Source organism: Medicago sativa, chromosome 3 (assembly GCF_051527215.1).
Source record: "Medicago sativa cultivar Bolivia chromosome 3, Bolivia_mono, whole genome shotgun sequence".
In the NCBI taxonomy this organism is placed as follows: domain Eukaryota; kingdom Viridiplantae; phylum Streptophyta; class Magnoliopsida; order Fabales; family Fabaceae; genus Medicago; species Medicago sativa.
This window is the reverse complement of record NC_140751.1, coordinates 8,020,632-8,155,000: the sequence shown is the minus strand read 5'-3', so window position 1 is coordinate 8,155,000 and position 134,369 is coordinate 8,020,632. Positions and strand designations below refer to the sequence as shown.

At 35.1% G+C, this 134,369-nt stretch overlaps 12 protein-coding genes, 1 long non-coding RNA gene and 2 pseudogenes across 36 annotated transcripts in view; 5 read left to right on the top strand and 10 right to left on the bottom strand.

The window, feature by feature from the left end:
• The window catches only part of LOC146935429 (uncharacterized), a 453-nt gene extending 374 nt beyond the window's left edge, over positions 1-79 (bottom strand). Inside the window, exon 1 of the mRNA XM_085749051.1 lies at positions 1-79. This exon is cut by the window's left edge and continues 374 nt beyond it. Coding sequence (XP_085605177.1) covers positions 1-79 — 79 coding nt within the window.
• Positions 80-4,572: 4,493 nt separating this feature from the next.
• LOC146935428 (F-box/kelch-repeat protein At3g23880-like) lies at positions 4,573-6,047 on the top strand. Its single transcript, XM_085757621.1, has one exon. It carries the CDS (start codon positions 4,662-4,664, stop codon positions 5,889-5,891), a length of 1,230 nt encoding a protein of 409 aa, XP_085613747.1. The 5' UTR covers positions 4,573-4,661; the 3' UTR covers positions 5,892-6,047.
• Positions 6,048-16,930: 10,883 nt separating this feature from the next.
• Positions 16,931-17,449, bottom strand: LOC146935427 (uncharacterized). The gene has a single exon (XM_085749050.1). It carries the CDS (start codon positions 17,447-17,449, stop codon positions 16,931-16,933), a length of 519 nt encoding a protein of 172 aa, XP_085605176.1.
• Positions 17,450-18,473: 1,024 nt separating this feature from the next.
• LOC146935426 (guanosine nucleotide diphosphate dissociation inhibitor 1-like) lies at positions 18,474-20,068 on the top strand (annotated as a pseudogene). The gene is made up of 5 exons (XR_015030246.1): positions 18,474-18,966; positions 19,056-19,118; positions 19,215-19,298; positions 19,678-19,785; positions 19,902-20,068. The product of XR_015030246.1 is annotated as a guanosine nucleotide diphosphate dissociation inhibitor 1-like (transcript).
• Positions 20,069-20,213: 145 nt separating this feature from the next.
• Positions 20,214-22,081, top strand: LOC146935425 (protein REDUCED WALL ACETYLATION 2-like; annotated as a pseudogene). The gene is made up of 5 exons (XR_015029957.1): positions 20,214-20,234; positions 20,792-20,948; positions 21,177-21,326; positions 21,414-21,669; positions 21,753-22,081. The product of XR_015029957.1 is annotated as a protein REDUCED WALL ACETYLATION 2-like (transcript).
• A 9,181-nt stretch (positions 22,082-31,262) lies between these two features.
• On the bottom strand, positions 31,263-32,387 carry LOC146935424 (F-box/kelch-repeat protein At3g23880-like). Its single transcript, XM_085757620.1, has one exon. The coding sequence runs from the start codon at positions 32,385-32,387 to the stop codon at positions 31,263-31,265; it is 1,125 nt and encodes a 374-aa protein (XP_085613746.1).
• Positions 32,388-37,605: 5,218 nt separating this feature from the next.
• On the bottom strand, positions 37,606-41,232 carry LOC146935423 (F-box/kelch-repeat protein At3g23880-like). The gene is made up of 2 exons (XM_085750626.1): positions 39,993-41,232; positions 37,606-37,973 (listed from the first exon to the last, which is right to left on the bottom strand). The coding sequence occupies exon 1, from the start codon at positions 41,179-41,181 to the stop codon at positions 40,021-40,023; it is 1,161 nt and encodes a 386-aa protein (XP_085606752.1). The 5' UTR covers positions 41,182-41,232; the 3' UTR covers positions 37,606-37,973; positions 39,993-40,020.
• A 9,460-nt stretch (positions 41,233-50,692) lies between these two features.
• On the bottom strand, positions 50,693-51,703 carry LOC146935422 (uncharacterized). Its single transcript, XM_085749049.1, has 2 exons — positions 51,629-51,703; positions 50,693-51,439 (listed from the first exon to the last, which is right to left on the bottom strand). Exons 1-2 carry the CDS (start codon positions 51,701-51,703, stop codon positions 50,693-50,695), a joined length of 822 nt encoding a protein of 273 aa, XP_085605175.1.
• Positions 51,704-57,340: 5,637 nt separating this feature from the next.
• LOC146935421 (F-box/kelch-repeat protein At3g23880-like) lies at positions 57,341-61,008 on the bottom strand. Its single transcript, XM_085757619.1, has one exon. It carries the CDS (start codon positions 60,801-60,803, stop codon positions 59,643-59,645), a length of 1,161 nt encoding a protein of 386 aa, XP_085613745.1. The 5' UTR covers positions 60,804-61,008; the 3' UTR covers positions 57,341-59,642.
• Positions 61,009-65,942: 4,934 nt separating this feature from the next.
• Positions 65,943-67,647, top strand: LOC146935420 (uncharacterized). Its single transcript, XM_085749048.1, has 3 exons — positions 65,943-66,412; positions 66,766-66,904; positions 67,330-67,647. The coding sequence occupies exons 1-3, from the start codon at positions 65,943-65,945 to the stop codon at positions 67,645-67,647; spliced, it is 927 nt and encodes a 308-aa protein (XP_085605174.1).
• A 3,052-nt stretch (positions 67,648-70,699) lies between these two features.
• LOC146935419 (F-box/kelch-repeat protein At3g23880-like) lies at positions 70,700-73,686 on the bottom strand. The gene is made up of 2 exons (XM_085757618.1): positions 72,416-73,686; positions 70,700-70,945 (listed from the first exon to the last, which is right to left on the bottom strand). Exon 1 carries the CDS (start codon positions 73,614-73,616, stop codon positions 72,444-72,446), a length of 1,173 nt encoding a protein of 390 aa, XP_085613744.1. The 5' UTR covers positions 73,617-73,686; the 3' UTR covers positions 70,700-70,945; positions 72,416-72,443.
• Positions 73,687-82,161: 8,475 nt separating this feature from the next.
• LOC146935418 (uncharacterized) lies at positions 82,162-85,605 on the top strand. Of its 16 annotated transcripts, none has more exons than XM_085750621.1 (7): positions 82,164-83,145; positions 83,613-83,676; positions 84,027-84,061; positions 84,362-84,432; positions 84,536-84,586; positions 84,803-84,867; positions 85,527-85,605. In XM_085750621.1, the coding sequence occupies exons 1-5, from the start codon at positions 83,003-83,005 to the stop codon at positions 84,583-84,585; spliced, it is 363 nt and encodes a 120-aa protein (XP_085606747.1). In that variant the 5' UTR covers positions 82,164-83,002; the 3' UTR covers position 84,586; positions 84,803-84,867; positions 85,527-85,605. The 16 variants fall into 16 exon arrangements, 7 of the variants coding, with proteins under 7 accessions (XP_085606751.1, XP_085606747.1, XP_085606748.1 ...); XM_085750622.1 differs by having other exon boundaries at positions 84,800-84,867; XM_085750623.1 differs by lacking the exon at positions 85,527-85,605 and adding an exon at positions 85,357-85,520.
• A 4,192-nt stretch (positions 85,606-89,797) lies between these two features.
• Positions 89,798-93,909, bottom strand: LOC146935417 (uncharacterized). 7 transcript variants are annotated; one of them, XR_015030230.1, is made up of 9 exons: positions 93,536-93,909; positions 92,957-93,008; positions 92,651-92,704; positions 92,505-92,556; positions 91,931-92,044; positions 91,648-91,733; positions 90,897-91,025; positions 90,690-90,783; positions 89,798-90,081 (listed from the first exon to the last, which is right to left on the bottom strand). It is a non-coding gene; the product is annotated as an uncharacterized LOC146935417 (long non-coding RNA). The 7 variants fall into 7 exon arrangements; XR_015030234.1 differs by lacking the exon at positions 93,536-93,909 and adding an exon at positions 93,225-93,258 and having other exon boundaries at positions 91,916-92,044; XR_015030233.1 differs by lacking the exon at positions 93,536-93,909 and adding an exon at positions 93,225-93,258 and having other exon boundaries at positions 91,648-91,737.
• A 13,417-nt stretch (positions 93,910-107,326) lies between these two features.
• On the bottom strand, positions 107,327-111,098 carry LOC146935416 (uncharacterized). Its single transcript, XM_085750628.1, has 2 exons — positions 110,082-111,098; positions 107,327-107,620 (listed from the first exon to the last, which is right to left on the bottom strand). The coding sequence occupies exon 1, from the start codon at positions 111,096-111,098 to the stop codon at positions 110,088-110,090; it is 1,011 nt and encodes a 336-aa protein (XP_085606754.1). The 3' UTR covers positions 107,327-107,620; positions 110,082-110,087.
• A 2,862-nt stretch (positions 111,099-113,960) lies between these two features.
• LOC146935415 (uncharacterized) lies at positions 113,961-115,052 on the bottom strand. The gene has a single exon (XM_085757617.1). It carries the CDS (start codon positions 115,023-115,025, stop codon positions 114,015-114,017), a length of 1,011 nt encoding a protein of 336 aa, XP_085613743.1. The 5' UTR covers positions 115,026-115,052; the 3' UTR covers positions 113,961-114,014.
• Between the last annotated feature and the right edge of the window lie 19,317 nt (positions 115,053-134,369).

Here is a 134,369-nt window from a genome sequence, read left to right as displayed (position 1 = left end):
CCAACTCCTCCTCCCACGCCCAAAGTCTCCTCCTCCAACTCCACGCCTCACCACCTACCTCCCAACCAAGACGACACATATCAGCCACCGTACTCAATTTATTATTAGCTAAATGATGTATTTAGTCCATATTATAGACAAGATACATTAAATACACAATGAATCTAAATAGTCAATTTTTTCTTATAAATAGTACCGGAGGGAGTTTTCTACTTTACATTTATGATAAAGAAGAATGCATCAATACTTGACAAAGACTCAAAACTATTGTTCTCTCTCTTTTATTTATACAATTTTCTTAATATGTGTGAAACGGTCAACTGACTCAGTTAAACTGGGACAGAGGAAGTACTATCCTTGTCAAATATTATTCCGCATTACCATAAATATAAAATGCAAGATATTGATTTGATGGTATAATTGAAGAAAAAAAATTAATTAATATTGTATTGGAAATTGAAATGGTTACTTATTTGAGACAAAATATTTTTATAATTGCGTCACTTATCTTGAGATTGGTGGGGTATTAGTTAGGTTACATGTAAGGTTAGGGAATGAGTTGTCGGATAAAAGATTATTCTCAGAAAAAAAAAAGTTAAAGAGATTTTTTAACTCTCATGTGTCTGTAAAAAATCACACATGTATTCGAAAGTATATTTTTGAAAGTGAAAAAAATTGTGTATTGTGTGAAAGAAAATTATCAGGGCCGAACCTTGGAGTGTGCAAACCGCTCAATGGATCACCTCTACTCAATAAAGTTGAAGAAATCCATGAGCATCTATGTGATATGAAATCAACTTCCATGTGCATTTCATCAAACTTTGAGTTGAAGAAGAGCGTGAATCCATGTCGATGCCATTCCATATTTCAATTTTGTCCAGTTAAATAATTGAGACAAAAGTTCATACTGTGCTCCTTTACTATGCAAATCTGTTCTGAAGGTTCATGACATGGATATGGAGCATTGGCAGGTGCATGGCAGAATTGAAGCGCAACAGTGGTTATGCAAGGAATTGATGTACAAATAATAATTAAAGGAGTGGAAATACATGCTTTATGTAATAGAATTTACTTCTATTGGCATGAAAATATAGCTCGAAAAAGTATGAGTTTCTTGGTGCTACTGTCAAAAGTTGCCAAAATAAGTGAGTCAAGTGCATATATGCTGTTATGAATGAAACCAATATTAATAAATGGTTGCAGCAGAAATTGCGTATTAAATTGATTTGGTGCAACTGAGACCCAAAATTTCCTTCAGTAAAAGAGAATTAAAGCGATAAAAAGAAACATAAACATTAAATTGTTCACGATTAACGATTAATCATTAGAACTTTTTTTTCTTTCTATTTTTGTTCTCATGTAACAACTGACTCCACCTTCTATTCCATTGTTATCTTAGTTTTACAGTTTCAGCAACATATGGCAGAGATGATTCTTCCTCGGTGTGATAGTTTCTTCAATATATTTCTTCTTCATCTACTTCTGTCTATCTGGTTCCTATCAGAAGGATTCAAGCTTCCTTCATTTTTCTAAAGACGGCAAAAGAAACATAAAGTTCTCGAAGGTTTACCTTTGCATGAATGAATGAAATAGAATCATCATGTTCTGGTTTTCTTGCATGAAATAGGTTGTCTCTGTTTGCCTTGCATGAACTACATTGCAAAGTGTATATTAGCATAAGTTCAAAGAGATAATCTCCTCAAGTTTTGCAATTCTTACCCAACATAGGTGTCAACGTCTTGCAAAGTACTACTTGAAACATAATAACTCCTCCCAAACTGAGTTGGCAAAATGATTGCCCAGGGACTCAAACATACTTAAGACAGAGCGGTCCCAAACTTTCACATCAAGTGTCAGCGATCTTACCTGCCAAAAACATTTTCTACCTTAGTAACAAAAGTGGAAATTAAAACAAAAAGGATTTTGTTTTGGAAAACTTAGAAATAGTTCTTTACCTACTGTTCACACTGTTTACCACTAAAAATACAAGGCAACTGTCAAAAAATATCACGGCATGCAATGTAAAACCGTTTTGGTGTAACTCATTTAGTTTTGATTGGTCAATTGTAGTCAAATTGTCTTTAAAAAGAAATTCGAACAAAAAATTTTGTCTTAAAATTTGGCAGCGTTGGGACTCGCTTAAGCTTAAAGATATAAAATGAGTCCAAATGTGGTGTCTACGACATGAGATTTTTTCTACTATTTATAATTTGAAGGGCTACCATTATCGATCTTCATACAGCAAAGGATAACCGTTGTTAGCTAGCAGGTCAGAGGTCCTTTAACCCTGTTTTAGCTTTTATTCAGTAAAAGTTGACTAGATATAAACCATCTACAACATTGAAGGCTAAGAGTAACGTGTCATCTTAAACACTTACTTTAGATATATGCACTCCAAGATTACGAAGAACGCCAGAGCATTCAATGCATATAAGGATGCCGAGGTAGGTTTAAAGATGCCCAGTCTGGTTCAGGTTTACCACAATCAGCGCATTTGTCATTCCTGTCCACCTTTCTAAGAACATCAATAGGTTTTTCATTTCTTCTACTGTGTTTTTGCAACTGCATACTTTTAGATGCACGTAAGTGGTTCCTAGGGCAGAAACTCTTGTATGAAGACCTTTTGACCTCAGTGTGATCTTCATCTAGAGAACTCTTGTCGGCAAAGTAAGCATCACCATTTTCTGACTTAGCTGATAGAGGCTGTCACATACTATTTTATTATCATAGCAATCAAAATTAGAATGGAGATCAAATATGAAACCAATATTGATAAAGGTTAATTGTCTGAGAAGACTTCTGAAACTTTTATGGTCAGGTAGAGCATGAAAAGAAAAGAAAAGAAAAGATTGCAGCATTTGAGATGGTTTCTCAAGCACCACACTGGAAAATCTCATAGTTTGTTGGGACTGGACTAACCTAGTTAGACTGAACCAGGATTACATCATTGTGTCATTTTCTCTTTCATTTATCTACTTTATTTGATAGATCAAAAACAAGCAAATTAATCCAATCTCCTCTTGTACCAAATTCATTTTCATATATACTTTAGATTAAAAAAATATGTATCTCATCTCAAAGCCGAGAAGCATCCAAAATTTCAAAGGGTCACAATTTAAACCCCGATTTTCTTGTGAGTGATATATTTTACTTTAGTACGTTGACCATAACCTTTTGTAGAAAGCAACAATTAAACCATTAGACTTGAATTTAAATTTAGACGACCACACAAGTCTACCTCTTTTTAGGGTGAAAAAACCCATAAACATTTTTCTCAACTTTTTTTTTTCTTTCCGATTTGCAACCACTTTTTAATCTCTTTTCCTTTACTCAATTGAAGCATTACTACCTAGGCTAGAATAATATCCTCAACTACTTTATAATTCATTTATGCTAAAACAATTAAATGTTTTTTGAAGCATTACTACCTAGGCTAGAATAATATCCTCAACTACTTTATAATTCATTTATGCTAAAACAATTAAATGTTTTTTTGAGATAAGGGCTCATGAATTTCAATGTTCCCCTCTTTTTTTTTATAGTTTGATGCCCTATCTTAAAAAATTTGTTTCTTATGTTTTTACCTATTTCAGAAATAAAAAATGATTTAAAAAATGTTTTGCTTAGTTTAAGATGGATAAATTATGACACGACTTACACTTAAGCATACTTTAAATGCCACATCACGCAACTATTTGCTCATTAATAAAATTAGGAGTGACGTTGATGGGTGGACCAAATGTCTAAACTTTAAAAAATAGAGGTACTAAACTTACAAAATTAAAAATAAGAAGACAAAAATTGTAGATTTGTTAAAACGGGAGTATCAAAATTGCATTTAATTCTTATCTCTATTAGGGAAGGTGAAGGACAATCCTCTCTACTAAAGTTCTAAAATCTACAACGTTTAATTAGTTTTAAAATGAACCAAGTGTTTTAAAATCTATCACCAATATGAATTCTTAGAAATTATGGCAGGACCTACACAATTCCACCAAATTGTTTTGTAAGGTGAATATTATCACATTTATAAACATATGTTCAAACCATTTTTTTTTTCTGATGTGAAACTATTTAACGCACCATTCATGTCCATCACTATTGAACTTGGTGTAGGTTGGTCGATGAATTTTAAAGAAGGTTCTAACACCATATTAAAATTGGACAGAACTCTTCATTACAAAACCAAATTTGCCATTTTAGTGAAAATTTAAGTGAAACAAAACAAAACTCTAATAAGTGGGGTGTCCGGGGTTCGAACCCCGGCCCCTGCATATAATATGCATTATCCCTTAACAAGTGAGCTAAGCTCGCGGACAAAACTCTATTTATTCCAAAAAGAAAAAAGCTCATTACTTAAATTTTGTATGAGTCTTTTGTAGGAGTCGGTTCAATAATAAGAATGACAAAAAAAGCAATTAAATTTTAAAAAAGACAAATTTATATATTTTGTCAATTTTTTTTATATTTTTTTATATATACAATTGAAATTAACGATTACATAATTTCCATTAGGGTTGTTTAAAAAAAAAATTCCATTAGGGTTGAGACTGAACGAGAAAGAAACAAACTTTGAAAGCATTGGTAGCTCCAGGTAGTTGCACCAAAACGACTACGTCGCATCTTCTCTGTCGTCACTGACGGAGGAAACAACCACCAACATGGAGCTGCTATCAACAACCACCACGGTAGCCCTACCCAGCGATTCACAACACACTCCGCTGCCCACTCTCTCCTTCGATCTCGTTCAAGAAATTCTGTGTAGAGTTCCAGTGAAATCTCTTGTGCAATTCCAATGCGTATGCAAATCTTGGAGATCGTTAATATCCGACAATTACAAATTCGCCAAGAAACACCTTCAGATGTCACTCGCCTGCTATTCTCAGAGCCGCCACAACCTTCTCGTACACACAATGAATGGTGCTTACGGTCGATATTGGGGTTCACCGATTTCCTCCATTTTCAACGCTGTGTCCAACGCCAACATCATGCAGACAAAGGTTAGGTATCCTCCCGTTCTGAACCTTGGAGATTTTAAAGCCATTGGTTCTTGTCATGGCATTATCTGTGTTCTAATTCAGCATTATGTTGTTTTTTGGAACCCTTCCTTTGGAAAATTTAAGATATCACCCATCTTAGACTATGCTCGAAATTATGGTTTTGGTTATGATCATTTAAGTGATAACTATAAGGTGGTTGCTGCTTATTCCTACGACGATGAGAGTGATAGTAGTGACAGTGATGATGATGATGATGATGATGATGAGGAGGAGGAGGAGGAGGAGGAGGTTTTCAAGAAAACTAAAGTTGTTGTTCATACTCTAGGTACCAATTGTTGGAGAACGATTAAAATGTTTCCTTGTGGTTGTGGTGTTCCAGTTGGTGAATCTTCGGGGACATTCGTAGGCGGCGCTATTAATTGGGTTACGTCTAAGGATGGGAGCGAATTTAATTCTTTGTTCTTTGTTGTTTCACTTAATTTGGCTAATGAGTCTTATCAAGAGATTTTTCAACCTGATCATGGAGACCTAAATGTGGTGTGCTTGTCATTAGGTGTGTTGAGGGATTGCTTGTGCATCTTTGCCCACGGTGAGTTGTTTATAGATGTTTGGATTATGAAGGAGTATGGTAAAAAAGAATCTTGGAGTAAATTATTCACTATTCCTTTCGCCAATGCTAAAGATCTTGGTTTGTATCCCTGTAACAAGGCAATATATATTTATGAAGATGAACAAGTGTTGCTGGTGTCTAGAGCAAAATATATATCGAAAGCGAAGTTGGTTGTTTATGATTCTAAAAGGGATACTTTTAAACTTTTGAAGATTGAAAACATCGAGAATAGGATGGTTCCAACCGTCTATGTTGAGAGTTTGATAACAACTTGTTCTTGATATTGGGATGCTTGTGTTGGCTATGTCACTTGATCATAGGATTTAGCTAGCTGCAACTTATATGTGAATTTTCCATTTATGTTATTTAGTTTATGCTAGTTTTGATTCCTAGTGGCTTCGTTGTTAATTAACAATTGATGGATTCTTACTGAGAAATTGTTATGTTTGTGTTTCATTCATTTGTTAGTTGGAATTATTGGTTCACAATCATATTACATGGTTTATGGGTTGATTTTCTAAAATCTTTGTTTATATAGTATGCTAGAGTAAATTAAAATTGGTCGTTATATTTTTTTGTTTTGTTCATCCTCCGGTTAATTTGATCATTATATTGGTTATCTAAGCCTAAAGCAACCACACACCAAACTTGGATGAGACACATTTAGTTTTGCTACAGGTATTTTTTGTTCTGTTAAATAACATTGCTAGTCTATTATCTTGGATATGAAGTGGCCTGCATGTTTTTGGATTCACACTTAGTAGCATATGTTTAGTAGGTTATGAATTGGTTTTGAGAATTGATTCAACAAAATAGAAATGCTTTTGAGAATTTGTAACCACTGTTGTTGTATGAGGACTGAGGAGCATGATGACTACAACAAGTATTAATAAAATTCTTGTTTGTTTTTATGAATAGTCCATCATATTTTTTATTTGTGATTGGGACTTCTGATTTAAGAGTAGTCAATGATAGAGTAAAGACAATGAAATATTTGTTAATGTGTTGATATTTGTAGAAAGGGATACAAAGTTTTCTGCAATACATGTTGTTCTGTTAGTGTGGCATGTTGCAGTATCAATGTTGTTCCTCATTTTGTTTCTACATTACATGTTGTTTTCCTATAACCATAAGGATAAAAGGTGAAAATCTATGTTCGTTCTGTTCTTGATCAAACAGCTACATTCTTTTCTTCCCAATGAGTTCAATTATGTTCTTGAGTCTGCGGTTGCCTTCACAAATGGCTAGGCCTGTGCTTGTTTAATCCTTCACCTTCTTAGTTTGCTTCGGGACATGGTTTCTTTTTAGGATAATAATTAGGACTTGTTTTGAATTTGACTTGTTGATCACCCATTAAATGCTCTAAATTAGAATTCCACTACAACTTAACGTTATTCTTTTAAGACATCTACCAGACCAATCTAAAAAATTCCACTTTTCATTTTACTTTGGTGTAAAGCCTTCCAAGAATTGACTTGTTCTGGGAGAGTTTTTAATATTGTAGATAGAATTATCATCATAGCATGAATAATATTCACACTGATCCATTCGATGATTCGATATAATTTCCCAAACACTTTTTGTAAACCATATATAATCTAGTAATAGTTTCTTTTTTTAATGTTTCATGCTCGTTAGAAACTTCCTTACAATTGAACACCGGAGAAAATTTGAACATCTTAAGGGTTCTGCAGTACCAAAAGCAGAACTATTCCATGGTTATGCAAGAAAATGTCACCAAAGGAATCAAAACTTTACCACAAACTTTTCTCCATTTTTAACAACATGGTTTCATGAATCTAAAGACAAGACCGGTTTCACCGCATTAGTGATGATGGTTTATTGTCTGTGCTTTATCAGTTTCCATGTGCACTCATCAAACGTTGAGTTGAAGAAGAGGGTGTCCAAGTCAGTGCCGTACTATATGTCAGTTTTGTCTAATTGAATAATACAGACATGAGTTGATATTGCAATTAAGGATTGACCCTACAAGGAGCATAGTATATGTTTGATACATTAAATTGGGGACCGGTATGGTTAAGGAGCATAGTTTATACAGTTCTCATTAACTATGCAAAAGGTTCATGGCATGAATATGGAGCATTGGAAGGTGCAGGACGAGATTTGGTTTTGAATCAGCAAAATGGATTTACCGAAACCCATGAATTAAGAAAAGAAGGTAGCATGCATAAACCAATTAAAAAGCAAGGATCTGGCCTTTCATTCTGATTATCAGTTTTTCTTTTCTATTTTTATTTAGAAATGAGCAAACAGGAAAAACCTTAACAGAAACCTTCTATTAAAACGAACAAACACAATCAATCTGCAAAAGAGACATTTCAACTATGATGTTATAAATCTACTTTGGTGCAGCAAAAGCAAAAATATTTTGACATCATATCAATCTTATTCAGGTCATTTCACCAATGCTATGGAATTGTACACTGTTGCATGCATGTAAGAATTCACTAATATCATCTGCACAATCTCTCTATGTTGTGCGCAACATTGCATTCTTTTTTCTTTGAATGACAATTCGTTCAATCTCTTCCCTCTCCCACATCTCTCTATCAACGCACCAGACAATGAATACTTAGCAGCTAGGGAATAAATGCTAGGCATAAATCATGTTAACACTTCAACCCAGATAATAAAAAAACTTGACACCACTATATAATTAGTTCAGCACTGAGAACCCAAATAATAATTACCATGAAAACCAACTGAGTGGTAATTGTAATTTGAAAACTGAACTGAATGCACTATATAATTAGTTTAGCACTAACAACACAAAAAGTTTCCAATAAATTAATAACATGTTAAATTCTTAAGAAAAAGATGACTAACATATGTATGGAGGTAAGCTCTATATCCAAACAAGTACTCATAACTATAAACATGTTGACATTCTGTTAACAATCTTACCTTTTCATCATCTTGGAGAATACTCAATCATATATACAAGAGAAGAGGGATATGATTTAGAGTGAATTGCAGAGGTGAGAAATATATATTAGGGATAAAGGAATAAGCCAATTACATAGTAAAGATGTTCCTAAGAAACAGTTTCTACAAGTGATAAAAAATACTAGTATCATATGAAACAAGTTCAAGTTAACAAACAACTCAAATTAACAATGATCCAACAAGTCACCAAAAATCAGAGCAGACATAAAATATATAATCCGTCCACATGAATTAGTTTCTGTAGTTGCGCGCATGGATTAACAATCATATATCCTGCTTGATTGAACTCTTCATATTTTCTTTAAGGGTGAGATCATGGTATTCGTTACTGTTTCATTCATGAGGCGCATATTACCGTAAAATTGAAAGGCTTGTGTTGTGTGTCTAAAGATGTCACTATCCTTGTTATCCTTCTTGTCTTAACATACAATGTATGCGTATAGTGTGCAAAAAGAAATATGAGCATGAACAAAAAATTCATTTGATTAATAATATTTTGAATACTACTTTACTAGTTTTAATACATGAAGATGTGAAATGTGTTGGTGTTATGACAGAACTGGTGGTATTAATAGTCGATGCCGATCAACAAAAAAGAACAAAGAACTGGTGATGATGCGAACGAGTGGAGCTGATATGTGAGCTGGAGTAGCGCCGTGGCTTTAAGGAAGGAAGAAAAAATTGCTTTGTGAGATGGTGTCTAATTTTATATATACTTTCAGCCTAGTAAGCTCTTCCGTTACCGAAAATATTTTTGAACTATTGTTCCAACATTCTTCAACTGTGCAGGATACAAATCATGATCACAATGAGACAGAACAAAAACACCAAATGTGAGATGATCACAGTTGGTCTAAATTTCTATTCTAATTACAAATATTATACTATTGTATAATGGCATTCATATTTATACAAAACTGTCATAGTTACACTCAAAGAGGCTTAACACAAAGTCAACTAGCACAACAACGTCAGTATAAAATAAAACCAGAATTTGGAACAACTTATATTTTTCCAATACTTGAATTTAAAGTAGACTTTCAACATTTATCATCCACTTTAAGAAATTTGTGGAGCACTAAGCTGGCATTAAAACATCAATCAAAAGCCAAATCATAGAAACTGAAATGACAAACCATTTAATGCAATTCATATATTGTACAAAGGAATAAAAATAATCTTTTAAATAGATGTTGGATAAGTGATGGCATCTAAGAAAATTAAAACCATCAATATTTATATGGGCACAAAAGGAACTCTATACCTTGCAATTTAACCAAAAAAACAATTAAAATAAACACAACAACGATAGTAAAATAACATACAAACTAGAATTTCACCCAGTTCAAAATTTAAAACATGCAGAAATTGAACTGCAAAACAACCAGAAAAGCAGTAGCAAAGAATAATTGAAGCATTTTTATACAACTGATAATTAAAGACAATAATGATAAGTGAAACTAAACAATAAAACCAATAGAAACAATTCTAACACAAGTTTTTTTGCTAAATTCTACAAGTAGTAAACATTGTAAAATAATTGTTTGGTGACTCCTCTGACTGCAGTAAATTGACAAGGATGGCTGAAAAACAGAAAGTCCAGCACAAATTCATTGAAAAAACGAGGCATTCCTCCTACGACTGATGTTGAATCTGATCTGAAAAGACCTGCATAAATAACAAGCCAAAATAGCTCATTGATTGAAGAAAAAATACAAAACTTGTCAACTATCAAGTTCAACAAATCTGAAAAAATAAAATGTAAACAAACATTCAATGTTAACAAAGTCGAGGCAAACAATAGTTAGAATCCAACCACTATTGTGTCTAGTCTAGTACTAAGAACATACATGTAAGACATATGAAAATATATCGATAGCAGAATATATACGTGCCATTTAAATAGCAAAACTACAATAAATGCAGCGATCAAAAGATTATCATATAACTGCAATCTAACTTGAAATACTATAATCCAGAGTCAAATAAGGCATAACAATTTACAATTTTATCTGTAATGAGTAATGACCAACATAACCTTATTCAAATTATTACTACACTATATAATCAGCCAATACATCAAATTCTTCTATCAATACATATTCCGGTAGTCACTACTAATAGGATATAAATAATGTACATCCAAAAAATGGCTTTGAGGTCAAACTCGTAAATTAAGTGCTCATCTTTATCTTTCACTTTAGTTCTATATTCACATTCTACAGTGCACAAGATGTAGACGGAGACTTATGTTCTGCATGGTTTAGCATAAGTTTTCCCTCCCATTAAGGATAACCGAAACAGTAAGAAAATTAAAACAAAATCAAACGTCCTTGTCTATCGCCAACAAAACCCCATGTTTCTTCAGATGGGGACCTTCTAGCACCAAGGTATTTTAGCTCTGAAGCCAAACAATCAACCACAAAAGGTATGTAAAAGGTCTCCATTTTATACCCTCTTTTTGATGTTGAGGTTATCCAATTCTCCCTATGAATAGCTTTTATTAGCTTTTGATACCTCATACCTATGCATGCTACCTTGAATAGTGTTTCCAGTCTGATGAACATCAACATTTCCTAGTTGTCACACTTTATTTGACCATTCAGTTGATCACCCCTAATATCGTGTAATCGAATAAGTCCAAAACCATAACAGCAATACAAATTTGTTTAGATTCTGTAAGTTACTATACTCTCGTCCATGTATTTCTTTCCTATTCACAGTCCCACTCCAAATTAAGACTTCTTGTACTATATCAAAAATAAAATAAAATCAGTGTCAGTGTCATTCAAAATAAGATGGGATGACTTGTGGCCGATTATACAAAATAACTGAAAAGAAATCAAATACCCATTTTCCACCTAGAGGATTAAGTAATGAAAATGTGGGAAATACATGACTATAAGATAACTATCCATTTACAATTCAACACTTTGGTACATTGTTTACTATAATTCATTGGTTATTTGCATATGTTATAGTTAAAAAACAGTTCACACCATCAGTGGGAAAATTGACTAGGTTGAAAGAGAAGCTCCAATTTATCAAAAGGCTACGTCGAGTACTGTATAACTTATGTTGAGTCTAGTGTAGCAGGAGGCGTAAGAAAAAATCATCGGCGGCATGAGATCATTCAACTTTGTGTCTCTTTTTCAGAAATTACATCACGATAGTGTTATATAACATACAGTTTGGTTCATAATGCATTGTGCAAAATTTGAAGCAAACATTAAAATATTTATTTGTGCAACAAGCAGACATTATTAGATCTAATTCATAATGCAAATCTTAGAAAATCCAATGACAAACCATTTAATGGAATTCATGATTGTGAACTATTTAAAATATAGTGCAAGATGTCAGAGAATCAACAATGATCAACCTATAGATTTGTAATATCCCGCCTGTCAGTATCGGAATATTACCAGTCGATCGTGTCAGAGGATTAAAGTTTATGCTCAATAAGTTTAATGGAAAATATTTATTACGTGATCTCAGCTCATTACGTAATTAATATCAGAGTCGGATTTAACACGTTTAAAGGCAAGGGCATAATGGTAATTTCATACAAAAGGATATTTATTTGTTAATTGTCCCAAAATATCTCATTTTATCTCATTCTTTCTTGGTTGGAAAAAGAATATCTTCTCCCTCTTTCTTCTCTCCATCGCCCTCTTCCTCTTTCTCTTCACAAATCTCCCAAAATTTCTTTCTATCATGGAATAAGCTTAAATCATGGTACTTACAAGAATTAGGAACAAGAAGAAGATTCTATTGAGCTTGTTTTCCAACTATATCATCTCAAGGAAATAATCAAGAGGCTAGGGTTTTGGTTTGGCAAAAGTTGGAACTTGAAACATGGAGTTGTTCTAGCCTTCATGAGTTGGAAATCAAGAAGTTAGGGACTTGGGTTTGTTTTGAAGCTTGATTGGAGGATTGGATGGATGAACCAAGAGCTAGGGTTTGAGGTTGTTTATGGTATGAATGACAAATTGGAAGCAATTGGTAGAAGATTGAGCATAAGCTAGAGTGTGGATTGTGTTCTTGGTTAACTTAAAGCTTTGGAAGCAAGGAAGTAAGCTAGGGTTTGTTGTGAAGGGAAAATGATGTTTGCTTGAGCTTGAGGCTTGGAATTGCTTTAATAACTTGCAAGGTGAGTTCCTTAGATAGCTTACCACCCTTGGTTTATGTGTTTTATTCATGTAAGGAAACTATATGAATTCTAGGGTTTAAAGTGTAAGTTAGTTGCCCCTTTTCTTGCCATGCTTGCTATACTTGTATGTACTTGTTCCATGATTGTTTTATAGGTTTCTAATGATCCTAAGGGTCATATAGCACTTGGAGATGCTTGGTTTGAGGTTTTTAAGTCAAAAATATCAATTTTGAGGTTGCTGGACTGTCACAGCTCGCCACGGCGAGCAAATAGCTCGCTAGGCGAGCTAGAGGGCCGAACTGGGGGTCCTGCTCGCCCCCAACTCACAGCTGCGAGCTGCTGCTCGCCTCCCAAGCAAATCTACTCGCCATGGCGAGTAAGGCAGTGAGACACCTCACTGATTTGCTTGCTTTTGGCAGGTGTGGGGATTCACGAGGTGGTTTTCTCCGTGGTGTCTTTTTACAAATGCAAACCCCTCAAACCAAGATCCTAATTGCTAAGTTGAAAAGAAGATTTTCTTATAAGAGAAACAAGTATTTGGCAAGTATAGTAAAGCATGGTAAATGAGAGTTAATATGATAAGTATCGGGTAGCAAGATATTTCTTAAGTAAGGGAATGAACTAGAGCCTCGACTAGTTGTCGAGAATTAGAATGTTAATCATGAATGACTATGTAAGTTAGATTGCGAAGAATGTTTTTACGCCCATGAACAAGTATGAGTTTACCTTTAATCGGATCGATCAAGGTTCCGAGGTAACTCACATGTATGATTAGGTTTAATCTTTCACGATGTTAAGACTAAGATTATAACCGCATGTCGGTGCTCGTGTCTCTTGTTATCCACGTCAGGGGGATACGGGAGGTTCTCGACTCAAGGGGAACGGTTCAAGCCACAAGTGACCCGCACGACACCGAAGGAGTCTGATGTACGTACATCGGTCATGATGGGATTGTACTTGGGGTTACTCCACCCGGGACTCTCCATAAAATGAATCAAGATAAGAATGTTTGTTCAACGCTAACCTAATGAATAATGAACTTAGATGCGATTATGTATGATATGATTATGTTAAGTACAAGTACAAGTCAGGACTAGAACAAGTAAAGAATGTGATGCTGATGACGAACCTAGGTTTCCCTAATCGTCCGGTTTAGGAATGGGGTCATGAATATGTTAAGTATAGTCTTGATGCGTTTAACGTATCCTGAGATAGCGGTCCTAGGATCCCTTGACCGCCATGACACATATGATGATAGTAAGCCTATAACAAGTAAGATGTTTTTATGACGGTCCTAGTATGCATAACCGTCTAAGCATGCAAGTCCCCACACACGTATAATAAACCGTTAGGTTGTAAAGTAGACACGTGGCGACCGTATGTTTCCCTTGAGGTTGCCTATAGCCTAGGATTAGGTGGAACTCACTGAGACATTATGTCTCATCCCAATCCTTATTTGTTTCAGATAAACAGGTTGGACGTTAAGATAGTTGCCGGATGGATATTTCAGCAAATGCTCGTTCGTACACGCTGCGGAATGGATATGGATTTTCAAGGATTGTATTTGATATTATAATAGACAAAAGGTGTTGTATCATTTTGTACGAACGCGTGTTGATGTATAATATTCATTCGAAGTGTTTTTTTTTTATATAGATGTAAATTTTAATGTAACCAGTACTAAATTATCACACTTGCTAGACTTTCTAGATACGTCTAGTATGGGTGTTACAAGATTACACCAACCATTGATTAACAATGATCTAACAAGTCACCAAAATCAGAGTGGGCATAACATATAAATAACCGAAACAAAAACTAACCATATATATGTTGCAGTTCCTTGAATGTTCTAATGGAAGGGTTCCACAGTAGAGCGTAAGTGTTATTAAAGTAGGCAATAAAGATGATACCGTTGCAAGAGCCAACAATGTCAAGTCTATCAAAATTGGTGGAAGGATAAGTGTGTTGACTTACATTGGTGGTTAAGTCGTCGGTGAAAACAGTCTAATGGGTAAGACATGAGAATGTGGTTGCGTGAGTGCACGTGGCGCGTGGCTGACAGGTGGCGAGTGGTTGACAGGCAAAGATGTTTCGTGATGAATTTGTGATCGGAAATAATAGAATTCCGAATTCCACGGCTTGCAGACACATCGAAGTTGAAGGAGGAGCTTTACTGGTAACCTACATAGAATTTCTTGAATGAGGTCGAAAGGAAGAGTGGGCAGTGGCCGTTATGTCAGTGTTAGCTGGTTGTTGACAGCGGCAGATGTTTCCTCCATCAATCTGTAAACAACGATAGTTTTCAACTAATTTAACGTGAGAGAACGATATATAATTTCCCTATAATAACAAGGTTTCGGGAGTACTGTGTGTAATTTCATTAATAAGAAGAAGAATGAGAGAAACACTTTATAGAGGATAATTTGATGATTCTCGTTTGTTCAAAGTTGATAAAACCAAGCTGGGGGTTCAAAGGTCATTAGGCGGTGTGAAAGAGATAGAATTGAGAAGGGTGGCGGCTGGCTTGAAGAAAAGGAGAACTAGGGTTTAGTTTGAACGATTTGTCGTGATTAAAACAAAACAAAATAAATAGAGTCCGAGGGAGAAATTAAATAGTCTGGCCCATCTTGTAAATATTTATAAATAAATCAGTTTTTTTTTTTGGTGCAGAAGAGGGAAAAGCCCAAGTTTTTATTATATTTTGTTTTGTTTTACAGGGCAGTAAAAACAAGTGGGATGTTTTGTTGAGCAAATTTGGATTTACAGGGCAAAGACTATGGTTTGGGATTGGTTTCTTGATCTTCTATTATCTTAAATGGTTGATGATTTTGAATGATTAAAATTAAAAGTTGTAGAAGGAGGAAAACTTAGGAGCTGAAATGTGAGTCAATCAATTAGTGATCCACTCTTTGATATGTGATTCATCCAATGCCTCGACGGAATAGATCATAGAATATATTCTTTTAGTTTGCCATTGTATGAGTTACAAAACATTTTTTTTTAAGAAATTCAATATCCCATCAAGTACAGACTAATTTGAAGGTTAATCTCACCATTAAGTTAGTGCTTTGGAGAAGTACAACATAGAAACTATTAGCACATGAGAGATTCATACTTGAAACCTAGATACGAACACATTTCTAGGTTCTAACACTTCATCACTAGACCAATCTCTTGTCGTTATTTTTTTATCAGGCCTAAATATGCAAATGTTCAAAGAGAATATCAAGTGTTTTGATTTTAATCCTTATAAATTTTTTTTATTTTTAGATTTTGGTCCCTATTGTATTGTTTTAGTCCTTGCAAAATTGATTCATAGTGGAAAGCCTCAATTCAAGATGTTTTTTTTTAAATAACATAAAATAATCACCTCATATATTTTTCTTATTTAAATAAAATTCTAATAAGTTGTTGACTAACTCTTACTTCTTTTTTCTTGTTTAAATAAAATTCTAAGTTGTTGACTAACTCTTACTTCTTTTTTCTTTTTTATCAGAAGACTAACTCTTTTTTTTGGGCAGAAAACTAACTCTTACAAATAACAACTAGTGTGGACAGTGTGTGTCAAACACAAGATGATTTTCTTTCTTTAAATATATTTTTATTTTAAAGTATTTTATTTGAAATTTTTGTCCGGATTAACTCTCGACCGTACTTCAGATTCATTAAGGGACATAATTTGGCCACTTGTAACTAGTGGCAGAATCCTTCATGGGATGTCTTATCCGGAAAAATTAAAAACTTAACAACTATAGGTTCAATTTGCGAGATTTTAAAAAAACTACGACAATTTTAGTTTTTGGCATATCTAAATCTCCGCAAAGTGGTGTACTGGTGGTCCATCAGTAAAAATTTAAGAATTTTTTTTTTGGTTACAAGGGAAAAAAGAAAACAGAAAAAAAAACAACAAAAGAAGCAAAAAGACTAGCTACGAGGGAAAAAAGTTCCCCAAGAATCATCCCTAAGGAGAGGCAAAAGATCGTCAGGAGGGGTGGCATGGTTAGACAAAGCCGAGTCCATGGAAGCTCCCAACTTAGCAAGGAAGTCGGCGCATCGATTACCCTCGCGAAGAGTATGCAAGATAGGAGTGTTCCGAAGCTGAACCAGATCTTTAATGTCTTGAATTAGAGTGGCATAAACATGATACTCCATGTTTGGGCCGTTGATGAGGTTGACACAATGAAGGGAGTCCGAGTATCACACAAAATCAACAATGTTCAAGTTGCTAACCATCTGCAAACCCGTGTGAATGGCATGTAATTCAGCAAGAATAATGTCATCCGAATGGGCAATATGACCTGAAAAACCGGAGATGAAAAAGCCAGCATTGTTTCTAAGAAGTCCCCCAAAACTGCCACGTTGAGGACTACCAAGGCAGCTCCCGTCCACATTGAGAATGTAACAAGAATGGTTGAGGCAATTCCGCTTAACAACTCGGTCCACCGCAGCAGAAGCAGGGGAGAGCTGGAGAGATGTCTTGATAATATCAACCGAATCCTGAATGTTGAAAGAAATGCGATGAAGAGACCAAACCTCATCACTGAAACAAATTGAGTTGCAGTGTCTCCAAATCCACCAAAGGCCAGCAGCAAAGAGGAGAGAGTGGGTACCCGTGAGACCATCTTTTAGCCAGACATAGGAGGCAGATTCCACGAAGAAGTCAGCAGAGGTGAAGCCAATGTGGCGCCAGATTTTTGAGGAATGGGTTAAAATCATAGGTCCATTTTGCTAGATATTAAACAATTTTTTAATGGATTTAGTTTTTGGTGGTTCCAAAGTGTTATACGTGATTTTTGTCATGCATATACTTGGCTGGTTAACGAAGGCTTGCAAACTTTCTAATTTGCGGAGTTTCAAACCTCCCTTATATTGTCATGTCAACTGAAAATTTTCCAATTAACAGTTGTACTATAACCAAAAATAGACTCATAATTTATAGCAATAGTAAAATATGTATTTCAATATTTTTAAAGTATTCTATCGAGCTTTTAATTAGTAAAACTCCACCATTTCAACTTCGTGCTTAATGCTGATTACAACTTTAAATTTTGGTTTATATATTATACTTTATTTTAGTGGCCCACCCAAGTTTTTTTGGCTCCGCCACTGATGAAAGTCGTTCTTAGCATCAAACAAGATAAGTATTTTTGTATCGTCTCCACAGGGAATAGTGCGTTATCAATGACAGTTTAACATCGATTATCATTCCAAGTATTAAGAGTACTTGTTTGTTTGTTTGAAATGTGATTAGCTAAACTAATTTGCAAAAAGTAAAAGTTGAGATAAATAAGGATTGAAACTTGTTAGAAGTAGCGTTCCTTAACCAAGCGTCACACGTAACCTAATGATCCATACGAATTCTAGCTTTATAAACAACATTATCACAATCAATTCTAAACTACCCTTCGTGTCCAAAGTGATATAATTATTTCTAAGTTATCGTTTAAACATTCGTGTCCAAATCCCTTAAACGATAACAAAGTCTATCGGATAACTTAATCGACCGTGTCCAGCCTGATTAAGCATCCGAAAGCATTAAACTCTTGATTATGGTGATTATCACAAGATTAACAAAGTTGTCAAAGAAGTTAACCTAAGATATATTGCTACTCTAGCTCTAGATTCAAGAGTTTGTGTCCAAATCATCTTGAATCTTATTGAAAGCATTAACACAAGAATAACAACAATCACTACTACAAAATATATATTTTATATCACGGAGGTTTTAGATTTCACATCAGTCGCAAAATAACTGAAGGGAAACATACAGACTGTGAGTTTTTACATCAGTTGACATATGCACATGAGGGGAATTCTTAATAGCATGTACCATTTACATCAGTGGATAATTGGAATGAAGGGAAAAAAACGCGGTGGCATTTTCGTAATTTGAGTAAAAACTTTTACCTTATCCCCCTTTCTCTATCGTGAAACACATACACTTTACCTTCCTCCCTTTTTCACTCAATCGAACCAGTCAAAAACCTATCCCAACCCACCACCATCTCTCCCATCCACACCGTCCAAGCTCAATCACAATACCTCTTCAAATCGGTTCGCATCGAAGCATCAACAACACACCACACCATTCAAATCAAGATAGAAGAAACCCTAAACCCCCTTTCGTTTGCGATCTCCGATCGAAGATGGATGAAGAATACGATGTAATCGTTCTGGGAACTGGTCTCAAAGAATGCATTCTCAGTGGTCTTCTCTCTGTCGATGGCCTCAAAGTAACGAACACTTCAACACTGATTTCATTCTTCGATTCATATATAGATCCAATCAAATCATGTTTGATTTTTTATTATTTTTTTCTTAGGTTCTTCACATGGATAGAAATGATTATTACGGAGGAGAATCCACTTCCCTTAATCTTATTCAGGTAAAAAAAAACTTTCTCTGATTTTTTTTATTTTATTTTTATTATTTTTGAAATCTGAAACTAATGAATGATATTTGATTTATTTGTATGATTCAGCTTTGGAATAAATTCAGAGGAGATGACAAGCCTCCTCCTCCTTTGGATTCTAGCAAAGACTATAATATCGATATGAACCCTAAGGTTATTCATTTATTTTCCACTTTTCTTGTTTTTAATTATTTCGGTGCATCTTTTAGTTATGCGTTGACAAAAATTGATTTTACTTAAAAGTGAGAGTTGAATGTAAAGTGGCTTATGTTTGAATAAAAAAGTTAAACAAAAAATTTCAGTTTAAAAATCAAGTTAGGACTCAAAAGCTACAAATCCTAGCTTCACGTTAGAATCAGTTTCGGAGGCTAAATCAATTCTAGTACTCAAACATGTCAAAACTCAAAATCAATCTTAGTCCTCCAAAATCAATTGTAGCTGAATCAAACATAAGCTCAGTCTATTATGATACATATGATATTTTCATGACATTCATCTAATATTTTATTTTTTTATTTTTTTGGGTGTTTAGTTCATTATGGCCAATGGAACATTAGTGAGGGTTCTCATTCATACTGATGTTACAAAGTATCTCTATTTCAAATCTGTGGATGGAAGCTTTGTCTTTAACAAAGCAAAGGTACATTTCAATTTTTTATTGCTTTACACATTGATTGCATTGGGAAATCTGTTTTGGCTTTTAGATTTATGACAATGTATTGATTGCGTTATTGATGGGAAATTCCACTTTTATAGGTTCACAAGGTACCTTCAAATGACATGGAGGCTTTGAAGTCCCCACTTATGGGAATATTTGAAAAACGCCGCGCATGCAAGTTTTTCATTTATGTTCAAGATTATAACGAGAGTGATCCTAAAACTCATGATGGGATGGACTTGACAAGAGTCACTACTAAGGAGCTGATAGCGTACGTATACAATATACACTTTATTTTTTCTTGTTTCCTCCATTATATTTCCATTTATAGATTCAATTCAATGATCCACCCTTTGTATTGCCTTAGTAATATGTATAGTCCTTTGGAAATTTGTTTTGAACTAAGTACCATGTCTTTCGACCTTAATCTGGTATCTTTTTTAACTTTTCAGTCAGAGTCAATAGTGACATGTAATTGTACGAACACTTCTATCAGTTTTATATATAGAGTAAATATGCGTTCATGAATTCAAATTCCAAGCGTGTGGTGATTTACGATAAATTGGCATTTATGTTTGTTGACACATGTAATTGCTTGTCAAATTCATCTTGCACGTCATGATATTTATATATTACCATATGTATTTGTAGGGTAGGTATCTTCGTTCCTATACTAAGAACGAAAGTATAACTTTGTGTGAATGGTTAGAAAGAATAGTTTAAGATCCTTTTGCCTTTCTTGTTGACCCATGACAGAAACATTTTCTTGTAGATATAATATTGGTTGGAGTCATGGGAAAGAGAAACATTTTCTAATAACTTTCTGTATTTAGTACATTGGGTCATTGAAGATTATTTGATTATTCCACAAGTATATTATGTTTATCATTGGTATAGGAGAAAAAGAAGTGTAATCTGAGATGCTCAAGTGGTGTTCTCGAAATGAATTTCTGACAGAGTATATATTGTTATTCATCTGTTTTTGCAGAGTTACAATAGGGATCTATTCCTCTTCCTGTATTTTCTCCTCATCATAGTTTCAGCAATAACTTCATTTACAATACATCATGACAAGTCACCATTCTGGGAAATCCATACTTTACTTAAATAGGCATCAGACTGAAGAATGGAAAGGCTGGATGCAGGTTGGGCACTTTTTCAATTCATATTTCATAGGTAGTCTCTTTGTTATCATCTATGATGGAAATACTTTCAGATCCACGTTTACTATAAAGGAAGCACCATTCAGTTTTGGCCAAGAATTCTAGATTTATTTCATCATATACCCCAATTATTCAACTCTTATGTGACTAACATTCCACATTTCTACCATTTGAAATTGACACAGGTATTTTTTTTTTAAACAAACACAGGTATTGTTCTTGATGTACCATTGCTTTACTGCATCTGAAATCTACAATTCAATCCGTTTGTTCATTGCTGCATATGTTTGGATGACTGGATTTGGAAACTTCTCATATTATTATATACGTAAAGATTTTAGCATGGCAAGATTTGCTCAGGTATACCAATTCCCAGAACTATTTCATTGCTATTCACATTTGGTCTGTACCGACTGTAACATCTTCCGTCTTTTTCTGGTTTAATAGATGATGTGGAGGCTTAATTTCTTGGTATTGTTCTGTTGTGTTGTACTTAACAACAGTTACATGTTATACTACATCTGCCCCATGCACACTCTTTTCACTCTTATGGTTTATGGAGCACTTGGTATTCTCAACAAATATAATGAGTTTGGGTCGGTCATTGCTGCAAAAATTGGTGCTTGCTTCTTGGTTGTTATCTTAGTATGGGAGATACCTGAAGTATTTGAATGGGTTTGGAGTCCATTCACTTTCATGCTCGGTTAGTAACATTTTTTTATGTTTGGGTGCACACATGAAAGCACAGCAGATCATGCTGACAGGAATATTTCTTTGAACTTGCAGGTTATACTGATCCTGATCCATCTAAATCACATTTTACCTGCTTGCATGAATGGCATTTTCGCTCAGGGCTTGATCGATACATATGGATAATTGGAATGATATATGCTTATTATCATCCAACTGTGAGTTTCTCATTTTATATATTTGAACAAGCCAAGACAAATCTAACATTCACCTCCATCCTCTCTGTTATTGAGTGATGATTTTGAAGTGGCAGACTATGGCCTGGTTGGGATGATCTTCTAGCTTATAGGAGTTTTTCAATTTTGAAGTGATAATTGTATGTCTTTGAAATGAATACTTGTGAGGGTTATAAATTAAATTTTGTATCCGTTAGCTCTTTAGCTTCCTTTTTGGCATTAAAATATCATATTTTTTTTCATATTTCTAATATAAATAAAAGAAAAGAACATGGTCTCAAGCTGATTTTGTAAGCAGTATTAATAAAGCATAATTTTTTTTTTTTTAAAAAAAAGTGTAGATTTCACATCGGTGGGATAGAAGACTGATGATAAATATAATTATTTTACTTCAGTGTCTATCATAAAACTTATGTGAAAACCCTGATCTTAAATTTTAAAAAGAACGTATCACATCAGTGGGAAAAAAGCCTGATGTGGAAATATTGCTATTACATCAGTTCATACCTGATGTAAAATGACGTGCACATTCCACATCATATCACTTTACATCGGTTGCGACCTGATGTGAAAAATAGTTTCCAACTGATGTGAAAACTGATTTCTGTAGTAGTGAATATTGAATATAAATTGCTAGAATCATATATTGCAAGATCAAAAGGATTACATGTTTAGCAAGATCAAGTACCTCTCATCCTAACAAAGAGTGTTTAGCTACACATCATCATGGAAGCCTTGCAAGGATAGCTTGAAAAGGAAGGATTCATTACACTTGTGATGTCTCAACTAAGGAGTAAGCATCCAACTTCCAAAACCACTCTCACTCTATGAAGAACTACCTTCTTTCTCTCTATAAAAATATCTAACAACTGAAGAACTAAGAAAAGCTAAAAACCCTAGATTATCTCCTAAGAGATCTACCAAGAATAGCAAGTGGGCTATTTATAGAATTCCCACTATGCTTGAGCTCGCCTCGCGAGCAGCCTTACTCGCCATGGCGAGTTATGTTTCCTTCACCATTAAGATTCTGCCACGTCACCCTGGGAGGGTCAAACCGCCCTTACTCGCAACGGCGAGTAGCTCTGCTCGCCTCGCGAGCAAGAGGGTGCTCACGGCTTTTTGGCTTGAATTGATGCTCGCCACTGCAAGCTGCTGTGCTCGCCTCGCGAGCTGTGTAGTACTTGCGGCCCTTTTGCACTTTTCTTGGCTTTTTCATGCTTGCTTAGTGTCTTGAGGTCAAATCCTGCACAATTGGGTAAAGTAAGGCAATTAAAGCGTAATAAGGCAATTATCACTTTTATCTCGGCTTTTCCCTAAATTACTTGCAAAACAAGTAACAAAAGTGCTTAAAATATAACATGAAAGTATCACTTCCTAGCACTTATCAAAGTCTCCCCAACTTAACTCTTTGTTTGTCCTCAAATAAAAGATTGAAAATCAAACAAGTTAATAGAACAAGACACAAGTACAAAAGGTTTTGAAAACATCTTCAGATGAATGATTTAAAAGTGAATGCGCTGGCAAGTCTAAGTTTCCAACTAATCTAAAATTCTACTACTAACATGAGATGAGTCCTAAGTACAAAGTTCATGTCAAATATTTCAAAACAATAATACATTTATTTACGAACCACACCTAACACACTTCTTTGCAAGTAGATAAACAATTGAAAACATATAAACGAGGGTTATGAACACACATCCGGAAATCAGGTTAACATTCCAACAAGTTATGTGTCCATCCAAATATCATTTCAAAAGGCATAAAAACATGGATCAAAAGGTCTTTGAGGGTTATAACTTGGCTTGGCTATAAAAGAAATGTCATATGTGGGGCAATTGAATTGACAGTTCATCAAGCATTGTGCTTATGAATTGACAGTTCATAATTGATGACTCCGATTCATTTGGCTCAAGTGGGTTAGCAAATACTCGCTCTTCTCACAAGGTAGGCTATTTGTGGTCAAGTAAGTTTCACTCAATAACAAAAAATGTGCCTTGATCACTTCCATGTCTTCACACAATTTAAAACAATTATTGGATTTAACATATCACAAACGAGTTAAACAATGAAAGCCGGTCTCCTTGCATATGTACAAACATTTGAGGTTTCCTCACTTTAGGCTAGTACTACGTGGTTCACAAACAAATAAATTATTGTAAAGAACTAAATGAAATGAAATTTGCACAAAGTACTTGTTCCATATTCGAGTAAAAACCTAGAAAAACTGGAAACTTGTACCTTGGCTTTGCGCTTTTAATCACAACTATGAATCAATATCAATCATCTGAGAATTGAAATTTAAGCTTTGGCTATTAAAACCACAAGGGTACTTGATCATACAAAAAAAAATGCTAAACATGAATTTAACTAATCATAATACGAAAATAAACAATACTAAGATAAATAAGAACATCACAATACTAATTAAATTAATTGTGCCAACGAAACACAATACAACATAACACAATACGATTGTACTAATACAAAAATAAACTGAGTCATTAGTGCCAAATCAAAACACAAAAGAAGTAACATTGTTCAAAAAGTATCACAAGATAAAGCAAATGAAATATAAGGAAGACAACAAGAAATGAATGAAAGCTTGATAAAATCACTCTATGAAGAACTGGCTTTCAAGACTTTTCCTCCTCCTTAAAATTGCATGTCATCATCCGAGCCATCGTGAGAAGATGTAGCACTCGGTACATTTGCTGGATCATCTCTATCATCATCCTCGTTACCACCTACATCTTCTCCCATGGTTGCATCCTCATGCCCTGCAAAGTCTCCAACCCCTCCATATGGACCTGGCATGCCCTCAGGCCAATTAACATAGGTCTGAAAAGCCTGTGGTGTCATGAACTGATCCATCACCTCCTGTGGGTAGCCTACTTGCTGCTGCATGACATACTGAGATTGTTGGAAGTAGGTGTTTGCACGGTTTTGAGCTGTCAGCATATTCCAAGTGTGCATATTGCTTTGATGCTGCCACTGAACGTAGCTAGCAAAATCAAAGGCAGCAGTGGGTTGGAATGGCATGGGTTCTTCCTATGGAGGAGGTGCCTGAGAATATGAAGCTTGCTTACCCTTACCTTTATCTTTCTTAGATTCACCCATGATGAAACGGGTGATGAAAATATCATTGATGGGGTTGCGAATTTTCTCATGAATGGCTGAAGGAAGCTTCATACCGGTATCCTTAATGAGTCCCATGATGAGACCGGGGAAGAATAGGCGGGCTGGTGGCTCACCCTTCCCTTGTAAAGTGACTTTCCTCAACTCCCAAGCAATGGTTCGAGCTATGTCCACTGGTTTGCCATTAAGGATATAGTAAATGAGGGGGCACACTTCCACAACACAATCAGACATGTGGCTACTAGGCATGACATTATAGAGGATAAATTTCTGGATGATTTTGGCTGGGTTAGTCATGAATTTGTATTGGCAGCGATGCTCTCTCCCGGCTTCACTCTTGTCATAGTTGAAACCCTCAAGCAAAAGAAATCGTTTGATTTCTTCATGAGTTTCATCAACCTTAAAGTGCCCCAAGCTTCTCTTAGTGTGGAATTCATCATACTCATGGTCACGGGGTAGTTCGAAGGGATTGCCAAGGTATTTGTTGATGGCTGCCCTATCAAATTTAATGGTGCGACCACGGACAACAATCTCATATGGAAAGATATCAGTGAGGGGGTTTTCTGGAAGAGCATTGGCGTAAAACTCACGCACAAGTTCAACATTTAAGTTGGTGAAGGGGTTGCACAAACAAACAAGATAAGTATTTTTGTATCGTCTCCACAGGGAATAGTGCGTTATCAATGACAGTTTAACATCGATTATCATTCCAAGTATTAAGAGTACTTGTTTGTTTGTTTGAAATGTGATTAGCTAAACTAATTTGCAAAAAGTAAAAGTTGAGATAAATAAGGATTGAAACTTGTTAGGAGTAGCATTCCTTAAACAAGCGTCACACGTAACCTAATGATCCATACGAATTCTAGCTTTATAAACAACATTATCACAATCAATTCTAAACTACCCTTCGTGTCCAAAGTGATATAATTATTTCCAAGTTATCGTTTAAACATTCGTGTCCAAATCCCTTAAACGATAACAAAGTCGATCGGATAACTTAATCGACCGTGTCCAGCCTGATTAAGCATCCGAAAGCATTAAACTCTTGATTATGGTGATTATCACAAGATTAACAAAGTTGTCAAAGAAGTTAACCTAAGATATATTGCTACTCTAGCTCTAGATTCAAGAGTTTGTGTCCAAATCATCTTGAATCTTATTGAAAGCATTAACACAAGAATAACAACAATATTGAATATAAATTGCTAGAATCATATATTGCAAGATCAAAAGGATTACATGTTTAGCAAGATCAAGTACCTCTCATCCTAACAAAGAGTGTTTAGCTACACATCATCATGGAAGCCTTGCAAGGATAGCTTGAAAAGGAAGGATTCATTACACTTGTGATGTCTCAACTAAGGAGTAAGCATCCAACTTCCAAAACCACTCTCACTCTATGAAGAACTACCTTCTTTCTCTCTATAAAAATATCTAACAACTGAAGAACTAAGAAAAGCTAAAAACCCTAGATTATCTCCTAAGAGATTTACCAAGAATAGCAAGTGGGCTATTTATAGAATTCCCACTATGCTTGAGCTCGCCTCGCGAGCAGCCTTACTCGCCATGGCGAGTTATGTTTCCTTCACCATTAAGATTCTGCCACGTCACCCTGGGAGGGTCAAACCGCCCTTACTCGCAACGGCGAGTAGCTCTGCTCGCCTCGCGAGCAAGAGGGTGCTCACGGCTTTTTGGCTTGAATTGATGCTCGCCACTGTGAGCTGCTGTGCTCGCCTCGCGAGCTGTGTAGTACTTGCGGCCCTTTTGCACTTTTCTTGGCTTTTTCATGCTTGCTTAGTGTCTTGAGGTCAAATCCTGCACAATTGGGTAAATTAAGGCAATTAAAGCGTAATAAGGCAATTATCACTTTTATCTCGGCTTTTCCCTAAATTACTTGCAAAACAAGTAACAAAAGTGCTTACACTATAACATGAAAGTATCACTTCCTAGCACTTATCAGCCACTGCTTGTAATGAGGACCATTAGCGTACAACTTTATCTATATGTTCCTCAAACAAATGTCTTTCCTTTCCTTCATCACATGCTCCAAATATGACTCATGTAATAGTGATGATTATATGAAATTCTTTGAAGGATTTAATTTTCGTGACACATACTATTAACACTATTGAAAAGATGACATCTTTTTTCCATTTTAAAGATTTAAAAATGAATTTGTTATAATCGAATTTAGGATGATGGTATAAATATTATCAGAACTCCACAAGATATTCTAAAATCTATTGATTATAGAAAGATTTGAAATTAAATATGTTGCATGTACAAAGTTTGTTTGGATTTGAAAATTTATTGATTTCTATATCTATCCTGAATTTGCAACCGATGCTGACTCCATACATTTTTCTTCCGTTACAAATCATTAATTGAGTTTACTACACATCTCTCTACGGTTACTAACCCTTAATAAGTATTTCATTCAATTTGACCCTATCATATTTCAACTTAGTTTGGTCTGCCGATTTCATTGCAATTTTGTGTGCTTGTATGATCCTAAAATATGAAATCTCATACTCATTTCCCTTCCACAAAAAAAACCCTTTTTGATAGATTCGGAGCTAAGACTCGATAAATTTTAATGGTTTTTGAGCAATGTGAGACCTATAGTAATTACCTTATGTTTTACCTTGCACTATTGATTTTAGGCATAATGATAAATAAAAATGGTCTACACATTTCGATTATACAAAACATATATAGATGAAATAAAGTATGCAAGTTACAAGACCTTTAAGGTTACCCGTATTTTCAAAAAATTGTCACTAAAACTTGGCATTTGTTGAATCTCTTCGCTTTTCATTTTATTTCTTACTTATCCCATCCTTTTTTGCCTTCCATTTTCTTTTTTTCCCCGGATATTTTGGTTTTTTCATGTTGTCATCATGTGTAACAATCATATAGATAGCCTTCTAAATTATTAAGATGCCAGTGCTACGTCTTCCTGATTTCACCATACAATTTTTTGGTGGAAGCAGATGTATACATTGTGGGTGTGGGTGGCGTACTAATGCAGGATAGCCACCCATCGTGTTCTTTAGCAAGAAATTGGATAACCTTCTAACATATTAAGTCCTAGGTAAATTTTATCTACAACTTATCATAAAACAACTTAAAATAAATTTGTGACCGCGCAAACTTGAAAATGTTATTATCTTCTTAACTTTTTTTTCTTTTAAGAGGCCAAAATAGCAAAATATATAAACAAACTCCCCCTCAACACACAAAGAGTGCATATAAGGGAGAAAATAGTGTTATATTACAAGACTTCATTGAACAAGCAAAAAGCTAAAACAGACTAACCCACTACATTGTAGCACTTGTCTGTTTACTTTTATTTCTTAAATTCGTTCCCTATGGGGACTAGCATAGGAAATAGAGGCTCTTGCTAAGTGATGATCCACCATGTTTGCTTGTTTCCTAGAAGACCCCACCTTCAAATTTTAGTGGCTATTTAAAATCTCTTGACAAAGAGACATAAGAGTACCAAATTCAGTTACATCAACAACATTTCCTTGTATTGCTTCTACCATTATTTACAATCAAGCTCAAACTCAACTACACCAGTTTCCCAAACTAGTATAAACTGACGTGCTCACAGCACTCTAAGAGCTTGTCCCTCGTGAATCTCCAAGTGACTAGAAGACCAGAAAGTGCGCTCCATAATAAACGTGCCAGTCTGATCGCAAATTACAGCAGAAAAACCATTACAGTTATGTTGTTGGAAGATTGCATAATCGACGCTGCACTTGAGAAAACCTGCAGAAGGCCCTGCACTAGCATACCTTTGTTGCTGATGGGAGATTGCCACGAGTTTGGCTAACTGCATGAGATTTCGCCCAGTTCCATTCATGAAATGCAACGTCTTCCGGATCAATCACTTACCTTTTATTCTCTTGATGGTTATTCAAAAGTTTTTCATTTCTTGATTTCCAAAGGCTCCATAAGTACATTGATAAATTCCTTTGCTCCTCTAAGTTAAATAAATTCCTTTGCTCCTCTAAATTGAAATTACTCATTAAATCAAATAATAGATCGCCGGCATTTTGGAACATGTGCAGTTTAAATCTATTTGGTCCCAAATCTGAAGCTGCATCCATACCTATTTTGCATAATTGCAGATGAACATGATATGCATACTAGATCCAACTCGGTCTGCCAGCAAGGGCATTTGGCAAGAGATGCTACACCTTTACGTTGAAGCTGGTCTCGGGTGGGAAGAACATTGCCACAAAGTATCCATAAAAATGACTTGATATTCTATGGAGTCCTTAGACTCCATATCAGGTTCCAGTCACCGGACACAGCTAATTCAGCAAAGTCTGTGAAATGCTGTGTATAAATTATAGGCTGATTTTACCGAGTAACTTCCATAAAGTGCTGCTGAAAAATACAAATCACACATATATTGCAAAGAGAGATTGATCGAACAAAAGAGAATTAAGAACTAAAGGAGCAGGTAATTTAAATATGTACCGCCTGTCGGGCAGTTTGCAGCTCTTTCCAAACTACAACCGTTGTAGAGAGATGAGCAACTTGAATTTTAGCAGTCTACCTAACAAACAGAACAATAAGTATCAAAAACTTCAATGGATAGACAATGTTGATTAAGGAGACATAACATAAGGCAGAATTTTACCATTCTTTTCAACTACCCCAGAAACACCATTGCCCAAACCAGAAAACACATCTAATTATGGAGAAACTGTTGAGACCACAACACCTTTGTGACTACCAAATCGAATGTCTTCCTTAGACACACTCAAAACACATTAGGCTAAGCAACATCACAAACATTCTCAACTGAATCTAACTTCAAATGTCTATTATTTTTTTTTTTTTTTGTGAATCTTAGATGATTCAATTTTGTAAAAGAACACATGAAAAAACAGAATGTAACAAAGGATCCCGCTATAAAGAAACTGCCATAGTGAGTAATATGAAGAAAAGAGAAGAAAATTGACACTTATTATTTTATTTTTAATGAACATAGGAAGGACATAGCCAAGTTATATTGCAGTTTGAAATGGAGTAATTTTCATTTAAAGAAAAATTTCACGCTCACAGATTGATGTTACCTAGTCTGTTATAATCATTATTACATATCCACAAAAAATGAATTCATAAAATAGAAACAACTTCAATGTAGCTATTTCAACTAAGTTAGAAATGTTTACTGCTTACGTAGTGAAAACCCTAAATCAAAGACATCAAGTAATGATTTAAGAAGATTCAATTTGAAGCAACACTACTGAGATAGAGATATAGGCACAATCAGTAACAATATATAAAATCTGTTGGTGTAATTCTAGGGATTTACTCTATTAGTGGAAATTGTGAAATTATATGAATGGCTTGATTATAGGAGACAATTGCTACTGCTGAGTTGTATATATAACCATATTGTATCCCTGGCTGTACATGAAAATATTCTGTTTCTCTGCTAATAAAATCTTCGGTCAAATACCGCCTATTTATTTTTTATGCTGATTTAAAACACCATTTTATGTCTTCAAAAGTAATAGCCTCCACAAGGAAAGGTGACCAAATAATAAACATACTGAAGTTTCCAACTTTTGGACTTGAATTCCTCGTTGTGAAAGACACAAAAAAGCTTGTACAAGGGTCTTTTATTTGTTTTATTATATCTTTAATATTAGTAATAGGCGGAAGTAAGATTTTTCTAAGATCGATTAAAATAGGAGGCAACAATAAAATTGGAAAAAAATGAAGCTTGCTCTCATTAACACTAAGTGTTTCTTTTGACATTTCTACGACTTTGTAGTTCTTTATATACTCGTAGTGACCACCGTGATCTAGCGTAACTTTCCTTAAATGCGGTACCACATCCAATAGAAAATTTTGTATTCTGCAAGATTTGAGGCAAACATTATGAAATTTCTGTAGCTTACGGAAGACATTTCAACACACATACAAGTGACTGGGCATACAAATAAATCCTAATAATGATTTTGAAAATTTACAACTAGAAACCATCAATCGCAATACATAATTGTGAACTATATAATGTGTAATGCAAGATAAATGAAAAGACAACAATTTCTCAAGCTTCAAAGTTAAGACAATTAATTAACAATAATCCATGAAGTGATATAATCTGGCATCCTAGCATTAATTAACAATTTCTCAAACATAAACTAACATATAAGTTGTGGTTAAATTTCATGCTCAAGTGAAAAAGCACAGCATCCTAGCATTAAAAACAAGGTGATATGAAACTGTCAACGTAGACTTCTAGGGTGATGTTTTGAAACCTAGTAAACCTAAAAGTGCCATTCTTGGAATCATAAACAAAAAAATACTGATTCAAATTGCAACCATCTACACACTCCAGCAAAACTTGGTCATCCTGAAAAACATACACTGGCTTGGTCAAGATATAATATTTACCATTAGGATCTGGCATGTTAGGAACAGTGAACAATTTATTCCAAGACTCTTGAATTCCATATTCCTTCATGACCCAGATATCATTTCCTGAAATTATGCACAAGCAATCTCTTAACACACTCAAGGTCAAGTTGCACACATCAACCCCTCCATGATCAGGTGGCAAAACCTTTTGATAAGATTCTTTCCCCAAATCAAAAGAAACAATAAAGCATGGACTTTGTTGTTGGAAATCAATAGAGGCCAACCAATTAATCCTGCCACTCACAAATTTTCCATATTCTCTAGTAGATACAACACCAAAAGGACACTCCTGAATGCTTTTCCAAAAATTGGTACCCAATGTATGAACCATCACTTCAACTTTGTTGACACCAAAATCAATATCATGACTAATGGCAACCACCTTGTAATTATCAGTACAAGAATCATAACCAAACCCAAACGACTGGTCAATGCCACCAATCACTTTCGCCTCTTGAATAGGAGGCAATTCCTTGAATGTTCTAATGGAAGGGTTCCACAATATAGCCGAAGTTTTATTAAAGTTGGCAATACAGATGATACCATTGCAAGAGCCAACAATATCAAGTCTATCAAAATTGGTGGAAGGATAAGTGTGTTGACTTACATTGGTGGTTAAGTCGTTGGTGAAAACAGAGTCTAGTGGGTAAGACATGAGAATGTGGTTGCATGAGTGCACATGGCGCGTGGCTGACAGGTGTCGAGTGGTTGACAGGGAAAGATGTTTCGTGATAAATTTGTGATCGGAGATAAGAGAATTCCATGGCTTGCAGACACATCGAAGTTGAAGGAGGAGCTTTACCGGTAACCTACATAGAATTTCTTGAATGAGTTCGAAAGGAAGAGTGGGCAGTGGCGGTGATGTTAGTGTTAGCTGGTTGTTGACAGCAGCAGATGTTTCCTCCATTGATATGTAAACTACGATAGTTTTCAACTAACTTAACGTGAGAGAACGATATATAATTTCCCTAATAACAAGGTTTCGGGAGTCCTTTATGTAATTTCCTTAAGAAGAAGAAGAATGAGAGAAACACTTTATAGAGATGAATTTGATGATGATTCTCGTTTGTTCAAAGTTGATAAAACCAAGCTGGGTGGGTTCAAAGGTCATTAGGTGGTGTGAAAGAGATAGAATTGAGAGGGGTGGCGGCTGGCTTGAAGAAAAGGAGAGAGGGTTTAGTTTGAACGATTTGTTGTGATTAAAACAAAACAAAATAAATAGTGCCCGAGGGAGAAGTTAAATAAATAGTCTGGCCCATCTTGTAAATATTTATAATAAATCAGTTTTTTTTTTTTTGGTGCAGAAGAGGGAAAAGCCCAAGTTTTTATTATATTTTAAATCAAATGTGTAATCTATCTATCTATTATTATAAATTGGGAGATGGTCATGTATAAACCCTAATCTCCAATCCTAATATCCAATTATAAATTGGAAGATGGTCATGTAAACCCTAAAATCCAATTTGTCACTTATGTCGGTGTCAACACCACCCGTCAGGCTGTTTGCTGCTCTATCCATGCCGCGACCGTTGACAACTGTAAAGAGATGAGCAACGTCAATTTCAGCATTCTATCTAACAAATAAAACAATAACTATCAAAAACTTCATGTGACTGACAATGTTGAGGAAGGAGAAATCAGATAAGCTAAAATAAAATCTTACCTTTCTATTTTGCTTCAATTTCCTCAGAATTACCCAGACCAGAAAACACATCTGACTGACTCTAAGGAAAATGTTAAAACCACAACTTCTGTGTGACTACTGACTTGGATGTCTTTCTTAGACACACTCAAAATACATTAGGCTCAGCAACATCACAAACAATCCCATCATGATATAACCTTTCTCAACAGAATCCAACTTCAATTGTCTATTGTTTTTTGTGAATCATAGATGACTCAATTTTGTAAAATAACATAACATTTTATCTAAACAAGAAAAAACAAAACGTAGGAAAGGATCCTGCTATAAAGAAACTACCATATTGAGTAATATGAAGAAAAGAGAAGAGAACATAGGAAGGATCCTGCTATGGAGAAACTACCATATTGAGTTACATTGCAATTTGAAATGAATTAATTTTCATTCAACAGAAAATTTCAAGCTCACAAGTTGAAGTTACTTAGTCTGTTGTAATCATTGATTACATATCCACAAAAAATAAATTGATAAAATAGAAATAACATCAATTTAGCTATTCCAATTGAATTATAAATGTTTACTGCTTACATAATTAAGATCCTAAATCAAAGACATCAAGTAAGGATTTGAGAAGATGCAATTTGAAGCAACGCTGAGATATAGATATATGCACAAGCAATATACAGAATCTTTGTTCAAATACCGCCTATCTATTATTTTCTGCAGATTTCAAACACCGTTTTATGTCTTAAAAATTACAGCTTCCACAAGGAAAGTGACCAAATAATAAACATACTGAAGTTTCCAACTTTTGTACTTGAATTCCTCATTGTGGAAGACAAAAAAAGCTTGTACAAAGGGTCCTTAATTTGTTTTTATTGTATCTTTCTTATTAGAAATCGGCAGAAATGAGATTTTGCTGAGCTCAATTAAATTAGGAAAAAGATGCAGTTTCTCTCATTAACTCTTAGTCATTAGTATGTTCGTTGCAATGTTTGCTACAAGATGCACAAATATCAGACTGTTTTCCTCAGATCTTGCACAAAACAATATGAACTGAACAGAATTTTATCATGGATGTTGTACTTAATGAAGGTTACGATCGCTTTGAGTGATATCATGGTGGTCACTAAATTCAATGCTCAAGTGACATAGCACTGCATCCTAGAATTAAAAACAAGGTGATATTAAGCTCTCAACGCTTGCTTCTAGGGCGCGTTGAAACATCGTAAACTTTAATGTACCATTCTTTGAATCTTAAACGACCACATTCTTTTTCTGATTTTCTACATACTCCAGCATCACTTTGTCATCCTCAAAAGCATATATTGCTTTGGTCAAGCGATAAGACTTGGCATGATCTGGCATGTTAGAGAAAGTGTAAACATTATGTTCTTGAGCCTGCAGTTACACTATGTTCTGATTCATGCACTCTGAAATCAAGTTTTGTTTTAGGCTCTATTGTCATATTTGGTTATTATTATATCATGTCATTACACAAATGTTAAACTTAGTCAAGGCCTTTTCAAAAACTCTTGGTGCCCTGGGCGGATCAATAAAGTTGTTCCCTTTTAATTATTCAAATGTCTTTCTTCTTAACAATAATTATTCAAAGCGAGTTAAAAATAAATATATGTATGTACTACTAACTACCAAGTAAAAACAATAATTTTGGTACCCCTACAATTGAACATAATTTCCCAAATACTTTATGTAAACCATATATAATCTAGTAAGACCAGATGGATTAAACCATAATCTAGTAATAATTTCTTTTTTTAATGTTTCATACTCATTAGAAACTTCCTTACAATTGAACACCAGAGAGAATTTGAACATCTGAATGGTTCTGCACCAAAAGCAGAACCATTCCATGGCCCTTCCTCAACTAAATTATATGTAAATAAGAAAACTCACAAAATGAAAGATCATTGCTACTTTTCTAAGATGTAAGAGACCTATATAAGGACTATTTATTAAATTGGCTTAAGCTTCCTTTCTGCAAGAAAATGTCACCAAAGGAATCAAAACTTTGCCACAAACTTTTCTCCATTTTTCACAACATGGTTTCATGAATCTAATGACAAGACCGGTTTCACTGCAATTCTTCTAGGACCATTAAGAATAATAATAAGATATCCTTGGTATGTAAATTTTTTTTTTTGAGTGAAGGGAAGTAAGTTTTAGAATTGGTGTTGAGTTTTGTATTGGAGAAACTCTATTGGTAACCCATACAAAGGTCCAAGGCGATATAGTTTTGTACCAAAGTATTGGATTTGTGAATTTTCAAATTCAATTATTGAGCTTCAAAATTACCGGCTGCAGACAACATAGTATCATTAACTTGGATAGAAGAACTTTGGTGTAATAATATCATAAGTTTAATATTGTATAGATGACGTGGGAATGAAGCCGAAGAAGAAAATGTGCATTGCATGAGCGTCTTGTATGTCTGCATTAGTGATGATGGTTTTTTGTTTGTGGTTATCAGTTTCCATGTGCATTCATCAATCATTGAGTTGTAGAAGAGGGTGTCCAAGTCAGTGAGGATTGACACTACAAAGATGAGGGTTAAGTATATGTTTGATACATTAAACTGGGGACCGGCATAGTTAACTATGCAAATGTGTATGCAAAAGGTTCATGGCATGAATATGGAGCATTGGCAGGTGCAGGACGAGATTTGGTTTTGAATCAGCAAAATGGATTTACTGAAACACATGAATTAAGAAAAAAAGGTAGCTTTTATAAACCAATTAAAAAGTGATGATCTGGCCTTTCATTCTGATTATCAGTTTTTTCTTTTCTATTTTTATTGTTAAGAAGAAATCGCAAGATCATGAAATCGCTAAATCGCAAAGATCCTATACAAGATCACTTGCTAAGAAGACCGTAGCCAAGATCATGAAATCGCAAAATCGCATCAAGTATTGCTAAAAAGAATCAGTTTTTTGTGCCGCAAATGAGGCCTCTCACTCAATCTCTCTATGTTGTGGGCAGCATTGCATTCTTTTTTCTTTGAATGACCATTCGTTCAATCTCTTCCCAGACAATGAATACTTAGCAGCTAGGGAATAAATGCAAGGCATAAATCATGTTAACAATTCAACCATGATAGTAAAAAAACTTGACACCACTATATAATTAGTTCACCACTGACAACCCAAATAATAATTACCATCAAAACCAACTGAGTGGTAATTGTAATTTGAAAACTGAAAACTGAATGCACTATATAATTAGTTTAGCACTAACAACACAAAAAGTTGCCAATAAATTAATAACATGTACAATTCTTAAGAAAAAGATGACTAACATATGTATGGAGGTAAGCTCTATATATAGAGCAGGCAACTAGGACGAGCACAGCCACATATCCAAATACGTACTCAAAACGACAAACATGTTGACATTCTGTTAACAATCTTACCTTTTCATCATATATACAAGAGAAGAGGGATATGATTTAGAGTGAATTGAAGAGGTGAGAAATATATATTAGGGATAAAGGAATAAGCCAATTACGTAGCAAAGGTGTTTCTAAAAAACAGTTTTTACAAGTGATAAAAAATACCAGTATCATATGAAACAAGTTCAAGTTAATCAACAACTCAAATTAACAATGATCCAACAAGTCACCAAAAATCAGAGCAGACATAAAATACGTAATCCGTCCACATGAATTAGTTTCTATAGTTGCGCGCATAGATTATCTGGGTTCACACACAAAAACATTATCTTGCTTGATTGAACTCGTCATATTTCTTTTTTGAGGGTGAGATGATCATGGTATTCGTTACTGCAGACAAAATATAAATTTTGAATACTACTTTACTAGTTTTAGGACGTGAAGATGTGAAGGTGTTATGACAGAACTGGTGGTATTAATAGTCGATGTCGATCAACGAAAAAGAACAAAGAACTGGTGATGATGTGAATGAGTGGAGCTGATATGTGAGCTGGAGTGGCCGTGGCTTTAATTAAGGAAGGAAGAAGAAATTGCTTTGTTAGTGATCTCTTCCGTAACCGAAAATATTTTTGAACTATTGTTCCAACATTTTCAACTTTGCAGGATACAAATCATGATCACAATGAGCCAGAAATAAAACACCAAATGTGAGATGATCACAGTCGGTCTAAATTTCTATTCTAATTACAAATATTATAACAAAACTGTCATAGTTACACTCAAAGAGGCTTAACACAAAGTCAACTAGCACAACCACATCAGTATAAAATAAAACCAGAATTTGGAACAACTGATATTTTTCCAATACTTGAATTTATAGTAGACTTTTCACATTTATCATTCACTTTAAGAAATTTGTGCAGCACTACGCTGACATTATAAGATCAATCAAAAGCCACATCATAGAAACTCAAATGACAAACCATTTAATATTTATAAGGGCACAAAAGGAATTCTTTAGCTTGTACACAACTCAACCAAAAAAAAAAATAAAATAAATAAATGCACCGACAATAGTAAAATAACATACAAACTAGAATTTCACCCAGTTAAAAATTTAAAACATGCAGAAATAGAACTGCAAAACATCCAGAAAGGCAGTAGCAAAGTATAATTGAGGTATTTTTATACAACTGATAAAGACAATAATGATAAGTGCAACTAAATAATAAAACCAATAGAGACAATTCCAACACAAGTTTTTTGCTAAACATTGTAATGATGAAACTAGGATAGAGAATGATTGCAAAATAATTGTTTGTTGATTCCTCTGACTGCAATAAATTGACAAGGATGGCTGAAAAACATAAAGTCCAGCCCGAATTCACTGAAAAAACAAGGCATTCTTCCTATGACTGAGGTTGAATCTGATCTGAAAAGATCTGCATAAATAACAAGCCTGACAGAATGTTATTTTACTATAGATAGAATCAATAGATAAAATCCAGCCTGAAGAAAAAATACAAATCTTGACAACTACCAAAACACTATTCAAAACACAGTCATCAAAAGATAGAATCCAAACACTATTCAAAACACACATTTAAGACATATGAAAATATATCGATAACAGAATGCATATGTGCCGTTTAAATAGCAAAACTACAATAAATGCAGTCATCAAAAGATTATCAAATAACTGCAATCTAAAATGAAATAAGATAATCCAGAGTCAAATAAGGCATAATAGTTAACACTTTTATCTGTAACGAGTAATGACCAACAAAACCTTATTCAAATTATTACTACACTATATTAGCCAATACATCAGATTCTTTATCAATACATATTCCAGTAGCCACTACTAATAGGGTTTAAATAATGTACACCAAAAAATAGCTTTGAAGTCAAACTCGTAAACTAAGTTCTCATCTATATCTTTCACTTTAGTTCTATATTCATATTCTGCAGTGCACAAGATGTAGACCGAGACTTATTTTCTGCACGATTTAGCATAAGTTTTCCCTTCCATTAAGGGTAACCGAAATAGTAAGAAAATTAAAACAGAATCAAACGTCATTGTATATCACCAACAAAACCCCATGTATCTTGAGATGGGGACCTTAGCACCAAGGTATTTTAGCTTTCTAGCCAAACAATCAACCACAAAAGGTATGTAAAAGGTTATCCAATTCATCTCTAAGCTTCAATCCATTTTATACACTCTTTTTGATGTTGAGGTTATCCAATTCTCCCTACAAATAGCTTTTATTAGCTTTTGATACCTCATACCTATACATGCTACCTTGAATAGAGTTTCAGGTCTGATCAACATCAACATTTCCTAGTTGTCACACTTTCTTTGACCATTCAGTTGTTCAGCCCTAATAACGTGTTATTGAATCCGTCCAAAACCATAACAACGATACAAATTTGTTTTGATTCTATAAGTTACTATGTTCTCATCCATGTATTTCTTTCCTAATCACAGCCCCATTGGACCAAACTACTCTAACACAAAATATAACAACTTCGCTAACTATAGATATTTACATAAACAATTTAAATCCTTTAAATATTTCTTCTAGGCATATAAAACTTTAAACTGCAACTATATAAAGATTTGTGTCTCATGAATCAACATTCCTCCCTTTAGAGTATTTCATAACAAATTTATCCCTACCACTCAAAATAAAGACTTCTTGTACTATCCCGAATAAGATGGGATGACTTGCGGCTGATGATACAAAATAACTGAAAACAAATCAAATACACTTTTCCACCTGGAGGATCAAGTAATGAAAATGTGGGCAATACATAACTATAAGATAACTATCCATTTACAATCTAACACTTTGGTACATATGTTATTTGCATATGTTATAGTCTAAAAAACAGGTCACACCATCAGTGGGTTAATTAACTAGGATGAAAGTGAAGATCCAATTTATCAAAAGGCTATATCTAGTGCTATATAATTATGTTGAGTTTACTGTAGCAGCGGCATTAAGAAAAAATCATCGGCGGCGCGATCATTCAACTTTGTGTCTCTTTTTCAGTATAGTGTGTCTTTTTTCATAAGTTCTACAATAATTACCTTCTTTAAAAAATTACATCACAACAGTGATATATAACATATTCAGTTTGGTTCATAATGCATTGTGCAAGATTTGAAGCAAACATTAAAATATTTGTGCAACATTAAGCAGACATTATAACATCTAATTCATAATGCAAATCTTAGAAAATCCAATGACAAACCATTTAATGCAATTCGTGATTGTGAACTATTTAAAATATAGTGCAACATGTGAGAGAATCAACAACTCAAATTAACCAAACTATTCAAAATAAAAAGCAATGTTCAACCTATAGATTCCATCAACCATTAATTAACAATGATCTAACAAGTCGCCAAAATCAGAGCAGGCATAACATAAATAACACAAACAAAAACTCACCATAAATATTTTGCAGTTGAATCCATGCCTAAGGTGATATGAGACTCTCAATGTAGACTTTGGCATGTGTATGTTCATACTTGTTTTGAAACACAGGAATATTCAATGTGCCAGCTTTAGAATCATAAACAACCAACTTGGTATTGTCACATTCAGCCCCATACTCATGACATTGTACCAACAGTTGGTCATTCTCTGAAATATATAAAGCTCTACTGGCTTCTAAATCCTGATCTTGCGGCTGAGGAATGGTGTACAATTTAGTCCAAGACTCTTTATTTCCATACTCCTTCATAATCCAAACATCCAAATATTCATCACTACTTGCAAAGACACACAAGCAATCCCTCAACACACCCAAGTCCCACGAATTATTTTCATTGTCAAAATCAGGTAGCCGAAGCTTTTGATATGACTCCTTCTCTAAATCAAGAGAGATAATGACATCACATGCAAACCAATTAACAGTGCCACTAACAAATACTCCATGTCCACAAATGCGGTCAGAATATGGGATGTCCTCTATTCTTCTCCAATAATCAGTCCCCAAAGTATGAACACTAAACACTTTATTGGGAGAAAAGGCAACAACCTTATAATTATCAATGAAATGATCATATCCAATGGTTAGTAATGACCATTTGTAATTCCCCAAAGGAGGCAATAACTTAAACTTTCTAATGGAAGGGTTCCACAAGAAATAAGAACCATTATTGAGCTTACCACAAAACATGCCATCGCAAGAGCACATCAGCTTCACGCAGTGATGTCCATTTGGAATGTAAATTTGTGTTTGTGCAACAACGGTAGAAGTAGAAAATAGTGACGGGATTGGAGAATCATACATAACTAACTCATAATCATAATCATAATCATGTTCATAAACATTTGGTAGCATGAGGTGGTGGCGCTTGGTTGACATACGAAGATGCTTCTTTGCGAAAATAGGATCAGAAGTAAGAGAATTGAAAAACTTACAAAGGCATCGAAGCTGTACGAGTAATTTCACCGGAAGCCTGCACAGAATCTCGGGAAGGACATCAAAAGGAAGAGTTGGAAGATCCAGCGGTGGGGTTGTTAGGGTTCCGGTGGCCAATCGCTGCCTCTGAGTATTGGTTGTTTCCTCCGCGAGTGAGTGAGAAGAATTGACGGCGTTTCGGTTGTCCTCACCTTTGTTTCCTTGCCCCATTTCTCTAACTCGTAAAGTGAATTGTTTGCTCGCGAGAGAAATAAAGCAGAAACAGACGCTCCACCCTAGTTTCTCGTATCTCGAATTTTTATGTAGATTTTTTTTTTTAAATACACTATTTTTTTTTTTGAGAGAGGATATTTTTTGTCTCTTTCTAGTTTCACCCCATATAATCATAGTTACACCCAAATTATTAAATTTTTTACAATAATACCAAAATTACCCTCTTCATCTAAATTTCTAAAAACCCTTCTTTTACTATCATTCTGAACCCTCACCTCTTTTTCACCCACAAACCACCATGGATATGCAATCAATACCTACTAAAATGGTCAATTGAATCAACATCTCTTCCATTGATACATATTAGATTAATACAAGTAAGTGAATTTCATAAATTTCTTCGAGTTTCTATTTATCGTTTGCTCTATGATTTATGGATGTTTATAGTTGTTGTTAATTTCACGTTTGTCTATCTACATGGATTTGTTTGATTTAAGTTTACGTAGAAAGGTAACGTAATTTAAGTTTACATATAGGTCTCACGTGAATTTAGTTTACGTACATATTCTAAAAAGGAATAACATACACCTAAACTCAGTTTACTTGGTGTATGTAAACCTACGTAAACTCAATTTACATGAACTAAAACTCAGTCTTAACTTACTTATGTAAATTCAGTTTATATAGTGTATGTAAACTCAGTGTACGTAGTGTATGTAAGCTCAGTGTACGTAGTGTATGTAAACCCAGTTTACTTAACTCATGTAAACTGAGTCTGCATACACTACGTAAACTGAGTTTACACCATGTAAACTGAATTTACTTATACATAATTAATGTGCAGTGAACATGAATAAAGGGTATATTAGTAATTTTGGGGTGTAACTTGGATTATTTGGGGTGTGGGTAGTATCTGTCATATTTTTTTTAAATACACTTGAGATGCGTCGCATGAAAAATACTTTTTTTTTTTGGTTACACATTTGAGATGTATAAAAACCATTAATTATTCCTCTCAATTTTTTATTTATTATTTATTGTGCTAACGTTTGAAAATTATGAATGATGTTTTTTATGAAATTTTAATTTGGATTAAAAGTAAAAATATAATTGTTTTTTACTTTCAAATTATAACAAATCAAACTAATCATGATTTTCTATTTCAATGAAACTAACAATATAACAAAAATATATAATCTAAATTCTTATTTTTTTAATGACACCAACAACAATCTTTATTATAGAAAAAACTGTTGTTTAAGTGTATAATTGGGATAATATAATAAAATTGTTCGAATACATTGCCATAAAATGACATAACTCTTAACGTAACGAAAAACTGATAAACAAGAACAAAAAACAAAATTGTAACCTAAAATCAAAGTCTCATTCGTTTCTACCATTGGAGCACCAACCATTACTTCGATCACCCTCTTGAATTTTGCGAGCAGAAATCATACGCTTCCACTGTCCTCCAATTTTGAAGTGCTAATATGAAAGTGATCCAAAAAGTAGAATGTAAAACCATTTGTTGCTGCAATTATTAACATAACCAAAAAATTATTATGTTTGTTCAAGGTCAACTCGTAAAATTTAGGATACTCAAGCATATACAAAAAAAAAAAGTTCATTCAAAATTGGACATATATGCGATTTTCTTTGATATATCTACAAGAATTAAACAACTCACCAAAAATCAAGAAGTAACATCTTAGGGAGACAAATTTTTTCTCATGGAAAAAACTGAACATTAACCTACGTTGATATGGCGGTGGAATGACATTAGGCACATGACCAACATCATCAGCTTTTTCAACAACAAATTTCATAGGAGGATCAAATTTAGGATAACTAATAGTTCGACGAACCTTATCCTTAAGATCAATTCTAAATTAACCCACACCCACAAAAGTAATAGTGACCCAAACGCCTAAACGAATACAATAAAAATTGAGAAGATCTTGTCATCCTTTTGTTAGAAAAACATGACCACTTGGAACCTCTCTACAAACACCATTAACATTTTATGGGTTTGTTTAAATTTTGATTTTTTTTTGGCAAGAAATGATACAATGTTTACATGTAAATGACTTGTATTGCTTTATTGTTTAGATGTTTGAATGTTTATTGTTCAAAAGAATATATTGGAATGCACTCCTTTTTATCGCTTTCCATCTTATATGAGGGAATTCAATGTGAAAACATATAAAGTTATTTGGTAGAATATATGTGTTTTTGCTCTCTTCATTATTTTGAGTTTTCAAACATACTTGCAAATTTTTACACTAAGTATAAGTCACTTCAATGCCAACATTTTTGGCAAACTTTCAAGAATTAAATTTAAACCCAACATCATGATGATACCACATATTTAGGGAGAATGTAAAGTAATGTAGATGAAATTAAATAAAATTGTGCATTTTTTGAATTGATTTCGTGTACTTGTGCAACTTTATTCAACTTTATTCAAATTTATTTAATACCAAAATGTACCAAAAGGCACAACATATTCAAAAGCATATAAAAACATGAAAAAAAATAGACATTACAAGTCATTACATTTAATCATCTCCCTCTTCACACAAGTCAACCGAGTTGTCTTCGACAGTTCCTGGGACACCAGCTTTTTTAAGGAGCAAAATAACAAGTCCTTTCGCTCCTCCTCGGCCTGGATTGATAGTACACCGACACCTTCAAATTGATTTTATTTTAGAGAACCATCGCATTCCATGTAGTGCCATGTCACTATCATTTTTACTTTCTTCTTCTCACCCTCCTTTTTCAATTGAGCATCACCCTGATTCTCAGAAATATGTATCAAATGCAAACATCAATAGTCAAACCTACTCTTATCCTAAAAAATTTACCATAAATTTACAATTTATAACAATTTCAAACATCTAATACTTTCTACCACTATTCATTCAATTCTACTCTAATCAACATCTAACAATTCAATCAAATCATAAAAATCCAACATTATAAAATCAAAAACCATAAATAAAAAATCTAAATATGTGACAATGAAGATCAAAACCAATGCAATAGGATAATAAACACTTACTTGATTTTGGGATTGTAATTGGCGTTGAATGGCTTAAGCTTGGAGAAAATCGCAACAATGAAGATCAAAACCGCAACAATGGAGTTTTGGAAATTTCGATGGTGCTATTGTGTTTTTATAACATAACCCAATGTGAGTTAACTCACGTTGAATGAAGTAAGGTATCGAGTGTGACTTAAGTCACGTTGGTAATACACCTACGCGAGTTAAGTCACAAATAGGTATTTTGGGAAGTTCGGTTGGGAGTGAGCAAAACTTGATGGGAGAAGAGCAATTTTATAACCATATCATGTCAGTTGGGCCAAGTTCTGATGGGCCTGAGGTGGATGGATTTAGAAGTTCAATGGTTTACGAAGATGGAGAGAAGGAGGAAGAAGCTACAACTCCCAAGTGGAAAATTAATTAAAAAAAAAACTATGGAGAGTGCTATGATGTTGGACGCTGCAAAGTGTGTAATCTTAAGAAGGCTAAACTGTACTTTTCGCCCCTTAATTTTTAAAATGTTGCGATTGTAGCCCCCTATTAAAAAAAGAAAAATAATGAACCCTCGTTTAGGAAATATCAAACATGCTATTTTGACCCCCTAAAATAAGGGAAATATGCTTTTTGACCCTTTATCTTTATAAAAAGTTGCGATCATGGCTCCTTTTTAGGACACGTGGCGTCTTCTCAGTAATTTTGGGATAGAAGGGGCTAAATTTTCATTATTTTTTAATAGTGTACCAATATCACAATATTTTGAAACTTAAGGAACAAAAGTGCAGTTTAGCCTAAAAGGTATTGCTGCTCAAGGTCGCAAATAACTTTGCAAGGGGGGGGGGGGGGGGGGAGTAAGATGGTAGGCAGATGAAGTAAAAAAGGGAAGGAAGTGGAAGTATTTCAAGGGGTTCTAGAGGGGGAGAATGGTGATGGTCTGAAGCTGTTGGGGCAGGTGGTGAAAGCCAGGGAGGCTAGAGAAAATTGGGAAGTATGCCTTCCTTCAAGCTCTCAATTAGCGGTCATTACTAAAAATCAGCATATTAGAGACTGCATATTCGGTCCCTATATCTTTCAAATCGGTCACAAACAGATTCATTGACCGAAATAGTGACTAAAAAGAAGAGTTGCTAATACATTGGTAACTGATCCTTTGTAACTGAAACAGAGACCGTCTTCAGCGACTGAATATTTAACCAAGATCAGAGACCGAATTTGTGGCTGAACTTAGTGAGTAAATTAGTGACGAAATTTTGAGACTGAATATGTCACTAATTTTGGTGACTGACTTTGTGACTTATTTTACAACCTGTAAAACAATTGGTCACGAAATCGGTCTCTACTCCCTACGTCCCGCAAAAGATGACCTATTTGAAAATATTCAATTTTGACCTAACTTACTTTGACCGTATTTTTCTATTAATATACAAAGAGAAATAATATCATATAAGATGTCGTTAGATTCGTCTCGATGAGTATTTTCAAATATCAAATTTTCATAATTTTTTCTAATATATTATTCAAGATATTTAAGCTCAAAGTTACGCATTGGTATGCGTAATAAGGTCAACAGTGTCAAGTATTATGGGACGGAGGGAGTAATATATATTGAGCCAAAAAAAAATTAACACAGACTTTTAAACTATGATTTTACCTCTATTTCTATATTAATATCATACACAACAAAATAGACATCTATATATTACACTCGATACCAACAATATACACTCCTTCAAAAAAAAAATATACACAGTAAAATAAGTCTTGGCCTATGCCAATGGTAGTATGATATTTCATTATCTAATAAACTAACTTTATAAAGAAACACAAGAGAAAAATTTTAATCCTTGAATTACATATTCTTAAATAGTTGGAATGCTTGGATCTCCGATTTTTTTCTTGCATCCATAACTCTACTGCTATTGTTGAGCACCACCTGCCAATATCAAGCAACTTAGCATCGTAATATTCTTATCTCGTCGATGAACTCAAGTTCCTCGTGTAGGTTTGCCGCGTTGGTATCGAAGTCTGTGTCGGCACTTGTCCGCTAACTGAGTTCGTTTGCCTCAATGGGGATGATCGCTTCTGTACCGTAAGTAAGCTGGAAAGGTGACTCATCGGTCGTTGAGTGAGGGGTCGTTCGATAAGCCTAGAGGACCTTATGAAGTTCCTCCACCCAACTTATGTTACCCTCGTCGAGCCTTCTTCGTATTCCACATAGGATTACTCTGTTTGCTGCTTCGGCGGCGCCGTTAGCTTGAGGGTGTTCGACGGAAGTGACGCTTTGCTTTATGTTTAAGTTTCTTAGGTAATCTTGAAACTTGTGATAGGTAAACTAAGTTCCATTGTCGGATACCACAAGCGATGGTATTCCAAATCTCGCTAAGATATTTCTCTTGAAGAAACGAAGCACATTTTTGGTCGTGATCTTCGCTAGAGGTTCAACTTCGATTCATTTTGTGGAGTAGTCCACTGCCACCACTAAGTATTTTAGTTGTCTGGCGGCTTTAGGGAATGGTCCCAGGAGGTCGATTCCCCACAATGCGAAAGGCCAAGGGGAAGTTAGCGATGTTAGTTCGGCCGGTGGAGCGTTATGCATGTCCGCACGTCTCTGACACTTATCACATAAAGTAACATAATCTTTTGCGTCCTTGAGCATGGTGGGCTAGAAGTATCCTGCTCGAAGGACTTTTTTGGCGAGGGCTTTTGTACAAAGGTGTTGCCCGCATATACTATCATGAGTTTCGGCTAGGGCTTCTTGGGACTCGTTTGGTCCGAGACACTTGAACAGTGGAATGTTGAAACCTCTTTTGTACAAGGTTCCTTCCACTAAAGTGAATAAGCAGGCTCTCCCTTTTAGTTTCGTCCTCTTTGAGGATCTGTAAGGAGCTCTCCGCCAGTGATGTAGTGGATTAAAGGTCCTCGCCAATCTTGGATCTCTGAGATCGCGTTGATTTCATGAAGGCAAGATTTTTGCCTTTGAATGCTTGGTTTTGTAAGGACTTCTTGTATTACGGTTTTGTTCTCGTTTACTGTTCGCGTGCTAGTCAGTTTGGAGAGGATATCTGCCTTGGCGTTTTGTTCGCGGGGAACATGTACTATGTCGACAGAGTGGAACTCTTTCATTTTGGCTTGCACCATCAGGACGTATTCTTGCAGATATTCCTCTCGAACTAGTCATGCTATCAAATTAGTACCAAACTAAGACTTATATAGCTAACAATTCCAACTATATCAGTTGGTTATAAAAGTTGTAACCAACCTCTAACAACCATTACTGAACACTATCTATCCATAGAACCGTTGTTTTGACCTCATTAGAAAAATTAGTATAGAAAAAGGATGTGGTGGTTTGGTCCAGGAAATGAAAAGTGGTACATTTCTTGGCCGAAAAGTTCTCTCCCTCTTTTTGGTTAACCCTAGTTGACGCACTTGACCCTTTTCCCTTCTCACTTTCTATCTATAGATTCTCTCTCATGACTCTTTTTTTATTAAATGGCTTTAGAGATTGAAGAAACGTGAGTGTTTAATTCTTAAAGTGGATTTTGAGAAAGCCTATGAGTCGATGGAGTGGAGTTTCTTGGAGTATATGCTTTGGAGGATTGGTTTTGTGGGTAAGTGGATTGCTTGGATGAAGGCGTGTGTGTTTAGGGGTAGCGTGTCAATCCTTGTGAATGGGAGTCCAACCGACGAAATAGATATTAAAAGGGGTTTAAAGCAAGGAGATCCGTTGCCTCCTTTCCTTTTTCTTTTGGTTGCAGAAGGTTTTAGTGGGCTTATGGAGAATGCGGTAAACTGTGATCTTTTCAAGATGTTTGAGGTAAAGAAGGGTGGCACGGTGATTTCTCATCTTCAATATGCGGATGAAACTTTGTGTATAGGTGAAGCTTCGATTGAGAATCTTTGGACCCTTAAGGCCTTGTTAAGGGGGTTTGAGATGGTGTCGGGCTCAGAGGTGGATTTCCATAAAAGTTGCCTTATTGGTGTGAATGTTCCGGCAGATTTTTTTCGGGATGATGTCTTCCTTTCTCAATTGTAAAGTGGGTATGATTCCTTTTATGTACTTGGGCATACTGGTTGGTGCTAGTGCGAGGAAGTTGTCAACATGGGAGCCGGTGTTGGAGCAGATTAGTTTAGGAGGTCACATTGTCCTCTTAAATTTTGTGTTAAATTCGATTCCCATTTTCTACCTTTCCTTTTTGAAGATGCCGATTAAGGTGATTAAAAAGGTGGAAGGTATCCAAAGGAGGTTCCTTTGGGGAGGTGTTGGTGATAGAAAGAAGATTTGTTGGGTTAAGTGGAGGAAGGTTTGTCAACCAAGAAGTAAAGGGGGGTGTAACACCCCGTTTTCCCAACATGAAAATTTCATTTAAAATCAGAGTATTTTGATCACAACGGAATGTCACATACTTCAATTAAATCATAAAATGGATAATAATAATTATCCTTCAAATTCAACATCATGAAAAATCTTAAACTATTGCAGCGGAAAATAGTTCAACATTTAGAAGTCTTGGCACGCAGGCCTTATTGAAAAATCTCATAAATTAGTTCATAAAAGAGACACGTAAGGAATAGAAGTAAAAGCAAGCCCCCATCCCGTTACGTATCAGAGCACCTAGACACCAACTGAGAGTCCACTCATGAACGCCTCTAATCTTTATTACCTGCACATTACCCACGGTCGAGGCAACATATACGCAGAAGGGGTGAGATCTCATAATCAATACATTAAGCATATAATCCAATAAAATGCATTTAACAACTTAAACATTAATAACATATCAACAATTAACAATTAGCATAATTTTTCATTACATAACAAATACAATCATCAATACCATTACTAATTCTCATCACAAATCATAATCAACTTAACACTCAACTTGACGACACAACTCATCCTTGACCATGCAACTCTATCAACTCGACAACATCTTGACAACTTAAACATCATGAACCTCTTGATATGCAAATGCATTTGGTACCAATACAGAGCATCAAGCTCCCAACCAACTTATATGAGCGTAATTAGGCTCTTCAGGGCATCAAGCCCCCAACATAGTGAGCAAAAGCTCCAGGGCATCAAGCCCTCACCAATCATGTGAATGACTAAGCATTCCAGGGCATCAAGCCCTCAACCAACTTATATGAGTATGCAATGGACTCAACTTCCAACAACTTAGACAACGACGTGTACAACTCATACGACTCACAATCATGGACAACTTCTTAAATTCCAACAACATAGACCGACTCATGCAACCTCAAGACACTAACAGTCGACAACAGAAAACAGCAGCAACATACAACAATTAACAACGCTTGAATGTGTTAACATTCACATAAGGAATTAATTACATCGATATAAATATCATAAAACATCATTATAGCATTCATGCAGCAACACTTCTAATTTTCAGTCACCATAACAGACTTCTGGAGCTTATGAAAGCATCCTAAACAGCTCTCTAACTTACTTCTAAGGTCATCTCAAGACTACACGTGCGAAAGGATCGCATCGGGACAATTTTGGGCAACTAACAGCTTAACTCGCAGTGGCGAGTAACTTCACTCGCACTGGCGAGCAAAGTGTGCATTCTGGGTTCCTACGTATTTACTCGCAGTGGCGAGTTAGTTTGCTCGCAGTTGCGAGCTCACAGGTCACTCGCAGTTGCGAGTTGCATTGCTCGCAGTTGCGAGTTCTGGGTTCTAGCTCGCAGATGCGAGTGTTCTTGCTCGCAGGTGCGAGCGATGAATGTCAGTACGGCCAGAAACCTAAAAATCACAACTTTTCACCTATATTCATGATTCCTTCATCCAAATAGCATCTAATTATCATCTTAAGTCATATCTAAGGTCTGTATACTAATTTTGCATCAATCTAACATCTGTTCTTGATTTATTCATCAAAATTGATCCTAAACCTAATTCTCAATTCTCACCAAAACTTAACCTAATCATGCTAAATTCATCCTATAGAATTATACCCTTAATAATATTGAAAATTAGTCTCACCCTTACCTGGTTATGATGAAATCGCAGCTCTCCCTCTGGTTCTCCTCTTTTCTGACTTTTCTCCCTTTTTCTCCAAAAACGTACGTATTGTGTTTTCTAACTTTTGTTGTCTATTTATCTCTCCTAATTACTCTTATCACTACTAATTGCTCGTCTCACAACACAGCCCAATTTTCAATATTTTTATTTTATTTATCAAATCTTATTTTATTTAATAATAAAATAAGTCATAACAACATAACAACTTCACCACAACAAAATATCCCTCATAATTCAGTTATAAATCATATAACCCATTCAACTTCATAAATCATAAAATTCACACATATCAGTCATGAAAATCACGTAAATCATATATATAAATATATTTTTAAATAATCGAATAATTAAGACGGGCGTTACAACTCTCCCCAACTTATAGAATTTTCGTCCTCGAAAATTTACCTCAGATCAACGATCCTCACCCTCCGTCTGAGTACCAGATAAAGCAAACACCTTCCCACTAGCTTGAGCCTTCTTAGGTTTCTTGCACTGTGAACCCATGTGACCTTCTTCATCGCAATTAAAACACACCACATCATCATGCTTACACTCTATAATAGTATGTCCCTTTCTACCACAACGAAAGCATCGTTTCACCTCTCCAGTACAAGCATTACGCTTATGGCCCTTCTCACCACATGTGTAGCAAACAACCTCAGCATTAGTATCTTTCCTTCCCGGTTTCCTTTCATCATTCACCCTTTGACTATCCTTATCAGCAGGGGCATTGTAAGGCTTATAACGATTTTGTTGGTTCTTACTCTTCCGCTCATTCCTGATCTTGTAATGGGTTATAGTATCTTCTTCATAAATTCTGCAACTGCTCACCAGCTCGGAAAAATTACGGATCTGCTGATATCCAATGGCCCGCTTGATCTCAGGACGTAATCCATTCTCAAACTTAATACACTTAGAAAATTCAGCAGTCTCAGCAGTGTAGTGTGGATAAAACTTAGCTAATTCCACGAACTTAGCAGCATACTCAGTCACCAACATTTCACCTTGCTTCAACTCAAGAAACTCAATCTCTTTCTTCCCGCGAACATCCTCCGGAAAGTACCTGTTTAGGAACTCCCTCCTAAACACAGCCCAAGTAACGACCGTATCATCTTGCTCTAAGTTAGGTAGAAGACTAACCCACCAGTCATCAGCTTCCTCAGATAGCATGTGCGTACCAAAACGCACCTTCTGACCATCAGTACATTGCATAACTCTGAAAATTCTTTCAACCTCCTTGAGCTACGTCTGTGCTCCATCAGGGTCGTACCTTCCTTTGAAAGTAGGAGGATGATTCCTCACAAAAGTCTCCAACATTCTCACATCAGCATTAACACCAGCACCAGCATTTGGTTGTTGTCCTATAGCTTGGGCCACGGCTTCCAAGGCAGCAGCCATCGCAGCATCATTTCTTCCAGCCATTCTAGTTCTCTTATAACAGATAAGATTTGCAGCTTCCAGTTTTCTTCATTGCGCAACACACAACAATTAGAATAACACAATAAGGATGTCCTAACTGTTAAAACGACACAACTTGACTCACTACTTGGCCGGACGGACCGACCTGCTCTGATACCAATTGTAACACCCCGTTTTCCCAACATGAAAATTTCATTTAAAATCAGAGTATTTTGATCACAACGGAATGTCACATACTTCAATTAAATCATAAAATGGATAATAATAATTATCCTTCAAATTCAACATCATGAAAAATCTTAAACTATTGCAGCGGAAAATAGTTCAACATTTAGAAGTCTTGGCACGCAGGCCTTATTGAAAAATCTCATAAATTAGTTCATAAAAGAGACACGTAAGGAATAGAAGTAAAAGCAAGCCCCCATCCCGTTACGTATCAGAGCACCTAGACACCAACTGAGAGTCCACTCATGAACGCCTCTAATCTTTATTACCTGCACATTACCCACGGTCGAGGCAACATATACGCAGAAGGGGTGAGATCTCATAATCAATACATTAAGCATATAATCCAATAAAATGCATTTAACAACTTAAACATTAATAACATATCAACAATTAACAATTAGCATAATTTTTCATTACATAACAAATACAATCATCAATACCATTACTAATTCTCATCACAAATCATAATCAACTTAACACTCAACTTGACGACACAACTCATCCTTGACCATGCAACTCTATCAACTCGACAACATCTTGACAACTTAAACATCATGAACCTCTTGATATGAAAATGCATTTGGTACCAATACAGAGCATCAAGCTCCCAACCAACTTATATGAGCGTAATTAGGCTCTTCAGGGCATCAAGCCCCCAACATAGTGAGCAAAAGCTCCAGGGCATCAAGCCCTCACCAATCATGTGAATGACTAAGCATTCCAGGGCATCAAGCCCTCAACCAACTTATATGAGTATGCAATGGACTCAACTTCCAACAACTTAGACAACGACGTGTACAACTCATACGACTCACAATCATGGACAACTTCTTAAATTCCAACAACATAGACCGACTCATGCAACCTCAAGACACTAACAGTCGACAACAGAAAACAGCAGCAACATACAACAATTAACAACGCTTGAATGTGTTAACATTCACATAAGGAATTAATTACATCGATATAAATATCATAAAACATCATTATAGCATTCATGCAGCAACACTTCTAATTTTCAGTCACCATAACAGACTTCTGGAGCTTATGAAAGCATCCTAAACAGCTCTCTAACTTACTTCTAAGGTCATCTCAAGACTACACGTGCGAAAGGATCGCATCGGGACAATTTTGGGCAACTAACAGCTTAACTCGCAGTGGCGAGTAACTTCACTCGCACTGGCGAGCAAAGTGTGCATTCTGGGTTCCTACGTATTTACTCGCAGTGGCGAGTTAGTTTGCTCGCAGTTGCGAGCTCACAGGTCACTCGCAGTTGCGAGTTGCATTGCTCGCAGTTGCGAGTTCTGGGTTCTAGCTCGCAGATGCGAGTGTTCTTGCTCGCAGGTGCGAGCGATGAATGTCAGTACGGCCAGAAACCTAAAAATCACAACTTTTCACCTATATTCATGATTCCTTCATCCAAATAGCATCTAATTATCATCTTAAGTCATATCTAAGGTCTGTATACTAATTTTGCATCAATCTAACATCTGTTCTTGATTTATTCATCAAAATTGATCCTAAACCTAATTCTCAATTCTCACCAAAACTTAACCTAATCATGCTAAATTCATCCTATAGAATTATACCCTTAATAATATTGAAAATTAGTCTCACCCTTACCTGGTTATGATGAAATCGCAGCTCTCCCTCTGGTTCTCCTCTTTTCTGACTTTTCTCCCTTTTTCTCCAAAAACGTACGTATTGTGTTTTCTAACTTTTGTTGTCTATTTATCTCTCCTAATTACTCTTATCACTACTAATTGCTCGTCTCACAACACAGCCCAATTTTCAATATTTTTATTTTATTTATCAAATCTTATTTTATTTAATAATAAAATAAGTCATAACAACATAACAACTTCACCACAACAAAATATCCCTCATAATTCAGTTATAAATCATATAACCCATTCAACTTCATAAATCATAAAATTCACACATATCAGTCATGAAAATCACGTAAATCATATATATAAATATATTTTTAAATAATCGAATAATTAAGACGGGCGTTACAGGGGGTTTAGCGTGAGAGGCATTAAAATGGTCAATATTAGTCTTCTTGTTGTGCATCAGGTTGCCCCTTGCCCTTTTCATTAGTCTTCTTGCTAAATGGAGATGGCGGCTCCTTGATGAGGACTCGGCGTTGTGGAAAGAGGTACTAGATGATAAATATGGGCCTATGGTGAGTCATAGCAGTAGGTTGGTGAGGGAGGTATGCCCTTCCTATTCTTCGCGTTGGTGGAAAGACTTAATGGGGTTGGAGGCACAAGGGGTTTGGTTGTTTTATAAGGAGTTGGTTAGAATGATGGGTGATGGTTCCAATACGTTTTTTTGGAAGGGTCCGTGGGTGTCTAACGTTCCTTTATTGGAGGCTTTTCCATGCCTTTTTTCCTTAGTTACTTCTCATGATGGGATGGTGAGTGATTTTTATGATAGGAATTTGGAGGGGGGAAGGTGGAGGTTTTGTTGGCGGCGAGAGTTGTTTGAATGGGAAAAGGAGCTATTAAGCTCTCTTTTGGTGCGGTTAGAAGGGGTTGTGAGGGGGAATGGTGTGGATTCTTGGGTGTGGAAACCGGACAAGGAGGGGTTTTTTTTTTCTTCCATTAAGTCATGTTTTTTACTTCTCCAAAACTAAAGCCTTCTAGTGGAGACTTGAATTATGAGGAGGAGGTGATTTTCCGGGATAATTGGAGGAGTAAGGCGCCGGGAAAGGTGTTGGCTTTTTCGTGGACCTTGTTACTTGATAGGATTCCGACTAAGGTCAACCTTGCTAAGAGACGGCTCATGGGACAAAAGATTCTAAGTGGTGTGTTTTTTGTGAGCATGAAGATGAATCGGCGGTCTTTTCCTTCATCGCGACATGATATCAAAAGTTTGGCAGGCGGTGATGGCGTGGTTGAATGTTTACTTTATCACTCCCCTGAATCTTTTCATTCACGCTTTTTGTTGGTCTAGAGAGGTGAGACCTAAGAACCTTAGGAGAGGGTCATGGTTGATTTGGCATGCAGTGGTTTGGGTGGTTTGGAAGACTAGAAATAATCGGATTTTTAATAATAAAGATTAATGGGGTGGAGGAGATGGTGGACCAATTTAAAGTGTTGTCATGGCAATGGAGTGTGTCTAGATTGAAAATAACGACGTGCTTGTTCTATGAATGGTGTTGGAACCCTCTCTTTTGTCTCGGTAGCTGACCCGGGTGAGATGGTTTTGGGGGTTTTCGGGTGTTGTTTGAGGCTGGTAGCTGGCTGAGGGGCTGTTTGTTTTGGGTTGTTGTTTTTGCTTCTGCTGTCATTTTTTCTGTTTAGTTGTCAGTTTTTGGACGCTATGTTTTAGCCAGGAAGCAGTGCTTGTTTTTCTTGGTTCTCACTAGCTGCGGGTGTGCTCTCTGTGAGTGGTGGTTGTTGTAGCTGCGTGGACAGAAGCTAGTTCGGCTGTGCTTCTGCTGTGGTTCAATGTTGTCCTAGGTGGCTGTCCGGTTTTTCGGTGGCGGTTTTTGTTGTTTAAGTCTTTGTTCTGTTATAGACTTTGTTTTTAGGGTTTTTTTTTATTGAGTTCTATCTTGGTGGAGAGGTGCATCTTGTTTTATGGCCCTCTTTATTTGTACTCTTTTTCCTCCTCCGCGGGTTAAGTCCATCTTGTGCTAGCCTTGCTTAATATATTTTGATGATTAAAAAAAAAAATCAATTAAAGCCATTTAATGACACGCGCAGATTCAACATATGCTTAGCCAATGAAGTGGGAAACACTAGCTTTTGACATGGTTTGGTTTTCTTATTTCTGGTTAGTCTATTGATGATTTGTGGCGCAATGATTTGAAGCATTGGTTCATATCATTAATTTACTAAAATGCCTCTCACTAAAATATGCCCTTAAGGGGAATAAAAAGACAAATATTCACTATCTTTCAAGCAAATTATGATTTCAAGAATTGGATCCTATCATTAATTGTCCAGATAATTTTTCCTGTAACATGACTGAACTTTGATTTTCAAGCACTATCCTAATCATGTGGGAAATATAATTTAAAGCTATCTAAATTTAAGGGGAAAAAAGTTGTAATTTTTTTTTAAAGCATTCATGTTTTTCAAGTAAAACCTTTTTCACTATATATAAATTTTCATTGTTTATGAGAATGGTCAACTAGCTTAGCTTTTTCAGGTAGAACAAGAATAACACAGTGAAACATTCAAGTCAAACATTTAATTTAGTGAGTGTTTGTTTTGGAGGTGGGAGTGAAGTAGATGTGCATCTACTAAAAAGCTACAAATAGTCGCTTCTCTATTTGCACGTTCAATAACCCTCAAACATACGGCAGCGGCAAGAAAACACAAAACCAAACATACCATTAGACCTTTGAGGATTGTATTTTCCATCAAACAACATAAAATGATAAAGTCACAGACAAGTTTATCCTATTTATTTAGAACATATAGTTTTTTCACCTCATCTAATTTGACTCCATAAGAAATAAACAAACTTAACTTGGGAATTCCACAACTCTAGAAATTATCTTTTTCCACCAACATCTTCAGCAAAGCTCCAGATAAAAAAAATTAACCTAAGCAATTCAGTCAGCCATTGAATAACCCTTCTACTGAAAGGTAGAAACAAAACCAACCTGAAAAAGAGACATTTCAATTATAAGGTTATAAGTTAAAAGGGGTAATTTGAGGCTTCAGGTGCAACTAAAATTAAAATATTGAGATATTATATGGCAACACACAAATAGAAAGGAACTTCACTACAATCTCAAATATGCTACAACAAACACATTCAGGCCATTTCACCGATGTTATGAATAGTAAAATGCGTTGCGCATGTGTAAGAAGTAAAGAATATTGTTTACACAACAATATGATCATATTTTTTGAAGCAAAACAACTTTAAAACCCCTGCAAATAAAAGACCACAATATACAAAACCTCCATTTTTACAAGAATAACCAGTCCATTACACACTATCATAATGCAGTATCTAAAAGATAAAAACATATCTCAAGCTTTAGAATTAGACAATAAGATCAATCACAATTGTAATTAGAATAAGCACTATCACAAAAAACAACAATACCCTTTCCATTATCTTGGACTCACAAGAAGAAATGGGCAATGACGTATCAGCCTCCAAAGACTTCACATTATCAGCATCTTTTCTTATTCCACCACTTCTTCCAATCTTTAACTTTGAAAGACCTATTTTAGTATTCAAGTGATCGTGTTTCTGCAGCACCTCTTTTTGGTGCTTTATTCCCTTCTGTATTTGAAGATTATTGCATAGGTGTATACATGCCTCAAAAGTGATAGCATTGTCTTGATCATGTTGGAAACATTTCTTCACATTTTACTATATAAATTCATGGGGGGTGGGGGGAAGAACCCTTAAATAGAACTTGAAAGCCCAAAAGAAAATGAGTAAAGGATTAAGCAGGAGATCTAAATTTCCAATTGTTCACAAAAACTTTCAAGAGACTCTTTCAACTTATTTCTTGACTCAGTTGACTTAACTTATTTATTTATTTAGCATGAATAAAAATCACAGATACAAGGTCACTTTCATGTTAAGCCAAACCCACTCAACATGTACAATTTTGCAGGTCACTCTAAATAATGATCATTTCATTCCTTTCCTTTCTCCATTCCCACAAAAAAAAAAAATCAACTAAACCAACAAATTTCCTTTCCTTCCTTTCCCCATTCCCACAAACAAGGCCAACCACATAGGAATAAAATAGAAGCTTTTAAATAGATATTGGATAAGTGATTTCATCTAAGAAAATGAAATCCATCAATATTTATATGGGCACAGAACGAACTCTTTACCTTGTACACAATTCAACCAAAACAAAAAAATTAAAACAAATACACAGACAATAGTAAAATAATGCACAAACCAGAATTATGTCAGAATTCAAAACATGCGGAAATAGAACTGCAAAACCACCAGAATGCAGTAGCAAAGTATAATCAAGGTATTGTTAAAAAACTGATAAAGACAATAATGATAAGTGCAACTAAATAATAAAACCAATAAGACATTTCCGACACAAGTTTTTTGCTAAATTATTAAAGTATTAAACATTCTAATAATGAAAGTAGGATAGAGATTGAACACGAGATATTCAGCTCCAGCCCGAATTAATTGAAAAAACAAGGCATTCCTCCTACAGCTGAGGTTGAATCGACTCCGAAAAGATCTGCAGAAATAACAAGCCAAAATAACTTATTCATTAAAACAATAAATCCAGAACATAACAAAATTAACAAGTTCAACAAATCTGAAAAATAAAATGTAAACAAACATACAGTGTTAACAAAGTTAAGGCAAACAATAGTTAGAATCTAACCACTATTGTGTCTAGTCTAGTATTAAGAACAGGCATGTAAGACATGAAAATATATCGATAACAGAATACATACGTGCCATTTAAATTGCAAAACTAAAATAAATGCAGCCATCAAAAGATTATCATATAACTGCAATCCTACATGAAATAATAAAATCCAGAGTCAAATAAGGCATAATAGTTAACAATTTTATCTGTAACGAGTAATAACAAACACAACCTTATTCAATTTATTACTACACTATAATCAGCCAATACATCAGATTCTTGTTTCAATACATATTCCAGTAGTCACTACTAATAGGATATAAATAATGTACATCCAAAAAATGGCTTTGAAGTCATACTCATAAACTAAGTGCTCATCTTTATCTTTCACTTTAGTTCTATATTCACATTCTGCAGTGCACAAGATGTAGACCGAGACTTATGTTCTACACGGTTTAGTATAAATTTTCCCTTCCAATAAGGATAACTGAAACAGTAAGAAAATTAAAACAGAATCAAACGTCCTTGTATATATCACCAACAAAATCTTTCAACTGTGTCTCATGAATCAACATTAAACCCTTTAGAGTATTTCATCAGTAATTTATCACTACCACTTCAAATCAAGACTACTCAAAAATAAAATAAAATCAGTGTCAGTGTCATTAAGAATAAGATGGGATGACTTGTGGTTGATGATACAAAATAACTAAAAACAAATCAAAAACCCTCTTCCACCTGGAGGATCAAGTAATGAAAATGTGGGAAATACATAACTATAAGATAACTATCCATTTACAATTCAACACTTTGGTACATTGGTTATTTGCATATGTTATAGTTTAAAAAACAGTTCACACCATCAGTGGGAATATTAACTAGATTGAAAGTGAAGATCCAATTTGTCAAAAGGCTACATCTAGTACTGTATAACTTATGTTGAGAATCATCGGCAGCATGAGATCATTCAACTGTCTCTTTTTCAGTATATTGTGCCTTTTTTATACAAGTTCTACAATAGTTATCTTCTTTAAAAAATTACATCACAATAGTGTTATATAACATATTCAGTGTTGTTCATAATGCATTGTGCAAGATTTGAAGCAAACATTAAAATATTTGTGCAACACTACGCAGACACTACGCAGACATTATTACATCTAATTCATAACGCAAATCTTAGAAAAATCCAATGACAAACCATTTAATGTAATTCATGATTAATCAAACTATTGAAAATAAAAATCAATGTTCAACCTATAGATTCCATCAACCATTAATTAACAATGATCTAACAAGTCACCAAAATCAGAGCAGGCATAACATAAATAACAGAAACAAAAACTAACCATATATATGTTGCAGTTGAATCCATGCTTAAGGTGATATGAGACTCTCAATGTAGACTTTGGCATGTGTATGTTCATAGTTGTTTTGAAACACAGGAATATTCGATGTGCCAGCTTTAGAATCATAAACAACCAACTTCATATCGTCACATTCAGCCCCATACTTATGACATTGTACCAATAGTTGGTCATCCTCTGAAATATATAAAGCTCTACTGGGTTCTAAATCCTGATCTATCAGGCTAGGAATAGTGTACAATTTAGTCCAAGACTCTTGATTTCCATACTCCTTCATAATCCAAACATCCAAATATTCATCACTACTTGCAAAGACACACAAGCAATCAGTCAGCACACCCAAGTCCCACGAATTATTTTCATTGTCGAAATCAGGTAGCCGAAGCTTTTGATATGACTCCTTCTCTAAATCAAGAGAGATAATGACATCCCATGCAAACCAATTAACAGTGCCACTAACAAATAGTCCATGTCCACTAATGGGGTTAGAAAATGGGATGTCCTCTATTCTTCTCCAATAATCAGTCCCCAAAGTATGAACACTAACCACTTTATTGGGAGAAAGGGCAACAACCTTATAATTATCAATGAAATGATCATATCCAATGGTTAGTAATGACCATTTGTAATTCCCCAAAGGAGGCAATAACTTAAACTTTCTAATGGAAGGGTTCCACAAGAAATAAGAACCATTATTGAGCTTACCACAAAACATGCCATCGCAAGAGCACATCAGCCTCACGCAGTGATGTCCATTTGGAATGTAAATTTGTGTTTGTGCAACAACGGTAGAAGTAGAAAATAGTGACGGGATTGGAGAATCATACATAACTAACTCATAATCATAATCATAATCATGTTCATAAACATTTGGTAGCATGAGGTGGTGGCGCTTGGTTGACATACGAAGATGCTTCTTTGCGAAAATAGGATCAGAAGTAAGAGAATTGAAAAACTTACAAAGGCATCGAAGCTGTACGAGTAATTTCACTGGAAGCCTGCACAGAATCTCGGGAAGGACATCAAAAGGAAGAGTTGGAAGATCCAGCGGTGGGGTTGTTAGGGTTCCGGTGGCCAATCGCTGCCTCTGAGTATTGGTTGTTTCCTCCGCGAGTGAGTGAGAAGAATTGACGGCGTTTCGGTTGTCCTCACCTTTGTTTCCTTGCCCCATTTCTCTAACTCGTAAAGTGAATTGTTTGCTCGCGAGAGAAATAAAGCAGAAACAGACGCTCCACCCTAGTTTCTCGTATCTCGAATTTTTATGTAGATTTCTTTTCTTTTTTTAAATACACTATTTTTTTTTTTGAGAGAGGATATTTTTTTTAAATACACTTGAGATGCGTCACATGAAAAATACTTTTTTTTTTTTGGTTACACATTTGAGATGTATAAAAACCATTTATTATTCCTCTCAATTTTTTATTTATTATTTATTGTGCTAACGTTTGAAAATTATGAACGATGTTTTTTATGAAATTTTAATTTGGATTAAAAGTAAAAATATAATTGTTTTTTACTTTCAAATTTAGGATAACTAATAGTTCGACGAACCTTATCCTTAAGATCAATTCTAAATTAACCCACACCCACAAAAGTCATAGTGACCCAAACGCCTAAACGAATACAATAAAAATTGAGAAGATCGTCATCCTTTTGTTAGAAAAACATGACCACTTGGAACCTCTCTACAAACACCATTAACATTTTATGGGTTTGTTTAAATTTTGATTTTTTTTTGGCAAGAAATGATACAATGTTTACATGTAAATGACTTGTATTGCTTTATTGTTTAGATGTTTGAATGTTTATTGTTCAAAAGAATATATTGGAATGCACTCCTTTTTATCGCTTTCCATCTTATATGAGGGAATTCAATGTGAAAACATATAAAGTTATTTGGTAGAATATATGTGTTTTTGCTCTCTTCATTATTTTGAGTTTTCAAACATACTTGCAAATTTTTACACTAAGTATAAGTCACTTCAATGCCAACATTTTTGGCAAACTTTCAAGAATTAAATTTAAACCCAACATCATGATGATACCACATATTTAGGGAGAATGTAAAGTAACGTAGATGAAATTAAATAAAATTGTGCATTTTTTGCATTGATTTCGTGTACTTGTGCAACTTTATTCAACTTTATTCAAATTTATTTAATACCAAAATGTACCAAAAGGCACAACATATTCAAAAGCATATAAAAACATGAAAATAAATAGACATTACAAGTCATTACATTTAATCATCTCCCTCTTCACACAAGTCAACCGAGTTGTCTTCGACAGTTCCTGGGACACCTGCTTTTTTAAGGAGCAAAATAACAAGTCCTTTCGCTCCTCCTCGGCCTGGATTGATAGTACACCGACACCTTCAAATTGATTTTATTTTAGAGAACCATCGCATTCCATGTAGTGCCAGTCACTATCATTTTTACTTTCTTCTTCTCACCCTCCTTTTTCAATTGAGCATCACCCTGATTCTCAGAAATATGTATCAAATGCAAACATCAATAGTCAAACCTACTCTTATCCTAAAAAATTTACCATAAATTTACAATTTATAACAATTTCAAACATCTAATACTTTCTACCACTATTCATTCAATTCTACTCTAATCAACATCTAACAATTCAATCAAATCATAAAAATCCAACATTATAAAATCAAAAACCATAAATAAAAAATCTAAATATGTGACAATTTATTCAAAAAATCTAATAATTCAATAAAAAAACCAATGCAATAGGATAATAAACACTTACTTGATTTTGGGATTGTAATTGGCGTTGAATGGCTTAAGCTTGGAGAAAATCACAACAATGAAGATCAAAACCGCAACAATGGAGTTTTGGAAATTTCGATGGTGCTATTGTGTTTTTATAACATAACCCAATGTGAGTTAACTCACGTTGAATGAAGTAAGGTATCGAGTGTGACTTAAGTCACGTTGGTAATACACCTACGCGAGTTAAGTCACAAATAGGTATTTTGGGAAGTTCGGTTGGGAGTGAGCAAAACTTGATGGGAGAAGAGCAATTTTATAACCATATCATGTCAGCTGGGCCAAGTTCTGATGGGCCTGAGGTGGATGGATTTAGAAGTTCAATGGTTTACGAAGATGGAGAGAAGGAGGAAGAAGCTACAACTCCCAAGTGGAAAATTAATTAAAAAAAAAAACTATGGAGAGTGCTATGATGTTGGACGCTGCAAAGTGTGTAATCTTAAGAAGGCTAAACTGTACTTTTCGCCCCTTAATTTTTAAAATGTTGCGATTGTAGCCCCCTATTAAAAAAAGAAAAATAGTGACCCCTCGTTTAGGAAATATCAAACATGCTATTTTGACCCCCTAAAATAAGGGAAATATGCTTTTTGGCCCTTTATCTTTATAAAAAGTTGCGATCATGGCTCCTTTTTAGGACACGTGGCGTCTTCTCAGTAATTTTGGGATAGAAGGGGCCAAATTTTCATTATTTTTTAATAGCGTACCAATATCACAATATTTTGAAACTTAAGGAACAAAAGTGCAGTTTAGCCTAAAAGGTATTGCTGCTCAAGGTCGCAAATAACTTTGCAAGGGGGGGGGGGGGGGGGGGGTAAGATGGTAGGCAGATGAAGTAAAAAAGGGAAGGAAGTGGAAGTATTTCAAGGGGTTCTAGAGGGGGAGAATGGCGATGGTTTGAAGCTGTTGGGGCAGGTGGTGAAAGCCAGGGAGGCTAGAGAAAATTGGGAAGTATGCCTTCCTTCAAGCTCTCAATTAGCGGTCATTACTAAATATCAGCATATTAGAGACTGCATAATCGGTCCCTATATCTTTCAAATCGGTCACAAACAGATTCATTGACCGAAATAGTGACTAAAAAGAAGAGTTGCTAATACACTGGTAACTGATCCTTTGTAACTGAAACAGAGACCGTCTTCAGTGACTGAATATTTAACCAAGATCAGAGACCGAATTTGTGGCTGAACTTAGTGAGTAAATTAGTGACGAAATTTTGAGACTGAATATGTCACTAATTTTGGTGACTGACTTTGTGACTTATTTTACAACCTGTAAAACAATTGGTCACGAAATCGGTCTCTACTCCCTACGTCCCGCAAAAGATGACCTATTTGAAAATATTCAATTTTGACCTAACTTACTTTGACCGTATTTTTCTATTAATATACAAAGAGAAATAATATCATATAAGATGTCGTTAGATTCGTCTCGATGAGTATTTTCAAAATATCAAGTTTTCATAATTTTTTCTAATATATTATTCAAGATATTTAAGCTCAAAGTTATGCATTGGTATGCGTAATAAGGTCAACAGTGTCAAGTATTATGGGACGGAGGGAGTAATATATATTGAGCCAAAAAAAAAAATTAAAACAGACTTTTAAACTATGATTTTACCTCTATTTCTATATTAATATCATACACAACAAAATAGACATCTATATATTACACTCGATACCAACAATATACACTCCTTCAAAAAAAAATATACACAGTAAAATAAGTCTTGGCCTATGCCAATGGTAGTATGATATTTCATTATCTAATAAACTAAATTTATAAAGAAACACAAGAGAAAAATTTTAATCCTTGAATTACATATTCTTAAATAGTTGGAATGCTTGGATCTCCGATTTTTTTCTTGCATCCATAACTCTACTGCTATTGTTGAGCACCACCTGCCAATATCAAGCAACTTAGCATCGTAATATTCTTATCTCGTCGATGAACTCAAGTTCCTCGTGTAGGTTTGCCGCGTTGGTATCGAAGTCTGTGTCGGCACTTGTCCGCTAACTGAGTTCGTTTGCCTCAATGGGGATGACCGCTTCTGTACCGTAAGTAAGCTGGAAAGGTGACTCATCGGTCGTTGAGTGAGGGGTTGTTCGATAAGCCTAGAGGACCTTATGAAGTTCCTCCACCCAACTTATGTTACCCTCGTCGAGCCTTCTTCGTATTCCACATAGGATTACTCTGTTTGCTGCTTCGGCGGCGCCGTTAGCTTGAGGGTGTTCGACGGAAGTGACGCTTTGCTTTATGTTTAAGTTTCTTAGGTAATCTTGAAACTTGTGATAGGTAAACTAAGTTCCATTGTCGGATACCACAAGCGATGGTATTCCAAATCTCGCTAAGATATTTCTCTTGAAGAAACGAAGCACATTTTTGGTCGTGATCTTCGCTAGAGGTTCAACTTCGATCCATTTTGTGGAGTAGTCCACTGCCACCACTAAGTATTTTAGTTGTCTGGCGGCTTTAGGGAATGGTCCCAGGAGGTCGATTCCCCACAATGCGAAAGGCCAAGGGGAAGTTAGCGATGTTAGTTCGGCCGGTGGAGCGTTATGCATGTCCGCACGTCTCTGACACTTATCACATAAAGTAACATAATCTTTTGCGTCCTTGAGCATGGTGGGCTAGAAGTATCCTGCTCGAAGGACTTTTTAGGCGAGGGCTTTTGTACAAAGGTGTTGCCCGCATATACTATCATGAGTTTCGGCTAGGGCTTCTTGGGACTCGTTTGGTCCGAGACACTTGAACAGTGGAATGTTGAAACCTCTTTTGTACAAGGTTCCTTCCACTAAAGTGAATAAGCAGGCTCTCCCTTTTAGTTTCGTCCTCTTTGAGGATCTGTAGGGAGCTCTCCGCCAGTGATGTAGTGGATTAAAGGTCCTCGCCAATCTTGGATCTCTGAGATCGCGTTGATTTCATGAAGGCAAGATTTTTGCCTTTGAATGCTTGGTTCTGTAAGGACTTCTTGTATTACGGTTTTGTTCTCGTTTACTGTTCGCGTGCTAGTCAGTTTGGAGAGGATGTCTGCCTTGGCGTTTTGTTCGCGGGGAACATGTACTATGTCGACAGAGTGGAACTCTTTCATTTTGGCTTGCACCATCGGGACGTATTCTTGCAGATATTCCTCTCGAACTAGTCATGCTATCAAATTAGTACCAAACTAAGACTTATATAGCTAACAATTCCAACTATATCAGTTGGTTATAAAAGTTGTAACCAACCTCTAACAACCATTACTGAACACTATCTATCCATAGAACCGTTGTTTTGACCTCATTAGAAAAATTAGTATAGAAAAAGGATGTGGTGGTTTGGTCCAGGAAATGAAAAGTGGTACATTTCTTGGCCGGAAAGTTCTCTCCCTCTTTTTGGTTAACCCTAGTTGACGCACTTGACCCTTTTCCCTTCTCACTTTCTATCTATAGATTCTCTCTCATGACTCTTTTTTTATTAAATGGCTTTAGAGATTGAGGAAACGTGAGTGTTTAATTCTTAAAGTGGATTTTGAGAAAGCCTATGAGTCGATGGAGTGGAGTTTCTTGGAGTATATGCTTTGGAGGACTGGTTTTGTGGGTAAGTGGATTGCTTGGATGAAGGCGTGTGTGTTTAGGGGTATCGTGTCAATCCTTGTGAATGGGAGTCCAACCGACGAAATAGATATTAAAAGGGGTTTAAAGCAAGGAGATCCGTTGCCTCCTTTCCTTTTTCTTTTGGTTGCAGAAGGTTTTAGTGGGCTTATGGAGAATGCGGTAAACTGGGATCTTTTCAAGATGTTTGAGGTAAAGAAGGGTGGCACGGTGATTTCTCATCTTCAATATGCGGATGAAACTTTGTGTATAGGTGAAGCTTCGATTGAGAATCTTTGGACCCTTAAGGCCTTGTTAAGGGGGTTTGAGATGGTGTCGGGCTCAGAGGTGGATTTCCATAAAAGTTGCCTTATTGGTGTGAATGTTCCGGCAGATTTTTTTCGGGATGATGTCTTCCTTTCTCAATTGTAAAGTGGGTACGATTCCTTTTATGTACTTGGGCATACTGGTTGGTGCTAGTGAGAGGAAGTTGTCAACATGGGAGCCGGTGTTGGAGCAGATTAGTTTAGGAGGTCACATTGTCCTCTTAAATTTTGTGTTAAATTCGATTCCCATTTTCTACCTTTCCTTTTTGAAGATGCCGATTAAGGTGATTAAAAAGGTGGAAGGTATCCAAAGGAGGTTCCTTTGGGGAGGTGTTGGTGATAGAAAGAAGATTTGTTGGGTTAAGTGGAGGAAGGTTTGTCAACCAAGAAGTAAAGGGGGGTTTAGCGTGAGAGGCATTAAAATGGTCAATATTAGTCTTCTTGTTGTGCATAAGGTTGCCCCTTGCCCTTTTCATTAGTCTTCTTGCTAAATGGAGATGGCGGCTCCTTGATGAGGACTCGGCGTTGTGGAAAGAGGTACTAGATGATAAATATGGGCCTATGGTGAGTCATAGCAGTAGGTTGGTGGGGGAGGTATGCCCTTCCTATTCTTCGCGTTGGTGGAAAGACTTAATGGGGTTGGAGGCACAAGGGGTTCGGTTGTTTTATAAGGAGTTGGTTAGAACGATGGGTGATGGTTCCAATACGTTTTTTTGGAAGGGCCCGTGGGTGTCTAACGTTCCTTTATTGGAGGCTTTTCCATGCATTTTTTCCTTAGTTACTTCTCATGATGGGATGGTGAGTGATTTTTATGATAGGAATTTGGAGGGGGGAAGGTGGAGGTTTTGTTGGCGGCGAGAGTTGTTTGAATGGGAAAAGGAGCTATTAAGCTCTCTTTTGGTGCGGTTAGAAGGGATTGTGAGGGGGAATGGTGTGGATTCTTGGGTGTGGAAACCGGAAAAGGAGGGGTTTTTTTTTTCTTCCATTAAGTCATGTTTTTTACTTCTCCAAAACTAAAGCCTTCTAGTGGAGACTTGAATTATGAGGAGGAGGTGATTTTCCGGGATAATTGGAGGAGTAAGGCGCCGGGAAAGGTGTTGGCTTTTTCGTGGACCTTGTTACTTGATAGGATTCCGACTAAGGTCAACCTTGCTAAGAGACGGCTCATGGGACAAAAGATTCTAAGTGGTGTGTTTTTTGTGAGCATGAAGATGAATCGGCGGTCTTTTCCTTCATCGCGACATGATATCAAAAGTTTGGCAGGAGGTGATGGCGTGGTTGAATGTTTACTTTATCACTCCCCTGAATCTTTTCATTCACGCTTTTTGTTGGTCTAGAGAGGTGAGACCTAAGAACCTTAGGAGAGGGTCATGGTTGATTTGGCATGCAGTGGTTTGGGTGGTTTGGAAGACTAGAAATAATCGAATTTTTAATAATAAAGATTAATGGGGTGGAGGAGATGGTGGACCAATTTAAAGTGTTGTCATGGCAATGGAGTGTGTCTAGATTGAAAATAACGACATGCTTGTTCTATTAATGGTGTTGGAACCCTCTCTTTTGTCTTGGTAGCTGACCCGGGTGAGATGGTTTTGGGGGTTTTTCGGGTGTTGTTTGAGGCTGGTAGCTGGCTGAGGGGCTGTTTGTTTTGGGTTGTTGTTTTTGCTTCTGCTGTCATTTTTTCTGTTTAGTTGTCAGTTTTTGGACGCTGTGTTTTAGCCAGGAAGCAGTGCTTGTTTTTCTTGGTCCTCACTAGCTGCGGGTGTGCTCTCTGTGAGTGGTGGTTGTTGTAGCTGCGTGGACAGAAGCTAGTCCGGCTGTGCTTCTGCTGTGGTTCAATGTTGTCCTAGGTGGCTGTCCGGTTTTTCGGTGGCGGTTTTTGTTGTTTAAGTCTTTGTTCTGTTATAGACTTTGTTTTTAGGGTTTTTTTTTATTGAGTTCTATCTTGGTGGAGAGGTGCATCTTGTTTTATGGCCCTCTTTATTTGTACTCTTTTTCCTCCTCCGCGGGTTAAGTCCATCTTGTGCTAGCCTTGCTTAATATATTTTGATGATTAAAAAAAAAATCAATTAAAGCCATTTAATGACACGCGCAGATTCAACATATGCTTAGCCAATGAAGTGGGAAACACTAGCTTTTGACATGGTTTGGTTTTCTTATTTCTGGTTAGTCTATTGATGATTTGTGGCGCAATGATTTGAAGCATTGGTTCATATCATTAATTTACTAAAATGCCTCTCACTAAAATATGCCCTTAAGGGGAATAAAAAGACAAATATTCACTATCTTTCAAGCAAATTATGATTTCAAGAATTGGATCCTATCATTAATTGTCCAGATAATTTTTCCTGTAACATTCAAGCACTATCCTAATCATGTGGGAAATATAATTTAAAGCTATCTAAATTTAAGGGGAAAAAAGTTGTAATTTTTTTTTAAAGCATTCATGTTTTTCAAGTAAAACCTTTTTCACTATATATAAATTTTCATTGTTTATGAGAATGGTCAACTAGCTTAGCTTTTTCAGGTAGAACAAGAATAACACAGTGAAACATTCAAGTCAAACATTTAATTTAGTGAGTGTTTGTTTTGGAGGTGGGAGTGAAGTAGATGTGCATCTACTAAAAAGCTACAAATAGTCGCTTCTCTATTTGCACGTTCAATAACCCTCAAACATACGGTAGCGGCAAGAAAACACAAAACCAAACATACCATTAGACCTTTGAGGATTGTATTTTCCATCAAACAACATAAAATGATAAAGTCACAGACAAGTTTATCCTATTTATTTAGAACATATAGTTTTTTCACCTCACCTAATTTGACTCCATAAGAAATAAACAAACTTAACTTGGGAATTCCACAACTCTAGAAATTATCTTTTTCCACCAACATCTTCAGCAAAGCTCGAGATAAAAAAAATTAACCTAAGCAATTCAGTCAGCCATTGAATAACCCTTCTACTGAAAGGTAGAAACAAAACCAACCTGAAAAAGAGACATTTCAATTATAAGGTTATAAGTTAAAAGGGGTAATTTGAGGCTTCAGGTGCAACTAAAATTAAAATATTGAGATATTATATGGCAACACACAAATAGAAAGGAACTTCACTACAATCTCAAATATGCTACATCAATCACATTCAGGCCATTTCACCGATGTTATGAATAGTAAAATGCGTTGCGCATGTGTAAGAAGTAAAGAATATTGTTTACACAACAATATGATCATATTTTTTGAAGCAAAACAACTTTAAAACCCCTGCAAATAAAAGACCACAATATACAAAACCTCCATTTTTACAAGAATAACCAGTCCATTACACACTATCATAATGCAATATCTAAAAGATAAAAACATATCTCAAGCTTTAGAATTAGACAATAAGATCAATCACAATTGTAATTAGAATAAGCACTATCACAAAAAACAACAATAACCTTTCCATTATCTTGGACTCACAAGAAGAAATTGGCAATAACCTATCAAGCCTCCAAAGACTTCACATTATCACCATCTTTTCTTATTCCACCACTTCTTCCAATCTTTAACTTTGAAAGGCCTATTTTAGTATTCAAGTGATCTTGTTTCTGCAGCACCTCTTTTTGGTGGTTTATTCCCTTTTGTATTTGAAGATTATTGCATAGGTGTATACATGCCTCAAAAGTGATAGCATTGTCTTGATCATGTTGGAAACATTTCTTCACATTTTACTATATAAATTCTTGTTGGGGAAAAAGAACCCTTAAATAGAACTTAAAAGCCCAAAAGAAAATGAGTAAAGGATTAAGCAGGAGATCTAAATGTCCAATTGTTCACAAAAACTTTCAAAAGACTCTTTCAACTTATTTCTTGACTCAGTTGACTTAACTTATTTATTTAGCATGAATAAAAATCACAGATACAAGGTCACTTTCATGTTAAGCCAAACCCACTCAACATGTACAATTTTGCAGGTCACTCTAAATAATGATCATTTCATTCCTTTCCTTCCTTTCCTTTCTCCATTCCCACAAAAAAAAAAAAAATCAACTAAACCAACAAATTTCCTTTCCTTCCTTTCCCCATTCCCACAAACAAGGCCAACCACATAGGAATAAAATAGAAGCTTTTAAATAGATATTGGATAAGTGATTTCATCTAAAAAATGAAAGCCATCAATATTTATATGGGCACAGAAGGAAATCTTTACCTTGTACACAATTCAACCAAAACAAAAAAAATTAAAACAAACACACAGACAGTAGTAAAATAATGCACAAACCAGATTTCTTTCAGAAATAGAACTGTAAAACCACCAGAATGTTGTAGCAAAGTATAATCAAGGTATTGTTATAAAACTGATAAAGACAATACTGATAAGTGCAACTAAATAATAAAACCAATAAGACATTTCCTACACAAGTTTTTTGCTAAATTATAAAAGTATTAAATATTCTAATAATGAAAGTAGGATAGAGATTGAACGCAAGATATTCAGAAACAGAAAGTATTAAACATTCTAATTATGACAAGGATTGACTCCTCTGACTGCAATAAATTTACAAGGATGGCTGAGAAACAGAGAGTGCAGCCCGAATTCATTGAAAAAACAAGGCATTCCTCCTACAGCTGAGGTTGAATCGACTCCGAAAAGACCTGCAGAAATAACAAGCCAAAATAACTTATTCATTGAAAAAATAAATCTAGAACATGACAACTAACAAGTTCAACAAATCTGAAAAATAAAATGTAAACAAACATACAGTGTTAACAAAGTCAAGGCAAACAATAGTTAGAATCTAACCACTATTGTGTCTCTAGTATTATGAACAGGCATGTAAGACATGAAAATATATCGATAACAGAATACATACATGCCATTTAAATTGCAAAACTAAAATAAATGAAGCCATCAAAAGATTATTAGATAACTGCAATCCTACATGAAATAATAAAATCCTTAGTCAAATAAGGCATAATAGTTAACAATTTTATCTGTAATGACTAATTACCAACACAACCTTATACAATTTATTACTACACTATAATGAGCCGATACATCAGATTCTTGTATCAATACATATTCCAGTAGTCACTACTAATAGGATATAAATAATGTACATCCAAAAACTGGCTTTGAAGTCAAACTCATAAACTGAGTGCTCATCTTTATCTTTCACATTAGTTCTATATTCAGATTCTGCAGTGCACAAGATGTAGATCGAGAATTATGTTCTGCACACTTTAGCTAAATTTTCCCTTCCAATAAGGATAACCGAAACAGTAAGAAAATTAAAACAGAATCAAACATCCTTGTATAAAGCACCAACAAAATCTTTCAACTGTGTCTCATGAATCAACATTAAACCCTTTAGAGCATTTCATCACTAATTTATCACTACCACTTCAAATCAAGACTACTCAAAAATTAAATAAAATCAGTGTCAGTGTCATTAAGAATAAGATGGGATGACTTGTGGTTGATGATACAAAATAACTAAAAACAAATCAAAAACCCTTTTCCACCTGGAGGATCAAGTAATGAAAATGCGGAAAATACATAACTATAAGATAACTATCCATTTACAATTCAACACTTTGGTACATTGGTTATTTGCATATGTTATAGTCTAAAAAACAGTTCACACCATCAGTGGGAATATTAACTAGGTTGAAAGTGAAGATCTAATTTGTCAAAAGGCTAGATCTAGTACTATATAACTTATGTTGAGAATCATCGGCGGCATGAGATCGTTCAACTGTCTCTTTTTCAGTATATTGTGCCTTTTTTATACAAGTTCTACAATAGTTATCTTCTTTACAAAATTACATCACAATAGTGTTATATAACATATTCAGTGTTGTTCATAATGCAGTGTGCAAGATTTGAAGCAAACATTAAAATATTTGTGCAACACTACGCAGACTTTATTACATCTAATTCATAACGCAAATCTTAGAAAAATCCAATGACAAACCATTTAATGTAATTCATGATTAATCAAACTATTGAAAATAAAAATCAATGTTCAACCTATAGATTCCATCAACCATTAATTAACAATGATCTAACAAGTCACCAAAATCAGAGCAGGCATAACATAAATAACAGAAACAAAAACTAACCATATATATGTTGCAGTTGAATCCATGCTTAAGGTGATATGAGACTCTCAATGTAGACTTTGGCATGTGTATGTTCATAGTTGTTTTGAAACACAGGAATATTCGATGTGCCAGCTTTAGAATCATAAACAACCAACTTCATATCGTCACATTCAGCCCCATACTTATGACATTGTACCAATAGTTGGTCATCCTCTGAAATATATAAAGCTCTACTGGGTTCTAAATCCTGATCTATCAGGCTAGGAATAGTGTACAATTTAGTCCAAGACTCTTGATTTCCATACTCCTTCATAATCCAAACATCCAAATATTCATCACTACTTGCAAAGACACACAAGGAATCAGTCAGCACACCCAAGTCCCACGAATTATTTTCATTGTCGAAATCAGGTAGCCGAAGCTTTTGATATGACTCCTTCTCTAAATCAAGAGAGATAATGACATCCCATGCAAACCAATTAACAGTGCCACTAACAAATAGTCCATGTCCACTAATGGGGTTAGAAAATGGGATGTCCTCTATTCTTCTCCAATAATCAGTCCCCAAAGTATGAACACTAACCACTTTATTGGGAGAAAGGGCAACAACCTTATAATCATCAATGAAATGATCATATCCAAAGCTTAGTAATGACCATTTGTGATTCCCCAAAGGAGGCAATAACTTAAACTTTCTAATGGAAGGGTTCCACAAGAAATAAGAATCATTATCAAGCTTACCACAAAACATGCCATCGCAGGAGCACACCAAGTACATGCAGTGATGTCCATTTGTGAGAGTACTAGGAATGTGAAGTTGTGTTTGTGTAACAACAGTAGAAGTAGAAAATAGTGAAGCGATTGGAGAATCATACATAACTAACTCATTATCATAATCATAATCATGATGATAAACATTTGGTAGCATGAGGTGGTGGCACTTCGTTGACATACGAAGATGCTTCTTTGCGAAATTGGGATCAGAAACAAGAGAATTGAAAAACTTACAAAGGCATCGAAGCTGTCCAAGTAATTTCACCGGAAGCCTACATAGAATCTCAGGAAGGAGATCAAAAGGAAGAGTTGGAAGATCCATCGGTGGGGTTGTTAGGGTTCCGGTGGCCAATCGCTGCCTCTGAGTATTGGTTGTTTCCTCCGCGAGTGAGTGAGAAGAATCGACGGCGTTTTGGTTGTCGTCACCTTCGTTTCCTTGCGCCATTTCTCTAACTTCGTAAAGTGAATTGTTTGCTCGCGAGAGAAATAAAGCAGAAACAGACGCTCCACCCTAGTTTATCTATCTCGAATTTTTATGTACATTTGATATCTAAAACCATTTATTATTCCTCTCAATTTTTATTATTATTATTATTATTATTATTATTATTATTATTATTATTATTATTATTATTATCATCAATCTATATATCTATATATCTATATATCTATATATAAAAGTTAACCCATGCCAACATTTTAGCCCTAATTAAACCTAAGCCCTAATGAATAAAATTCCTGTTTTACCCTAACCAAAACAATTAAACGGATAAACATAATAAAAAAAGCCGCAAATTTCTTCTAAACCGCAAATTCCTGTTTTTCCTCTCTTTCTCTCACACGTTTCTTTCCTTTCTTCTCTACGATTCCACCGAAGCCGCAAATTCCTGTTTTTCCTCTCTCTCTCACGCGTTTCTTCTTCTTCCTCTTATCATCATCACCACCGCAAACCCTCTCCCTCTCTCTCTCTCTCTCTCTCTCTCTCTCTTTCCTTTGTATCTTTTTTTCATTAGCGGGTTTCGTGTTTACTCCACTGTAGTTCCTTTCTTCTCTGCGATTCCACCGATACCGTTTCACTTCAATTTCATATACAGTAGAAACTCTTTAATTTAATACTCGGTAAATTAATAAACTCTCTAAAATAATAAATTTGTCCGGTCCCGACTTGGGCCAATGTAAAAAATTGAAAAACTTGATAAAATAATAAGATAATAATTTTTCGGGAGATCCCTTTATAATTTTCGGTCCCAAGAAAATCATAAATTAATAATTCATAGAAACTGAAGAAAAAAAATATATTAAGAATACATTGAACACATTTGTTCCTCTTGTTTACATTTACTGTACTTCAAAAGTCATTATTGATTTCCAATGCATATGAACACAGTAGTTACTAATTTACGTTGAGTCCCAAAGTTCGCTGCAACGTAAGTTAACCCATGCCAACATTTTAGCCCTAATTAAACCTAAGCCCTAATGAATAAAATTCCTGTTTTACCCTAACCAAAACAATTAAACGGATAAACATAATAAAAAAAGCCGCAAATTTCTTCTAAACCGCAAATTCCTGTTTTTCCTCTCTTTCTCTCACACGTTTCTTTCCTTTCTTCTCTACGATTCCACCGAAGCCGCAAATTCCTGTTTTTCCTCTCTCTCTCACGCGTTTCTTCTTCTTCCTCTTATCATCATCACCACCGCAAACCCTCTCCCTCTCTCTCTCTCTCTCTCTCTCTCTCTCTCTCTCTCTCTCTCTTTCCTTTGTATCTTTTTTTCATTAGCGGGTTTCGTGTTTACTCCACTGTAGTTCCTTTCTTCTCTGCGATTCCACCGATACCGTTTCACTTCAATTTCATATACAGTAGAAACTCTTTAATTTAATACTCGGTAAATTAATAAACTCTCTAAAATAATAAATTTGTCCGGTCCCGACTTGGGCCAATGTAAAAAATTGAATAACTTGATAAAATAATAAGATAATAATTTTTCGGGAGATCCCTTTATAATTTTCGGTCCCAAGAAAATCATAAATTAATAATTCATAGAAACTGAAAAAAAAAATATATTAAGAATACATTGAACACATTTGTTCCTCTTGTTTACATTTACTGTACTTCAAAAGTCATTATTGATTTCCAATGCATATGAACACAGTAGTTACTAATTTACGTTGAGTCCCAAAGTTCGCTGCAACGTAAGTTAACCCATGCCAACATTTTAGCCCTAATTAAACCTAAGCCCTAATGAATAAAATTCCTGTTTTACCCTAACCAAAACAATTAAACGGATAAACATAATAAAAAAAGCCGCAAATTTCTTCTAAACCGCAAATTCCTGTTTTTCCTCTCTTTCTCTCACACGTTTCTTTCCTTTCTTCTCTACGATTCCACCGAAGCCGCAAATTCCTGTTTTTCCTCTCTCTCTCTCTCACGCGTTTCTTCTTCTTCCTCTTATCATCATCACCACCGCAAACCCTCTCCCTCTCTCTCTCTCTCTCTTTCCTTTGTATCTTTTTTTCATTAGCGGGTTTCGTGTTTACTCCACTGTAGTTCCTTTCTTCTCTGCGATTCCACCGATACCGTTTCACTTCAATTTCATATACAGTAGAAACTCTTTAATTTAATACTCGGTAAATTAATAAACTCTCTAAAATAATAAATTTGTCCGGTCCCGACTTGGGCCAATGTAAAAAATTGAAAAACTTGATAAAATAATAAGATAATAATTTTTCGGGAGATCCCTTTATAATTTTCGGTCCCAAGAAAATCATAAATTAATAATTCATAGAAACTGAAAAAAAAAATATATTAAGAATACATTGAACACATTTGTTCCTCTTGTTTACATTTACTGTACTTCAAAAGTCATTATTGATTTCCAATGCATATGAACACAATAGTTACTAATTTACGTTGAGTCCCAAAGTTCGCTGCAACGTAAGTTAACCCATGCCAACATTTTAGCCCTAATTAAACCTAAGCCCTAATGAATAAAATTCCTGTTTTACCCTAACCAAAACAATTAAACGGATAAACATAATAAAAAAAGCCGCAAATTTCTTCTAAACCGCAAATTCCTGTTTTTCCTCTCTTTCTCTCACACGTTTCTTTCCTTTCTTCTCTACGATTCCACCGAAGCCGCAAATTCCTGTTTTTCCTCTCTCTCTCTCTCACGCGTTTCTTCTTCTTCCTCTTATCATCATCACCACCGCAAACCCTCTCCCTCTCTCTCTCTCTCTCTCTCTCTCTCTTTCCTTTGTATCTTTTTTTCATTAGCGGGTTTCGTGTTTACTCCACTGTAGTTCCTTTCTTCTCTGCGATTCCACCGATACCGTTTCACTTCAATTTCATATACAGTAGAAACTCTTTAATTTAATACTCGGTAAATTAATAAACTCTCTAAAATAATAAATTTGTCCGGTCCCGACTTGGGCCAATGTAAAAAATTGAAAAACTTGATAAAATAATAAGATAATAATTTTTCGGGAGATCCCTTTATAATTTTCGGTCCCAAGAAAATCATAAATTAATAATTCATAGAAACTGAAGAAAAAAAATATATTAAGAATACATTGAACACATTTGTTCCTCTTGTTTACATTTACTGTACTTCAAAAGTCATTATTGATTTCCAATGCATATGAACACAGTAGTTACTAATTTACGTTGAGTCCCAAAGTTCGCTGCAACGTAAGTTAACCCATGCCAACATTTTAGCCCTAATTAAACCTAAGCCCTAATGAATAAAATTCCTGTTTTACCCTAACCAAAACAATTAAACGGATAAACATAATAAAAAAAGCCGCAAATTTCTTCTAAACCGCAAATTCCTGTTTTTCCTCTCTTTCTCTCACACGTTTCTTTCCTTTCTTCTCTACGATTCCACCGAAGCCGCAAATTCCTGTTTTTCCTCTCTCTCTCACGCGTTTCTTCTTCTTCCTCTTATCATCATCACCACCGCAAACCCTCTCCCTCTCTCTCTCTCTCTCTCTCTCTCTCTCTCTCTCTTTCCTTTGTATCTTTTTTTCATTAGCGGGTTTCGTGTTTACTCCACTGTAGTTCCTTTCTTCTCTGCGATTCCACCGATACCGTTTCACTTCAATTTCATATACAGTAGAAACTCTTTAATTTAATACTCGGTAAATTAATAAACTCTCTAAAATAATAAATTTGTCCGGTCCCGACTTGGGCCAATGTAAAAAATTGAAAAACTTGATAAAATAATAAGATAATAATTTTTCGGGAGATCCCTTTATAATTTTCGGTCCCAAGAAAATCATAAATTAATAATTCATAGAAACTGAAAAAAAAAATATATTAAGAATACATTGAACACATTTGTTCCTCTTGTTTACATTTACTGTACTTCAAAAGTCATTATTGATTTCCAATGCATATGAACACAGTAGTTACTAATTTACGTTGAGTCCCAAAGTTCGCTGCAACGTAAGTTAACCCATGCCAACATTTTAGCCCTAATTAAACCTAAGCCCTAATGAATAAAATTCCTGTTTTACCCTAACCAAAACAATTAAACGGATAAACATAATAAAAAAAGCCGCAAATTTCTTCTAAACCGCAAATTCCTGTTTTTCCTCTCTTTCTCTCACACGTTTCTTTCCTTTCTTCTCTACGATTCCACCGAAGCCGCAAATTCCTGTTTTTCCTCTCTCTCTCTCTCACGCGTTTCTTCTTCTTCCTCTTATCATCATCACCACCGCAAACCCTCTCCCTCTCTCTCTCTCTCTCTTTCCTTTGTATCTTTTTTTCATTAGCGGGTTTCGTGTTTACTCCACTGTAGTTCCTTTCTTCTCTGCGATTCCACCGATACCGTTTCACTTCAATTTCATATACAGTAGAAACTCTTTAATTTAATACTCGGTAAATTAATAAACTCTCTAAAATAATAAATTTGTCCGGTCCCGACTTGGGCCAATGTAAAAAATTGAAAAACTTGATAAAATAATAAGATAATAATTTTTCGGGAGATCCCTTTATAATTTTCGGTCCCAAGAAAATCATAAATTAATAATTCATAGAAACTGAAAAAAAAAATATATTAAGAATACATTGAACACATTTGTTCCTCTTGTTTACATTTACTGTACTTCAAAAGTCATTATTGATTTCCAATGCATATGAACACAGTAGTTACTAATTTACGTTGAGTCCCAAAGTTCGCTGCAACGTAAGTTAACCCATGCCAACATTTTAGCCCTAATTAAACCTAAGCCCTAATGAATAAAATTCCTGTTTTACCCTAACCAAAACAATTAAACGGATAAACATAATAAAAAAAGCCGCAAATTTCTTCTAAACCGCAAATTCCTGTTTTTCCTCTCTTTCTCTCACACGTTTCTTTCCTTTCTTCTCTACGATTCCACCGAAGCCGCAAATTCCTGTTTTTCCTCTCTCTCTCTCACGCGTTTCTTCTTCTTCCTCTTATCATCATCACCACCGCAAACCCTCTCCCTCTCTCTCTCTCTCTCTCTTTCCTTTGTATCTTTTTTTCATTAGCGGGTTTCGTGTTTACTCCACTGTAGTTCCTTTCTTCTCTGCGATTCCACCGATACCGTTTCACTTCAATTTCATATACAGTAGAAACTCTTTAATTTAATACTCGGTAAATTAATAAACTCTCTAAAATAATAAATTTGTCCGGTCCCGACTTGGGCCAATGTAAAAAATTGAAAAACTTGATAAAATAATAAGATAATAATTTTTCGGGAGATCCCTTTATAATTTTCGGTCCCAAGAAAATCATAAATTAATAATTCATAGAAACTGAAAAAAAAAATATATTAAGAATACATTGAACACATTTGTTCCTCTTGTTTACATTTACTGTACTTCAAAAGTCATTATTGATTTCCAATGCATATGAACACAGTAGTTACTAATTTACGTTGAGTCCCAAAGTTCGCTGCAACGTAAGTTAACCCATGCCAACATTTTAGCCCTAATTAAACCTAAGCCCTAATGAATAAAATTCCTGTTTTACCCTAACCAAAACAATTAAACGGATAAACATAATAAAAAAAGCCGCAAATTTCTTCTAAACCGCAAATTCCTGTTTTTCCTCTCTTTCTCTCACACGTTTCTTTCCTTTCTTCTCTACGATTCCACCGAAGCCGCAAATTCCTGTTTTTCCTCTCTCTCTCTCACGCGTTTCTTCTTCTTCCTCTTATCATCATCACCACCGCAAACCCTCTCCCTCTCTCTCTCTCTCTCTCTTTCCTTTGTATCTTTTTTTCATTAGCGGGTTTCGTGTTTACTCCACTGTAGTTCCTTTCTTCTCTGCGATTCCACCGATACCGTTTCACTTCAATTTCATATACAGTAGAAACTCTTTAATTTAATACTCGGTAAATTAATAAACTCTCTAAAATAATAAATTTGTCCGGTCCCGACTTGGGCCAATGTAAAAAATTGAAAAACTTGATAAAATAATAAGATAATAATTTTTCGGGAGATCCCTTTATAATTTTCGGTCCCAAGAAAATCATAAATTAATAATTCATAGAAACTGAAAAAAAAAATATATTAAGAATACATTGAACACATTTGTTCCTCTTGTTTACATTTACTGTACTTCAAAAGTCATTATTGATTTCCAATGCATATGAACACAGTAGTTACTAATTTACGTTGAGTCCCAAAGTTCGCTGCAACGTAAGTTAACCCATGCCAACATTTTAGCCCTAATTAAACCTAAGCCCTAATGAATAAAATTCCTGTTTTACCCTAACCAAAACAATTAAACGGATAAACATAATAAAAAAAGCCGCAAATTTCTTCTAAACCGCAAATTCCTGTTTTTCCTCTCTTTCTCTCACACGTTTCTTTCCTTTCTTCTCTACGATTCCACCGAAGCCGCAAATTCCTGTTTTTCCTCTCTCTCTCTCACGCGTTTCTTCTTCTTCCTCTTATCATCATCACCACCGCAAACCCTCTCCCTCTCTCTCTCTCTCTCTTTCCTTTGTATCTTTTTTTCATTAGCGGGTTTCGTGTTTACTCCACTGTAGTTCCTTTCTTCTCTGCGATTCCACCGATACCGTTTCACTTCAATTTCATATACAGTAGAAACTCTTTAATTTAATACTCGGTAAATTAATAAACTCTCTAAAATAATAAATTTGTCCGGTCCCGACTTGGGCCAATGTAAAAAATTGAAAAACTTGATAAAATAATAAGATAATAATTTTTCGGGAGATCCCTTTATAATTTTCGGTCCCAAGAAAATCATAAATTAATAATTCATAGAAACTGAAAAAAAAAATATATTAAGAATACATTGAACACATTTGTTCCTCTTGTTTACATTTACTGTACTTCAAAAGTCATTATTGATTTCCAATGCATATGAACACAGTAGTTACTAATTTACGTTGAGTCCCAAAGTTCGCTGCAACGTAAGTTAACCCATGCCAACATTTTAGCCCTAATTAAACCTAAGCCCTAATGAATAAAATTCCTGTTTTACCCTAACCAAAACAATTAAACGGATAAACATAATAAAAAAAGCCGCAAATTTCTTCTAAACCGCAAATTCCTGTTTTTCCTCTCTTTCTCTCACACGTTTCTTTCCTTTCTTCTCTACGATTCCACCGAAGCCGCAAATTCCTGTTTTTCCTCTCTCTCTCTCACGCGTTTCTTCTTCTTCCTCTTATCATCATCACCACCGCAAACCCTCTCCCTCTCTCTCTCTCTCTCTCTCTTTCCTTTGTATCTTTTTTTCATTAGCGGGTTTCGTGTTTACTCCACTGTAGTTCCTTTCTTCTCTGCGATTCCACCGATACCGTTTCACTTCAATTTCATATACAGTAGAAACTCTTTAATTTAATACTCGGTAAATTAATAAACTCTCTAAAATAATAAATTTGTCCGGTCCCGACTTGGGCCAATGTAAAAAATTGAAAAACTTGATAAAATAATAAGATAATAATTTTTCGGGAGATCCCTTTATAATTTTCGGTCCCAAGAAAATCATAAATTAATAATTCATAGAAACTGAAAAAAAAAATATATTAAGAATACATTGAACACATTTGTTCCTCTTGTTTACATTTACTGTACTTCAAAAGTCATTATTGATTTCCAATGCATATGAACACAGTAGTTACTAATTTACGTTGAGTCCCAAAGTTCGCTGCAACGTAAGTTAACCCATGCCAACATTTTAGCCCTAATTAAACCTAAGCCCTAATGAATAAAATTCCTGTTTTACCCTAACCAAAACAATTAAACGGATAAACATAATAAAAAAAGCCGCAAATTTCTTCTAAACCGCAAATTCCTGTTTTTCCTCTCTTTCTCTCACACGTTTCTTTCCTTTCTTCTCTACGATTCCACCGAAGCCGCAAATTCCTGTTTTTCCTCTCTCTCTCTCACGCGTTTCTTCTTCTTCCTCTTATCATCATCACCACCGCAAACCCTCTCCCTCTCTCTCTCTCTCTCTTTCCTTTGTATCTTTTTTTCATTAGCGGGTTTCGTGTTTACTCCACTGTAGTTCCTTTCTTCTCTGCGATTCCACCGATACCGTTTCACTTCAATTTCATATACAGTAGAAACTCTTTAATTTAATACTCGGTAAATTAATAAACTCTCTAAAATAATAAATTTGTCCGGTCCCGACTTGGGCCAATGTAAAAAATTGAAAAACTTGATAAAATAATAAGATAATAATTTTTCGGGAGATCCCTTTATAATTTTCGGTCCCAAGAAAATCATAAATTAATAATTCATAGAAACTGAAAAAAAAAATATATTAAGAATACATTGAACACATTTGTTCCTCTTGTTTACATTTACTGTACTTCAAAAGTCATTATTGATTTCCAATGCATATGAACACAGTAGTTACTAATTTACGTTGAGTCCCAAAGTTCGCTGCAACGTAAGTTAACCCATGCCAACATTTTAGCCCTAATTAAACCTAAGCCCTAATGAATAAAATTCCTGTTTTACCCTAACCAAAACAATTAAACGGATAAACATAATAAAAAAAGCCGCAAATTTCTTCTAAACCGCAAATTCCTGTTTTTCCTCTCTTTCTCTCACACGTTTCTTTCCTTTCTTCTCTACGATTCCACCGAAGCCGCAAATTCCTGTTTTTCCTCTCTCTCTCTCACGCGTTTCTTCTTCTTCCTCTTATCATCATCACCACCGCAAACCCTCTCCCTCTCTCTCTCTCTCTCTCTTTCCTTTGTATCTTTTTTTCATTAGCGGGTTTCGTGTTTACTCCACTGTAGTTCCTTTCTTCTCTGCGATTCCACCGATACCGTTTCACTTCAATTTCATATACAGTAGAAACTCTTTAATTTAATACTCGGTAAATTAATAAACTCTCTAAAATAATAAATTTGTCCGGTCCCGACTTGGGCCAATGTAAAAAATTGAAAAACTTGATAAAATAATAAGATAATAATTTTTCGGGAGATCCCTTTATAATTTTCGGTCCCAAGAAAATCATAAATTAATAATTCATAGAAACTGAAAAAAAAAATATATTAAGAATACATTGAACACATTTGTTCCTCTTGTTTACATTTACTGTACTTCAAAAGTCATTATTGATTTCCAATGCATATGAACACAGTAGTTACTAATTTACGTTGAGTCCCAAAGTTCGCTGCAACGTAATTCTAAGAGGCATAGACTAATTTGTCTTTTTGTTTGGTATGTACAGTATAATTACTTAAAAACTCTTTAAATTATTGATTATTAATTTATCGATAAATTAATAATTCTCTAAATTAATAAATTTCTCCGGTCCTGACATTATTAATTTATAAAGTTTTAACTGTATACCCCTAATTTCACTACCATCGATTTCATGATTCTGATTAACTGCAATGTCTATTCCACCGATACCGTTCCTGTGTGTTGCAGCTGTTGTTCCGTTCAGTTTCAATTACATGGTATAGTTTTTAGTAGTGGAATCATATTCGATCAAAGTTTCCAGAAATTGCAGAATTGGTATCTCCTTCATTTTAATTACTCTTGCACGCATATTTTAATTACTCACACTTTATACGTATTACTCCTATTTTGTTTCCAAGCCATCTGTTAGACCTCACTATTCTCTCCGTCTCCCAAGCCATCTGTTAAACTTCCTCACTAAATCTAATTCTCTCTCTCCCGTAAGCCCTCCTATAAAAAAAGTGGTGCACAATTTCACAAGTTGTGTACCCACTTGATTAAATCGTTCTCCAAGTTTCAATTTACCATTCCTGATTTAATCATAAAAGTTCAAATCAATTAAACATAAATAGCTATTTGTTCTTTCTCAATTTCTTATTCAATTTTTTCTTTTTCAATTGGATATCGATTTTGATTTATGATTTCACTGGCAATTCAATTGTTAGTTATATTATTCCAATTTCATTTTGATTTTGGTTGATGATCCCTTGCGGATGTCAACTTGTGATTTGTTTCTACTATAGGTTTAATATTGCATCATGTACCATGTTGTTATGGATGGGAGGACCAAGGCTGAAAGTTAGTGCACTGAGTTTTTTGTATCTCTATTAATCTCTTTTGTGTTCATTATCTTAAAGTTAATTCTCAGATTTTTTGTGTGCATTTATCTGTTCATGCCAATCACCCTTTTGGTTCAATTTTATACAGATTTTCAATGTGTTTTTGTTCTTACTTCCTTCTCTTTTTATAATATTGAATATTATATTTTCAGTAGATTTGTTTCCTTATGTTTTCTGGCATTTAGTGTTATTTAATCACCCTTTGTCTATGTTTCCTTATGTTTTCTGCCTCATTGGATTTCACTTTCAACACTCATGTTCTTTTTGTGTTACAAATGATGTTGTTTTTAGATTTAAAAGTGACTCTAATTTTTGTAGATGCAAAGTCAATTGGTTCATCGAAGGATTTCCATGTAAGTATTTGTTAGTTCTCTCTTCATATTTTTTTTTTATTGAAATATGATCACACCAACTATATCTACATACTCATGAAGTGCATGTTTAATAGATATTGGGAACCAGATGGTGACTTTTGTTTAATTGTTGGTTATATATTAAACTTGATTCATTTGATTATATACTCATTTGGTAATTTCCATTATAACTATTTGATTCTTTGCTCATTTGATCTTGGCAGATGGTGTATTTTGCATTCATATATGCATGAGATTACTTGGAAGTAACTTTTGTTTTTTGTTTGAATTTTTTTCCAGTTTGATACCACCTCTAATTTCAGGTTCGGGAGTGAAGAAAGTTATGTATACTAATATTGACTCATCTCAAGGTAGATGGGATTCATCTCAATGTTTTGATGATAAAGAAATTATGTTTTTGTTGTTTATTCATCTCACTTATATTGATTAATTTTGTTTTTTTGTTTTTTTTAGGTTCATCTAAAGGTTGGATTTACGTACTGTACCTCTTATGTCTTCACTAAGGTAATAATATGTTGCTATAATGTCTCTTTAGAAGCACACTAGGTTCATCTCACTAGCTTACCATTAGTGTTTATATGTATATCAGTTTGTTTTCAATTCATAGAGCTAGGATGCTAGGAATTACCCAGTATAACACAAGTTTTGTTTCATTTAAAGTTGCTTTGCTAATTTGGTTTCAGGGATATATATATATATATTACCGGAAAGCAAAAGAAGGTTGGTGTGCTCAAAGTTCCTTTCAACTTCTTGATATAGATGAAGAAGAATTCAAGATTTTGAAGGTACACATTTTTAACATTAAAAGTCCAATTTTAATTGTTACCGGTTTTTGAAAATGCCAACATTGTGCCCACTCATCTTTTTTCTTCTTTGTACTTTCTACCTTTCACAATTGCTTTACTTTTTTCCAACGTTTTTTGTCAAAATCGAAAAATACTCGAACATGCTAAATATGCACCTAATGCTTTAATGTGGATATGTATACCTACTACAATCATCTGCCAAATCTTGAAAGCAATGCTTAATTTCTATTACATACATGCGTGCTCTGATTAACAAAAATAGATCTGTAACTACCTAATTGTCCAAAATTAATTTTAGGTTTCATGGTTGATGTTGGTTTTTATTTTTCATTTGTATTTATTTAATATAAATTGAGGAATGTGTATGAATAGAAATAACCGTTCTTAAAAAAAAACCGAATATAAATAACCAACAGTGAATTAAATTGCTTTACATTGATCTTGAGCCACGTTTTCCAAATGCTGCAGAATTTGTGTGAAACGATTTCAACTTTGTGTGAAAGCATTTGTATGCAAGCCTTTCTTTAAAAGTCGAACCGATCTTCTGTAGCGGACAATGGGTTTCTTGAAGATTCGACACCAAAATAATTTTGGGACTGGGTTTTTAATAGCTGTTTTTTGTGGTTTTTTACTTGCAGGGTTGTCCAATTTGTGGTGTGCTGGTTTGTTCATTTAGGAGTTGAGAATGAGATTAGTTTCCACTCACAGAAAATAAACTCACAGAAAAAACTCAAAACCCAAAAGCCAACACCAAAATACAGCTAAACCCCCATCACCAACATAAACCAAAACTTGAGTGAAAGCCCCAAACTCCAACGGGAATGACCATAGAAACTAAATTCAAACGCCTATCACCTGCTATTCACATCAAACCCCTTCAAAAACCCCTCATACCTATCAAAACATATTATTCGAGGGAAAACATAGGGGAGATTTTTAAATTTTCATGTGTTTATAGAAAATCACACATGTACTCGAAAATATATTTTTTTCTTTAAGGATACTCGAAAATATATTTGTGGACGTGCAAAAAAAAAACAGTGTATTGTGTGAAAGAAATCCATCGGAGAAAAAAGTGTTCATTCGAGAATACTTTCCTTTTGTTTGATAATTTTATCACACTTTTATCTAGAAGATATTCAGTAGAAGTGATACACTGATCATTAAACATATCATATCTTTGAGCTCATTATTTTTGTTGTATTTGATTTCTTTCCTGAGTTAGGCTTATGTTTCTAATTTTTTACATAACGTATTATTTTCATAAGTCATTATTTAATCCTCCATAAAAAAAAAGGCATTATTTAATTTAATCCTAAGAAATCCAAACAATGAGTTAATTGTATTTCTAATTGATTTTTTCATAAGTTTCCTTCATTTACGTTACTTGAGATCTAATGGTTTAGATTTTGAAATCATAATCTGCCAATTAAAATCATTAACTAAGTTATAAGATCTCTATTCAACCACGCAAGTTCCAACAATTAGAATTAACTAGTGTTCCAACAATCCCCCACTTGACTTCAAAATGGTTTCGAGAGATAACGTAAAACGTTTCCATAAGATTTGCTAATATACAAAGGTGTTGCCAACAACTTGAACCTTTGCATAGTGGAAGGTATTCTGATTTAACAAGAGTTGCTTACAGCATTGAACTCTATCTCAGACATAGAATCCACACACAAACCTTTTCATTGGTGTATTCTAAAAGCCCGTGCGTTTTTATACGGCCCTGCACGTGTATCCCGGTTTTAACGATTGCTCTAGGAATTCTGCCTCGAAATTCCATAGGACCGGCCTAAGTTCCACATTCGTATAGGTGAGTCTATCAAGGGTACTCTTGTAGCTGTGTACCCCACTCAACATAGAGTATAGATCTCATTAAGAGTTACTATTACCTCATCCTTCTTTCGCTGCAGGATCATGCTTTCTATATTCTTTCTCTCATAGCATGTTCTACCACTTCATGACTTTTTTTTACCCATTGAACCTAAATCTTGGGATCTCCAGTCATATAGGTCGGGTTACCATCATTCAGTGGGCTATAGACATTAGTCCCATCCTACTGGATGTTTCTCGGACTTTCTCTCTATTAAGTCCTTTCGTCAAAGGATCAGCTAAGTTTTCATTCGTACATACAAAATCAATTCTAACTGCTCCATTAGAGATACACTCTCTAATCGTGCTGTGTTTTCGCCTTATCTGTCGTCTCTTACCATTGTAATAACGATTCTTAATCTTTGCAATAGCTGCGGTACTATCACAATGAATTAACACAGCTGGTAACGGTTTCTCCCATAAAGGGATTTCAGCTAGCAAGGATCTTAGCCAACTTGCTTCTTCACTAGCAGTAGCTAGTGCTATCATCTCAGATTCCATTGTGGACTGAGCCAGAATGGTCTGCTTCTTAGACTTCCAAGAAACAGCTCCTCCAGCTATGCTAAATATATAGCCGCTGGTCGCTTTGGAATCATCCGACAAGGTGTTCCAATCTGCATCATTGTACCCTTCAAGTACAACAAGATATTTTTGATAATGCAGTCCTAATGTCATAGTCCCTTTCAGGTATCTCATGACTCTCTCAATAGCATGCCAATGCTCCTTGCTTGGCCTACTTGTAAATCTGCATAAGAGTCCCACGACATAGGCAATGTCGGGTCTAGTACAATCAGTGGCATATCTGAGACTGCCAATGATGCTCGCATATTCAGTTTGTCTAACACCATCTCCAGTGTTCTTAAAAAGTTTTACACTTGGATCATAGGGTGTGCTTGCAGGTTTACAATCAATGTAGTTGTATTTCCTTAATATCTTCTCAACATAATGAGACTGATCCAAGGAAATTCCTTTATCTGATCTAGTAATCTAGATGCCAAGAATTACATCAGCTTCTCCTAGGTCCTTCATATCAAAGTTGTTACTCAACAGTGATTTCATAGAATTTATGGCAGGAATGTTTGACCCAAATATGAGTAGGTCGTCTACATATAGACATATGATAATGCAAATGTTTTTATCATACTTGTAGTAGATACATTTGTCACTTTCATTCACTTTGAACTCATTCGAAATCATTAAGTTGTCAAACTTTTCATGCCATTGCTTAGGGGCTTGTTTTAGACCATACAGAGATTTGTCTAACTTACATACTTTGCTTTCCTGTCCATGGACTACAAAACCTTCAGGTTGTTCCATATAGATTTCTTCTTCCAACTCACCATTTAAAAAAGCAGTTTTCACATCCATTTGGTGTACTATCAAGTTATAAACAGCAGCCAAGGAAATTAGTACCCTTATGGATGTGATTCGAGTAACTGGTGAGTAGGTATCGAAAAAATCTATATTTTCTCTTTGTCTGAAACCTTTGCCAAGTTTCGTTAGACTGTAGAGAATCCATTTCATCATTAATGGCTTCTTGCCATAGGTCAGCATCCAAGGAAGACAGAGCTTCCGTAAGATTTGATGGATCCTTTTCTAATGTATTGACCACATATTCAGGTCCATACTCTTTAGCAGTTCTTGCTCTCTTACTTCTTCGAAGTTCTGTTACATCAGTTATGATGTTCTTATCAATATCCTTAATCACCGGAGTGTGATTAGGTGTAGTGTTCATATTTGCGCCCCCACTATTGCCCCCACTATCTCTTGATAGAAAGGGAAATTTCGTTTCATAGAAATCGGCGTCATTTGATTCTATGATCACCTTAGCCTTTAGGTCAGAAAACCTATATACTTTACTGTTCAAGGCATACCCAATGAATACACATTCATAGGCTCTACTTGCTAGTTTGACTCTCTTGGGATTAGGAATCCTTACATAGGCTAGACAGCCCCATGTTCGAATGTAAGACAAATTGGGTTGTCTTTTCTTCAAAATTTCATAAGGAGAAATTTTGTTCTTAGTTTTAGGTACTCTATTTAGCACGTAGCTAGCAGTCAATAAGATTTCCCCCCACCAATGAGGCGCTGCACCAGAATTAAGCATGATGGCAACTACTAATTCGGTAAAGGTTCTATTTTTTCTTTCCGCTTTACCGTTCATCTCAGGAGAGTAAGGTGCAGTTGTTTCATGAATGATTTTGTGCTCTTTATAATACTCATTGGATGTGTGTGATAAATATTCAGTGCCTCTGTCACTACGATAACGCTTGATTCTTTTATTGAATTGAGTTTCAATTTCTTTGACAAAAATTTTAAACATATCAAGCGCATCACTTTTATTTTTCATTAAATACACATAAGTGTAATAAGAGAAATCATCGATAAAAGTTATAAAGTATCTTTGCCCGTTTCTAGTCAAGTTACCATCAAGTTCGCATATATCGGAATGTACTAATTCAAATGGTTCGGTTTCTCTTATTACAGATTTATGAGATCCTTTTGTTATTTTTGCTTGACTACAAAACTGACATTTTTCAAATTCATTCAAAGATAACTTAGGAATTAAACCGAGATTGCTCATATTAGAAATGATTCGTTTATTAACGTGACAGAGTCGTGCATGCCAAATATTAAAATCACACACTACAAGAAATTTGCCATTTAGCAACAGCAAAAACCGTTGGTAAAGGTTCAAAACGCCGTTGGTATAGGTCATAAAACCTATACCAACGGCACTTGCTGCCGTCTAGGATACTTAGCTTTTACCAACGGCAAAATGCAGTCACAATAGCTTATACCAACGGAAGAATTGGGCGTTGGAAAAATATTTGAGCTATAGCAACGACTTTTTACACCTGATTTTTTAGCTTTAGCCACCAGATATCCGTTGGTAGAAGACCAAACTGTCTGTTGCTATAGGTCTACTTTTTTTTTTCACAGATAACATTTTAATCTAAATTAAATATTTTTTTAAGAAGAAAAGTTTAACACTGTTTTTTATATGCACTACACAATATTTAAAGCAAAATAAGATAAAATTTCAATTTCATTATATTCTCAAATTAACAAGTCTTACAAACATGTGAAATAACATCTTACAAACCAACAAAGCTACATGGTACCAAGCTCTTATCCTTGTAGAATTAACTTAATTACAAACTATTGATGACTTAAGCTTCGATTTCTATTAATGATTTAATCATCTCCTCTTAAGAAACTAGAAAGGAGAAGGTTATCAACACAATCCTTGAATCATTCTTATTCTTTTGAAATTTAGCAGTCTCTTTAATCTCTTTCACGCTAGTAGCAAGCCTGCAAGAATAATTACAATTTCAGACATATCAATTGCAAGTATTTTAATCAGGCTGAACAAGAATTATAATTCTTAATGGAGATGTGGTTATCAAACAGAAAAATAGCAGATTATCATATAAGGAGATAAGTCTTAATGTTCTCTTTCTTGTAGAACACAGTCAGGATCCTTTGGTTTACACAACACCCAACAGGAAACACACACCACACAAAGCCTACATTCTACAATAACAAAACACAACAGGGAGAAAATACACTCGATCCTAAAAGAAATCTCATCAAAAAAAAAACGCCAATGCCATGTAAAAGTAGCATTTTTCCTGTTATCATCTCGGTTATATTTTAATATAAATATTAACTCAGCACAACAAATCACAATCAAAATGACAAACCAAAATCTCCAAATTACAAAAATATTAAAAATCTAAAAAGAGAACTAGGAAAAATAACTTGGTCTATTGTATCCTTAGCACCTAATTTCATAGTAATTACAAATACATATTGCAGTGGTTGTCATCATACTACCAGTAACTTCTGTATTAAAAGTTCAACTAGCACAAAAAATTAATGCTAATTAGTCCCTAAGATGATAATGGTATAGGAAGTACCTTGCAAGGTCTGAAGAGAAGTGGCTTTCTCTTTGTAAACATTCACATGTAGTACTTGAAACTTGGTGGTTTTATTCTTCCAGGAACTTTCAAACTGCATCTTGTAATCAAAAAAGAAGAATTAAACAAGTTGTCTGCAACACATATTTTCATTCTTGCTAATGACTCATTTAACAACATTCATAAACCAATTTGCATTTTGAATACCTCTTTGGAACTTTTTGAAAGTGCCTTGGAAGACATAGGACATGGACATCGTTGTATAAAACAAAGGACATGGACATTGTTGTATCCACAGGACGCTGCTAAAAATGCTTACAGAACCTAAACCAATAGCTGCAAATTAAATTAATCAATTCAGTTACTCTGTTTTTTCAACAACATGCATGGTAGTGCAATCTGCCAGACAAATTGGAAATAATTTCTTCAAAGAAATAAAAAAACATAATTTCATGTCGGTTGGTGTCGAGTGATGTCTAATTGTGTAAACAAAAGAACCAAAAAAATATTTATCATGTCTTCACATTGACACCTTTGATATCTCTTCCATATACGATTCAATATCAATTAGAATATATCTTTCTATACATACAACACAACCAAATATAACAATTTGTGAGATTGAGAAGACCAATAACTCTAAGAGACTAGCTAAAGTACCATTTCATATTCTAGATTGATCTATTGCCAAAAATTATAGCATAATTGATTGATAAGATGCTGAACTCATGTCAATATTGCAGTTCCTCAAAATAGCCTAAGCTAAGCATGCAGTTGGAATGCTTTTACCAATACAACCATACAGATATTCATACACATACATCCCTATGATTTTACAGCCTAATAAATTTGCCAAAATTGGAATAAAAACCATATAAGTCAGAACAGTAAATGCAAGCCACAATGAACAACCTTATTAAAAATGGCAGTCAGAACAATAAATGCAAAAAGAATAGACCTGAAGTTTGAGATTGCTGTGAAATAAACTTTTCCTCAAATAGTGACTTCAAATCAGCAGGAGCAATTGATTTTGATGAAAGCCACCTAACTCGGATTAAAAAACAGATCACTAGTAAATTACTAAATACCATACTATTCAAAATTAAATACTAAAATACCTTAAACATTACTCAAATTTTCATGAATTATTCATTCATATTCATAGTATGAAATAAAAGAGATAGCAAAATCGAAAATCGCTAATAACAATTGTATAAAACTAGTACAAGTTAGTGTTTTACTATTGATTGGTCTTCTTTGACCGCTTGCACTTCTGACACGCGCCAATGCCGCCTGGTGCGGTGGTCCTGATTTTTCCGCTATAGCTGTCAGTGCGGACGCTTTTGACAACAGAGCTGAATGGTCAAGAAATTATCAACAAACATGGAAAATGTTAGAATATAAGATAACTTTATAAGATAGCACAACAGTCATATACAACAAACTCAAAGTCCCAAGAGAGTCAAACAGAGTCCCAACACTCTAACTCTATCATTATTCTCAATATTTTTCTTAGGCATCACCAGAAGAGTGACAAAAAACACCTACCATATGTAAATTTTAAAAATTGAAAGTAAATTGGATGAGCTAAAGCCAAGTTAGTGAACAAATTTAGATAGATTTCTGAAACCAATATGAATGGTTGAATCCAACAAAGAAGTGAGAGTAAATTGGTTTGGTTACAACGACACCAAACAGCAAGAAGTGTTTTTTATTTTGAAGAAACAAAATGCAACAAAATAAAGAGGCACGCCTAAGATCATCTACAAAGAAACAAAATGCAACGAAATAAACCAAAAAATAATAGAAGCTGACCTGGATATCTAAGTAGCCCTCATAACACAACCCTTTAATATAATCTTGCAACCTGCAAAAACGATATGTAAAGAAATCAGGAAAATGAAGGATAGGATAGCCAAAGCCAGGCATTTTACAACCACATCTAAATTCATAAATATCACCTTTGCTGCATGTTTATGTCCATTGACTTGCAATATCCTAATGCAATCTTCAGACTGCAACATCATAATCATTGGGAAAGTGAAACCAGAGTATGAATATCAAATTTGAGGCTAACGACTACACAACCTAATGGTTATGATCTCAAAGCAATTACTCATACAAATATTCAAGGGCTTTGTGGGATAGCAACTTAAACTTGTCATTTCATATTGTATAAATTAATTTCAAATTGGCATATGCGGCTATAAAACTACCTACACATCAACGAAGTGTAAAAAAGAAACCAAACGACAGTAGAACTTCACCTGGACATGAACAGAACCTTGAGAACACAGCCCACTCCAATAATTTCACTACCTGCAGAAAATATGAAAATAAATCAGAAAAATGAAGGATGCAATTTTACAACCACATATAAAATCATCCATATCACTGTAAAGTGATATCAATCAAGCATAAAACAATTAATTGTAAAACGAAAAAACACCATAAAAAAAGATACAAACCTATGATATGATCATCTACAATAAAAAAAACTGCAAAGAAAGAAAACAAAATACAAATGAACCTCACCTGAAAAAGTACATAAGCTTCAAACTTGAAAAACATGTAGATAAGAGGAAAAACGCAACAAATATTATAAATCATACACCTTCATTCAGACAATTTTACAAACACCTTGTGGGTTGAAGAAATCAGCAGCAGTGCATGTACAAAATTGAAATAACTAATTAGAATCTTAATTCATGGCATAATTACTACCAAAATTCGATAACCAAAATAACATAAATAACAATATAGAATCAATTCATGAAAAAAGAGATGGAAAGCAAGATGAAAACTCTTATCACATTTTGAACATATAGGGAGATGAACGAATTTACCTTATAATATCTTGTGGAACATAATTTGAGTTTTGGGGAAATCGATTGAAGGTTCTAGAAATAGGTTTTGGGGCTGTGAGCAACAATCAATTCAAGAAACATAATTTGGGGGTTTTGATTGAGAGATTGAATTGATTTCAGGGAAAGATAAGGTTTACAATGGATCGATTGAAGGTACTAGAAAGATTGAGGGATTGAAGAACTGGGTTTTACGATTGAGCGATTGATTGATTCTGAGAAAGATTGTTTTACGTACTACTTCTGAAAACTGAATTCTAACGAAGGATGGGTGTAGGGTTTGTGAAGTTTTTGTTCTACTTTTTGTGTGAGGAGTTTTGTTTTGTGAGAGAAAGAAATAGGTGAAAAAATAATAAACTAAGAAGAGGCTAAAGAATTGAGCGCTTAACTTTCGTTTTGGAGGCATCTGAAAAATTTCGTGAAAACCGATATGGTGCCTTTTCTCTCCTTCCCTATACCAACGGTTATAGGAATTTCGGTTGCTATATTCTATCTATTGCAACGCTTTGTTTTGCGGTTGCTAAAGGTGTCCGTTGCTATATGGCAAATTTCTTGTAGTGACACAACATATAAGCAGAAGGAGAAATTTTATTCATAAGATTCAACTTAAACATATCATCAGTAGCATACCCTTTCCCAACAAAAACCCCATCCTTAGTAATAGAGTACATGTCACATGCTATGATTTGTTCAAAACCAGCCTTATTCAATAAAAAACCAGAAACTAAATTCTTCCTAATTCTAGGAGTGTGCATCACATCCTTCAATATGAAAGTCTTCCCGGAGGTGAATTTCAGCTCCACATCTCCGGTTCCAGCAACTTCAGTGGTGTGAGAATCTCCCAACAGCACCTTCTGATCTTCAGCAGCAGTGTATGTCTTAAACATAGCACGTTCATAACAGACATGGCGAGATGCACCAATGTCTATCCACCAACCATCAGATCCACCCACCATGTTGATTTCAGTTATCATTGCCATATACGGCTGCTCCTCATTTGTTGTCAAGTGAGCCTGAGTTTGAGCTGGTCTAGTGGATGGGTTTCTACACTTTCGTGCCATATGACCTGGTTGTCCGCAATTGTAGCAATTAAACAGTTGAGCAGGGTCATTCTTTGATGGTTGAGCTCTTGGGACCTTGTGCGGGTTCCCATTCTTATTCCGATTGGAATTCTTATTTGCAGGACGGTTCTGATTCTTAAATTGTTTGCCAGCAGGCTTCAGAACAGCACCCACAAATTTCTTTTTAGTGTTGTTGTTCGAGACAGCAAACACCTCTTCATTTATTTCTTGTTTTCTTGCCTCTTCTTCAATACGAAGTCGAGTAATCAGACTTTCAAGAGAAAACTCCTTAGTCTTGTGCCTAAGGGCATTCTTGAAGTCCTTCCAAGCAGGGGGAAGTTTATCAATTATCACAGCAATCTGAAACTGCTCAGGTAATTGAATTCCTTCAACAAAAATCTCATGAGCAATATTCTGAAGCTCCTGAGATTGTTCTTCGACAGATTTCTCGTCGTTCATCTTATAGTTTAGGTACCGGCTCACAACAAATTTCTTTGAGCCAGCCTCTTCAGTGTTATATATATTTGTTCTGAAGAGCATCCCAAACATCCTTAGCTGTCTTATGAATCAGATGCAGATCATATAGATGATCCGCAAGATAGTTCAATATGTAATTCTTGCACAGGTAATCCTCTTCTTTCTAGAGGAGTATATCCTTTTCAACCTGTTTCACGTTTTCAGCATGTTCGGCAGTAAGCCTCTCCAACTCAGCATTTGCTGCAGATATAGAAGCATCTGTAGCCACTGCTGTCTTACCGTTACTAGCCGTTTCCATAGGAACCGACATCGATGGTATCACAGGTATGTTATCCTTCAAGACGTGGGCAACCTTTTTCGTAGTTAGAAAAAACATCATCTTTGTTTGCCAACGCTTGAAGTTACTACCGTGAAACTTAAACGGTTTGTTGAAGTCGACAGCTGTTCCAGAGACACTAATTTCGTTGTTGGTATTCATGGTTTCAGAAACGTCTTAAAATTGTTGTTTTTCGATTTAAAAATTATACCGAACGAAATTATTGGGCGAGTCACGACCAGGTCGTTTTCTTTAAGACGTTTCGCGGCACTACCCTAGTTTGTGCAAGGTAGACTATCAACCATGCCGTCTCCAGGATAAAACAGCCCAGATCACTGTTACGAGTATATACTGCACAGTATATAGTCGCTCGAGAATTACACCTCAAAGTATGGTTCAATCGTTCGATCGAAGCCACTCGATACGGTACGTAACCGCTCTAATCAAAACCGATGGGACAGAAAGTAGTAGAAGAAGAAGAACGATTTATTAAAATCGAAGGGAGAAGAGAGAAAATCGCACAGGAAGCATCAACTGTGAGATTTTGGTGTGAAGAATGAGTGGGGAGAGCTCTCCTTTTATAGGTAGAGTTCGTAACAAAAAACCGCGTGACTTGGGGATTAAGTCTGCTTAATCCTTAATCAAACGCGTGACTTGGGGATTAAGTCTGCTTAATACGCTTTCGTATAATGAAAAATTAATTAATTAATTAATTTAACGTTTTCAAGTGACAAAAAAAAATATATATCAATTTTTTTAACCCACGACCCAAGCCCAAGCCCGGCCCGGACGGCGGCGTCGCGCGTGCGATATATATACTTTGTAAGCGTTCACCCATTCACAAAAATGGGTACCCCAAGGGCACACCCTTGGAGGTCACCCCACCCTTATATAAACACTTACTAGTTGGGGTGACTCTCCAATGCGGGACATTTTTAAGTCACATACGTACCCACACACTAGTTTCTCATAGTGTTTTCTTTCTTTCCAATTTTCTCACTAGAATTAACTAGTGTTCCAACATAAGTCTTTTGGCTCTTATAGACACGTATGGAGTATATTTATTTGCCCTCATCCTTTCATTATGACCATAACAAACTAACATCACACGTGCTTATAAAAAACATGGATTTTCATGAGTTTGAAAGCTTGCTTGCATTGCATTGCTTGAAAGGTATTCTTTACATTTTGTATTATTCTTTTCATAACTTTTTCTTGATTTATGCCGTTTACCAATGTGTTTGTTGTATATTTCTTGACACCTACTTTGGATAGAAATCCAATCCCTGACATGGACAAGATTGTTAAAGAAATACGACTTCAATACAAGACTATTTGTGTTGAGTTTCATTCCAATGAAGTGAGTATGCATATTTAATTTTCAGTTTTCTTTTGGCAGAGAAAATCCTAGCATTGAATGTATAATGTATTGCTTATTCTTTACAGGGTGTTTTTATGTTGCCAAAGATGTTTGCTTATGATTTTGGTGAGCAAATTGGACATTTTCTTACGTTGGCAACAACAACCAGTTCAAGGTTTTGGAGGAGAAGATCAATGGATGCGTGTTTTTAACTACAAAATTCAATGCGATATGTGATTTGTATAACATCCTTTGGGGTGGATGGGTGATGATGGTGTTTTACGGGTTTAGGGCAGTTTGGGATAAACATCTGTTGTGAAAGTGACTCAAAATTGGAGAAATTGAAGTTTGCTGAAGCTGTCAAATCGGAGCCCGATTTGGAGAAATCGGAGTCCGATTTTTGGGACCAGAATTGGCACTTCCATTCGTAAAAAATCGGAGCCCGATCTGGCAAAATCGGAGTACGATTTTGCGCAGATTCAGAAAAATAAAACGTATTTTTGGGGCCAGATTTTGTTCCAATTTATGAGAGATTCTTTTACTATAAATATAGGCTTTGTATCAGAGTAAACCTTGAGATAGAGGGGGCTGAAACAAGGGTTTAGAAAGGCAACAACAAAACTAGGGTTTGTATAGAGTTTATCTCTTCGGAACAAACACTAGGTTTTGAGGGTTGATTCACCTTGGGAAACACTATTAGGATTGAGTCTCTTGGTTACGGGAAGTGGCTGGGTTTTGGGTAGAATTAGGCGGGAGACTTATTCTTGTAACCCATTGAAATCTCTTTGTAACGTTACTCATCATATAGTGGAACGGAGGGCTGCTCTCTCCCCCAGACTAGGTCAATTTGGACCGAACTGGGTCAACAAATTTCTTTGTGTTCTCTCTTCCTTTTCTCTCGCTGTTGTTTTCTACTTTTGGCTTGTGATTATAACTGTTCCATACACTTTGATTTTGGTTGCTTAATTATCCCTTGCTCCACACATCAAGTTGTTATTGGTGTGAGTTTTTCATCGAATTTGCAACAATTGGCGCCCACCGTGGGGCAAGGGTCAAAGGATAATCAAGTACCATGGGTTCGAAGTGGGATATTGAGAAGTTTACCGGCGATAACGATTTTGGGTTATGGAAGGTAAAGATGGAAGCGGTCTTAATACAGCAGAAGTGTGAGAAAGCTTTGAAGGGTGAAGGTTCGTTACCGGTCACCATGTCACGAGCGGAGAAGACCGAGATGGTGGACAAGGCCAGGAGTGCCATTGTCTTGTGCCTCGGAGATAAAGTTTTGAGAGAAGTAGCAAAGGAACCAACCGCGGCATCGATGTGGGCAAAGTTGGAATCTTTGTATATGACAAAGTCTTTGGCTCATCGGCAATTCCTAAAGCAACAACTCTACTCATTCAAGATGATGGAGTCAAAGGCCATCATGGAGCAAGGTGATCTTCAAGGAAGCGGGAGATGTCCTGTGTTGAAGATGTCATGGTGAATGCTTGTGGAACTACCTAAAACTCCTAGTGTAGTTGGACTGCAAGGACTCTTCGAGAAGACGGAAGACGTTCCGATGGCTGAAGAGGTTGAGGTAAAGGCTTGTGGAGCTACCTAAAATTCCTAGCGTAGTTGGACTGCAAGTACCTTCGAGAAGGCGGAAGACATTCCGATGGCTGAAGGGGTTAGGGTGCAAACTTGTGGAGCTACTTGGTGTAGTGGGAACAAGGGAAAGAGCAGCATGGTGGTTGATGGTTTGGCATCATCACTAATTTGGAGTCAAGGTGGAGATTGTTGTGAAAGTGACTCAAAATTAGAGAAATTGAAGTTTGCTGAAGCTGTCAAATCGGAGCCCGATTTGGAGAAATCGGAGTCCGATTTTTGGGACCAGAATTGGCACTTCCATTCGTAAAAAATCGGAGCCCGATCTGGCAAAATCGGAGTACGATTTTGCGCAGATTCAAAAAAATAAAACGTATTTTTGGGGCCAGATTTTGTTCCAATTTATGAGAGATTCTTTTACTATAAATATAGGCTTTGTATCAGAGTAAACCATGAGATAGAGGGGGCTGAAACAAGGGTTTAGAAAGGCAACAACAAAACTAGGGTTTGTATAGAGTTTGTCTCTTCGGAACAAACACTAGGTTTTGAGGGTTGATTCACCTTGGGAAACACTATTAGGATTGAGTCTCTTGGTTACGGGAAGAGGCTGGGTTTTGGGTAGAATTAGGCGGGAGACTTATTCTTGTAACCCATTGAAATCTCTTTGTAACGTTACTCATCATATAGTGGAACGGAGGGCTGCTCTCTCCCCCAGACTAGGTCAATTTGGACCGAAATGGGTCAACAAATTTCTTTGTGTTCTCTCTTCCTTTTCTCTCGCTGTTGTTTTCTACTTTTTGGCTTGTGATTATAACTGTTCCACACACTTTGATTTTGGTTGCTTAATTATCCCTTGCTCCACACATCAAGTTGTTATTGGTGTAAGTTTTTCATCGAATTTGCAACAACATCATCATTAGGTTGGGTTGTGTGGTGGATCCTCCTTCATTCGATCGTCCAATGAAATTTGAGATCCAGAAATAAATGGTTCCTAAATATGTATTTCATGGTGTCCCAATTTCAACATAAATCTTAACGTTTCATCATGTCGAAAAGAAATTTCAGCTCACTTACGAGAAATAATTGACTAAGAAAGATGTCAACTCCGGGTATCTGGTATGATAGATATAGTTATTTATTTGATCATATTTATGTTTAAGTACTATTGATCTTAAGTGGTAACATGCATCTTTATTTTATTTATATAGAAGTTGTTCTATCGAGGATTCTGTTAGTTGACTTCGATCATATAATTCATGTTGAGGAGTCCTATTTACTAATTTAATGCCTATACCAATAACTGTTAAATCCCTTCTCATTAAAATCCACCAGCATTTCGTCATCCTTAGAAATATATAAAACATTGGTATATGCATGCAAAGTCAGATCTCCAATGTAAGAAAACCATACAATTTGGTCCAAGACTCTTTATTTCCATATTCATTCATAAGCCAAACATCCAAAAACATATGACTACTAGCAAAGATGCACAAACAATCCTTCAACATCCCTAGAGTCCAGTGATCATTCTCCAAATCAGGCTTCAAAAGCGTTCAATATGTCTCATTCTCCAAATCAAGACAAACGATGACACGATTATATGTTGCCAACCAATTCATAATATCACTCACAAATACTCGTGGTCCAAGAATGGGGTCAGAATATTGGAAGGCTTGGATCCTCCTCCAATGATTAGTACCTAAAGTATAAACATAAACTAAATTACATTTTTTTCGTTACAATAGAAATTAATGGCAAGAACCATATATTTATCAATATGCTGAATTTTCTAATGGAAGTGTTCCACAAAATAGCAGAAAGATCCAAGCTGGTTAAGCACAAAATGTCATCGGAAGAGCGGAAGAGCACATGTCCAAAGAGAGATGGGGAATAGAGTGACTGATTTGTATTTGTGTAACCCTAGAAGTTGAAAAAACAGATTGGATTGGGGAATCAAAGAGAAGTAATTTAACTAAGAAGTTGGTAGAGCCCACCTTGAGATGGCGGCGCTTGGTTGACAAGCGAAGGTGCTTCTTAGCGAATTTGGGATCAGAGATTATAGAATTAAAGGACTTGCAAAGACGTTGGACTTGCATGAGTAACTTTACCGGAAGCATGCACAAAATTTTTGCAACAATATCGAACGGAAGTGTTGGAAGCGACCGCTGGTGAAGTGAGAGTGATTTTAGGGTTTGGGTGAGTGATGTTGGTTGCTTCCTCTTAGTGGCAGATGTTTCCATTGTGAGTTGTTGAGAAGAAACAGCGTTATTTGGGTCGTAGTCCTCCCTCCCTAATGTCATTCTTGCTAGATAATAAAGTAATGAGCTATGGTATTGGGTATGTTGGTTTAGAGTCCATTAGGTTTTATATATATTCTCTAGTAACCTTTTGTAATGTGAAGCTATTTGTATTCTATCAAACCCTAGCCGTCTTTTTGTTATTCTCTCTGATTATATATATTGTTAGCAATTCTAGGTAATGGAGTACTTTCTAACGCTAATGATCTGTTCTCGTTCAAAATTCTACGATAAGAGATAAACTGGTCATTTGGGTTTTCTTCCTTCACCAAAATACAAGGTCAATTTAAATCAATTTTGGTTTTTAAAAGTTTTTTAAAAGGATTAAAAGTTGTTTTTTTTTGTTGCTACTCTTTTGAAAAGTTGTTTTATAAATCTAATTTAAAAAAAATGTTTTTTTTATAATGAAAATATAAAAACAGAATCAGATTAGTAACTAATTTTTTAAATATTTTCTACATATGAGAAAATCGTTCGGTACTATCATTTTGTTTAAAGTTGATTTAAAAATGGCTTATGATTTTGTTTGGGAGTATTTGGAATCGGTCATGCTATAAATAGAATTTTCTTGTATGGGATGTAAGTGGATTATGGAATGTGTGCGGTCAACCACTGATTCTGTTTTAGTTAATGGGAGCCCTACTAATGAATTTAAGATGATGATGGGGGTTGCACCAAGACGATCCTCTTTCGTCTTTTTTGTTCCTTATAGAATGCATATGCGACAGCGGATCTGTTTCCGTTTAGGTGTCGCATTTACAATTTGTGGATGATATTTTATTTGTGGAAGAGAAAAGTTGGGGAAACATCGGAGCCTTGAAGGAAAACCTATTTAATGTTGCCAAATTTGGTTTTACACCATTCCTTTTATTTGGTTTTCACAAACAACTACTAAAGAACAAGCGGTTCACTACAATATACGAGGTACCGACATAGACGCAGTCCAAACTTTAGACACGACATTGACACATCAAAACTGGAAATGAATTAACTAAATGAAATTACGTATCGGTGTCATTACAAAACCATTGTCTAATCTTAACTTTATATATAATGTTAAAAGTGTATCAAAAAAGTTCAGAAGTTAATGAACATTTAGCAATATCTCAATCCTTGTCAAAGGAAGCCCAGCATGAAGTTGAGGAACCACATGGAAGAAAATTATCAGATTTCACAGTAATTTTGCTTAAATTTTCATCAACCTTAACCATGGATCTATAGGAATGTTCTGCAACGCCAATAATATGAGGTGTCATGATAACGTTCTTAAATTTTAATGGATGAGTGATCATCAGGATCAAATTGTTCTGTCCATGCAATATATGTGCTTAACCCTCGTAAGTGACCGAATTCAAGGTGTGTTTGATCACAGCCTCGTAGTCTAAAAGACAACTCCAGCAACATTCACCGGAAATGCACCCTGAAATATTTAGTATAACTGTTCAACTAAACAATAATTCATCAAAACTTGCAACTAACAAGCTAAATAAAACTGTAGATATTTATTTTTTCAATCATATCTTGATCAATTATACATACTCTTTATCAATTATTATATCTTCCCCCTATCTAATATGCAAAATAACAATTTGTTTCTTCGGTCATGTCTTTCCAACCATATGTTTGGATATACAACTTAATTATGCACTTATAGCATAAACCCTTATCAAGTTATCATATAAGTTCTAATTTCTAAACTATTTTTATAACAAAAGTTGAATTAAAAACAATGGTTTTACAAATTAGGAGGTAGAGTTTATCTCAAAGTTGTAACTACTCTTACATGTGCCTCAAGATGTTTACACGAGCATGCAGGCACACGCATGGAAAATCAAATTCATTACCAATTTACTATTATGCAAATTATTGTTTCTCTGTTTCCTCAACATATAGGTATGAGTCCTTCACCTCCTATCTTTTATTAGTTCTTCTAATATTTGGCTACCATATAAGGCTTTCTAGACCAATCTTATTATATCACATGAAGCCAAATTCAATTTACACAAACAAACAGAACAATCATCATGATGTATAAAGAAAAAAGGGCATAGAGAAGCAAAAGGATTAAGCTTTCATCTTAAAAGATTGATGATGTACAATCAAGCTTTTTTCACAAGTTAAAAACGAAAGTTTATATTAATTATGAATATTCTATGAGTTAAAAGTTAATTCAAACAAGTTGTACATGTGATTCAAGATGCACAAATCAACATGCATACATTGTACACACATATTTGTTTCTAAATAACGGTTATGTAATTTATCCACTGAAAGCAAGTTATTAAAACCAGAGACATCGTGGGAAATAGAAACCGATAAGGATGCAAAAATAAAATTACCAAATCAAACAATCTACCTTTAAAAAGATGGTGAATGCACCTTTCACCTTATAATAACTTGATGTCAACCTTTGCCGAGGGTGAGTTTTAAATCAAAAAGTCCACCATTCCTTTAGGTATAGATGAAGGTAGGTACATTTTTATTTTCAATGACTTCAAGTTGCACAAGGAAGGGAGTGAAGTATTAGGAATTAGGATCAGTTAAAATCAGTGATGGATACAAGAATGATATTAAAATCAGTGATGGATGGGTTGTGTAAAGAACATGCAAATTATCAAAAAATAGTGCAATAAAATTATGGAACACGAAGCAATGAACTGAGAGGAAGAGGAGTTGCAGAAACGAAGCAGGAAAGGGACAAAAGGGTAGCGATGTCGTGCATGATCTTTTTAAAAAAAAATAAAAAATTAATCACAGCCTTTGATTTTAATCCATTGGCCACTATTTGATCCTCTCACCCTCTCATTTGAAATGGTCTCTCTCTCTCTCTCTCTCTCTCTCTCTCTCTCTCTCTCTCTATATATATATATATATATATATATATATATATATATATATATATGGGCGGATTTACCATACTTTCCTTGTATCGCTACAAGAAATTTAATTTGTAGTGACAGCCAAAATCCGTCCCCATAGGGTAAATTTCCGTAGCTAAATCCATCTGTCAATGTCAAATGGTTGTCACTGTATGTTTTCCACCTTTACCTGCGGACAACACATATGTAATTCTAAGGAGACCATTTTAAAAATATTATGGACATCTACCAACGATTGTAGCTTCACAAAAACTTATCATTGTTTCATTTTATTTTTTATATTTTCTATTCTACTATAAATTCTAAAAATTAATAATTAATAAAATTACAACTAAAATTAGTTTAATTGATATAATAAAATATTATAATCAATATCTTTGGAATTTAAAATTGATTACTATTTTTAGAATAAATTATTGAAGTGACTTAACTAGAATAATTTCCCTAGCTATGAACTATTATACCATTCACCCAAAACAATACTCAATAATCACATAAATTAAAATTTATATATACTCAATTGCTCATTTAATTTATGGTAATAAAATTTGAATCACTATTGATAATATCTTATTAGAGAAAATGACATAATATCAAGTTACAACTTACTATCACTTAATACCTAAACAAACTTAAAATCACTTCTACAACAGGGCATAATATTCGAACATTCACCACAAAGAAATCTCGGAAAGGGCATTTACCTCCTAATTTTATTTAGCACACTATTGACAGGTTATGTTTCATCTCTCTTATTTCAAATTGTACTTTTATCGACAAAATAACGAGCCTCTTTTATTTCGATCTATGACTATTTATATATTATGTCACATGTGAATTTGCAATCAAAATTTTGCCCAGGCTCGATATAATTCATGTCTCTGCCACTATGTGTGTGTGTGTGGGTGTGTGTCTGACACCTAGATCTACACCTTTTCATGAAAAAATGAACATAAAATTAGGAAGACCAAGTCTTTTCCTAACAAAGTCAGTGCTAATACAATCAGGGATGGAGGGGAACCAAGCATGTGAAGAAAGATCTAATCCTAGATTAGGTAAACCATCTTAACAAGTGTTCCCCTCCCTATATAAATGACTGACAAAAAAATTATGTTCCTTGTGATATACAAGCTGTTATATGAAAGGTCTGGGGTTTGAACCTTAGGCACCACAAAAAAAGATAATTAATAACTATAAATTTAGTATGACAAAAGTTTTAATTTTTTTTTTAAGAGTAAAAATAAAAGTTAATATAATTAAAGGGGCAAAAAAGATATTTAACATTTATTTATATAAATAAATTCATCATGAACTTTTAAAAAAAATGGAGTACTGTATTAGCTTCCTTGAAAAAAAAATGATTTCTATGTATCCCTAAAAAAAAAGATTTCTATGTAATTCATTAAAAAATTTGATTTCTATTAATGAGAGTACAATCAGATGATTTTTCCTTAAAAAAGAATATCTGTTGTGATCTGCTTTTAATTACAAAGTTTTGAATGCACCCTTATGCTTTCATTACTTTATTTATTTTGTATTAAATTCAGGGTTAAATATGTTTTTCGTCCCTATAAAATTGGAAACTTCTAAGTTTAATCCTTACTTAATTTTAATAGCTTTTTTAGTCCCTATAAAAAATAATTACTTATAATTTTAGTCCCTGCTAAAACAAAATTTGTTTAATTATCCTTAAACTCTTAAATTTTTGAACGATTTTATTGAGATAGATTTAGAACACTATGAAAGTCATTTACTAAAATTTAGAATTTTCTAACATGAAACGAATTAAATATAAATTTATTAAAAAGACAAAAGTTAAAATTAAAAAGACAAAAGTTAATGATAAAAAGTAACAAAATCTGGAAGTAGAAATCAAATTTTACGATAATTTTTTGTGGAGGAACTTTTAGTAATGTTTTAAACATGTCTGCAAAAATTTGTTCAAAAATTTAAGAGTTTAAGCATAAATTAAACAAATTTGAATTGAGTAGGACTAATACCCCGTGTAGAAAAAAAATTAGGGACTAAAAGAGCTATTAAAATTAAGTAACGACTAAACTTAAAAGGTCCCGCCGAGGAGAGAGAGAGAGAGTGGTATGGTGAGAGAGCGTGGTGGTTATTCTCGATCCCGCCGAGGACAACCACGTCGGTATTCACCTTCACCGGAAGTAAGGTACTACAGGGGGGAAGGGGGCCAAGCAGGGTGCCACAAAAGGGGGGAATAGGGGAGAATGGTCCGACGTGAGATCGCAAAAGAGGAAAGCGCAGGAACAGGTGGATGGACATCGGGACAGACTTAGGGATGATCAACGGCATCGAGGGTCAAGGGTTCGACGGCAAGGGCGGTCTAGGGTTAGGGGCAGGTTTGATTTTGCAGAATGGTATGATTCAGAAGAAGACAGTGACTTTGGCTACCAAGAATTGTCAAATGATGGTAGGGTTACAGTGAGGTATTTACGACCAGATAGGGTTAGGGCACGAATGGCTTGCGGTATGAGGACGGGCACATTCTGGAACGACGACGTTCACATTCCAGCAAACGGGGAAAGGATGTGATTGACCTAACAGAAGCAGTTCACGAACAGCCTTCCAAACAGCAGCATCATTCAGTTTTGAGAAACCAGGAACCGGCACAGTCAGTAAAGGTAAATCAGAACGTTGTTTCTTTCTATTTTACAAATATTCCGCATGATATATCATATGTTGCATTGAGACAAGGGTTTGAGGTGTGTGGCATCATGGAGGATGTTTATTTGGCACGTAAGCGGAATGTTAATGGCGGTGCATTTGGCTTTGTGCGTTATGGCAAAGTGAAAGATGTTGAGAAACTTTTGAAGGCTTTAAATAACGTATGGTTTGGTGATTGGAAAGTGGTGGCTAAAGTAGCGACTTTTGATAGGTCTGGTAATAATAGGGGAGATGGCAGGGAGCGGGGAGAGGGAGGAAAATTCAAAGATGGAGTTAAAAAATCAGAGGGCGAAAAAAGAGATGCGGGGAAGGGGAAGGTAGATGAGGGTGTAATCAATGGTGTCGTTGTGAAGGAAGGGGAATGTAGGGGAATGAAGGGGAACGAGGGAGTGTTATTGAAGGAAGGTAAGGCTGGTCTGATTGCTCGAAAAGAACATTCAGGTCGACAGAAAGGAAGGCATGTGGAATCAGATAGTGCGAAAGCGGTTGTGGTGGAGGCAACGAATATTGAGAAAGATTTCATTCCAAAATATTCCTCATCTGAACTTGATGTTGCATGGGCAAGAAGAAGCATGTTAGCTACGGTGCTGAATGATGAAGCTATTCCCGTGTTCCAACGACGTATTTTTGATGCGGGCTTTGAAACTTTAGATATTATTCCAATGGGGGCCGACAAAGTTCTTTTGCAAACAGAAGACGATAGCGACGTCAATTTTATTATTTCTGAAGCAGCAGAATTCTTTGACAATTTTCTTACCAAACCAGTCAAGTGGAATAAGGATGTTGTGGTCCGAGAAAGAGGAGCTTGGGTGAGAATTTATGGTGTACCGTTACAAGCCTGAAATCTGGATTTCTTTAAATTATGTGTATATGACTGTGGCAGGCTGCTGAAAGTTGACGACTCAACATTTGAAAAAATCCGTTTCGATTATGCGCGTGTTCTTATTTCTACTCCTTCGTTGGATTTCAAAAATATAGATGCTAAGATTATGGTGGATGGTGTAATTTTTGATTTTAAAATTGTTGAGGAAGGGTGGTTCTCGTTGGGGGAGGATGCATGCTTGACTGATGATGTAACACCCCGTTTTCCCAACTTAAAAATTTCATTTAAAATCAGAGTATTTAATTCATAACGGAATGTCACACACTACTTTAACATCTCAAACAGATAATAATAATTATCCTTCAAATTCAACATCATGAAAATCTTAAAACTGTTGCAGCGGAAAATAGTTCAACATTTAAAAGTCTTGGCACGCAGGCCTTAGTGGAAAATCTCATAAATTAGTTCATAAAAGAGACACGTAAGGAATAGAAGTAAAAGCAAGCCCCCATCCCGTTACGTATCAGAGCACCTAGACACCAAGTGAGGAGTCCACTCACGAACGCCTCTAATCTTTATTACCTGCACATTACCCACGGTCGAGGCAACATATACGCAGAAGGGGTGAGATTTCATAATCAATACATTAAGCATATAATCCAATAAAATGCATTTAACAACTTAAACATTAATAACATATCAACAATTAACAATTAGCATATTTTTCATTTCATAACAAATACAATCATCTAATACCATTACTAATTTTCATCACAAATCTTAATCAACTTAACACTCAACTTGACGACACAACTCACCTTTTACCATGCAACTCTATCAACTCAACAACAACTTGACAACACAACTCATCTTAGACCATGCAACTCTATCAACTCAACAACAACTTGACAATCTTAAACATCATGAAACTTCTTGATATGCAAATGCATGTGGTACCAATCAACAATATAATGAGCATAATAGGCTCCTCAACGTGTGAGCACAAAGGCTGCCGGGCCTAAAGCCCCCAACTTTAATCAGCACAAAGGCTGTCGGGCCTAAAGCCCCCAACTTTAATGAGCACAAAGGCTGCCGGGCCTAAAGCCCCCAACTTTAATGAGCACAAAGGCTGCCGGGCCTAAAGCCCCCATCTTTAATGAGTATGCAATGGACTCAATCTTCCTACAACTTAGACATCTTGAACTTCTTAAACAACTTATATGATTCCAATAATTTGGACAACTTCTTACGACTTCACAACTTAAACCGACACTTACAACTTTGTGACATTAATGGTCAACAACATCAAACGATAAACATCAACATCTTAAACATCACATCAACATAAGCATCAAAAATAACACATATTTAAATCATACATCTTCCAAATAACACTTCATTATATAACACATCTTTAAATAGCATCATTATCAAATACACATCATTAAATAGCACTTCAGTTATACATCATCAATTAACACATCATCAAATAATTCACAAATTACACTTAGTCAAATAATACATCAACTATACTTCTTAAATATCACATCTTTACATACCACATCTTAACTTAGGCTTCCTGGACAGCTTCTAATAATCTAGACATCCTTCCTTTCCTACTCCAAGTTCATCTTAAAACTACACGATCTTTAAATCACACATCTTTATATAAGACATTGTCAATCGACTCACTATCACACATCACCAATTAACACATAATAACACATAATTATTCGTGCAAATTAAAAGAACTAACGAAATTAGTTATTCTCGGCTAACTAAATTAAGATGATTGGCTAAACAAACATGTTCGAAAAAATAATAATTTATCATGTGACCATCAGAAGTAGCATTATCAATAATTTATTTAGAAAGAAATCATGTGTCCCCCTTTGAATCCTCTAATCTAAAACTAATGGCTATTATCACGGTTGAAACAAAAGAGCACCAATTAAAATTCAATTATGATAACTAGTCTCCATTGATTTTTTAAGTAACAAGTTGAACAGCAAGGTTGGCCGTTTATAAATTAACAGAGTAGTGTATATAAGGGTAAGCACAGCACATACAACTCAATCAATTGGGATGAAAACACAACGACACATTCCTCGGCAAAAGTGTTAACTAATAACAGTACTTGCTCAAACATTATTTGATTAAAATAAATTAATTGATATCATTATGGGTTTTCTCCCGTGGTTAAATATTTTGTCTCATTCGTTTCAGGTTCAACAATTAAAAAGAATCTGCATCTCGTGAATATAAGCTCAATCAACTACAAATTTAGCACCTAAAAATAGTGAACTCAGATATAAAAATACAGCCAAAATCACAACGATAAACTAGAGCAAAGATCATGCAAAACAATGGTAAATAATAACCTTTCACTACCCATATGTTCATACAACCCTTTATGATGAATGGAGACTCCCCTTACATCAATTCAACGGTTTTTCATCACTTAATCATCAATTCTCACTCAAACCCTAATTCTCATAATCTTACAAAACCTCAACCTAATCATGCTAAATTCATTTTTTAGAATCATACCCTTAATAATATTGAAAGTTAGTCTCACCCTTACCTGGTAATTGAAGAAAATCGATAGCCTCCTCTTGTTCTTCTCTCTTTCTGACTTTTTCTCCCTTTTCTCTAAAAACGTACGTTCTGCCTAAAAACTTTTCTCAACCTAACTCCTTCTATTTATAACCTCACTCTAATTTCTCTTTACACCTCTAAAAATGCTCTTTTCACATCACAGCCCAAATTCTAATATTTTTATTTTATTTTCATATCTTATTTTATTTAATAATAAAATAAGTCACACCAACATTATAACTTCACAAAATCACATACTTCACATCAATCTTGAAAATCACACAATTTACCTATAAATCATGTAAACTACTTAAATTCATAAATCATATAAATCACACATATAAATCATATAAATATATGTTAAAACTCATCAAAATAGTTAAATAATTATGACGGGCGTTACAACTCTCCCCAACTTAAAGAATTTTCGTCCTCGAAAATTTACCTCAGATCAACGATCCTCACTCTCCGTCTGAGTACCAGATAAAGCAAACACTTTCCCTCTGGTCTGAGCCTTCTTCGGATTCTTGCATTGAGACCCAATATGACCCTCTTCATTGCAGTTAAAGCACACAACGTCTCCATGCTTACACTCTGCAAGTGTATGTCCTTTACTACCACAACGAAAGCATCGTTTAATATCCTTAGTGCAAGCATTACTCTTATGGCCTTTCTCGCCGCAAGTGAAACAAACAATCTCCGCACCAGCATCTTTCTTATTTGACCTTCTTTCATCATTAGCTCTTCCTTTTCCTTTGTCAGCAGGAGCACTGTAAGGCTTTGGACAATTTTGCTGGCCCTTACCCCTCTTCTCACTCATAATCTTATAATGAGCTTTGCTATCATCTTCATAGATTCTGCATCTGCTCACCAAAGCAGAAAAGTCACGGATCTGTTGGTAACCAATGGCTCGCTTAATATCAGCACGCAAACCATTCTCAAACTTGATACACTTAGAGAACTCAGCATTGTCCCCAGTGTAGTGTGGATAGAACTGAGCCAGCTCCACAAAATTTGCTGCATACTCTATCACCGACATGTTTCCTTGCTTCAGCTCAAGGAACTCGATCTCTTTTCTTCCGCGAACATCCTCAGGAAAATATCTGTTTAGGAACTCTCTCTTAAACACAGCCCAAGTAATAACTGCATCATCCTGCTCTAGGGTAGGTTGGAGGCTCACCCACCAGTCATCAGCTTCCTCAGCCAGCATATGCGTTCCAAAGCGCACCTTCTGATCATCAGTACATTGCATAACTCTGAAAATTCTTTCAACCTCCTTGAGCCACGTCTGTGCTCCGTCAGGGTCGTACCTTCCTTTGAAGGTAGGAGGATGATTTCTCAGAAAGGTCTCCAACATTCTCACACCAGCATTCGCACCAGCACCAGCATTTGGATGTTGTCCCACAGCTTGGGCTACAGCTTCCAAAGCAGCAGCAATCGCAGCATCATTTCTTCCAGCCATTCTAACCCTCTTATAGCAAATAAGATTTGCAGCCTCCAGGTCTCTTCTCTACACAACACACAACATTTAGAATATCATAATAGTGGTATTCCAACTGCTAAAGACACAAATCGACTCACTACTTGGCCGGACGGACCGACCTGCTCTGATACCAATTGTAACACCCCGTTTTCCCAACTTAAAAATTTCATTTAAAATCAGAGTATTTAATTCATAACGGAATGTCACACACTACTTTAACATCTCAAACAGATAATAATAATTATCCTTCAAATTCAACATCATGAAAATCTTAAAACTGTTGCAGCGGAAAATAGTTCAACATTTAAAAGTCTTGGCACGCAGGCCCTAGTGGAAAATCTCATAAATTAGTTCATAAAAGAGACACGTAAGGAATAGAAGTAAAAGCAAGCCCCCATCCCGTTACGTATCAGAGCACCTAGACACCAAGTGAGGAGTCCACTCACGAACGCCTCTAATCTTTATTACCTGCACATTACCCACGGTCGAGGCAACATATACGCAGAAGGGGTGAGATTTCATAATCAATACATTAAGCATATAATCCAATAAAATGCATTTAACAACTTAAACATTAATAACATATCAACAATTAACAATTAGCATATTTTTCATTTGATAACAAATACAATCATCTAATACCATTACTAATTTTCATCACAAATCTTAATCAACTTAACACTCAACTTGACGACACAACTCACCTTTTACCATGCAACTCTATCAACTCAACAACAACTTGACAACACAACTCATCTTAGACCATGCAACTCTATCAACTCAACAACAACTTGACAATCTTAAACATCATGAAACTTCTTGATATGCAAATGCATGTGGTACCAATCAACAATATAATGAGCATAATAGGCTCCTCAACGTGTGAGCACAAAGGCTGCCGGGCCTAAAGCCCCCAACTTTAATGAGCACAAAGGCTGCCGGGCCTAAAGCCCCCAACTTTAATGAGCACAAAGGCTGCCGGGCCTAAAGCCCCCATCTTTAATGAGTATGCAATGGACTCAATCTTCCTACAACTTAGACATCTTGAACTTCTTAAACAACTTATATGATTCCAATAATTTGGACAACTTCTTACGACTTCACAACTTAAACCGACACTTACAACTTTATGACATTAATGGTCAACAACATCAAACAATAAACATCAACATCTTAAACATCACATCAACATAAGCATCATAAATAACACATATTTAAATCACACATCTTCCAAATAACACTTCATTATATAACACATCTTTAAATAGCATCATTATCAAATACACATCATTAAATAGCACTTCAGTTATACATCATCAATTAACACATCATCAAATAATTCACAAATTACACTTAGTCAAATAATACATCAACTATACTTCTTAAATATCACATCTTTACATACCACATCTTAACTTAGGCTTCCTGTACAGCTTCTAATAATCTAGACATCCTTCCTTTCCTACTCCAAGTTCATCTTAAAACTACACGATCTTTAAATCACACATCTTTATATAAGACATTGTCAATCGACTCACTATCACACATCACCAATTAACACATAATAACACATAATTATTCGTGCAAATTAAAAGAACTAACGAAATTAGTTATTCTCGGCTAACTAAATTAAGATGATTGGCTAAACAAACATGTTCGAAAAAATAATAATTTATCATGTGACCATCAGAAGTAGCATTATCAATAATTTATTTAGAAAGAAATCATGTGTCCCCCTTTGAATCCTCTAATCTAAAACTAATGGCTATTATCACGGTTGAAACAAAAGAGCACCAATTAAAATTCAATTATGATAACTAGTCTCCATTGATTTTTTAAGTAACAAGTTGAACAGCAAGGTTGGCCGTTTATAAATTAACAGAGTAGTGTATATAAGGGTAAGCACAGCACATACAACTCAATCAATTGGGATGAAAACACAACGACACATTCCTCGGCAAAAGTGTTAACTAATAACAGTACTTGCTCAAACATTATTTGATTAAAATAAATTAATTGATATCATTATGGGTTTTCTCCCGTGGTTAAATATTTTGTCTCATTCGTTTCAGGTTCAACAATTAAAAAGAATCTGCATCTCGTGAATATAAGCTCAATCAACTACAAATTTAGCACCTAAAAATAGTGAACTCAGATATAAGAATACAGCCAAAATCACAACGATAAACTAGAGCAAAGATCATGCAAAACAATGGTAAATAATAACCTTTCACTACCCATATGTTCATACAACCCTTTATGATGAATGAAGACTCCCCTTACATCAATTCAACGGTTTTTCATCACTTAATCATCAATTCTCACTCAAACCCTAATTCTCATAATCTTACAAAACCTCAACCTAATCATGCTAAATTCATTTTTTAGAATCATACCCTTAATAATATTGAAAGTTAGTCTCACCCTTACCTGGTAATTGAAGAAAATCGATAGCCTCCTCTTGTTCTTCTCTCTTTCTGACTTTTTCTCCCTTTTCTCTAAAAACGTACGTTCTGCCTAAAAACTTTTCTCAACCTAACTCCTTCTATTTATAACCTCACTCTAATTTCTCTTTACACCTCTAAAAATGCTCTTTTCACATCACAGCCCAAATTCTAATATTTTTATTTTATTTTCATATCTTATTTTATTTAATAATAAAATAAGTCACACCAACATTATAACTTCACAAAATCACATACTTCACATCAATCTTGAAAATCACACAATTTACCTATAAATCATGTAACCTACTTAAATTCATAAATCATATAAATCACACATATAAATCATATAAATATATGTTAAAACTCATCAAAATAGTTAAATAATTATGACGGGCGTTACAACTCTCCCCAACTTAAAGAATTTTCGTCCTCGAAAATTTACCTCAGATCAACGATCCTCACTCTCCGTCTGAGTACCAGATAAAGCAAACACTTTCCCTCTGGTCTGAGCCTTCTTCGGATTCTTGCATTGAGACCCAATATGACCCTCTTCATTGCAGTTAAAGCACACAACGTCTCCATGCTTACACTCTGCAAGTGTATGTCCTTTACTACCACAACGAAAGCATCGTTTAATATCCTTAGTGCAAGCATTACTCTTATGGCCTTTCTCGCCGCAAGTGAAACAAACAATCTCCGCACCAGCATCTTTCTTATTTGACCTTCTTTCATCATTAGCTCTTCCTTTTCCTTTGTCAGCAGGAGCACTGTAAGGCTTTGGACAATTTTGCTGGCCCTTACCCCTCTTCTCACTCATAATCTTATAATGAGCTTTGCTATCATCTTCATAGATTCTGCATCTGCTCACCAAAGCAGAAAAGTCACGGATCTGTTGGTAACCAATGGCTCGCTTAATATCAGCACGCAAACCATTCTCAAACTTGATACACTTAGAGAACTCAGCATTGTCCCCAGTGTAGTGTGGATAGAACTGAGCCAGCTCCACAAAATTTGCTGCATACTCTATCACCGACATGTTTCCTTGCTTCAGCTCAAGGAACTCGATCTCTTTTCTTCCGCGAACATCCTCAGGAAAATATCTGTTTAGGAACTCTATCTTAAACACAGCCCAAGTAATAACTGCATCATCCTGCTCTAGGGTAGGTTGGAGGCTCACCCACCAGTCATCAGCTTCCTCAGCCAGCATATGCGTTCCAAAGCGCACCTTCTGATCATCAGTACATTGCATAACTCTGAAAATTCTTTCAACCTCCTTGAGCCACGTCTGTGCTCCGTCAGGGTCGTACCTTCCTTTGAAGGTAGGAGGATGATTTCTCAGAAAGGTCTCCAACATTCTCACATCAGCATTCGCACCAGCACCAGCATTTGGATGTTGTCCCACAGCTTGGGCTACAGCTTCCAAAGCAGCAGCAATCGCAGCATCATTTCTTCCAGCCATTCTAACCCTCTTATAGCAAATAAGATTTGCAGCCTCCAGGTCTCTTCTCTACACAACACACAACATTTAGAATATCATAATAGTGGTATTCCAACTGCTAAAGACACAAATCGACTCACTACTTGGCCGGACGGACCGACCTGCTCTGATACCAATTGTAACACCCCGTTTTCCCAACTTAAAAATTTCATTTAAAATCAGAGTATTTAATTCATAACGGAATGTCACACACTACTTTAACATCTCAAACAGATAATAATAATTATCCTTCAAATTCAACATCATGAAAATCTTAAAACTGTTGCAGCGGAAAATAGTTCAACATTTAAAAGTCTTGGCACGCAGGCCCAAGTGGAAAATCTCATAAATTAGTTCATAAAAGAGACACGTAAGGAATAGAAGTAAAAGCAAGCCCCCATCCCGTTACGTATCAGAGCACCTAGACACCAAGTGAGGAGTCCACTCACGAACGCCTCTAATCTTTATTACCTGCACATTACCCACGGTCGAGGCAACATATACGCAGAAGGGGTGAGATTTCATAATCAATACATTAAGCATATAATCCAATAAAATGCATTTAACAACTTAAACATTAATAACATATCAACAATTAACAATTAGCATATTTTTCATTTCATAACAAATACAATCATCTAATACCATTACTAATTTTCATCACAAATCTTAATCAACTTAACACTCAACTTGACGACACAACTCACCTTTTACCATGCAACTCTATCAACTCAACAACAACTTGACAACACAACTCATCTTAGACCATGCAACTCTATCAACTCAACAACAACTTGACAATCTTAAACATCATGAAACTTCTTGATATGCAAATGCATGTGGTACCAATCAACAATATAATGAGCATAATAGGCTCCTCAACGTGTGAGCACAAAGGCTGCCGGGCCTAAAGCCCCCAACTTTAATGAGCACAAAGGCTGCCGGGCCTAAAGCCCCCATCTTTAATGAGTATGCAATGGACTCAATCTTCCTACAACTTAGACATCTTGAACTTCTTAAACAACTTATATGATTCCAATAATTTGGACAACTTCTTACGACTTCACAACTTAAACCGACACTTACAACTTTATGACATTAATGGTCAACAACATCAAACGATAAACATCAACATCTTAAACATCACATCAACATAAGCATCATAAATAACACATATTTAAATCACACATCTTCCAAATAACACTTCATTATATAACACATCTTTAAATAGCATCATTATCAAATACACATCATTAAATAGCACTTCAGTTATACATCATCAATTAACACATCATCAAATAATTCACAAATTACACTTAGTCAAATAATACATCAACTATACTTCTTAAATATCACATCTTTACATACCACATCTTAACTTAGGCTTCCTGTACAGCTTCTAATAATCTAGACATCCTTCCTTTCCTACTCCAAGTTCATCTTAAAACTACACGATCTTTAAATCACACATCTTTATATAAGACATTGTCAATCGACTCACTATCACACATCACCAATTAACACATAATAACACATAATTATTCGTGCAAATTAAAAGAACTAACGAAATTAGTTATTCTCGGCTAACTAAATTAAGATGATTGGCTAAACAAACATGTTCGAAAAAATAATAATTTATCATGTGACCATCAGAAGTAGCATTATCAATAATTTATTTAGAAAGAAATCATGTGTCCCCCTTTGAATCCTCTAATCTAAAACTAATGGCTATTATCACGGTTGAAACAAAAGAGCACCAATTAAAATTCAATTATGATAACTAGTCTCCATTGATTTTTTAAGTAACAAGTTGAACAGCAAGGTTGGCCGTTTATAAATTAACAGAGTAGTGTATATAAGGGTAAGCACAGCACATACAACTCAATCAATTGGGATGAAAACACAACGACACATTCCTCGGCAAAAGTGTTAACTAATAACAGTACTTGCTCAAACATTATTTGATTAAAATAAATTAATTGATATCATTATGGGTTTTCTCCCGTGGTTAAATATTTTGTCTCATTCGTTTCAGGTTCAACAATTAAAAAGAATCTGCATCTCGTGAATATAAGCTCAATCAACTACAAATTTAGCACCTAAAAATAGTGAACTCAGATATAAGAATACAGCCAAAATCACAACGATAAACTAGAGCAAAGATCATGCAAAACAATGGTAAATAATAACCTTTCACTACCCATATGTTCATACAACCCTTTATGATGAATGGAGACTCCCCTTACATCAATTCAACGGTTTTTCATCACTTAATCATCAATTCTCACTCAAACCCTAATTCTCATAATCTTACAAAACCTCAACCTAATCATGCTAAATTCATTTTTTAGAATCATACCCTTAATAATATTGAAAGTTAGTCTCACCCTTACCTGGTAATTGAAGAAAATCGATAGCCTCCTCTTGTTCTTCTCTCTTTCTGACTTTTTCTCCCTTTTCTCTAAAAACGTACGTTCTGCCTAAAAACTTTTCTCAACCTAACTCCTTCTATTTATAACCTCACTCTAATTTCTCTTTACACCTCTAAAAATGCTCTTTTCACATCACAACCCAAATTCTAATATTTTTATTTTATTTTCATATCTTATTTTATTTAATAATAAAATAAGTCACACCAACATTATAACTTCACAAAATCACATACTTCACATCAATCTTGAAAATCACACAATTTACCTATAAATCATGTAAACTACTTAAATTCATAAATCATATAAATCACACATATAAATCATATAAATATATGTTAAAACTCATCAAAATAGTTAAATAATTATGACGGGCGTTACAGATGATGATGTGCCTAAGGAAGAAGAGGAAATTGGGCACGATAACAACTTTGATCAGCTGAATTCACATGGTAATTTTGACAATTTGTTAAACCATTTAGCAGCGGATTGGAATCAAGAGCAGAATCATACTCAAGCCTATCAAGCTTCGCCATCAGAAGTATTTCCCTCAGATGTATCAGCTCCTTCCGAGGCTTCTGTTGAGGTTCCTTTCGCTTCAGCTTCGCATTCACATCATGCTTCGCCTTCTGCAATACTTCAAACAGCAGAGACAACACCTACCGAAGTAACAAAAGATGCTCCTACAGAAGGGATAGCTCCTACAACAATACTTCAAAAGAAATCAGAAGTTCCCACAGCAGAGACAGCTCCTACAGAAGTTCCAAAAGATGCATTAGCTTTAGTTTCGGTTCCTATTCACAGACATATCACACTTGATAAAGCTTCGGCTTCTGTCCCAGTTTCAGTTCAGCATGCTTTTGGAGATGTCAGAGGCATTATTTCAAACAGCCAATCACTTTGTGATGCAAATAAGAAAGTGCAGCGGACCTCTTATTGTCCTCCGGGAAGAGTCCACACCGTGTCGGCGGGTCCGTGGAGTTTGGAATGGGCTCATAGGCACAAGGGTGCAGTGACTGGAGACGCTTCTCATTTGGATCCTAATGTTAGCAAAAAATCATTTTCAGGAGCTCGTAGTGTTACAAGGAAAAAGGGAAGTGGTTACCTTCGACATTGTGCTCATAACTTGAAGCGTATAGCGAGGTTATCTGATGAAGATCGTAAGGAAGTTTTACGTGTTTTGCGTAAAACTCACAGGCGAAGAAGGGTGGCTTCGGTGGCATCCAAAGAGAAGGTAAATTCAACTGATAGCTCCTCAGTTAATGGTTCTCATAATTCTGTTAATAAAAATGATTGGACGAATTGGTTGGTTCTCCATGGAGATTCTAAGGCTTTGTCAGATGATGTAAGGGATGTGGGAAAGGTTGTGGGATTGCATTTCAAAGGAGATAAAAATAATCCTTTTGACGTGTTGTCAGGTATTGGAAGAAGAAAAAATAAAAAGGGTGATGGGAACGGGAAGTAAGGCAGAGTGTTGGTGTGAGGAGGGGAGAGGGGTGTTGGTGAGGGTGTGTGAGTGGTTGTCATGAAGATTATTTCTTGGAACGTAAGGGGTTTAGGCGGTTTTGAAAAAAGAAGGGAGGTGAGTCATATGGTGAGGGAGAAAAATCCTTTTATTTTATGTCTACAAGAGACTAAGTTGTCTGTGGTGAATGATTTGGTTTGTAAAGCTATTTGGAATGATTATGCTGTCGATTTTTCTTATCAACCTTCCATTGGTGCTTCGGGAGGCTTATTAACCCTTTGGAACCGTAACGAGGTTGAGGTGTGGTTTTCTTTTAATTTGGAACACGTTTTGGGTATTCAAGGCAAATTTGTGAAGACTGGTGTGCAGTTTACTCTCTTAAATGTGTATGCTCTGTGTGATGCTAATCGTCAACAACTTCTTTGGCACAACATCTCTGTTCGGTTGGCAACTTTACTGGATGAAAATGTTTGTGTGTGCGGCGACTTCAATGCGGTTCGTGTTCCGAAGGAAAGAAAAAGTGTGGGTAGCACTGTTCATCAAACAGGCAGTGCTGTATTCAATAATTTTATAGATGATAATTGTTTGGTCGACTTACCTCTCCGGAGGCGCAGGTTTACTTGGTATCGAGGTGATGGGAGGTCGATGAGCCGGATTGATCGATTTTTGTTGTCTGAAAATTGGTGCTTAACCTGGCCAAACTGTTTTCAGCTAGCCACTTCGTGAGGTCTTTCTGATCATTGTCCTATTCATCTGTGTATTGATTGTGCTAATTGGGGACCGAAACCGGTGCGAATGCTAAAATGTTGGGAGAATTTTTCAGGTTATGATTCTTTTGTCCGCGCAAAATGGAATTCTTTTCATCTGGAAGGTTGGGGAAGTTATGTATTGAAAGAAAAATTAAAGTTAATTAAATTAGCATTAAAAGAGTGGCATTTGCATCATTCTAAAAATATTCCGGCTAGAATCAATTCTTTATCGGACCGGATTGCAGCAATAGATGTGAAGGGCGAGACCTCAGCCTTGTCGTCAGAGGAAATTGATGAGTTGCACGGTTTTTCAGAGGAGTTGTTTTCTCTAACTCGGATTAATTCTAGTGTTTGTTGGCAACAATCGAGGCTCCAGTGGTTACGCGAAGGTGATGCGAACTCTAAGTTCTTTCACAATTTCATGTCTATTAGGAGTCGTCAGAATTCTATTCCGTTCATTCTTGTGGATGGTGTGCTCATTGAAGGGGTTGACAATGTCCGGGCAGCAGTATATAACCACTTTTCTTCTCATTTTCAAGCCCACAGAGTCAGCCGTCCGAGTATGGATTGGTTACATTTTCGTTCATTATATGTTCGTGAAGGGGCTGATCTGATTAAACCTTTCTCTTTGGAGGAGATTAAAAATGCTGTGTGGGACTGTGAAAGCTTTAAAAGCCCTGGTCCTAATGGAATCTCTTTTGGGTTCTTAAAAGAATTCTGGGATCTGCTGAAGGATGATGTGCTGCGTTTTTTGGTGAAATTTCATAGGAATGGGAAGTTGGCCAAATGGATAAATAGCACTTTTATTGCTCTGATTCCTAAGGTCGATAGCCCTCAATCTCTGAAAGAGTTTCGGCCAATATCTTTGGTTGGTAGCATGTATAAAATTTTGGCAAAGGTTCTCGCAAATAGGCTTTGATCTGTTATTTCTGATTCTCAGTCGGCTTTTATCAAAGGTCGTCAGATCCTAGATGGGATATTGGTGGCTAACGAGGTAGTAGATGAGGCCCGTAAACGGAAAAAGGAACTGTTACTTTTCAAGGTTGACTTTAAAAAAGCTTTCGACTCTATCCATTGGAAATACTTGAAGGAAGTAATGTTGAAAATGGGTTTTCCGACTCTTTGGCGTAAGTGGATTAAGGAATGCATGGGGACGGCCACATCATCGGTGTTGGTCAATGGGTCTCCAACAGATGAGTTCTCTTTAGATAGGGGATTGAGACAAGGGGATCCTCTATCTCCTTTCTTGTTTCTTCTAGCGGCAGAGGGGTTTCATGTGTTGATGGAAGCCTTAGTTGAAAATCATCTCTTTACTGGTTATAAGGTGGGCAGCTATGATCCGGTGGTGGTGTCGCATCTTCAATTTGCGGATGATACCATTATTTTATGTGAAAAATCTTGGGCCAACATCAGAGCTACTCGTGCCATTTTATTGCTCTTTGAAGAACTATCTGGTCTTAAAGTAAATTTCTCTAAAAGTCTTCTTGTTGGGGTTAATGTTCATGGGTCGTGGTTGTCTGAAGCGGCTTCGGTTTTGAATTGTAAGGTTGGTACCATCCCATTTATGTATCTTGGCTTACCAATTGGTGGGATTGCTAGCCGGTTGGCTTTTTGGGAGCCGCTTATTAATCATATTAATTCTAGACTGTCTAGTTAGAAATTTAGACACTTGTCCTTCGGAGGTCGTTTGGTTTTGCTGAAGTTTGTCCTGTCGTCCCTCCCTGTTTATGCTCTTTCTTTTTTCAAGGCTCCGTCAGGTATTGTATCCTCTATTGAATCTATTTTAAATAAATTTTTTTTTTTTGGGGGGGGGGGGGTGCAGACCACAAAAAAATCATTTGGGTTGATTGGAAATCTATTTGTCGGAGTCAGGAGGTTGGAGGTTTGGGGGTTAGGAGAATAAAAGAATTTAATTTAGCATTATTATGGAAGTGGTGCTGGAGAGTGTTGGTGGATAGGGAGAGTTTATGGTTTAGCGTGCTAGCGGCGAGGTATGGGTTGGAGGGCGGTCACCTTAGAGATGGAGGTCGTGATGGTTCTGCGTGGTGGCGGAGCATCTCGGCTTTGCGCTCGGAGGGGTGGTTTCACGGTAATGTCAGTCGTTCTTTGGGTAATGGCACTAATACGTTGTTTTGGACGGATGTCTGGGTGGGTGACGTGTCGTTACGGGATAGATTTAGTAGGTTGTATGATTTGTCGGTTCTGAAGACGGAGTCAGTGGCTTCGATGAGGGCCTTAGGTTGGGGTGTAGATGGTGATGCTTGGCGGTGGAGGCGTAGGTTGTTTGTGTGGGAGGAGGAGGCGGTAGGAGAACTTATGCTTTTACTTCAAAATGTTTCCTTACAGGTTCATAGGGAGGACAAATGGCTTTGGAAGATAGACCCATCTTCTTTTTATACAGTTCGAAGTGCATACAATACTCTTATTGCTCATGTTCTTGTTGATAATGTGGCAGCACCTTCTATTTGGCATAAGGACGTTCCATTAAAGGTGGTGCTATTTGTGTGGCGTTTGTTTCGCGATCGCCTCCCTACTAGGGATAATTTACATAGGCGACGTGTTATAGACTTTGATGCTCGATTTTGTGTTGGTGGTTGTGGAGTGACCAAAACATCCACTCATTTATTTTTTCACTGTAATCTTTTTAGCCCGGTTTGGAATCACATCTTCCTCTGGCTTGGTGTTGTTACAGCTATGCCTCATGATGCAGCAGAGCATTTTAATCATTTCAGCCATCTTGGTGGTTTTTCTAAGTCGTGGCAATCAATTATTCAGGTTATCTGGTATGCGACTGTGTGGGAAATTTGGAAGGAAAGGAACAATAGAATATTCAATGCCAAAGTTAGCTCTATTTTGCAGGTTGTGGACTGAATTAAGTTGCTAACTTTCCAGTGGTTGAAGGTGAAGTTTGCAACTCTTCCCTTTAACTATCATGGTTGGTTGCTTAGTCCATTCACTCTTCTCGGTATAGGCTAATTTGTTAGTTCTCTGGGCAGCTTTGTGGTGTGAGCCATTGTTTTGTAAATATTTACTTTGTTTGTATTGACTTTGGTGTTTCTTCCTTGGTACATCTTGTGCTAGGAAGAACCATGTTTTGGTAATATATTTCAATTTAGCTTCTTCAAAAAAAAAAACTTAAAAGGTCCCAATTTTATAGGGACTTAAAATATATTTAACCCTTAAATTTATATTAAAAAAAAAAATTAACTACTTGAACTCGTTTTAGTGATTAGATTCATACATTTGTATTCTTGTGAGCTTAACTCAATTGGTATGAACAATGCATATATATGCAAAGTATACGGTTCGGAGCCCAGCTACCAAAAAAAAATAAAAAAATCAGCCACTACAAACGTCATGATAATAGCGTTACTCTTTTTTTTTTTTTTTTTTGACGTTTAATAGCGTTACTCTTGTTCAAAAATGATAATAGCGTTACAATTTGTGCATATAAATATACAACCTTTTCACAAGATTTATTTTTTTATTTAGATTAATGATATATCAATTATTTCAATATGCAAATGATGGATTTTTCTATTAGTTTCAAAATAAAATTGACGTATCCAATATTCAGAAAACCTTTTTTTTTTTTTTTTTGACAAAGAAAACCATTTGTTTATTAAACAATATTATTTAAATCGACATTAATTTTTTTTGAAAATCACATTAAATATTAATAAAACACTGATCAATACCAATTAACATTAATTAGTCTACCATTAATGTTTATTCAGAATAATTTTTTTGGTTTTTGGTTTTAACCGAACTGTTTGTAAACTTTTGAGGTCTTTGTTGGCATACCTTGTACTTTTAAGGGCTCTCTGTTGGTGTTAATATACCTTGTTAAAAAGAAAATTAGTTAGTTTATTATTTTTTCAAAAAAAATTAATTAGGCTATTATGACGAAAAAGGGGAATACTCCTGTTATTAAGCATAATTTTTGGGCATTTCACTTCATATCTTTTAATTTAGTCTATTATGTGTGTGTGTGTCTATATATATATATATATCTATATATATATATATATATATATATATATATATATATATATATATATATATATATATATATATATATATATATATATATATATATATATATGACCCAATTGAATTCATATTAACGTATGCGTCAATTGTTTTTTTTTTTTTTTAAGGGAATGTATGCATTAATTGTTTTCAAATTAACTTTATATATCATGCGAAATTGTAGCCGGGCCTTCCATCAATTTTCGGTAGCCACACAATAGTAAAAAAATTGGGTTAAATATTTTAAAATTGGATTAACCTAATGACGTAACATCACTTAGTATAATTTCTACACTACCAAAAAAAAAACTTAGTATAATTTCTAAAATATTCTCTATTTTTAAGATAATTAAAATAAACTAATCTAAACTAGGCATGACAATGGGGCGGGGTGGGGATGGGTTTTGCCTTCCCCATCCCCTACTCCCATATACTTACCCGTTACCTACCCATACCCAACGGGGATGAGAAATTGAATCTCATCCCCGTCCCCAATGGGTTCGGGTATTCCCGCCTCATCTCCGTCCCCGCACTGAATCAATTTTTTTTTTAATAAAAAAAGAGTTATTTTAAGCTTCAATAGTAATGTTGTGATGCATTATCCAACAATTTGCGCTCATTTTAACATTTCTTTACCGAATAATTCAGTTGCTCCTTTAACTGTTAATGAAATTTCTTATATCATGACAATTATCAAACCAAATAACATGACATATCATTGTCAACCCCATCAACAAAAACAAAAACTTGACCTTTCTACATTCGGTTAGGGTTTGGGTATGGGTTCGGGGTGGGTACATATATCCCCGTTACCCGTCCCATACCCGTATTTTGAAATCGGGGAAAGCTCAAACCCATACCCAAACCCAGTCAAATTGGGGAAAACCCGCCTAATCAGGGTTGGTTTGGGCGGGTCCCCATGGGCACGGGTTGTGTTGCCATGCCTAATCTAAACTAATGAGCTTTTTCTTTTAAAAAAAAAATCTAATGAACGTAACTTTCCTCAAAAGAAAAAAAAAAACTAATGAACTAATCCTCCAAAAAAAAACTAATGAACTAATAACATATAATGAGGCACCTTAAAAATCATAGACGGATTTTTAGAATGTGCTAGTTTTTTTACATTTCAGCATTCCCTTCCCAAAACTTGCTTATATTATTTCGTTGCAGTAAAATGCATAAAAAAGAGAAACAATTTCTTTACAATTCTACTTTAATAATTTTATTATTGTTTACTACACATTAACAGAAACCAAGGTTTTACAACTCGAGAGTTTACCTCAACTCGTTTTGCCTAGGTAAACTCGACTCGTAAACTCGACTCGAGAACTCGGACGAGTTTACCTAAAATTAAAAATTATATAAAATTTATTATATGCATGACATATATAAGCTAATATAATATTGTAAATAGGTCAATAGTGCAAAATATGACTTAATTACAAAGGCAAATTATACCAAACTACCATAATAAAACATTATGTTCAACTTAGCATCAAAATACAAAAATTAACGCACAAAATCATAAGTTCATAAGTCTCTAAGTTTAAGCCATCCATAAAACCATCCAAAAAAGCAAGTTTCACAAGTTCCTAAAGTTGTTAATAAAACTATCTAAAAAATAAACTAGTTAATTTCTTCAAAAGGTCAATAAACACCACAACAACAACCCTAACCGGCGTCGCAATCATCAGCGTCAAAATATGAATTTCCACCGTTGGAATCGCAACCTAACTGATATGTGCTCCCTTGTTCATGGTTTGAGAACTTAGAGAAGAAAGAAAAAGAAATGTTCCATCTCAGGAACAACGTGTTACTGTAAAGGTAACTATTTAGTAAACGTTTCAGTCTTTGGGCTTGTAGAAAAGGAGTTGGGTTTTGAAAAAAAATGGGCCCAAAAAAAGGGCCGATTTTTTTGGTTAGTTGTTAACTCGTAAAACTCGGTAAACTCGGTCGAGTTTACACGAGTTTACTGAGTGTTAACTCGGTCAAACTCGTCAAACCTTCCGATTTTACCAGAAATCGAGTTTACCTCCGAGTTAACACGATTTTGGTACCTAAACACGTAAACTCGGGAAACTCGGAGTGTTAACACTCGATTTGCGAAACAGTGACAGAAACTCCTATGATTATGGACATTAACACCTATAAATAAATCAACCTCAAACAAACACTCTCACAACATCTTAAAACATCTCACACCACCATCACTTCCTCTCCCTGTGTTTCAAGGTTACTTTATCTTGCACAGAAAAATGATCAAATTTTTAGCATTGGTATTATTATTACTCCAAGTAATCTTTCTCCCTACATTTGCTGAAGAGCTTGAACCAGTTATTTATGACACCGATGGTTTTAGATTTAAGCCTTTTGTCCCCTCTAAGCCTTCCCCTGTTAAGCCTGCTCCTATTAAGCCTGGCCCTTTTAGGCCTAATCCGATTTCCGTTGATGTCCCTGTTGTTATGCCTATTCCTGTTACTCCTGTCCCTATTACGCCTGTCGTTGTTACTCCTCCTGCCCCAATTGACCCTCCTGTTCCTGTAACACCTACCCCTGTTGAGCCCACTGTCCCTGTTGAGTCTTCTATTCCTGTTATGCCCTCCCCTGTTGGGCCCCCTATTGAACCTTCTACCCCTGTACCTATTACGCCTGTAGTTGTTACTCCTCCTGCCTCTGTTACGCCTTCCCCAATTGTCCCTCTTGTCCCTGCTACGCCTGCCCCTGTTGAGCCCACTGTCCCTGTTCAGTCCCTTGTTCCTGTTATGCTTGCCCCTGTTGAGCCGCCCCCTGTAGAACCTTCTGCCCCTATTATTGTTGCCCCTGTTGAGCCTCCCGTTATTCCAACATACCCCCCATTGGATGTAACTGCTCCTTCTTATTCGTCATTGCCATTGCGCCCCGCTTACATCTCTAGAAGATTGATGGCTTTTCACTTTTAAGTCTCTTGCAATTGAGCCTATGTTCGCTCATTCAGAAAATAATTTAAAAAATTTCGAGATTATATAGATTGCTGCCTTTTAGTGTTTTGGGCTTGATTTTCACTTTAATATGAAAATATGGTGTTGAAAGCTTGAACTATAAAATGTAAACAAAAAAAATAATCTTCAATTATATTAGTAGTAATTAAAGAGTGATATTATGTGTAATTGATGGTTATTATAAGAGTTCAAAAATAAATAAATAAATGATATTTATCGTTTTTGTTTAATTTGTTGAATGATGTATTCTTTATTGCATGAATATTATTGAGGAGTGCTAGCCACACTCTCTTTTGAACACTTTCTCTAGCACTCACTCTTTTATTGGGTGAAATCAATGTAGGACTTACACTTTGGAAATGGAACCCACATAAAGTGGTGGGACATACATTGATTTCACCCAATAAAGGAGTGAATGTTAGGGAGAGTGCTCAAAAGAGAATGTCGTCAGCATTTCTCATATTCAGAAAACCATTTGTTTATTAAACAATTTTATTGAAATCCAACTTGGGAGTTTCTAACATAATCTTGTTATTTCAATGAATGCATTATGTGATGTCGCCCCTATGAATGGATGATTATAATATGATGAATTATCATCATATCATACAAGCTGCCATTAGTTACTTAAGCTAATTGCCGACAACCTCGTATATTATCAGAAGAGTAAGAATATGGATTACGAAATTGTGTCCAGCAAAAGATTCAATGACAATAACAGACATTATATGTGAGATTCGGCTTACAACACAATTTTAACATGATTGTCTGAATGACTGTCACAAGTTTCTTTTTTTAAAGAATCACAAGTTTCTTATCATTTTACGCATTTCAAAGAAAATGGTCAACGCTTAAATTTGTTTATAAATTATAAATGAGTCGCAAAAGAGTAAAGACAAAGTGTGTTAAGAGTGTTCTTAAGAACTAACAATTCAGAAAAGTTTTGGATCTACAATGTTTCCAAATTAAGTATCATCTTGGTCTTCTGTTGTTTGATTGTTGAAATATACTATTTTCGTGCTACTAGTTTCGTGCTTCATCATTTTCTGTGTCAAAGCAACACTGAATTCATGAAACAACAGTGGTAGAGCACATAGGTTCTAAAACATTTACTTTCCATTGATATGCAAGTAAGCATAAATTATGTTCATATTCCAAAAATGTCACAACAGATTAATTAACAGGAGCATGTTAACTAGTAAATCTCTTAGTACTTCCCCCAAATTAATCAGAAGCATAGTTGAAAGAAACATTTTATCTTAACTGATGAGTTAAAATCGAAAACCAATTCAGTTATAAGAATTAATTCCTATAAATTGGTATTTGGTGCAGTCAAATCTCAGTTACATTATTAATCCTTATTATTTATTTTTCACTTAATGTTGGTTTTTTCAAAGTTAATATCATCAAACAAGTGAAAATATGTATGGCACATCCTAGGGAAAATGCATTTGAAATAGAAAAAGTCATGCTACATATCTAGTTTTTCATAATTTGTTTACCTAAGAACTCCTTTGGTCATTACTTTTCCCATAAAACGTCATCCATTTCTAGTTTGTTTTATCTTTAAAATGATAAATATAGAGATGTTCTTAAATTTTAGGGTTAAATAAGTAAATAGTCCCCCAAAATATACCAACATTTGATTTTAGTCCCCATAAAATATATTTTAGGCTTTTGGTCCCTCTAAAATTTTTCATTTATGAAATTAGTCCCTGCTCTACTTTGAGTATTACAATAGAGCAGGGACTAATTTCATAAATAAAAACTTTATGACCATTTTGGTATCTTTCAACTTATTCTAACCTTCACAAAGAACATGTGTGATAAAAAAAAAAATTGTTCATTAATTTAATAATGTACTTTGCATGATTTGAAGCAAACATTATAAAATTTGTGCATCCTTGAGCAGACATTTAAAAAAAAAAATTGATTTTGCAAAACATCTAAATCATAATAATTAGTATCATAGAAACTCAAATGGCAAACCACATCTAAATCATAATACATGATTATGAGTATACCACGTCATTATTTTTGGACAGTCAAATACATAAGAGTCTATAATCAAAGAATCTTCAATGACAATAACAGACATTATATGTGAGATTCGGCTTACAACACAACATGATTGTCTGAATGACTGTCACAAAGAAAATTGTCAACGCTTAAATTTGTTTATAAATCGCAAAAGAGTAAAGACAAAGTGTGTTAAGAGTGTTCTTGAGAACTAACTATTCAGAAAAGTTTTGGATTTTCTGTTGTTTGGTTGTTGAAATATACTAGTTTTGTGCTACTGGACCTCAATTTGTTATCGAATGATGCTTCATAATTTTAGTCAGATTAGAAGGCGTCATTTTCTGTGTTAAATGAAACAACCAGTGATAGAGCACATAGGTTTTAGAACATTTACACTGCATTGATATGCAAGTAGGCACAGATTATGTTCATATTCCAAAAGAGTCATAACAGATTAACAGGAGCATGTTAACTAGTAAATCCTTGAGTACTTCCCCTAAATTAATCAGAGGCACCATAGTTGAAATAAACATTTTATCTTAACTGATGAGTTAAAATCGAAAACCAATTCAGTTATAAGAATTAACTAGTCTAAATACCCGGCGTTGCCCGGGTTAATTATTATAAGCAAATTTTTGTGTTCGGGCAAACATAAATATATTAGGTTGAAATAATTTAAATTAATAAATAAAATTCATTAAACAACATAACATATTAATGGTTAAAATCCTTTAACCAACAAATATTGACTTTAGTTTCGCACCTAAATAAGCTATCAATACTTGGCTTATAGTGGTAGAAAATAATATTCATAGTCTGCATCATAAATAAAATAATATGTTAAAAGGTATAATACTTTGCCATAAAATAAAATTTTAAAGACGTATGAAAATAAAGAAGTATGAGAATATTTGGTTTAAAGTTATTGGACTTCAGGAATATTAACATTAATTATTGTAAAAAAAAAGTCTATAGAAACAATAGATATATACAAACGATGACAAAATATGATAGGAATGAAAAGAAATATTAGGGATTACTGCATTTTAGAAGGAATTTGTTAGGTTAAATTGATGCGCTGCATTTTAGATGGAATTTGTTAGGTTAAATTGCTACTAACCTAATACAACATTTTAGAGGGAAATTATTAGGTTAAGTTGCTGCAGACCTAATAAAATTAAAAAAAAAAGGCAAGAGGATATGAATGAAATTGGTGCGATGTATTTTTTTAGATGAAATTTGTTAGGTTAAATAATTGCAAAACTAATAAAGCAAATGAGCGGGAAAAAATTAGGTTAAGTTGCTGTAGACGTAACAAAATTAATAAATAAGGATTCCTATAAATTGGTATTTGGTGCAGTCAAAGCTTAGTTACATCAATCCTTATTATTTTTCACTTTTATGAGAATGTTTGTTTTCTCAAAAATAATCTCATCAAACAAGTGAAAATATGTACGGCACATCCTAAGGGAAAATGCATTTGAAATAGAAAAAGTCATGCTACATATCTAGTTTTTTCATAATTTGTTTACCCAAGAACTCCTTTGGTCATTACTTTTCTTACAAAACTTCATCCATTTCTAGTTTGTTTTATCTTTAAAATGATAAATATAAAGATGTTCTTAAATTTTAATGACCTATATTAAAATGAAAAAAAAAAAACAGGATCTCATGTTCCTATAACTAGACTCTTGACCCGTGCTACCGCATGGGTCCTACCAAGTAGAAGTTAAACAAATAATTCGCAACAATTTAAACATATATAGTTAGCAACATCAACCTATAATTTATATTATTTTCACAATTTTCTTTGCTTTACAACATCTGTTTTTTTAAAAACAAACTCAACCTATAATTCTTCTGAAAATTTTAATTTAACTATATCAACCTATAATAACTTCTATTAGTTTCACGATTTTGAGTGTTCACCAACATTTGTTTGTCTAATAACAAACTAAACCTATAATTCTTCTGGAAATTTTAATTTAACAGTATCAACCTATAATTCTTATTAGTTTGATGATTTTGAATGTTGGGACTACATCTGTTTTTGTAATAACAAATTAAACCTATAATTTCTCAGTTGCAAAACTAACTTGCTCAAAAAATGGAGCGCCCCTTAAGAAATAGTAACATATCACATAGAATACGTTATTGTTTAACGATATCAATTAACGTATTATGTGTTGTAGAGCATACCTCGTCTGGGTGGTTTTGGACATGATAGGTGCGCCAATTTAGTTTCAACAGCATCATATATGTTGGGTCTTCAACGTGATATTCCCACAATGCAACATCTCTAGAAGAATGATTTAAATAAAATTGTGAATAATTGCTGTCAACAAATTATAACACAAACACATATAAAAAATGCACTTACCTCTGCATGAGTAAAGAGCGAAATCAGTAAGATTTTTGGCAGACTTAAGATCAAACATTCTTGATTAACAGTTTGGCTACTGTATTTTTTGTTGATATGAAAATCTGCAAAAGGTAGAAGAAAAAGACATCAATATATAGAACCTCTTAAATAGAAATGACCATTCACTTCTTGAAGCAATAAATCCTCTACATTGCAGAGATAAATTGCATTAATGTTAATTGCATAGATGAATGTTGTACAGTTAATATACATGAAAGGTTATGAGATCTACGGCTGAGATGTAGGGGGTGGTTGATTGAGTTGATTAGCATTAATACATGAAAGGTTATGAGATCTACGGCTGAGATGAATGGAGTAATTAACTGAGTTGATTAGCATTAATTACGTATTAAAGAGGGAAAATCACTACAAGAAAAACTGCATTTTGCGACTTTTAAAAATGCTGATTGCGACTGTTAGAAGGGTCGCAAATGTACATTTGCGACTGTTCCCCAACAGTCACATTTGTTGGGGTCGCAACTGTCATTTGCGACCCTTCGTGGAACAGCCGCTCCAACAGCCGCAAAGGTACTGCGACAATTGCTAACAGTCGCAAATGAGGAGATTTATATGGAATTTAAGGGACTTGCGACATTTGCTAACAGTCGCAAATGTCTAATTAAAAATTTATTTTATTATGGCTGCGACTGTTTGAACAGCCGCAAACTTACTTCAGTACATAGGAGAGCATTGAGTTCATCCTCTAATGACTCCAATAAGCACGCATCCTTTTAAGAGAAAAGAGAGATGAAATAAATCAGTTTATAACAGGTAGGCCACATTGTAAGAAGAACTATTACAAATAACAAACTGCTTGAAAACTAATTAACCAAAGTATTCAAGCCTACCACTGTGTAAAGTCCTAATGAGGCATTGGAATTGCCATAGTTTGCAGAAAAAGAATTCATCATGATTAGAAGTAACATTCACATGAGATAATCCCTATTTGTCTTGGCATGAAGAATTAACATTAACATATTCATGAAGTAATGAAAAGCAAAGAGAAGTTGATGAGTACAAATAACTTGAATTTATAGATTCTTAAGACAAACAGAGAGGGAGAGGGTTCCAGAAACTATACAAGTCAAAGTGAACAATATACTATGTTCAACTTGCTGGATTTATAAATTAACAATATTTTACCCGCAACAGCTTGATATTTTTTTACTGATCTAAAAAAGGTTTACTTTGTGAGCTAGGTGATGAAATGTGTACAACAAGTACTTAACATATGTAAAATTCATCTCTTCTCCGGTTTTCTTCCAAGTCATGTATTTCTGAAAAGAGGAAAGCACACAGCTTATAGCAAGTAAAAACAAAATTCATATATTTTGGTGATCAATCGATTCAAATGAATTTGTAGGATTATATCAATGCAAATCCAATATTCTGGTGATTGAACATTGATCCACTCAACAATATAACGCTGCAATGATGAGCAGGAATGGAGCCAAAATTTGATGAATAAATTATAGCTCAATATACAAGATAGACTCTCGCGCCTTAATAGCATTCACTCCATAAAAAGAATGAAGGTAAGACTAAACCAAGCTATCCACAACAAAGTAAACAATAAATTGATCTTGATATACTTGAGAAAACTGGCTTGCTTGATTGTTGACCTAGTGACACTCCTATGGATCCCAACGTCAAGCTACTACTAGGTCAAGGGGAGCCATTGAACGACCCTGGTCAATATCGACGTCTAGTTGGAAAACTTAATTACCTCACAGTGACCAGGCCGGACATTACTTTTGCTGTCAGTGTGGTTAGTCAATTTCTAAATGCTCCATGTGATGACCATTGGAACACTGATTCACATTCTTAACTATATAAAGGTAGAGAATACCATTTGTCTCTAAATGCTATGAAAGGAGTAAACAATGTTGACACACCAAAATTAAGGTCAGATTGGCAAAATAAGTGTTGAAATAATACCTTGTTTTAAAGTGCTAGCAGGAAATGGCCAAACAATGATAGCAGAAGAGGTTATGCAACAGCTTCATGTCATAGTTTAATGGGCATGAATTGTGAATACTGGTGTAATTGGTACCTGTAGAAGGGGCATATATGATCTTAGGCACTTCATGGCTAGCCACACAGATTTAGGGAGAATCATGAGATTATGTGCTACAATAACTCCATAAAGAAACTGCACCAGAAATATGGTACTTGGAGATTTTGTATGAAGTATATATAGGACTTTAAATGATAAACTCGTTAAAGATAGTTTTTCTATGCACACAGTTGATTTTATATGGTACTTCCATTAATAATGGCCCTACTTCTTGTCCACTAAAAATAATAATGATAGTAATAAGTTAACTTTAGAACAAGTGTTCTCCAAATTTTATTAGCCGACAGGGCAAATTATAACAAAGGGACGCATCAGTAACATGAACTCCAAACAAAATAACCGTCTTATTTGTTAATAAGATCAATGATGCCAAACTTCAAACTACAAAACAACCTTCAACAAACTCAGACTCCACACAGAGAAGCACATCACATAACATAATAACATATACAGAACACATGACAACAAAAAACCAATGAGGTTTAACTTGTCGGCTTTTAGCACTAACAACACTCAAAAACAAATTATTCTTAAAATTTAAGCTACTAGATTCGGGTCTATGATTGGTTCTATACCTGTAAAATTAAATTACAGTTTAAACCAGACACGACTCAAAGCGAAACTTGTCACAGCAAATTGAGCAGTTTATGCATCTCCAACAGTCATTTAAATTCACACACACACAAACATACACACACACACAATCCCATGGTGCTGTCTTTTTTCTATCAAAAGGCCCTGATAATTTTATAAAATCCAATACATTTTGGTATAATTCTACAATAATTGGGCATAAAAAAAGAAAAGAAAAGAAAAGAGAAAACAAAATCACCTATGTCATACTTCTTTCCTTCAAACTTCCAACACACCTGAACATTCAAACACAAAATATTCGATTATAAACAGAACAAGAACACAGAATGCAATTAAACAAATGTCATCAAACCTATATCTATGAAAATCTGTAATTAGTTAAATACATAATGCCAGTTGAAATAAAAAATCCATTTTTTACCTTTGTGTGGAAGTGTAACTAAGAGAATCTAATAAGTATCTAAACTTTTGAGAACCCTTTCTTAAAAGCTAGCTATAAAGGAGAAAAAATTAAGCCACTTAAATAGTCCACTGAGCATCTAGTAGACGCATTCTACTCAA

Coding starts and splice junctions, on each gene's coding strand:
- LOC146935424 (XM_085757620.1), bottom strand. CDS start 32,387: ATGGAGGAAACATCTGCTGCTGTCAACAACCAGCTAACACTAACATCA.
- LOC146935419 (XM_085757618.1), bottom strand. CDS start 73,616: ATGGCGCAAGGAAACGAAGGTGACGACAACCAAAACGCCGTCGATTCT.
- LOC146935427 (XM_085749050.1), bottom strand. CDS start 17,449: ATGATTTTAACCCATTCCTCAAAAATCTGGCGCCACATTGGCTTCACC.
- LOC146935415 (XM_085757617.1), bottom strand. CDS start 115,025: ATGGCTGGAAGAAATGATGCTGCGATTGCTGCTGCTTTGGAAGCTGTA.
- LOC146935421 (XM_085757619.1), bottom strand. CDS start 60,803: ATGGGGCAAGGAAACAAAGGTGAGGACAACCGAAACGCCGTCAATTCT.
- LOC146935422 (XM_085749049.1), bottom strand. CDS start 51,703: ATGGCTGGAAGAAATGATGCTGCGATGGCTGCTGCCTTGGAAGCCGTG. Junction 51,440..51,628: donor CTATAGGACAACAACCAAAT/GCTGGTGCTGGT, acceptor ATGCTATCTGAG/GAAGCTGATGACTGGTGGGT.
- LOC146935428 (XM_085757621.1), top strand. CDS start 4,662: ATGGAGCTGCTATCAACAACCACCACGGTAGCCCTACCCAGCGATTCA.
- LOC146935416 (XM_085750628.1), bottom strand. CDS start 111,098: ATGGCTGGAAGAAATGATGCTGCGATTGCTGCTGCTTTGGAAGCTGTA.
- LOC146935420 (XM_085749048.1), top strand. CDS start 65,943: ATGGAGTGGAGTTTCTTGGAGTATATGCTTTGGAGGACTGGTTTTGTG. Junction 66,413..66,765: donor GATGTCTTCCTTTCTCAATT/GTAAAGTGGGTA, acceptor GTTGTGCATAAG/GTTGCCCCTTGCCCTTTTCA. Junction 66,905..67,329: donor GCAGTAGGTTGGTGGGGGAG/GTATGCCCTTCC, acceptor CCAAAACTAAAG/CCTTCTAGTGGAGACTTGAA.
- LOC146935418 (XM_085750621.1), top strand. CDS start 83,003: ATGATTCTGATTAACTGCAATGTCTATTCCACCGATACCGTTCCTGTG. Junction 83,146..83,612: donor TTCCAGAAATTGCAGAATTG/GTATCTCCTTCA, acceptor TTTCTACTATAG/GTTTAATATTGCATCATGTA. Junction 84,433..84,535: donor TAATATTGACTCATCTCAAG/GTAGATGGGATT, acceptor TGTTTTTTTTAG/GTTCATCTAAAGGTTGGATT.
- LOC146935423 (XM_085750626.1), bottom strand. CDS start 41,181: ATGGGGCAAGGAAACAAAGGTGAGGACAACCGAAACGCCGTCAATTCT.